Below are 133248 nucleotides of genomic sequence, written 5' to 3'. Positions count from 1 at the left end.
GAGCTGGAGCTGTAGCTGGAACTTGTGCTGCAACGTCAACTGGAGGTGAACCAACGCCAGCTGGCGTAACCCTCACCATATTTTATTACTAGACACATTTATATATATATTAATAGTTCACTTTGAGAGTTTCCAGTTTTGAGTAATCCAAAGATTTTGGCACCCCTCTATTAAATGAGATATTCGCCATAAGTTATTCGGGTAACTTAACAATGGGAATCGCATCTCCGATTGAGGGTCATAAATGCCAGAGCTATAAAAGTTTTTAACGAAAAATATAAAGAAATAATCAATATAGAGAAATAATATAAATATTGTAAAAGATATATAAATTATAATAATACTAAAAATTAGTTTATTCCTCGACACACAGAAGCCAATTCCATTAATTTCTATTTAATCGATTCTTAGTGTTGGGAAATGTTTGCAAAATTGCCATCACGGTATAAGTGTTGGAAAACGTGGGAAATATGATAAGCGATTGGTTTAAGAACATATTCTAAGTACTGCAGAGAATTGCATCATCATAAATAAAAGTGTTGGAAAATGTTGAGAATATATTGTTAAGCAGCTGGTTAGGAAATCTAAAATATCCTATAGTCCTGTACAGAACTGCCTTTTCTCGGCATAAGTGTTGGAAAACTAGGGGAATATCATGGCTTGTGGATGACTAGAAAAGCATTTCCTATAGTTCTCGGTTTAAGTGTTAGAAAATGTTACGAATATGAGCATAAGATCATTATGCAAAAATCTGCCTTCTTCCTAACACAATTGCTTTCTCGGTCTAAGTGTTGAAGAATATTGGGAATATAATTTTGGTTGGATGGTCAAGGAACCTGTCCTCCAGTTATCGCTGTAAGTGTTGGGAAACGTTGGCTAGAGAACCTCGCCTACAGTTCTGTAGAGAATCGCTCGAGTCAATGGATATTCTTTTGAAATGCATTGATAATCGATTGAGTTCAAAAACTGAAGACAACTCAAATAGATGCGCTTGTTGCCAGATCCTTCACATGTCAAACAATGAAATCATAATGATGTTGCGTGTGCTGTGTGTGTGTGTGTGTGTGTGTGTGTGTGTGTGTGTGTGCGTGTGTGTTTATGCGATTGTGTTGTGTGTGATGAGCAGATGAGTGGGTAAACACAGAGCACAGACACCGCACGGGGACCAAACTGAGACCAATATTGTTTGCCATGCTTATTAGCAAATATTCTTATCAGTCCGTCCGTCCAGCGGTCCGACAGTCCGCCAGTCCGCCTGTCCGATAGCCCGCCAGTCCGCAGGTCTTCCAAGTCTGTGTTGGCGTTGAGAAAACAAAAGTGAAATGAGGAAAAGAGAGGGGGTGGAAAAACTTAAATGAAAACATGCGTTTTTTAGTCGAGCTTGACCAACTAGCAGATACCCTAGATATATACGCCTAGCTGCTCGTCTTCCCACAAATTCTTTCTTCAAAAACGTCAAGGGTATATATTCGGATCTTAATGAACATTTCTAGGACTTATCGGAAGTGGAACTCTATAGACATACTCAGCCTGCGCTATAAAATTTCACCTTATCGATTTGAAATCGATATTTATCGACCGTTGGGAAGCAGGTAAAAAATGTACATACATAAAGTCTCTAATAAAGTTCATGGGTCTTATGTCAATAGCTCCTATAATCCACGAGATATGCGCAAAAAATGCTTGACTTGAAATCGATATTTATCGTTCAACAACAAAATCGATACCCTAAAGACAAACGGATATGAGTTGATCGACTCAAATGAGTTCGACTACCTTTTGTGCCTGTTACCTCAGCATAGCCTATTTGCTATGCGGCCATTTTCCCTGGGTATGCTGGGTATAAAAAAACAATTTTTTTACAACATCGTTGTTGTGGCAAAAGATGCAATAATCGATAATAAGAAAGGGAACACTGCCGCACAGAAACCAAAACAAAAACAATAACAAAGGCCAAAGAGAAATCCAACGCGTCTAAAGAAAACAAAATAAAGAAAAATATAATATACATATAAGATATATTTATATATTTATATATATGCGAAAGATACGGACACAGATACAGCTAAAGATACAGCCAGAGCCGCAGCCGACAGCCACAGATGCGGATACAGACGCGCAACATGTGAAGCTAACACACACGACTATTTGCTTAAGTGTAGTTCAGAGCGACTGAAATTGAAAACTTAGCCCCCCCCCCCTCCCCTTCCCACTCCCCCTCATAGAGCGACAGCCTGAACTGACTGACTAACTGAAAAATCGGGCGGTAAGCGGACGGTGCGGTGAGACGTGCCGCGATGTTTGGGATGGGGGTAAATACCGATCAGTTGACAATCAACGTTCAAACAATAACGACGAAAAACTTTGCCCGTTTATTTTCACAGATAAAAGATACAAATAGCACACGGCAGATACAGATACAATCCAACCAGCTAAAGATACAGTTACCAGAGAGACGAGTCCAAGGCGGCCGTTAGCTAGCTTTGCTGCTGCGAGCCAAACGTGTTGGAGTTCGAACCAATTTTGCCCACTTTGGGCTCACTAAACATCAGGTACAGATAGACATATAGATACAGTTGCAGATATATATATATAGATACAGATACAGATACAGATACAGATACAGATACAGATACAGATACAGATACAGATACAGATACAGATACAGATACAGATACAGATACAGATACAGATACAGATACAGATACAGATACAGATACAGATACAGATACAGATACAGATACAGATACAGATACAGATACAGATACAGATACAGATACAGATACAGATACAGATACAGATACAGATACAGATACAGATACAGATACAGATACAGATACAGATACAGATACAGATACAGATACAGATACAGATACAGATACAGATACAGATACAGATACAGATACAGATACAGATACAGATACAGATACAGATACAGATACAGATACAGATACAGATACAGATACAGATACAGATACAGATACAGATACAGATACAGATACAGATACAGATACAGATACAGATACAGATACAGATACAGATACAGATACAGATACAGATACAGATACAGATACAGATACAGATACAGATACAGATACAGATACAGATACAGATACAGATACAGATACAGATACAGATACAGATACAGATACAGATACAGATACAGATACAGATACAGATACAGATACAGATACAGATACAGATACAGATACAGATACAGATACAGATACAGATACAGATACAGATACAAATACAAATACAGATACAGATACAGATACAGATTCGAACCCTTGACTTTTTGTTCAGTTAAATGAAATTTAAGTCCGACCTTCGGCAACTCTTCAAACTCTGCACTGTTTCTACAAAATCGCAGACATTATTGCAAAGAAGGAACTCTAGATTAAGTCCGTCTCCAGATTAGCTGGCGCTCAGATACAGCTGTTTGGGATAAACACCTGTACTTGCAACACTTGCGGATCAAACTACACAAACGACAAACGACTGATTAATCGAATAATAGTGAAAACTTACGGACGGCTAAAATTACAGGCCAAACAATGGCGTGTGCTGGACTAGAAGATATCCTCTAGCCAGATTCGCAACAGACCTCTCTTTGCTGCTAATAATAACTGCTGTGTTTATAAAGCGATCTTTTTTTCAAATTTTCAATGAATGACTATGAAGTAATATACCTAAATTGGTGTCTGTAGCTCTTCCAATTATCGAGACATATTCAGAACACTGAGGCTATAAATCGATATTTATCGATAACATAAGTTGCTGCTAAAAGTTCTGCTTACCAAAAATTGGGAAGAAATGCCAAATATACGATATTTATGAGCAGAGCTGTCTGATAATACTCTAGATATGCTAAAAGTACAGGGTCTTGGAATCGATATTTATCGATCTTGAAAAGTGAAGAAATGTGAAGTTATCGAACTAAACAAACTTGTCTTGTATTTGAAATGCGCACACGTTTATACCAAATTGAAAGTCTCTGCGTCTCAGACAGATAAAAGTACAAGACCTTGAAATCGATATTTATCGATCTTGTGAAAGTGGACAAATGTGAACTTATCGAGCAATTGAAATGCACCAACATTTATTCCAAGTTGAAAGTCTCTGCGCCTCAGACAGATCGACGAGTCAGCCCAACACAGTTATAGACATATGCATGATAGGGTCGGAAATATTTGCAGGGCCTTGAAATCGATATTTATCGATCGACAAATGTGAAGTTATCGAGCGATTGAAATGCGCAAACGTGTACTCCAAACTCAAAGTCTCTGCGTCTCAGACAGATCGGCGAGTCAGCCCGTCATCCTGATCAGCTAAAAATATATGCATAATAGGGTCGGAGATATTTGCACAACTTTCTGATCGGCCAGGGTATAGATAGACTAGAGGCTAGGCGAAACTCAAGTGAAAACTCGATAAAATGTCGATGCTCTGCGAATCGAACCCGATGCCAATTTGGAATCGTTCGCATTAACGCACGGATCAAACACTGGGCAACTGGCAAAAGCTCACGTAGCGCTCGTTTTTTTCTGCTATTTTTCTGTATTTTTTTCTAGCTTTTTTCTGTGTTTTTTGTTTTCGGGCAAATGAAGCTGACTGATCGCTTGTTCATGCTGATCGAGTTGTTGCTGTCGATGATGAAGTCTCACGCTCACGCTGAGAGCTCGACGGGGCACAATCATTACGAGCATCTGTGTTGTCGCATTTACAATTTGCAATTACACTTGAGTAAATATCAACAACAAAACGACAACCAACAGCAACAAGCCATAGACAATGACAGCGGAGATGGGCCTGAAGATGGAGACCGGAGATCGGTGGCCGGAGACCGGAGATCGGAGACCGGAGACTGGAGACTGGAGACAGAAAACTGACGCGCTGCCAACCCGAAACCTAATGAGCAATGTTTTTCAACTTCTTCCTCATTTTTTTCTTTTTTTTACTTTATTTTTGTTTTTGGCACAACCTCACCAGTTGTGGGAAGCGGGCGTAATATCGGGGACTCGGGGGCCTGGTACAGCATTCCCAGACAGTCTCCGTCGCCGTCTCCGTCTCCGACTCCGACTCCGTCATGCGATCGCTCGGTCTCATCGTATTCCATGTGATGAATCTGGCAGCTGACGAGAGAGAGACGACGCTTACAGTATTTATGGCTGATAATGGGATACGATGCGATACGATATGAGGCGGTATCACCATTTGAAGCTGTGGGAAAACGCAAATGTTTTCGTCAAAACTACCTTAAGACCGGATTGATCGACTTGCCGATACCCTCGACTCAGCACCGAGCTGCCTTTGCAGGCAATCGATGCTTCTAATTCTGGTTTAACTCGGTGCCTGAGGTCCGATCTCTATGCAATTGTCAAGGTCTTAAAGGAAGCGCCACGCTCTGCTTTTAAAAACGAATTTTGTATTAATTTTAAAGGAACTAGACGAAGGTATCCAAAAGTTTTCTTTGTTCATACTTTACGTAAGTCTATATAACCTTTATTATGTCTTACTTTATTTTCTAAGCAATTTTTTAAAATAAAAATCCAGTTTAAAAAAATCAAAAAAAATCTTTTCTGAAACGCTGATACCCCATTTACCCACTTACAGGGTATACAAGGCCACATTTCACGCTGTCTGTTATCAATGAACTAAAGTAAATTAGAATACTTATTTCTAGTGTTGAAAAATTCTGACTTTCAGCAGAGACTGTAAGCTCGAAGCTGATCTTCAAGAGGTTGTACTTCAGGCGATCTTCCAAACTCTTTAACCGATCTTCAATTTCTGGACTTTAACTAGACTAAACTTTTTATGATCCTCGCTATGTTTAGCTTAAACCATGATCTTAAGGCAACCAAGTATTTGACTTAGCTTGCGAAGAATATAAACACAAAAGGTGTAAGGCTTTAAGATAGAGCATATGTATTTATGATGATCGACAGATCGTTATCCAGGCTCTAAAGCAGATCTTAACTAAGAGTGCAAGATCACAAGATAGTCAAACAATATCAGTTATCAGATGGGATGAAAGGATTTCAATTGAAATGTTGATAATTCCTGAACCCACAACGATCCTCTTTAGGACTAAGACTTGATCTCTGCAGCTCTCAGCGATCAGTTTTAGCTTAATCAGTTTTAAGAGCTTAATAAAAGAAGCTTTTATTCATGCGAATCTTCTTTATGAGGATCAACAGATCGTTATCTAGGCTCTAAAGCAGATCTTGAGTGCAAGATCGCAAGATCTTGGACCAATAATTCCTGAACCCACAACGATCCTCTTTAGGACTAAGACTTGATCTCTGCAGCTCTCAGTGATCAGTTTTAGCTTAATCAGTTTTAAGAGCTTAATAAAAGAAGCTTTTATTCATGCATTTCTTCCGTTTAGGCTCTTAAACATATTTGCTTAGACCTAGAAGTCTGACGCGATCATTGTCAAGCTTCTTCTTAACGTTTGCTCAACGTCTCGATCTTTTTTTTTACGCCCTCACACCTTTGTTTGTGATGGCTTTTTTTCTGCGTAAATAGCCGAGTTATTGGATGCCAGCGGCTGTTCGATATATATTTTCAGAAATTGGAAAATATTTCAGATAATGCAAAAAGCACAATCGAGTTAACAGAAACGGGCTGTAAAACGAGTGCGACGATGATTTCTGGCGAAGCCGCAAGCCGAACCACTCCATGGCTACTATCTGTCACACACACACACACTCATACACACACACACACACACACACACGCACAGCTGCTTATCGCTTATGAGCTGGGCGCGGTGGGGCCGTTCGATATTCAATGAACGTTACTGATGAGGAGGATGACGCCGAAAGAGCCGCAACGACACGGCACACACACACACGACACACACACACAGACACACGCGTCTGATTCATGCGCAGATACAGATACAGCCGCAGGTCGAGATACAGGTACGGATATCGGTTGGAGCTAGCGAAACGCTTTGACCATGATGATGATGCATAATATCGTTGGGGCCCCGCGACAGCTGGAGCATGATGTATGGCCTTTTGCTGATTTGCCAGCCGAACCGATTGACGAAATTGGCCAGCGGCCGACCCCATCCCCCAAAACAAAACACGAAATAGCGGCAATAGCTACGACGGGCTGATATCCTGTAAAAGACTTTGCAGTTTCTGCTTGGCCATAAAATGACAAGGAAAAGGAGAATTCTGCATATCGATAGTTATCGATTAATGTGCAAACAACCCAAGATTATTCTCATTTAAAGAAGCAATCCCTGCTCAGCTGGAGGACATAAGAAGGACATTCAAAGGAGAACATGTACGAAAAATCAAGAATCTCCATCTAAATACCCTGCATATCGATAGTTATCGATTTATTTGGAAACAACTCAACTTTATTCTCGTTTTAAGTAGCAGCGATGCTCGTTTTAAATGAAAATCGACAGCTCAACTGCAGGACATAAAAAATACGTTCAGAGGAGAACATGTACGAAATATCAAGACTCTCCATCTAAATACCCTGCATATCGATAGTTATCGATTTATGTAAAGGGCTTTGCAGCATTTTCTTCTTGGCCCGAGTTGAGTGTCAACTAACTTGTGTGTTCGATTGTATTGCCATTTGCAGGACATCAAAAGGATAATCGAAAGAGAATTCTACATATCGATTATTATCGATTTTTGTCTAAGCAACTCAACATACTTCTCATTTAAAGAAGAAATCCCTGCTCGATAATAAATAAAGATCGACAACTGAATCAATATAATTGCCGCACTATCCTTTACCCTGCCATATACCCTTCATATATGATTGACAGGGTATATATGCACAGATACATTAACTGATAGGCAGGTCGAAGCTTAAGTTATGCTTTATATAGTTGTCGCTTATCAGGTTCGGGCAAAAGGCAAGAAATAGACGAATTATTTCGTTTAACTGGAAATGCCGTCTCCCTTTTCTCTCGCTCTCGCTCTCTTTTTCTTCCACCACATAACCTCAGAATTGCATCAGACGAAGGGCCATAAAATGTTGAGAGCATGAGCCAGACCCAACTACCTGAGCTGCGATTCATGGCCTAATCGTCCTCGCCTCTGCCTCGAAACAATGCGCAAATTATGGCCAGACCGAAACTCGGATCCGGAGCCGGACACGGAGCCGGACACGACGGCAGCTAACCTTAGCGGTTGGGACACCGACGGTGTCTGGTGTCGTTTATCCGGCAGAGTCAATTGGTTTCTAATGAGCTCAGCTACCGTATTGACATTGACGGAGCGGCGCGTCTCTATCTCACCTGCTCTGGGCCAATTGCATAAGGTACTAAACACGAGAAAATGACTGATTGTGCGATATAGTAGTACACATAATACAGATACGTCTGCTTGCCCAACTGATAAACACGACAACTTAGTCATGTCTCTGTCCAAGTATCTTCTGCTGTCGATAAACATTTGTATCGATATCGAAAATCGATCAATTTCGCGTATGTTTTCTCCCAATCTTGAAAAGTGTTCAATTGTTATGTAAATGCTGAAGATATAGCTAATGTTACGACTAGGCAAAGCATGTTAATGTTCATGTTAATGTTAAGACTAGGTACAGCATGATAATGTTAAGACTAGGCCTGGAATGTTAAGGTTCATGTTAAGATTAATGTTAAGGTTAATGTTAGGACTGGGCACAGCATGTTAATGTTCTCCAAAAATCACGCTAACGAGCTTCATAATGTCTCCAAAGGCAAAGTCTGTGTGGCTACTACGCATACCTATTGCTATTTATATATATATAATACTATATATACTACTATTTACTACTACTAAATCTACTATTATATCTTCTTCTATATCTACTACTGCTATTCATACCTTTAATGTATCTACTAATACTATATAAGCCTCTATATTTTCTACTTTAACTATTTATATATCGACTACTATATCTACTACTATATGTACCAATATAAATACTGCTATATCTACTACTATATGTAAAAATATATTTACTGCTATATCTACTACTAAAAGTACTATATATATATCTATAACTATATGTACTTATATATCTATGACTATATAAACTACTAAATTTACCAATATAAGTATCTACTGCTATATGTACTAATATATCTACTGCTTTATCTACTACTATATGTACTAATATATGTACTACTATATACACTTGCTATGTCTACTGCTTTTACATATATATATACCGCTATATCTACTACTATGTCTACTACTTTTATGCCTTGTAGAGGATATTATAAGTTTATCATGAAATGTGCAACGCGCAGAAGGAGACATCTCCGACCCCATAAAGTATATATATTCTAGATCAACATGAACAGCCAAGCTAATATAGCCATGTCCATCTGTCTGTCCGTCCATCTGTCATAGTTGCATAGTTCCAGTTGAAAAGTTGATTCTGATATAAAAACCTCTTTTTATATTAAGATAACTTGACCAAACTTGAGCTTTATTAGTTCCATTATATATCATATAGGAAAGATCTTTGGATAAACAGGATCCTATGAGGAAAAAAATATACCGTTTTCAAAGATATTTCAACTCACATATCTGCAAAAGGGAAATGTCTAGCCGGGTATTTAATCTTCGGTGTGACCAAGATATCCTAACTTTCTCGTTACCTATATATCTACTGCTATATATACTACCATTATATCTTACTACTACTATATCTATCTACTACATATATCTATTTATATACTTTATCTACTACTATAGTCAATTACCATATAATATTTCTATATCTTAAATAATGATAGTCGCAGAAAGAAATCCATACATTATATGCTATATAGTAGAGCTGAAGGCCCGGACCTAATTATTGATTATATAACTTTAGCTTAACTTAGGGAAAGAAACAAATTCGTAAATAAAGTTTCAGTTATAATTATCTGCTAGCAAGTGCTTAGTCTATATAGACAGATATATATAGATAAATATGTATAGTATATATATATATATATATAACAAATAAACATGTGTTGTATGCATATCAGTTAAATTAGTTTAAGCATTGTTCACACGAATCGCAGCACTCGAAACACGCCATTTTAAAGACCCTGCGACACCTACCAATATATACATACATATATATATGCATATATATGTATGTATGTGCCTCGTATATACCCATACATGCATAAGCCCCGATATTACAATTGGAGGCCCGACTATTGCTTCACTTGTTGAATGTCCCGTTTGATGACGTTTTTTTTCTTCTTTCTTTTCTTTTTTTTTCCATTATTTTATTTGCTCGCTGTTTCGTTTTTACTACAGACAAAACTCCCCTGACTAGACCGCAACCCCCCCCCCCTCCCCCCTCCCCCCGCCACCATCCTGCCATGCCGTCAAGTTATTTCGCCGAAAAACTGTAAACTGAATCATACTAACGGCATTTGTTTGGCCGGGCTAAACATTACGTTTGTTGTTGCGGGTGGTGCAAAGTTTAAACAAAACCAGAAACAACAAGTAATAATGCTTGAGTCGGGCATGCCCGACTACGAGATGCCCCGTTGAGCTGAGCTCTTCTGCTGAGCACTTTTATTTTGCTTCTTCTTCATTTTATCTCACACTTTGTACGGAATATGCATACTATACTATTAACTTCGGAACTTATAGTCCGATCTTTATGACACTTTCAGGGCTTGAATATGACATACAAAATAAGGAATATACCAAAGCGAAGGGCTCTAACTTTTTTGGAGGCAAGTTATGCCCAAAGGAAACCTTGTGTGAAAATTTAAATTTATCGATTTATCACGAATATATATCTTTTATAAATTTAACTTTTATAAATATGAGTATGAAAATGATCAAGCATATATGTATATCTTTTATATATATAATTTTGAAAATTTGAATTTATCGATTTATCGAGAATATATATCCTTTATAAATTTAAGTATGAAAATTTTAATTTATCGATTTATCGAGAATATATATCTTTAATAAATTGAAGTAAGCAAATTTAAATTGATCGATTTATCGATTTATCGCGAACATATATCTTTTATACATTTAGGTATGAAAATTTAAATTTATCGATTTATCGAGAATATATAACTTTTATAAAATTATGCTACCTTCTTTTAGTTACCGAATATATGGTATGTACTTTATGGGATCGGCGATGTTTCCCTCTGGCTGTTGCATACGTTTGCACAAAAACAATATACCCCATTTTTGGCACATATTTAATGGGTTGAGGGCATAAAAAGGCGCGCTCGCATTTTTCAATTGTTTTACGATACTAAATACAATAATTGTTGTTTATCAGCAACAATGACGGGCAAACGTTATGCTACAACTTGTGAGTAGTAAAAGTGTGCGTGTGCATGTGTGTGTGTGTGTGTGTGTGTGTGTGTGTGTGCGGCGCCTATTCACCTTGACATGTCAACGCAGCGGGCTTATTAAATCCATTAACACAACATACATATAACAATAACAATCACAAATAAGTAGCTAATAGCAAGCACGCAAATTAAAACAATTAATTATATTTGTTATTAAATTGCAAAAACAATAACAATAACAATAACAACAAAAACCAAATGCAAACAATGCAAAACGAAAGTGAATTTCTGACATTGCAATAAGGGCAAAAGCCCAGGCGTGCGTGCGAGCGGGACAGAAGCTGAACAGCAAATGTGCAAAACGGTAAATGTTAAAAGCATTATGTTAAAGCTTATGTTAGGGCAGTCAAAAGAGTTTAAATGCCCACGAGAGAGCGAGACAGCGGCAACAGATCGCGTGGGAGTGCAAGATGCACATGCATATGCATGAACGTCTGTGTGTGTGTGCCTGTGTGTGTGTGTGTAGGAGAGAGAGAGCGCGAGCTCGTCGTCTGCCATTTGTTTTATGCAAAGTTAAATGCTGACTAAATGCTGGCAATTAAATGTTAATGTCGCGCGCTCCTGTAGCTCTTATTTATATTATATATGTATGTGTGTGTGTATGTGTGTGCACTGTTTACTGTTATTGTTGCCTGCTCATTATCACTTTCGGTCTCATTGAATGCCGACGCCGCCGCCGCCGCCGTAATTGAAAAGCGAAATGGAAACCGTTTCTCAGCTGTTCGCATAAGCAAAAAAAAAACAACCAACCAATAACAACAACAAAAATGCAAAAAGCAACAAAGATTGCAATGTGCTGTTGCTGCTGCTGCTTTTAATGTTTATTTAACACGCATTGCCACACGCGCTGTTACCGTTGCTATTGTTGTTGTTGTTGTTGTTGTTGTTGTTGTTGTTGTTAAGCGCCACTTTGGAGGCGTCGGGCGTCAGGCGTTCCCAGTCACAGTGCTGCGTGCGCTGCTTAAAAAGCTGCTGCCGCGACGCATGTCAATTTCTTTGGCATTTCTAGCAGCTATGCACCACGGTGCAAATGCACACACTGTGTTTCAAGTTCATTATAAATATAACGTAAATATTATTAAATTTTTACAAACAGCAGTTAATGCTGCTGCTGTTGTTGTTATTGTTGTTGTTGCACGTGTATTTCGCTCGTCTGTTTTTGCGTGTATGCGTGTGCGTGCGTGTGCGTGTGTGGGTGAGCGCGTGTCCCATGCGTGCGCGCTGCATGCGCTGGTGTGCGTGTGCCCGTGTGTATGTGTGTGTGTGTGTGTGTGTGTGTGTGGCCGGCGAAGTGTATTGAACTCTTGCTGCATTTTTTGCACAATATCTTTGTGTGCATTCATTTATGTACATACATACCTGTGTCTGAATGTATTTATTACAAATATGCTCGACTTTTCTGCTGGCTGCTGCTTCTTTTGTTTTTGCAATTGTATTTTATTTCTGTTCTTCTTGTTTCTTGCCGCCCTTTTGTGCTTTTTTTTGTAATCAAGGTTTTTTTGTCGCTGCAATTTATCGGTCAACATGCAATCGATTGCCAAGTGCGATGCTGTTCCTGCTTATTATCGATAACGCATTTAAGCGTGTATGTGTGCATGTGGACACAGGGTTGCCATATTTCATACAAAATATACCAAAGGCCGTAAATTTGCTTATGCAATGGTATTGAGGATATTTTTTACCACCCACAAATTGGTATATGTGTATTTGGACACAGGGTTGCCACATTTGATAAATATGTACCAAAGCTGGGATTAGGGATATTTTTGACCCCACAAAGAAGAAGAATTTAACTGGCTTTTTGGTTGATAAAACATAAAAAATGGTAAAAGAATTATATGGCATATGTAGATATATATATACATATATCTTTTTTATTAAGAGAGCTACATTTTGTTGTTATTTCGGCTACAAATTAATTACTTGAAGCGGGCATCGCCGCTAATTCATTTGCATTTTTTGGCAGCTGACACTCATCTGGCCGCTGCCTGTGTGTGTGTGTGTGTGTGTGTGTAGGAAGGTGTGTGCGTGTGTGGTTGTTGCACACCTTTATGAGGCGGTCAACTGTGACGACAACAACAACAACAACAACAGCAAGGCAGCAGCAGCAGCGACAAAGTCAGCTCGAAACGTCTTTTACTTCCGTTTCTGATGAGTTTTTCAAGTTTGAGGTTAAGGTTGAGGGAAGCGCATTCCGTAGGGCGCGGAGGTCAAAATGCACATTTTATGATCGATCGCAAGAGACGCACGTGTGTGTGCATAATCCAGCAGACCAACCTAAATGTGCTAAGATATATATCTACAAACTGACTAACTGACTGACTGACTGACTGACTGACTGATTGACTGATTGATGATCGCCAGCTGAAACTCAAATGTGGAAATTGGGTGGACAACTTTTTGGATTGACATCGAAATTCATTGTCACAACTCTAGAAAAGACAACCCAAAATTAGCTGGAAAGAAGCTGTCTAAAATTTAAAGAAAAACATTTGGATCAGGCAATGCCGGGTAACATGCACAGTGAAAGTTCTAACAAGGAACTGCTCTTCATTATTCTGCATTCGACGCACAAAAACTCAGAAAAAATTCAAAAAGCCAGCAAATTTGCAAATTCTAAAAAAATACTATTTATCGTTTTTCTTTTTCCTTGATATCTCTCAAAAGCAGAAATTCCCCATTAATTGACTGTTTGCTCAAGGGAGTTGCCACTGCACAACAAAAATAAAAAAAAAACATAACAGTAAAGTAGCCAATGGCAACAAGATTTCCCATGTTCCCAAATACACATGTTGTACATATGTACATGTGTATAACAGAAGCAAATATCTGTTATATATGCTCCAAAAGGAGATACCCTGTACCAAGTTCTTCGTGCAGAGCCACATTTACATAAGAACACACACACACAGATGCATATAAAAAGCAGAGCACTTCAGCTCCTGGTGGCTGCGCAATACATATGCACATTCATACATAGCATGCATACACATGTACATATGCATGTGTGTTATATAGCGCGCGCTCTCTCTAGCACACACGCACCCACAGCACACGCAAGCAACATGCGTGCACACACACATCGAAACCAAGTGTAATCCTATTTGCGTCCAAAAATAAAATGAAACGAAAGAAAAATCCAACAAAGAAGCGGCAAAGCTGCTGCTGCTGCTGCTGCTGCTGCCGCTGCCGCTGTTGCTGCTGCCTCCTTTGCGCCAAAGATTTAACGAGCAGCGTACGACGACAGCGACGTCGACGTCAGCTGAGCTACTCTGCAGTTTTATCTAACCAATACCAATGCCAAGCAAACCCACCAACACAGCAACAGCAGCCGCAGCCGCAGTCGCACAGCTCTCACACTCAACAAACACAAACATACACACACACACACTCACAAGCACGCATACTCTGAGCAGAGGCAGCCATTGCGTTCTCTCTCACTGCTCGTCGCTCAGATGTCGATGTCGCTGTCAGCCAGCTGCTGCTGCTGCCGACGCTGACGCTGACTCTGCGCTCTGCGCTGGGCTCTGCTCTGCGCTTTTATAAATACAATTTTATAGATGCGTTCAAATACAATTCAGAAGTCGAACCGAAAAGACGTCTTGAATTTGTTATTTATTTTTATACATACATATACATTTTTTTTTTTGTTATTGTTGTTGGTGCTGCTTCCTACTCTTCGACTTCTTCACTACGTCTGCATTCTTCTCAGCAGCGCACGAGCAGAGCCACACACACACAAACATACACACACATAGATAAAGCTGCCACAGCGAGAGGCTCTGCCGAACGCTTGCGCCGCGGCTGCGCTCAGAACTCGTGTGCGCGTCAACGTGAAAGCATCTGCGGCGCGCTGCGACAGCAAAACGGGATACAACGAAGCAGCAGACACACAAGAGACAGCCAAATTACAGTTAACAATTACACACAAAAAAAAAAAAAAACACTTGGTGCAAATTTGTTGACTGCCCAAAAAGTCAATTAAATTAAATTATTTTATTTTATTTTTTTTTTTAAATTAAATTAAACCAAAGAAACGTGCTACAAATTAATTATTTTATCATAATAATTGAGTGCAACAACAACAACAACAAGAGAAAAAAACAACAACAACAACGAAATTCAACCAAATTTACAAACAAAAGTGACAACTAGTGAAAAACTTAAACCAAAAAAAAATAAATAAATAAAATAATAATAAATAAATCAATTTATTTACTGAAATTAAAAAAAACGGCTTCGAATGCCGCCGCCAAATTGTGCAAAAAACCAAAACAAAACAAAGGTAACAAATTTCAATACAAATTCAATAAACAATATTTTTTTTCTTGGTAAAAAAAAATTCAAACAATTTTTTTTCTTGTGTCACAAACGAATTTTTGTGCAAGTGTCGTGTGAAAAGCGCTTTTCATGGATAACATGCAAATATGAAAATAACAGTAAAATATATGACTATATATATATATATAACAGACCCCAGGCTGGATTAAGGACAAGTTTTTACCTTGGGTAAACTCTTTTTCTATATATAGGAAATGGTTGGTTTTGTGCAAATGTGGAAAAAGAAACATCTTCAAGCTCATAGATCATATATGCATATATCTATATATACTCCTGATCTGGGCTAAGTTGAGCTAGCCAGATCCGTCTTTCCGTCGCTCCCTCTGTCCGTCTATGTTAACGCTTCGATCTCGAAAACTACAAAATCTAGAGCCTCAGATTCGAGATATTATCCAACTTTTTCTTCAATATCTTCTCCCATTTTCACATCTTTTAGAAGCATATTTTGAGAACTGAGTTATAAGAGCTAGAAACAGATCTTTATATTGTATAGCTACCACATTGCCCCCCCATTTGAGCAGGTAGAACCTTGCGCTTCGGCCTGCCTACATTTCCACATACCAAATTTAAACCCCAAAGTTTCATTAAGATCGGACTCTAAAGACCGAAGTTATGAGAGTTAACAACGCATTTCCCGTACACAGCTTGGAGCGTGCTCTAGTGTCTAGGTGCTCTATATCGTGGTCTAAAGCATTCTACCCTGTTTCTTGTGTGATTTTGCGGGCCTTTTAATCGAATTGACCCTCGGCTGGGTTCAAGGTTCAAGCGCCCGACCGAATTTAAAAATTTTGAATCCCTTTTGAGCTCTGAACCCGCCCGAGAAAAGGGTTGCGCCCCTTGTTAACTCCCTTTCGGGCAAAACTAATGAAGACAATTTGTTAAATGTTCCAACTGACGAGTTATTTATTCAAATAGATCATGTTAGAGCTTGAAGGTTCAAGATTTGCTCGCAGAATCCTATTCTAAAAATCTTTTTTGATAAGGGTTTCAGTTATCTTTTTGATGATGATCCCTTTAATTTCCGATCTATTTCGTTAAAAATCAAGCTAGTTATTTATTTGAATGCCTGAAACTCAGCTTGATTTAAGTTTCGATTTGATTTGCAAGCAAAATTTGCAACAAAATCTAATTAAAGATGCTTTCAAAAACTTAATTTAATTCAAAATAAAACCAAATATTCGTAATGTTAAATTGTTTCAGTTGAGTTTCTGAAAATAAACGCGCATTTTGTAGATCTGTTTTAATATTTGTTTACTTCTTGATCAAAAACAATTTTGAGCTGCTTTTCTATTAAAAAAAAAAACTCCAAAAAATGGTTGCAAAATCTTAACTCTACTCTATTTAAGTCAAAAAACTCTAGAATTTGCATTTCTTTTCCATGAACCAGTTTCTGCTTATCCCAATCAAAGATTTTCCCCCGAAGTTTTATCAAAATTAGACGGTAGAAAAATCTGTCGAGTTTCGTTTGTTACTCGACTTTTTGGGAACAATCCTAGAAATGAGCTTGATTTTAGCTAGATTTTAATTGGACAATTATACAAAAAATAAAGCTCAGTTCTCTAAATAACTTTAAAAAAAAACACGAAGGTTTTTATTTCGGCCAGCTAGAAAAGGTTTTTTTCGATAGATATCAATGTGAAAATCCGAAATCCTGACAAGAAGATAGAAAAAAGTTTCTGCAAAGTTTGAATTTTTTAAAAGTCCTAAAATTCAGCTATTTTTTACTCAATTTATTTATCTATTTTAAATTTTTTAAAAATCCTATAATTCAGTTTTAAATGAAATCGAAAACAACTAATTACGAATTTCAAAGTTTTTCGCTGAGTGTAGCCAAAAGCAAATGATGTAGAGGATTTCACAGTGACAGGGCCTGAGGGGTTAAGAGAGTGAGAGAGAGAGAGAGGGGGGGAGGGGGGAGTGAGGCAGGGGGCGTGTCTTTATCTCAATGATTTAGCATGCGGCTGAGTCACATTCGAAAATTGGAATCGACCAACCAAAATCGAAGCCAAAGCTAAAACAACAACAAAAAAAAACCAAAACCTTATCGCTGAAAAGTTTTCTTTTAAATTTGTCAACATATTGTTGTTGTTGCTGCTGCTTAGGATTTCCAATTGGCGACGAGCACAGCAACAGCAACAACAACAGCAGCCACAGATAACGGTAAATGTTAATGAGAATTGTGCGCGCAGCGAATGGAAATGCAACAAATACAAAGCGCAAAGCGCACGAGCCGATAACAAATCAATACGCAGCGCGAGCGAGAGAGAGAGAGAGAGAGAGCGAGCGAGTATTAGAGATGAGCGCCTGCAGCAGCAGCTGTGGCAGGGGAGTAGAGCGGAGGGGGTGGGGGCGGGTGCTCTCTCGCTCGCGCACGCACTTGCTCTGATTGGAATTTGTTGCTGTCGAAATGCATCCGTTTGCATTTCCCAGTTAGAAATGCGCAACTGTTTTGCGAGCGTCTCGTTTAACAGAACTCAACGCGTTCGATCAGCTGGTTGGCAGCGAAAGAAACGCATGCATATTCAGCTGAAAACGAGATACGAGATCTGCGCTGGGATTTCCACTTAAATGCGCGTAATCCAATCAGCGCACGCAATTGGAAATGTTGCCGTATTCAAGGAATTGGTTTTCAGTTCAAATTCTCCTTCTTGGCTTTCACTGTAAATGCATTCTGCGATCTGGTAACGCCAAATTCAAATGTATTCGTGTAAACTACACTGCAACAAATCCGATGCGAGCTTATTTCTGTCTGTTTACTCCTCGAAATTCCCAATTTGAGTCAAATCAGTCGCTTTTCTTGCATTTGGCATTGATTGTAATATAAATGCTAATTGTAATTCTCATGTTAACTCATCTTTTTCACTTTTATGGCTATACGAGTACAGATTTCACATATTAACCCTTACGGGAAGGACACCTTCCGTCTTCTGTGACCTAATGGTAGCCTCATGGTAAAGCTAATGTTAACATTATATGCCTTCTCTTTTGAACGCATTTAATTTAGTCGTTGAATGTCCTATTACTTCATTATCACGTTCACTAATGTGCATCCTTTAGTTATTGCTCATGTTAAACTTCATGCTAAAGCTAATGTTAACGTTATTTTGTCCACTCCTATGGCCATGCAAGCACGAGACGTACAGTATCTATATTAATCCTAATGTTAAACCTCATATTAATGCTAATGTCAACTGAAGAACAACAGACTGGCCATATAAGCACGTACATATATTGCAATGTTTATGTTATTCCTAATGTTAAACTTCATGTTAATACTTATGTCAACTGTAAACCAACAGACTGGCTATATAATACTTATGTTAAACCCCATGATGATGGTAATATCAACTTCAGACCAACAGACTGACTATATAATTCTAATTTTAAACCTCATGTTATTGCTAATGTCAACTCCAGACGTTGGTCTGTTGAATTAGCCATATGAGCACGAGACGTACACACAATGTAGTATATATGTTAATGCTAATGTTAAACCTCATGTTAATACTAATGTTAAGCCTCATGTTAATGCTAATGTCAACTCCAGACCAATAGCCTAGCCCTATAAGCAATAACACATATAGTAGGTTATTCCTCATGTTAAACCTCATGTTAATGCTAATGTCAACTCCAGAACAACAGACTGGCCATATAAGCACGTACACATATTCCGTGTCTATATTAATCCTAATGTTAAACCGTATGTTAATGCTAATGTCAACTCCTATTGTTGCAGCTAACCACAGCAGACAAGCAGCAGCCGTTTACGATCTCAATTAGCCAACTTTTACAACGACAGCAGCAGCGAAAATGCTGGCCGCACAGCAGCAGCAGCAGCAGCAGCCACAACAGCAACACACAGCGGCAACAGCAACGGGAGGCAGCACAGTAGCGCTTGAGGATGCGGGCTTGGAGCGGGCGCGCCGCGATTCGAGCACCTCGGAGTCCTCGCTGGAGCACCTGGACTTGAGCCGCACGCCAAAGAAGCTGAGCAGCAGCAGCGGCGCGCCGCAGCCGACGTCGACGCCGCATGAGGCGACGTCGCGCAAACGCAAGCTGCGCCAGCTACAGCAGCCGCAACAGTTGCTCTCCGACGAGGACGAGCAACAGCAGCAGCTGCTGGAGCAGTCCGCGCAGCGACTGCGGCACAAGCAGCGACGCAGCGGAAATGCAGCCGCAGTCGCTGCCGCTGCCAGCGCCAGCATCGTGGTCGACTACAGCGCCAGCGGCGATGCCAGTTCGCTGCGCAAAAAGTTTCGCCTGAACCGCAGCAGCGCCAGCAGCATCAATGGCAACAACGGGGAGCTCTCCGAGTCCGGCTTTGTGGATGGGAGCGCGCACAGCGGTTATTTGCTCAGCGCCAGCAGCGCCGCGCAGTCAGCGTCGGCAGCGCAGCAGCAGCAGCAGCAGCAACAGCAGCAGCAGCAATTGGCCTCAAGCAGCAGCTCCGGCGGCAGCTCGCCCCAGGGCCTATGCCACTCGAGCGCCGAGTCCGGCATCGGCGCCGGCGACGAGCACATGAAATATGTTTGCCCCATCTGCGAGGTCGTCTCGGCCACGCCCCACGAGTTCACCAATCACATACGCTGCCACAACTACGCCAACGGTGACACCGAAAACTTCACCTGCCGCATCTGCTCCAAGGTAAGCGAAAGTATAGGGTATACGTTTGTCGACTACTGTCGAGATAGCTTAGAAAACAAACGACAACTAGAATTGCAGGGTATAAGATTTTCGACTAATGTCGAGCTAAGAAGCACAGATAAAATTGTAGGGCATACGACTGTCGACTACTGTCGAGATAGCTTAGAAAACATACGACAATTACAATTGCAGGGTATAAGGTTGTCGACTACTGTCCAGATATGATAAAGTTGTAGGGTATAAATTAGTCGCCTACTGTCGAGATAAGAAAACAGACGAATTGTTAAAGAAGAAACCCAAAAGTTTGATTAAAGGGTATTTAAATGGTCGACTACTGTGACATCAAAACAAGATAAGATCTTGACAGACAGTTACAGGGTATTACAATGCGCGACTACTGTCTAAAGTGATGAAAAGTAACGCATGAGGTTCAAAGTAGCCAATTACAGGGAATTCCAATAAGGGATAAAAACAGAAATCCAAACCAAAAATAAGTTATACAGGGTATTAAGCTGGTCAACTACTGTCGAAAGTTAGGCAATAAACCATAAATGTTTTGGTTAACCAATTATAGGGTATTGCATAGTCGACTACCGTTGAACTAGCGAGACTTAGATAAATGATTAATTAGGTTGCTTATGAGCGCAGAAGTTGTTGACTTTAAGTTTGAATTTAAGTAAAAGTTAATCGGCTTTTTTTAAAAACTTCAATTTGCATAAAATCGATAAATATCGATTTGGAGAAATGGTTATTTCTGGATAACTCGAGGATTATAAGAGCTATATGCTGCAAATTTGGTAGGCAGGTTTTTGTGTAGCATATACAGACTGGGAATATATCATAGTTTAGATATTTTTGCCCATTTGATCAGAAAATGCAAAAAAAAGTCATTTTGAGTGGCACAGTCTTGGGCCTTGGTATGCACACTTTTTTTTATACTATGATGAAGCTGTGAAAGTTTCATAGGGATTGGCTAATACATTCCGGAGTTACTTGGGATCGTGATCTCCAAATGGAGCAGAGCTTTGACAGGAAGGAATGGAATGCTTTGCTCTTCGTTTTGATTGTCGACTAACTTGTGCTTCTTTCTCCTTTGGCCACGCCTACCTCCCACCCCCCCCTGTTTAGGTGCTGTCATCAGCCTCCTCGCTGGACAGGCACGTGCTGGTGCACACGGGCGAGCGTCCGTTCAACTGTCGCTATTGCCATTTGACATTCACCACGAACGGCAACATGCACCGGCACATGCGCACCCACAAGCAGCACCAGACGACGCAGCAGCAGCCGCCGACGCAGCAGCAACAGACACAGCAGCAACAGACACCGCAGCAACAGGCACCGCAGCAACATGGACAGCAGCAACATGGACAGCAGCAGCAGCGACGCCAGCAACATGGGGGCGTGGCAGCTGGGCGTGCGGAGAGCTACGAGAGCGATGCCAGCTGCTCGACGGATGTGTCCAGCAGCAGCAGCAGCAGCAACGACAGCAGCAACAGCAACACCAACAACAACAACAACAACAACAGCGAGCAAACGAACAAGAACAACAAGAACAACAGCAACAACGGCAACGGGGAGCAGCAGCAGCAACTGTTGCTGGCGTGCAAGCAGCGACGGCATAAGACGAACATCAACAACAACAATATACTCAGCGACGAGGAGCAGCCAAAGCAGCCAAAATCGGAGCCCGAGGCAGATGAAGAGCCCGAGGCAGAGCCGGAGCCGCAGCTGGACTCGGATGATGCGGATAGCGTGGATGTGGCGCAGATGATTACGAGCACGCCGGATGTGGCCACATTGCTGGCAACTAGCCCGAGCCCGTCGCCGGGCCTACATAGCTGTCCGGCCTGCAATACGGGCGAGTTTGAGACATTGCCGGCGCTGTGCGCGCATCTGGATGCAGCGCATCCGGATATACCAGCCAAGTGTCGCGACTGCGAGGTGATCTTTGCCACCCATCGGCAGCTGCAGGCGCACAGCTGTCGCGGCCAGCTGCAGTTGCCGCCGCTGCTCGGCGCGAGCAGCTCGCCGCTGCACAAGCTGGAGGTGGAGCACGACCAGGAGCAGGAGCACGACCAGGAGGAGGATGAGGAGGAGCTGGCGCACGGCGAGCAGCTGGCCAGCAGCGAGCGCGATGAGTTCTTTCAGCAGCTCTATCTAAAAGGCAAAGCCGGCGGTCTGCCGTCGCCGATCAAGCGTGAGCCGTCCGAGCAGCGGCTGGAGCAGCGCCAGGATCGTCAGGATCTGGCCGATATACAGAGCATTTTGCATATGACCAGCTCCAGCTGCACGTCGAGTTTCCTGCGCAATTTCGAGCAGTCCGTGAACACGCCCTGCTCCAGCCAGTACAGCCTGGATGGGCGCGACGGCGAGGAGGAGGCCCAGGATGCATTCACCAGCGAATTCCGCCGTATGAAACTGCGCGGCGAATTCCCCTGCAAGCTCTGCAGCGCCGTCTTTCCCAATTTGCGCGCCCTCAAGGGCCATAATCGCGTCCATTTGGCCGCCGTCGGCGCCGCCGGACCCTTTCGCTGCAACATGTGTCCCTATGCCGTCTGCGACAAGGCGGCGCTGGTGCGGCACATGCGCACCCACAACGGGGATCGGCCGTACGAGTGCGCCGTCTGCAATTACGCCTTCACCACGAAGGCCAACTGTGAGCGGCATTTGCGCAATCGGCACGGCAAGACGAGCCGCGAGGAGGTGAAGCGCGCCATTGTCTATCATCCGGCGGAGGATGCCAGCTGCGAGGAGAACAACAAGCGTGTAACGGGCCAGGATACGGACCTGGCCGAGCTTAGCTATCGCTCGCTCAGTCCGCCGCCGCCGCCGCCCCCGTTGCCCCTTGCCGTTGCCTTGCCGCCGGCAGCGGAATCGCAGCTAAAGCACATGTTGCTAGCGGAACCGTGCGCCAAGCCGTCGCCGTCGGTGACGCCGCTCAAGATACAGGTGAAGAGCTTGGATCAGCTGGTGGAGAAGCCGCTGGCGCCGCCAGCCATGGATCTTAGCATGGATGTGCTGGATCTGAGCAAGAAGCCCACACAGCAGCTGGAGCGCCAGCGCGAACGGGAGCGCGAACAGGAGCACGATCTGCTGCTGCTGCAGCAGCAGCAACAGCAACAGTTGCAGCAACAGGTGCAACAGCAGGTGCAGCAGCAGCAGCAGCAGCAGCTGTTTAGCGCGGGAGACGCGACGACGCAGTATATGCAGCAGCTGCTGCGCAATCTCATGTTCCAGCAGACGCCGGGCTTCTCCTTCTTTGGCTACATGGCGCCCCCGACGACGACGTCGGCGGAGAAGTCAACGCAGCCGGGCACAAATCCAGGCCAGACGCCGGCAACAGTTGCTGCCGCTGGCATGCCCATGCCGATGCCGGTGCCGGTTACCGTGCCGGTGCCAGCGGGCGGGCCCGTCAAGATGGTCATCAAGAACGGCGTCCTGATGCCCAAGCAGAAGCAGCGTCGCTACCGAACCGAGCGACCCTTCGCCTGCGAGCACTGCTCCGCCCGATTTACGCTGCGCTCCAATATGGAGCGTCACGTCAAGCAGCAGCATCCCCAATACTATGCGCAGCGCCAGCGCAGCGGACACCATGTGATGCGCGGACGCGCCGCCAGCTCCAATGCGGCGGCAGCAGCGGCAGCGGCGGCAGCAGCAGCAGCTGCAGCAGCTGCCATGTCGAATCTGGCGCAGCAGCAACAGCAGCAGCAGCAGCATGCGCATCCGCCCATTTCGGAGCAGGTGAAGTACGCGATATTGGCGCAGCAGCTGAAGGCGCGCAAGGACACGGATCTGCTGCACCAGGCGCTGGCGCACGGCTCCAGCAGTGCGCTGCTCCACTTCAACTACAACAACAACAATAAGCAGCAGCAGCAGCAACAGCAGCAGCAGCAGCCGGCACATCCCATCAATGGAGCTGCTGCGGATGATGATGAGCCGCCCAAGCTGATCATCGACGAGGACGATGAGGAGGAGGCGGAGGAGGAGGAGTTTGATGATACAGAGGAGGAGCAGGAGGAGGAGGAGCTCGAAATGGAGGAGGACGCGGATGAGGAGGAGCCGGCCGCACAGCTGGAGCAGCTCGAACAGCCTGCGGCGGCGGCGGTGCCCACGCTGCCACGCCCCGGCACGCCCATTGAGGCAGCCAAAAAGGTAGCGGAGAGCATACTGGAGCAGGTGATCAAGGCGCAGGCCAAGCCCGATCCGGAATCAGATGCCGTGGCCATGCCAACGCCAACAACAACAACTGCGGCCACGGCCACACCGGGACCGACGACAATGAAAACAATGATAGCCCAAGCGGAATCGGTGGCGAAATCCTTGAAAGATGTGGCCAGCTCACCGTTCAAGGACGAATCTCAGGATCTGGTGCCGGTGTCGAAGCTGGTGGACAACGCGACCAGCAATCAGGTGTCGTTCAACAGCTATTTCCGGCCAAGCGACGTGGCCAATCACATGGAGCAGAGCGACGAGGAGGGTTTAGTTGCATCCGGCAGCGCCAGCGAGAGCAACAATTCCGGCACCGAGGACGTGACCAGCAGCAGCTGCAACGAGCCGAAAAAGAAGTCCGCCTACAGCCTGGCGCCGAATCGTGTCAGTTGCCCGTATTGCCAGCGCATGTTCCCGTGGAGCAGCTCGCTGCGCCGCCACATCCTGACCCATACGGGCCAGAAGCCCTTCAAGTGCTCCCACTGCCCGCTGCTGTTCACCACGAAGAGCAACTGCGACCGGCATCTGTTGCGCAAGCACGGCAATGTCGAGTCCGCGATGAGCGTCTATGTGCCCACCGAGGATGTTAGCGAACCGATACCCGTGCCCAAGTCTGTCGAGGAGATCGCCTTGGAGGAGCAGCGCCGACGCAAGGCAGCCGAGGCGGAGCGCGAACGCGAACGCCAGCTGGAGCTGGAGCGGGAGCGCGAAAGGGAGCACGAGCGCAAAATCGAACGCGAACGGGAGCAACAGCAGCAGCAGCAGCTCATCCAGCAGCTGACGGCTGCGGCACAGCTACGCCAGCAGCTGGCCAATGCCGCCGCCGCTGCCGCAGCTGCAGTCGTAGCCGGAGCTGGAGTCGGAGCTGGTGCTGGAGCCGCCGGCAACAGTCCAACAGCTGGCGGAGAGGGGGGCAACGGCAGCGAGCTGCCGTACAAATGCCATCTGTGCGAGTTCTCGTTCGGGGAGCGGCTGCAGTGCCTCGAGCACATCAAGCAGCTGCATGGCCAGGAGTTTGCCCTGCTGCTGGCCAAAGGCGCCATCGAAACGGACCAGCTCCACGAGCAGCAGCAGCAACAGCAGCAGCAGCAATCGTCGTCATCCAATCCAGCAGCAGCTGGCTCCGAGGATGAGTCGCTGGCGCCGTCGGGTCGCGGCAGCGGCAATGGCAAATATCCGGACTACAGCAACCGGAAGGTGATCTGTGCGTTTTGTGTGCGCCGCTTCTGGTCGACGGAGGATCTGCGCCGACATATGCGCACACATTCCGGCGAACGGCCGTTCCAGTGCGAGATCTGTTTGCGCAAGTTCACGCTGAAGCACAGCATGCTGCGGCACATGAAGAAGCACAGCGGACGCAGTCACAATGGCGAGCAGGGCGCATCCGATTGTTCCGATGACGAGCAGATGGCCACGCCGCCCGGCACGCCCACACCAACGCCCACGCCCAGCAACAACAACAACAACAACAACAACAGCACTTGCCAGAACAACAACAACAACAACAAGCAGAGCCTGCGCCTGGACAAGACCGGGCCCGACTGGCGCCTGCAGAAGGATAAAATGGGCGATGCCACGATGCCCACAGCGACAGCAGCCGCCTTTGGCATGGCCAGCGGCGATCTGATTGGCAATCTGCTGGGCATCAGCGACCAGGGCATACTCAATAAGCTGCTCTCCTCCGCGGACGAGGCGGCCAAGCTGCTGGGCGTGGAAAAGTAAGTGCGAAGCGCAAGTGCAGAAAAAAAGAAAAAAACAGCAGCTAGTCAAAAGCAAAAAAAAAAAAACACACACACACACAAACAACATTTAACGTTGCCAGATTACGAAAAGTTACCGGTTCAACTCAACAGTAGCCAGCTCAGTAGTCGTAGTCCTTAGTCCAACTTGCACCACATGAACTTTGGCCTTACGAAAGCATGTGAAAAATCACATACAGCACCCAGCAGATAGCAAACATCATGTTTCTTCTTCTTGCTCTCTCTCTCTCTCTCTCTCTCTCTCTCTCTCTATTCTTTCTCTTCCTTTCTCTTCCTTCAGCGAACTGTCGTTCCACACATACCAAAGCCTTCATGTTTTTTTTTTGTTTTTTTTTTTTGAGGTTATTTTAAACTCGTTTTAAAACTAAAAAGTAACACGTTTTTTTTTTTGTAGTGTAAGCGCTTTTTTGTGTAATTTTGTGTAGCGGTACAACCGAACGTTTTACAACACTGCAAAGGCAGTGAAACATTTTGAGAACGAAAACATGACAAGCAAACGTTGTCCAGCACTGCAACTGCAGTTGACAGTTTGCAAAACGAAATCATGTTAAAACGCAAACCTTTTCCAACACTGCAACTGCAGTTGACAGTTTGGGCGGCGAAATGAAACATTTAGAAAATGCAACATGACAAAACTTGCCGAAAACGCAAACGTTTTCCAACACTGCAACTGCAGTTGACAGTTTGCAAAACGAAAGCAAAACGTTTTCCAACACTGCAACTTGCTGTTAACAGTTTTGGGCAACGAAATGAAACATTTTGAGAACGAAAACCATGTCAACAAATTAATCAAAAACAACGCAGAAATAAGTATACCTTTTTTTTCAACACTCCCCCCCCCCCCCCCTCTATTTTTTACGTAATATTAGTATTAAAATTTAGGTCTACAACGAACACAAATAATGCTTAAAACAAGACTTAAGTTAAAAGTAAAACAAAAAATAATATTAATAATGATAAGTCTAATAAATCTGTACAAGAAATTTGCCTTCGTAGTGCTCTTCTTTTTTTTTAGATATAAAGATACAGATACATATATAGATATATATATAATATAATCGCATGTTTAACGGGAGGAAACAAGTTATTGTAAATTGAATGAGGCCTTGAACCGCAGCGTGGCTTAATGAAAAAAAACAAAAAAGCAAATGCAATCAAATGCATTCCATATTAACTATATAGAACTCTAGTCTTAAGAGCTTTTTTTTTTTATATACACCCATAAATATATTACCCATATATCATACTATATTCATAACAATATAACTATTATAAAAGATTGAAAGAAAAAAAAAACTCACTGGAAAAGCGAAATATTTTGCTGTAGCTTAAAGAGATTTTCAAAAAAAAAAAAACTAATTTTAAATTCTTATATGCATATATGTATATATAAATATATATTTGTATATATTTATATATATATATATATATTATCCTATAGTAGAGCAAATCGTATTTAATAGTAGTCGAACATTTTACAGCAATAACCAAAGCATTTCACCACAAAAATGACGAGTTTTCTAACTAATTGACTTGAAAAGCGAAAGAGAAACAAACAAAATTATTGAACAAATTAAATTATATACTTAGCGTTTATGTACTTAATAAATTAATTAATTATTTACGACGATAATTGATATGACAATGAAAATCAAATAAATACGTTGCGATCAAAAATAAACAACAACAACATCTTTCACTTTCACCCCAAAATCAACAGCATTCCCTGAAACGAGTGAAATGGAGGAGAAATGGTTCAAAAAGCATTCCACACTAATTACGTCTAGTTTAAACTATATGAAAATTTTAGGTACTTCAAAATTAAAATTGTCCTTATGTGCGTGAACCCATGTACCATTGGGAAATTTTGACCTATGCCTATATATTATATTGGGGGTACGATTTTCACATGAATTTTGACCCAGAATAACGTTGCCAGATTAAGATGCCAAATTGTTATAGAGGCCAAACCATGAACAAAAGGCCAAACTTTATGAAAATCGGATGAGATTTGACCGAGTTATGGGGTTGGGAAATTTTGACCTATGTCTATATATGTGAGACTTGCGGGTGTACGCCCCTTGCCTGAGGCACTTAAAGATGACATCTCACGTTGTATTCATTACGTTCTTATGAAGGGATTTGAAAATAGGTTTGAAGCAAATCGGACAATACTTAAAACAATCTCTAACAAGTAAGAGGTTCTAGTCGGGAGCTCCCGTCTAGGGGATACCCTGAACCCTCTTCTTCCGATAGGCGATAGGTATTAAATAAAAAATACTATATATATATATGTATATATACTATTCTAGAAGCTACATGTCAAGTTTGGTGAATCTAGCTCAAATTATTTGCCGAAATTGCTTAAAAAACAGGATTTCGATATCGATTACTTGGAAACGGGGCAAGATATCGAATATCGGAAACAAACTCGATCTGCGCGGGTACTAGGAGGACCTATAGCTAAAATTTCAAGTCTCTAGCTCTTATAGGTTCTGAGATTCTTGCGTTCACACATACAGACAGACAGACGGACATGGCTAGATCGACTCGGCTTGTGATGCTGATCAAGAATATATATACTTTATGGGGTCGGAGATGCTTCCTTCTGCCTGTGACATACATTAGCACAAATACATAATACCCTGTTTACCCATTTTTAATGGGTTCAGGGTATAAAAAGGAAATGCTCCGTCTCTCATAATCTCTGAGATCGACGGACGAACATGACTCGATCTGCCCGGATATATTTCCTTATGCCTGTTACAAACGTGCCCCCTAAACACAGTATACCCTGTCTAACTGTACACATAGGGTTCGGCTGCTGGGCATAGGAATCCATTAAAATTATGCCTAAAAGTAAACTTCACTTTTTCGAATGCCGCTTGAAAGTATGCTAAGGACTTTTTTGAATAACAGTAGTTGAGCACTCGAATATATATACATATATATATTTAATATGCATTAATATGCATTAATATGCATTAATATGCATAGATATTAAAAATGATTATGGTTTAATAGTTATAGCAGTAAAATGTTAGTTGTATAAGTGTAGCAATACCTACATATGTATGTTAAAATGTGCGCATAAGTAGAAGTAGAAGTCGAAGTATAAGTTGACGTATAAGTAAATAACATAAGCGTTTACTTATACGCATGTAAATGCCCAATTACTCAATTAAATAACTCTTATACATATGCACACACATACATGCACACATCAACATATGATTTGAATTTTACACGTGCCAGCACGTGTATGTATGCGTGCGTGTGCGCAGGAAAAGATAAATAAATAAAATATATACATACATGTGCGCGCATACTTGAGCATATAAATCTATGTGTGTATGTATGTGCCTACAAACGTCGCAAAAACAAACTCGCGCAAAGACACACACACACACACACACAAGCGAGCCCCCAACGAATTAAAGTAAAGCAACAACAATAACAGCTGCTGTTTCAAGTTCTTGGTTACACATACGCACACACACGCACACAAACACACACACAGATGCGCCTGTATGTAAGTATGTGCGTCTAATATAGTCGCCCGACCGACCGTCCGTTCGCCGGCTTCGCCCGTTTGCTGCCCGTTGCCGCCGCGTCGTATATCAACAATCACACCACACACGCGCGCTGCGGGCCACAACTTGGCACAGCCTCAGCTTTTGCTTTCAGTTCTAGTGAGACCATCGGTTGGGCCAGCCGCAACAGCAGACAGCAGTAAAGCAGCAAAGCGCGATTCCAGCCCCAGCGTCCATTATCCAGAATCCCTGACCTTACACTTCAACAACCTGTGGAAGATGTCCTTTGTGCGTCTAATTGGTGCTGAGGTAAGAAATTCAATTAGCCCTATAAACACTTATCGATAACTATTGAAATTTGTGGCGCAGTGTTGGATAGTTTATGGGGGCGTGCAATTGATGGTGCATTGCCATCTGTGTGTGTGTGCATGCAAATTACAACGTTCCAATGCACGTGCATGCATGTGTGTGTGGGTGTGCTGTGTGGGGCCGTAAATTGCCTTATAAAACCGCCAAAACGTGGAAAACAAAATTAATGACAATTTGATAGAGCAAACGTGTTACGTAATTTGGGCTTGCAACGTTTCAGATAATACGACGATCACAATAACAGAAATTAGTTGGTGGGCACAACAGACACACACACACACACACACACATGGGCGCATGTATATGTATGCAAATGTAACTGCAATTGTATTTTAATTAAGCGGCAAGCCATATAAATGCGTACCAAACAGGAGGCTGCTGCTGGCGCTGATAAGCGAAGGCGTGGCACGCAACTCTTCCTTATACATATATACTTGCATACATGCGCGCGCGTGTGTGTGTGTGCATATATTATCATGTTGCCAGGCACTGCCCAGCTCACCTGTAGAATTTTCCATTCAAGGCAAAGAAATAAAACACTTGACATGGCAGCTTAAATATATATATGTACATATACCTATATGCATGTATACATATATACAGTGAAGCCTGTTCATGTTGACCAACGATCGCAAGCGCAGTTGCCTTCAGAGAATAAACCATTTACGCAACTTAACTGCGCCACAAGACTTTCAGTATCGATATATCGATAAAAAAAAACATATATATATATGTAAATAAACGGACAAGTTGGCTTGCAGTTGCAGGCACATGAAAAAATAAAGTAATTTACAAATTCACCTCTTTAAAATGTACCATTTTTATACGAATATTTTTAATTCCCTGCATGGGACATTTTTAGCATATCCCCACCCCCCTCTCTCACCCTAAGAATGGGCAGCAAGCAAGGTTGCCATTTGACAAAATTAATTTGTACTAAAAATTGGAGGAAAAAAAATATGTTGCATCCTCTTTTAATGCCTTTTCAATATATATATAGTATAGGAACTAAGCTAGGCTGGCTATCGAAAAAACTGTACCAAAATATAAAAAGTTCAATATTTATATAAGCACTTTGCCTGTACTTATATTTCCTGTGCTTAACATCTTGAAAATTAAAACAAGATTAAATGTTTTCTTTAAGTGAATAGAAAGTAGACATAGCTTATTTGTTATGTCACCCAAAATTTTTTGCACCATAGAACGATTTTGAAGCCATAAAAATTGAACTTGAATTAAAATATGTACCAAATGTGACACTATAAAAAAATGTCCTTAGTCATGGGACATTTTTAGCGCAAGCTGCAGTCGTGCACTTGCATATTTTTTGGCCTCCATTAGAAAAATTTTTTTTTTTAAATAAAAATAATTTTTTTAAAAGAGGGTATAAATAAATAAATTACCTTTGGTACATTTGTGGCCCATGTGGCAACCTTTGTGGAGGGGTCAATTTGCACGGCCGATCTGCAGGCAATTTCCTACCGATATATCGATAACATTTCGAAATGAATATTTGCAGGCACGCCTGATAGCCAAACGTGGCTACTCGTCGTCCGCGCCCACAACGAAGCTCTTCATCGATGGCAAATTCGTGGAGTCGAAGACAAGCGACTGGATCGATGTGCACGATCCGGCCACGAACAAGGTGGTGACCCGTGTGCCCAAGGCCACGCAGGAGGAGATGAAGACCGCTCTGGAGTCAAATAAGCGCGCCTTCAAATCATGGAGCAGCCAGTCTGTGGTCTCCCGCCAACAGATCATGTTCAAGCTGCAGGCCCTGATCAAGGCCAACATGGGTGAGCTGGCCAAGAACATTACCAAGGAGCAGGGCAAAACCCTGGTCGATGCCGAAGGCGATGTCCTGCGCGGCCTCCAGGTGGTCGAGCACTGCTGCAGCATACCCTCGCTCCAGATGGGCGAAACTGTGGCGAATGTGGCCCGCGACATGGACACCTATTCGCTGGTAATGCCGCTCGGCGTCACCGCCGGCATTGCCCCGTTCAATTTCCCAGCGATGATACCGTTGTGGATGTTCCCGGTGGCCATTACCACCGGCAACACGATGCTGCTGAAGCCCTCGGAGCGTGTGCCCGGCGCCACCATGCTGCTGATGGAGCTGCTCAACGAGGCCGGCTGCCCACCGGGCGTCGTCAATGTCATCCATGGCCAACACGATGCCGTCAACTTCATTTGCGATGCGCCCGAGATCAAGGCCGTCTCCTTCGTTGGCTCCGACACGGCCGGCAAGTACATCTACGAGCGCGCCGGCAAGAATGGCAAGCGTGTCCAGAGCAACATGGGCGCCAAGAACCATGGTGTGGTGCTCAGCGATGCCAACAAGGAGAATACGCTCAATCAGCTGGCGGGCGCCGCCTTTGGCGCTGCCGGACAGCGCTGCATGGCCCTGTCGACGGCTGTGTTTGTGGGCGGGGCCCAGCAGTGGATACCCGATCTGGTGGAGCGCGCCAAGAAGCTGAACGTGAACGCGGGTCATGTGCCCAACACAGATGTGGGACCCGTGATCAGTGCCGCCTCGCGCCAGCGCATCAACGAGCTGATCGAGTCCGGCGTGAAGGAGGGCGCCAAGCTGATCCTGGACGGACGCAAGATCACGGTGCCCGGCTTTGAGGATGGCTATTTTGTCGGCCCAACCATCTTGACCGATGTCAAGCCGCACATGAAGTGCTACACCGAGGAGATCTTTGGCCCCGTGCTAATCATCCTTAATGCCGACACCTTGGACGAGGCCATCTCGATTGTGAATGCCAATCCGTATGGCAATGGCACCGCCGTCTTCACCACCAACGGCGCCGCCGCCCGCAAGTTCGTCAACGAGATCGATGCCGGCCAGGTGGGCGTCAATGTGCCCATCCCTGTGCCGCTGCCCATGTTCTCGTTCACCGGCACCCGCGGCTCCTTCCGCGGCGATCATCATTTCTATGGCAAGCAGGGCGTCAAGTTCTACACACAGACCAAGACCGTTACCCAGCTCTGGCGTGAAACCGATGTCACCCACACTCAGGCGGCCGTGGCCATGCCTACCATGAAGTAGACAGACAGACACACACACACACACACACACACACCCGATGCACAGGTGGAGTTTGAGGTGTGCGTGAGTTGGAAATTGCTGCATTTATTTTCTGTGCCCATTAGAATTAAGCTATATGTTAAACTGATAAAAAAAAAGAACGTGTATAATAAATTGTTATAAAAAAACGGTAAATGCGTCGCAAATTCAGATTATCGATAACTATCGAGAGCCAAGAAAAGATCGTTTTCGTGACCGGGCACGAAAGTGGCAACGCCTGCCTGATTATGTCCAGCAAGGACTTTTCCCATATTTCGAAATTTCATATGAAAAAAAATATAAATATTACAAACAGCTGATAACATAAATGCATGTGCTTATGCATATTTTCAGCTGGTTGGGTAATTTATAGTTGCGTAACTAGATATATAAATATGTTCATTAATATATCTCAGCGCCATTATGACAAGCGAATGTTGAGCAAAGAATTTGTAATTCCCTAATGTTAATTTTTATATGAAAATATGAGAAAATTATGCAAGACAAATGCTTTGCATGCACATGCTTACACATGCAAATGTCTTAATTGATGTATGTATATAGTTTGCCAGTGTTATTATCGTTAAAAGGAAAGTCTGGCAACGCTTGCGATCGTTGTGCAAGGACTTTTGAATTATTTTCTTAACTGCTTTTCAGGTACTTGAGAATTGAAAAAAAAAAAAAAGAATTTAATAAACTTACGACATTTATGCATGTTAAACATGGGTGTAAAACAACTTATCTATTTATTTGCTATCAAAACCGCTAACTTTAACATTTACAATTTGGTTTGTTGCCTGCTTAAAAAAACATTTTGTTGCATTAACCATAGTTATCCCTAACACCTGCCTCAAGGCACAAAAGACCAGCAATCGGTGACCTTAGCCAACCGATATCGCAGTCAATATTGAGGCCTAGATAATAATAAGATTGTGAACACATGAGTCGCATTCTGGCCGCGCCTTCTAAACAAATCTTAGCTGCCCCAGTGGTCGTTGTCCTTTTGCGAGCGACTGCCGCCAAATGCCTGCTTGGAGACCAGCTCGCGGAAGGCGCCATCTTGCCGGCTCATCAGATCGTCGTAGTTGCCCTCCTCCACAATTCGCCCGCCATCGAGCACGGCAATCTTGTGGGCTTTGTGTATCGTGCTCAGCCGATGGGCAATTGTCATCACGGTGCGTCCCTCGATCAGCTTGTCCAGCGCCGTTTGCACCAGCTGCTCGGAGACGGAGTCCAGCGCACTTGTCGCCTCATCCAGCACAAGTATGGTGGGATTCTGTTCGGCATGTAAATGGGATTAGAATAGAATAGTACGAATTTGTATATTTTGCAGGCACCTTGATGAGCGCCCGGGCAATGGCCACGCGCTGCTTTTGGCCACCGCTGAGGAGCATGCCCCGTTGGCCAACGATCGTTTCGAGGCCGTCGGGCAGCTGGTTGGCAAACTCGATGACATGCGAATCGTGAACCACCTGCTGGAGCAGATCCTCGTTGGGCTCCTCGCCCGGATGGAGGCCGTATAGAATGTTTGAGCGTATGGAGCCGGAAAATAGCACCGGCTCCTGGCTGACGGCGCCGACATTGTGTCGCAGCCACTGTGGATTCAGCGTACGCAAATCGACGCCATCCAAATAGACGCCGCCCTGCTGTGGATCGTACAGACGCATCAGCAGCAGGGCCATTGTCGACTTGCCGGAACCGGAGCGACCCACCACCGCCGTCGTCTGGTTGGGCAGCAAGGTCAGCGAGAAATCGGTAAGCACTTTGCTTTCCAAACGCGATGGGTAGCTAAAGTCGACGTTCCGGAAGGTGATCTCGCCAATGGGCTTCGTTGTCGGCACATCGCCCTTGTCCAGCGGTATCGCGAACTCCCTGTCCAATATCTCCCAAATACGTTCCGATGCGCCGATGCCCTTGTTCAGGTGGCTATAGAAATTGGAGAGGCCGTTCATGGCGACGGCCACATAGCCGGCGTACAGCATAAACGCGGTCATCGCGCCAATGGTTAGCTCATCGTTGAGGACCAGGGTGCCGCCATAGTACAGCACCGAGATGATCACAAAGTTGCCCGAGAAGCCGGTCTGTGTGAAAGAGAGGGGCATATTAGTTGGCATAAATGGAATGGGAATGGGTCGAGAGGGCCTCACCAGGCCAAAGAACATGGAGCGGGCTTTGGTCTCCTTGTAGCCAATTTCTAACGCCTCGCTTAGCTTGGCATCGTAATCCTCGCACTCCTTCTGCTCGCGGCAAAACACCTTGACGGTGCGCACATTGCCGAAACGCTCCTCGGCATGCTTCATTATCTCCGCATATTTGTCCAGCTCCGAGCGGGTTATGCGCCGCACATAGCGGCCATAAACGATGGCAATGCCCGCCAGAGCGGGCACCACCAGGGCACTGACCAGCGTCAGCTTGGCCGATGTGAAGATCTGTGCGAAGTACATAATATTATAATAATATTTAACGAAATCCTCGCGGACCTGTTGGAATCATACCCACCATCATGCAGGAGCCAACGCTTATCATGGCCAGGGAGCGCAGGCCATCGGATATATTCTGACTCAGCGAGATGCCCACAAAGTAGGTGTCGTTGCTCAAGCGATTGATGAGCTCGCCGGTGCCGCGCGTATCGTACCAGCCCACCTCCTGCATCAGCATGGCGCGATACAGATCGGAGCGCAGCCTTCGGACAATGCGCAGAGCTGTGGGGGAATACGAAACGAATTACCCAAATCGATTTGCATGGGAATTGGGCTGTCCGCTCACCTGCCGAACCGAACATGTAGACGCGGGCAAAGTTGGCAAAGCCGCCAATGACAAAGATCCAGAAGAGCGTCATGATGTAGTCCCGCAAATCCTTCAGCACCGGCGCATCCAGTCCATCCTTGTTGAACACAATGTCTATGACCTTGCCCAGAAAGAAGGGTATGCTCATGGTAATGCCCGAGGAGATGATCAGACAGGTCAGGCCGACTGCAACAGGGAAACAACATGAGAGCTGCAGATTAAGCTGGAGATTCAGATTACACCGGCCATACATAAGAGCGACCACTTCTCGTTCCTGATCAGATGGATGAGACGCTTGTACTCGGATCTGGCCAGCTTGAATAGCGAGGGCTGCGCCTCCACCTTGGCCACCAGCGCCTTGCCATTCGACTTGCCGCTCAGGCAGCGTCTCACGGTGAGCACACGCCCCGCCCACCTGGAGCCGAGCAGCTGTCGCTTTGCCGCCGCCGTCGCCGGCGGCCTTATGTTAAATAGATGATGATGGGGACGCCGCAGCAGCAGCAGCGGTTGCCTCAATAGACTGTTATATATGCTATACGGGCTGACTGTCAACCTCGGGCCCGCGCAGGGCAGTTGGGAGACTCGTAATGTTGTGCACATGTGCTTCAGTCGGGTGCAGTTCAACAGCATTGTGAGTTCTATTCAAATTCTTGACTATTTCAACACAAGAAAAACGTCCAGAACAACTTTGATGTAACGCGACAAATCGCACATACATACATATGTGTATATATGTATATATCTTAAAAGAGAAATGAAAAAAAAATAAACTCGTGAATTTCGACCCCCGCACAAAGCCCACAAAACCAACCAAATCAGCTGGTCGGCTGCCATGCATCATGAAACTTTGAAGGTTGCACACAGCTAGCAAAGCGATATTAATCAGTGCTGACTAAAGTTTGTGACGTCAGCGCACACTTGATGTGCGATTTGCATCATGAAACTTTGAAGGTTGCACACAGCTTGCAATGCGACATTAATCAGTGTTGACTAAAGTTTGTGACGTCGGCGCACACTAGATGTGTGAAATTTGCACACAACTAGCGATGCGATATTAATCAGTGTTGACTAAAGTTTGTGACGTCAGCGCACACTTGATGCAACATTTATATTTGTATATATATAATTGTTTTTCTTAGAAGAAAAAAGTAATCCAATTTAAAAACGTATTGTAATTAAATACTCCTTAGCAAGAAAATATTGAATAATAAATAGAAAAATATTAATAATTGTTACTTAATGGCAAAAGGACATATACTCGACCGGCTTTATATTGTGTTACCTTCACAGCAAAAAAAATTCGATAGTGTTGCCACATCGATTAATCGATAACAGCCGATAGCGCAACACGTGCGCAACCGCAATCGTAAATGAAATTTGTATTTTGATTTTATTTGAAGCCGCAACATGGAAATAGGCGAAGGTAAGCTGCACGCCAAGCGCACAAGTAAATAAATAAATATACAATAAATATAAAATTGCAGAACTGCGAACATGGCTGCAGGACAAGAGCAAAGCGTACACGGCACGCCTGGAATTCTCAATTAAAGTCTGGCAATCTCTGGACTTCGTTTACATCAACAAGCACGAAGTCATTTGCCAATGGCTCGCCGAGACGCTGGCAGAGCAGACGGAGGCCGAGCTGCCCGTGGCACAGCTTCAGCAGCTGTTCAGCCTGCGCGCCCAGCCGGGCCTGGTGGGCGTGGCCACAAAATCGTCGCTAATTCAAGCGCTCCTCGAACGCATCCGGAAAGCTGCTCCCGAAGCTGCACAGGCGCATCCTGAACTGCTGCAGCGCCTGATCAACTTTGAGCTCGTGCAGGATGCACTGCGCGCCGACTACGAGCTGCTCATGTCCTGCTACGGCACGCTCTTCACCTGCTACGAGCGACAGCTGCTGCGTCCCGATGCACAACAGCAGGAACATCAGCAACAGCGGCATGCGGACTTTGTGCTGCCCCTGCTGCAGCAGCTGCGCGACTACGTGCAGCGCGCCCAGAATCACGAGCGCCTGCTCCAGGCCTACACGACGGCGGCGCTGCAGCCGCTCTGCCAGCTGTTGCTGCAGCTGCGCGAGCACGGACTGTGCTGCTTCGAGCAGCTGGCGGCATTGGAAGCGCAGCTCACCGAGCAGCTGAAGACGTCCAGCGCGACCAAGCGGATGTCCGAGCAGCCCCTGCATGTGCATCTGCTCCTGCTGGAGTGCGCGCTGCTCACCCATCGCTACGATCCCTCCAAGCAGCACAAGCTGATGCAATACGTGCTCAAATGGAAGCAGACGGAGACGGAGATCGAGCAGGAGCAGGAAACAGAGCCTGATACGCATCCATTGGCGCTGCTGCTGACCACACACGCGCTGGAGTCGCTGCGAAAGCACAACATTCAGCTACAGTTTCCCGACAAGCTGAAGCAAACGGCTCTCAGCTTTGTGGGCGACCATCTGTTCCTACTGCTGCGCCAGCATCGGGCGGAGCATCTGCGCGAGGTTCTGCAGCTGCTCTGCGCGGCGCTGCGTCTCAATCCGCTGCTGATCCAGCCGCATGTCTATCAGTTCACCGTCTGGATGATGTGCGGTGCGCCCAAGCAGAACGCTCTCGAGCTGCGCCTGTACTCGGAGTATCTGGTCCTCCTGCTGGACATGTGCCGGCGTCTCAGCCACACCGAGCGCTTTGTGATGCAGCTGCTCAAGTCGCTGCGCGAGTGGCTCCACAAATTCGAGCTACCCGCGCTGCCCGGCAGCGGCGGCGGCGGCGAGTCCAAGCGCAGTCGTCAGAGTCTGGAGCAGGCGCCGGAGCAGCTGGACAACGGCAGCTATGTGCAGCTCCTACTCAAATACGCCACGAACAGCTCCAGCTCCAGCTCAAGCTCAAGCTCCAGTTGCTCGGAGCGTCTGGCACAGACCTGGCCCAGCCACTCGGCGGGCGCCGCCTTCATCCGGCTCGTCAGCCAGCTGATGTTCAAGCCCTCGCTGGCCATTTGGAAGATGCTGCTGTTTAGCTTTGCCGAACTGCTCGAGCCCGAGACGAACGCCGTCCTGGCCCCGAATCTGAGCTTTGCCATCGAGCTGCAGGCAACGCTGCTCTCACAGTATCTGCTGGGCACGCGCATGGCGGAGCAGGTGCAGCATCATCAGCCGGAGCTCGAACAGCAGCGCCAGCATACGGTCCAGGTGCTCCAGCAATTCGGACGCTATCTGCTCGCCCGCGAGCACAATCGACGCACCATGAACGTGTTCCTCGAGTGCGTGGAGCGCGCGAACAGCTTCGAGCTGCTGCTCGCCTACTACTGGCCGGACGGACTGGCGCGGCCGCAACCAATTGAGGAGCTGCCCCAGCTGCATCGCTTTCTGTCCAGCGACGAGTGGGAGCTGATCCAGCAGCGTGTCCACAATTTCGGCAAGTCCCTTTGCCGGCAGCGATTGCAGCGCCTGGAGCTGCAGCTGGCCCAGAGCGGCTGGCTGCTGTTGCCCAATCGGCGCGAGGAGCCCTGCCCGGATGCACTTGTCCAGCTGCTGCCGTGGCAGCTCTCCATGCATCTGACGCGCGACCAAAAACAGCTGCGTCTGCAGCAAGCCGGCGCCGAGCAGCAGCTGGCCGCCAATCTGCCAGAGGACGCGGAGTGCGTGGAGCTGCTGGCGCTGCAGCTGCTCGAGGAGTACGCCGCCAGCCTGAAGCTGGCCAAGATCAAGGGCGCGCTGCTCACCAAACAGCTGCCCCAGGCCGAGCACGAGTCGGCCCTGGCCCAAACGCTGAGGCAGCACTGCGCCAGCAGCAAGCGGCCAGCCCTGCCGGAGGAGGCCACGCGCCACCTGGTCGAGGCACTGCAGCAGCTGCCGCTCGCCCAGCTCCAGAGCGGCATCAAGTTGCGGCTCTTTCTGCTCATCTTCACCCTCTACCAGGATGTGCGGCGCGACCAGCTGACACAGTTGGCCAACCAGCTGCTCGAGCAGCTTATCGGTGAGTTTTTTTTGGGAATATCCGACTGGCGTATACCCTGTAAGCCGCCTAGCTGATTGACCATCAAGGCACAGCTGCATTTTGCACAGTAGTTAGTGGGAAATCCGTCTGACTAATACCCTGTAACATGCATAGTGATCTGTTCCTTCTGATTGATTAACTGTGATTGATTGATGTGCAATTCATAGTCCCAATCGTTAGAACTAGATAGCTAGTTGGTGGGAAATCCGACTTGCATATACCCTATAAACTGCACCATAATCTGTTTCTCCAGATTGATTAACTCTGATTGACTGATTGATTTATATGCAATTCATAGTCCCAATCGTTAGAACTAGATAGCTGCATTTTCACAGTAGCTTGTAATAATGTCCGACTAGCATATACCCTCTAAACTGAATGTCAACTGGTTGACTTACTGACTGATTAAGTGATTGACTGATTGATGATCAATGCTCGGTTAAATTATTTCACATTAGCTATCAGACTATCAGACTGACTGACACCCTGTAACCTGCATTGTATCTGTCTCCTGATTGACTAACTGTGATTGACTGATTGATTAATATGCAATTGATGATAAATCAGTCAGCTGCATTTTTTCATATCAACTAGCAGAATATCCGACTGACTGCTACCCTGTAACCTGCATATTATTCTGTTTCTCCTGATCGACTAACTGTGATTGACCGCTTTAATTGATGGATGGCCCAAATCGTCAGAGGCAATTGTATTTTGAGCTGAATATGTCACAGTAGTTGGGTGAGAATATACGATAGGCATATATCCTATAGCTTGTATACTAAGCAGGTTGTCCTGCTTGGCCAACTGATTGATTGACTGACTGATTGAGCATCAATACACAGCTGCATAGGAGCACTTTTTATATGAGCAGAAATGATAAATGTGAAATATTTCAAGTAAGAAACTTGAAATACTCGAAAATCGTTTGGAGACTTGGTTTTTTAGGCATAACTCGAGGATTCTAATAGCTAAAGACACCAAACTTGGTATTAGGGGTCTCGTATAATTTATATAAGGAGAAACTATTTCATTTTCTTAATAACAACAATAATGTACGCTCCTCTTGCTCGCAGATCTGCTGCACTTTGGCCAGCCTCTGCCGCTGTGCAGCCACCTGCCGCAGCTGGAGGAGCTGCTGCAGCTGGTGCCCCTGGAGGGAAGCGAAGACTCGACCGCCTGGCGCTTCTATGAGACGCTCTTCGGTCGCTGCATACGCCGTCTGGCGCCGGGCAGCGATGCCTTTCTGGTCAGCTGTGCTGCGCTGTTCCGCGAGCAGGCGCAGCTGTCGCCGGCGCATTGGCGCCTGCTGCTGCTGGCAATCGAGACGCTGGCGAGCGCGACGGGCGTGCTGAACAGACGGATGCAACGGTATCTGCAGCCGCTGCTCGAGATCTATGGAAAGTTTGTGGCGCACAAGTTCCGATCGCACAAGAAGCCGCCGGCTGTCTACAAGGACTTTGTGCAGCAGACCCTCAGCGGCTATGCCATCTATCTGAGCAGCTGCATCAATCGCGCCGCCAAACAGCAGCGGGACGAGGAGGCGGCCGAGAAAACACAAACGAGCGAGTCTTCCGTACAGCCGATCGATGAGAACTTTCGGCGCATCTGCAAGATTTACATTGGACACTCGGTAGGTCTAATAACATTAACTCGATTACATATGTATGTTAACGAGACCTAACATGTTGCTGTTAACATGCGGCTGTTAACTCCATTTCGATAACATTTTGATGCCAAGCTCTGAAATTGTTCTTGATCTACAGCTGTTAACTATTATATAACGCATAGAAGCTACCAATTTGGGTCACACCTGTCGTATCTGATCGATCTGGTCACATTTTTAAATCCCATCTATCTAGCATTAAAAATGCAAGTTGTAGGAGAACTGGCGAAAATCTAATGATTGGGGCTTTTGCCCAAGAACATTACCTCGATAACATATGTTAAAGCAAGGGCTAACATTAGCTGGTTAACATGCGGCTGTTAACTCCATTTCGTTAACATTTGTATGCTAACCTCTGGAATTTGTTATTGCTTTTATGTAACACTTAAAAACTAAACTTTTTGGTCACACTTGGGGTATTTGATCGAACTGGTCACATTTTGAAATCCCGTCAGGATCCATCGTGCTTAGGCGAAAGTCTTTTGGTTGTCCAAACTCTTTTCTTGTAAAAGCTGCATTATTAGCATATGCCGTTCCCTTGAGGATATACCGTTACCTTGACCATTTACCGTTAGCTTAAGCATTTACCGTTACATTGACCATTTACCGTTAGCTTAAGCATATGCCGTTAGTAAAGCCAGCTAGAGTTAGGTTAGATTCGAATTATAACCTCAAACTTGCTTGCTCGCAACTATTATATAATTTCAGTTACTTTCTCTTCTTTTGTGGCAGCTCAATTATCGCAATGCACATGCGATACGCCTGCTGAATGTGGCCCTAACGCATCGTCAGCTGCTGCATCTGGACCAGGACGAGATTGAGTTTGTGCTGGACAGCTATTGGCGCCAGCTGAACGCGGACATTGCGTCCGAGTCGGCGCTGGACATGGCCAGCATTGAGCCGGCCGTCAAGCTAATAATTGGCTACAAGACCAACGAGGATTTTCTGCTGCTGTTGCGACGCCTCAGCCAACAGCTGGACGGGATGCAGCGGCCGGAGACGCGTGCCGAGCACACGAGCCTACAGAATGTCCTCGTGCTGGTCACATTGATCGCCAAATGCTCGCTGAGCAGCATCAAGGGCGCGGTAAGCCAAACAAGAAGAAGAATCTATCAATAAATCTTTAACTGATATTCGGACACTTTTTGCCAGATGCTCAACGAGCACTTTGAGCTGATCAGCGGCAATGTGTCGCTGCGTCTGCCGCCGCCGAGCGATGCCGCCTACTGCGGCCATGTGCTGCGCCTGCTGGAGGCACAGCGCGCCCTGGCCGGCAACCGGACCGTGCCGCTAACCGGCGAGACGCTCGACTCCCTGCTGGCCAGCATGCTGGACATCAATATCAAACGCTTCATTGTCGCCGGCGGCAGCTGGTTGGATTTCCGGCAGCTGCATTCGACGCTCGCCGAGAATTGCCTGCTGCTGTTGCGCCAGCAGGCGGCGCTCATGTCGGATCGTGCGCCGCAGCTGACGGCGCTCTGCCAGGATCTGGTGCAGTCGATTGTCTGCTATCGCAGCGAACGCAAACAGGCGCAGAGCCTGACCGATGAGGAGCTGGACGGACTGTCGGAGCTGGCGCTCAAATTGGTCACGCTCATGGCTGGCATTGCCGCTGGCCCGCAGGCGCTGGCCATGAAGCGTGTGGCGCCCTTTTTGCTCATCTTTACCATCAAGCAAATGATTGCCACCGAGCGGCCCACCACGCTCTTCGAGAAGGTAAGCGAGCGGGAGCGGGAGCGGGAGAGCGAGCCCAGTCAAGCGACTAAGTTTCTTTCTTCTTGTTTTAGGTCAAGCTGCATCTGGATCGCTTCTGCCATGAGCTGATCGGCATTTGTGATCATCGCGCCGGACACTTTATATTGCGCGCCAGCAGCGAGGCGGGCGCCCGCATGTACCAGAGCCTGGTCAAGGAGCACGACAAGTATCACAAGTTCCGCGGCAAGGTCTAGGCAGGAACAACTCGCATTTTTCTACTCTAAAGTTAGTTGGTTTTTTATTATTAAATATTAATAAATGTGATTTACATGAAATAATTGCAAAATCTTTTTTCGGTTTCTGCTTTACAGTGCGCCCCATTTCTGGCAGTCAAGCGTTGTGCAGTGCGGCCCATTTGCATTTAAGAGCTTGACTTGAGAGGGAGTACTTCGGTTGCGCCTTTTTTTTTCTACTCTAAAGTTAGTTGTTTTTTTTATTATTAAATATTAATAAATGTGATTTACATCAAATAATTGCAACATCTTCATTGTTTTGTTGTGTTCGTACATTTTTGATTTTGTTGTGTTTGTTTTGTTTTCGTTTTGTTTTTTTTGTGTGTGTGTAAAAGTCTCTCTTTTTGAACTGTGCCCATGATTTAAGCTTGCGAGCAGGCAACACAGCCTAAGGCAGTCGGCGAGAGCTTTACAGTGTGTTGCAGTGCGCCCCATTTTGTTGTTGTTTGTTTGCAATCAAGAGTTGTGCAGTGCGGCCCATTTAAGAGCATTTAAGAGCTTGACACAGTGCGCCCCATTTTAGCAATTAGACGAATTCAGACATTTCGATGTGTGTTCTTTATCGTTGGATTCCATTTGATGTGGATTTAGTTTTGTTTTGTTTTGTTTTGTTTGGTTTGGTTTTGATTTGATTTGAATGATGATTTGATTTGAATTGAATTTGGATTGGAAATTTGTTGTTCGTGTTTGATGATTGCGTTTCAATAAGCGTGCGTGTTGTGTTTTGTGTGCGTGAAATGTGTTCTTAGCTCGAACTGTGCCTGGGAAGTTTCTTTGGCTTCAAGGCAGCTGCACAGCTTTTATGATGGTTAGCGACATTGGCAAAAGATGTTGTTCGTATATATATATACATATATAAATTATTTGATGATAATGAGTCCTTTTCTACTGGTTACCATGTTTTGTACTTGTTTCCATTCTATATATCTCTGGCTCAATATTTGATAATTCATGTATCAGGTAGCGTTCGTGTGCGTCTGTGTGTGTGCGCGAGTGCAAGCCTTGCTTGTGTTGGTGTTGTGTGTGCGTGTGTGTGGGTGTGTTGAGCCTTTTTAGGCGACAAACATTTGGCAGACCTCGCACAATGGATGTTCAGCTTCCTCCGGACGATTGCCGCTGCACAAAAATAAAGTGAAAATAATGTTAGATGGCAACGCTGTCAATGGTTTCGAACAAAAAGGGGGGCAGCACTTACAACAGGGTGACACAGGTGCGGCAAATAAATTGGCTGCACTCGACGCACGAATAACCGCACTCCTCGCACAAATCGAACGTACAATTAACGCAAGTGCCGCGTATAAGAGTCGGCCGCTGGCAGCAGGTGGATAGACGTCGCTCCAGGCCCGGATTGGCGACATCCGGATTCATGTCGCGCAATATGATATTACCGTCGCCAATCAGCTGATATTGTTCGCACAAATTGTGCGAACTGGCGGCAACCGGCGCCTGCAGCTGCTGCTGACTGCTCGCCTCCTCTCTGGCGCTGGCGCTCTCCTTATTATTGGCATCCATATTGGCGGCGGCCTTGAACAGCATCTTGGTCGTTTTGTCTGTGCCCAGAAATCGCTAATCGTATCAATTTCAATTTGTCAAACTATATTTGCCCATTTTTGTACGCACCGTGCACCGCTTTCATTTTCTCTGGATCGCGCGAATCGTTGATTTTGTCATTTACCCAAACCTTGCTCTGGGTCGCATTATTGTTACTCTCATCGTCATCGGAGCGCATGCGTTTCAATGGTTTGCCTTCCATTATTTTGGTACAAAAAAAAATTACAAAAAAAAAAAAAGCCCTCTTTTTTTTTCTTTTTTTGGTTTTCTTTTTTTTTTTGTTGAGAAAAAAAAATTGTTCTCTTCTTTGAACAGCCGGCTGCTTGTTAATGTCACTGCTGCTGCAACTGGAAAGACTGATTTATTGATGACAGAGAACCCGGCTGCCAGTTGTTGGCCAGTGCTGCATTTCGCAGCTGACCCGAAAAGTGTTGGCTAATGGCCGCCGATACAATCGATAAGTGACAATGGCTATCGAAGCGCACGCATTTGCAACACTTTCGTTTCGTTTCGCTTCGTTTCGTTTCGTTTTGTTTTGAAATTCTTGTGTGCACTCACTTTGGCAAATCCGCAGTTCGGAAATTTTAGGTATTCATTTAACCTATGCTTACACCTGTTGCATCCACCGAAACGCAGCTTATGTGTGTGTGTGTGTGTGAGTGTGTGGGTGTGTGGTTGTGTGTGTTGAGATACAAAAGAATTTTGCTTAAGTTTTTATTTGTTTTATTATTCGTGTAGGTAACTCAAAATTTACAAATCGAAATGAACTTGAAATGAAATCGAAATGACTGAAGGCTGGATTATATACAATATATTCTATATATATATGTATATGTATATGGGCGCCAGCAATCCCGAGCAAGCCTACTTTGATTTCAAATTAATTTCATTAGATCGCCTTTTCTTTTTATTTTCTTTTCTTTTTGTTTCATGCCTGCATGCTCACATTTCGTTTATTTCCGTTGCGGCCCTTTACAAATTTACTGAGATGCTCGTTGTCGGCGTTGGACTTCTTCAGGAAATCTGTGGTGCCGCCCGTTGCTACCGATTTGTGCTTGTTCGTCTTCTTCTTCACGGATATATCCGACTTGGACGTTGAGGGCGTGGCCTCCTGGTAGCTATTGCTCTCCTTCCTGGCAGCCAGACGCTGCTCGGCGGCGGCTTCCCGCTTTTTACGCACCAACGCCAAACGGGCGAGATCCGCGTTGGCCTCGCTCGTCGTCTTCTGATTGGAGCTGGAGCGCGGCTTTTCTTTGGCGCGCTCGCGACGACGCTTGTCCACCAACGGATCCTCGAGTAGCCGGCTTTTGGCTTCGTCGGTTAGGAGTGCATACTTTTGGGACTTCTTGATCGGACGATTCGGATTGGAGATCTCGATCAGGCCCTCAACGGCTCCGCCCAGCTTTTTGCCCCTTGTCATCCCGTTGCCGCTCTCATTGTCTTTGTCATTGCTATTATCGTTGCTGTTATCGCCATCGAATATGGCCTCATCGATGCTCTCGTCCAAGTTGTTGCCGTCTATTGATTTTAGACTCCCTTCCAGCTCCTGCTCGCGTTGCAGTTCTTCAACCGGAGTAAACTGGCGGCTGCGCCCCTTGTGGTTTAAGAACTTACCGCGCGGCATTGCTTCCGGGACTGTTTCGTTTCGGATTCTCTTCTAAAACGGCCAGGAAAGTTAAACTTGCGTTCCGGATGGTTAAGATTTTATATTTTTTCTTTAATTTACAAGTTGAACAGCTTGACAGGACGAATCGAATTGCAAATGAGACCTAAAAACGACACAGCTTAAGCACTTCCAACCAAAATAAATGATGTTTTTCCCAAAGCTAGTTAAGAATTTAGCTGTGAGCAAACGCATTCAATCAATTTGAATTCGATAAGAAAAAGTGCATTGCCCATCGATATGCATAATCGATAGCACATTAACAGCAACTGTTCTTGCTCAAATGAGCTGTTAACGCTCATTGAACCAATTTGGTTAATGCTTGAACCAAAAGCTGCAAGATAATGTCAAATTTTTATTTTCTTTTAGTATCTTTTGAGTTAAAAGGTGAATACCTTTTCATTTCCATCTTCAAGTGAATACAAAGTGAAAATTTAATACTGTAGTAGATATGAAATGAAAGTGAACCAAGTAAATAAATTTGTTATATCAATATAAATAAATAAATTTATAAATGTTTTTATTTTCCATTTTTAATGCATCTTAAATTAATTCTAAAAACGTATTTAAATATTTCGCTCGCTCCTGCAGGAGGTTGCTTCGTATCGAAAATGTTCCGATATATCGAGGCGAAATCAAGTTAACAGCACCGGCTCATGACAGGGAATTCGACGGCTCCTTCTAACAGAGCACTTCAATTTTTAACTTTTAATAGAACCGAATTCCTCTAGCAGATCACTCCACCGTTTAACAGAGCCGACACCTAACAGAGCTGTCCGCCGTTTAACAGAGTCAACACCGTCTAACAGAGCTGACACCTAACAGATTTCTCCAGCGTTTAACGAGTACTTCACCGTTTAACAGAACTGAAGTCTGCTAACAGAGCACGTTCCCGCGTTTAACAGAGATGACGTCTTCTAACAGAGACTCCACCGTTTAACAGAACTGACTCGCCATTAAAAATCTGAAATAAGTTAAACTATCGTTAATCGACTGTGCCGTGAGCTGTAACATTTTGTGAAATTCAATTCCCAAAGCATTCGAGTTGAGCAAGCGGCCCCACAAATTCCACGTACAGTAAACACAGAGACGCGTATGCATGCAGCAGCAGCAGCGGCGGCAACAGGTAGCCACAACAACAACAATAACAGCAGCAACAGCAGCAGCAACAGCAAAACCGAACGCACAGCGTGACATTTGCAGCAACAGCTGACGCGGACGACAACAGAAGAGCAAGAGCAGAGACAACCAATCGAATTGCAGTGCACAACTGGCCTAGCTACTTAACTGATTTAAGTATTTGGAGGCATGTCTGTGGACGATAATACGCCCGTATTGCGTGGCTGCATCAAATTGCCGCTGGACAGGGACGAGCTGGTCGAGGTGACGTCCAAGGCCAAGGACTATGCGATTATGCATGGCGCTGCGATGCGTTCCAAGACCTCCTTCAGTCCGGACTCGCTAAATGTGAGTGTGTTGTTCTTTGCAAAATTGCTGCTGCTGGCGTTGCTCAACACTGGTTTTGATTACAGTTTGCGCCCTTTGTGCTGGTGCCCTCGTCCTTTCCGCGCAAGGAGTTCGAGAAGGCGATCGCCCTGCAGCCGATCATTAATCGCCTGATGCACAATGTGGCCCACGATGAGGAGTTCATAACCACAACGCTGGCGGAGACAATCAAAGTGGATGAGTTTACAGCGAATCTGTTTAATATCTATCGCAAGGTGCTCGCCCATGGCTTTACCCAGGTGAGACAGCTTATGTTCGTTTGCAATCCATCTCGACCACGACCACGCCCATCCAACCCAGCCCATTGTCAGCTTCATTCGCAGCTCATTGGCATATTTGCACCACATTCACATCCACATCCATTTCGGCACCATGTCCAATATCCAGCTTTAGGGCCCAGGCTGCTAGTGCAGGTGTTAGTGGTATTTCTCGCTTGCTCTTCCACTCTCTCTCCCACTCTCCCTCCCAGTCTCTCTCTCTTCTTGCTCTATCTCTCTGCTCATATTCATAAACGACATTGGCTCGCTATCTTATCGCCACATCATAAATCCCATGGCCAAGGTAGCCCCATCGGCTAACAGCTAATCTCAAGCGTTGCCACTTGATTTATGCGCACATCCTGGACTCGAGCACATGGCACCTGCTGCTGCTGCTGCGCTGCCGCTGTCGCTGCTGCTGCTGCTGCTGTTAATCACAACTGATTTCGATATATTTTTTAATTTTCCTTAAATTTATTAGTTTTTTTTTTTTCGCTTTCTTTCTCTCTCTCTCTCTCTCTCTCTTGTGGTGCTGCTCGTTGTTGTTATTGTTGTTCTCGCTGTTGATATGGCCCAGCTTAATGTTTTATCTATCCAAACTAAAAATAAAAAAAAAAAAACAAAAGAAAATTTACTCACGCATTGATTTGACATTTTCTGCTTTCCTCCAAAAACCAAAACCCAACCTAACAAATTGCGCAAAAACCGATTTGAATCGAACCAAAACAAAAAAACCGATTCCGAAACCGAAACCGAACCGAATATCACATCTTGTGTTGCTCGTCTTATCGTAATCGTTATCGTTATCGTAATCGTATACCGATTCACACTCTCACACACACACACACACACACACACACACTCTCGCACACACACACACACACACGCACACACCCATTCGCCACCAAAGCGCATTTCGTTGGGCATGCTGCGCAGCGATCTGATGCTGGAGTCCCGCTGCCCGGAGCTGTCGCCCCTGTTGGACTCGAGCGCTGGCGGTGGCGACGACGACGATGTGGATGCGGATGTCGAGGAGCAGGAGCAGCGGCGGGCAAACGACGCAAAGGCGAAAACCAAGGCCAAGGGAAAGTCGGCCAAAGTTGGCGGCCGCACTTCATCGGCCTATTGCTGCTGGAAACAAGTCGAGATCAATACGATAGCATCGGGTTTTGGCCATTTGGGACCAGCAAGTAAAACCATACAAAGGTGCTGTCTCACTCTCTCTCTCTCTCTCTCTCTTTCTCTTACTCTTTCTCTCACTTCTCTCTCTCTCTCTCTCTCCACCTATATATATCTCCATCATATATACACTCGCATTGCCTGTATATGCCGAAGCCTAACCAAAGCCATTCACACACAAATGTACACACACCCAGTAACACACACACACACACACAAATATTCGAAAAATAATCCATAGATCAGCTCTAGAAACAGACAATTTACAGAAACTTGGGCTGAGATACTCTATAAGATCTACATAGACTGAACGAGTACTCTGAGTACGAGAACGAGTACTCTAAGTACGAGAACGAGTACTCCAAGTACGAGAACGAGTACTCTAAGTACGAGAACGAGTACTCTAAGTACGAGAACGAGTACTCTGAGTACTCTGTAGAATAGATGGGTATACTCGGAAACCACAGCTCTCTACGCCCTATTGATTGATCCAATATTTCAATACTAACGAACAAGGGCAAGATATAGACTTGGCTATATCTAATCTCAGTGTGTTTGAGATCCTATCTAGCCTAGAAATATTTCAGATGGTTACCCCAGGGACTATATAGCTTTATGAATTTGAAACTTAATGGTTTAAATAATATTAATCAATTGATTTTAATTTGTCTTAAAATAGTCGTACGACCACGTGAAGTAGGCCTTTAATCGCAAGATAGCATAAAATAAAAATGAAATAAAACTCTAGAAAGATCTAAGATTATTTCACAAGCAGGGCAATTTAAATGTTGGGGTTTTGCATGAAGAGTTTATTTCCGAAGTGGGCTGACAAATCATTCGGTTTACAAGCGATAACAGACCAAAATCGGCTAATTACTTGGGATGTGGTTTGTGAAAAAATGACTCGACTTTGACACGAACCTTCTTGTTTACTGTTACTCGCTCTATTTATATACAATACATATGTGTGTATGTATGTGTGTGTGTGTGTGTGTGTGTTTGGGCATGTGTTATTTCTTATCCTGGCAATGCTAATGCGAACAGCCAGCTAAACTTTTATTATGTCCATGATTCATGTACAGCTAATGATTATTATTATTAATATATGATTTACTTTATGCATTTATATAGCTGCATTATATATAATTACATGTTTGTTTTTGAGTCCTTGAATTGTTTTTCGTAGCTGTTGATTGCTTGCAAAACGCTGAAAAAAAAAAATGTTTTTATTTCCCCGATCCTCGCCCAGCGCCCACCGCCCAACGCCCAACGCCTACCGCCGCCTGCTCGTCCAATCCAAAAAAACGACCCGCTCCGTCTCGCCCCGCCCCGCCCCGCTCTGTCTCGCCTGCTAAGCTTGCAATGCTTTTCTCTTATACTTAGCCTGACATCTCTTCTACATCTACATATATCTATTTATGCGTATATATTAACCGTACTTCCTCTTCCAGTGCATTTGTGCAGCATATGTATATGAGTTGTGCTCCTTCTTACGTTCTTATAATTTTTGTCCGTCCCCCCCCCCCCTCTCTCTCTCACTTTCGTGTTGTCGCTCGTATTGTTTTGTTTTACAGTTACAGTTAAAAACTGGTTAAATTAGCTGTGTCATTCAATCAGCTGAGTCTTATCGCTAGTTGCCAGCTATTAAATGACCGCAAAAAAAAAATAAAAAGAAAAAAAACAAACTCTGTAGAAACCAAATGAGTTACGCACACAACTATGAACACTCGCACACATACACACACACACACGATCCCGCACAAACCCACACATATACGTCATGCAATGAGTCGTGCTCAGATTTCTGTTTATGCCTAGAAGTTCCTAAGAATTCAATTAAAATTACCAAGAATTTGTAACAATAGCAACAACAGCAACATTTGCGTAGCCTGTAGGGAAACAGATCTAAGGGAAATTCTTTAGAAAGAGTAATATTTCGTTTCAAGGCAATTACAAATGTAATCCTGAACACATTTTCTGGCACAATGCGGCATTGTGCATGCGCGTGTGTGTGTGTAATCTATATACGATCGCTGCTTGGCTGCACACACACACACAGACTGACACAAGCCTGGCGCTTGCGTGCCTTGCCAGACATTCATAAACCGTTACATGAATTCACCGAATCAACAAATCGAAACCGATAAATCGTATCGATAAGCATTGCTTTCGCTTCCATTGCTCTCTCTCTCTCTCTCTGTTTTTCTCTGCCTCACACACACACACACAGACACACTCGGCGCCTTCGGTTAGCGTTGCCCGCTCTCTATTTGATAAACAGCTATCAGTATTTTGTTGGTACTATTTTTTAAAATTAAACACATTATTTTCATTTTGGTTTTTTGTTACCGTTTTACTTTTAAATACAGAATACCGTTTATAAAATAATAAGAAAAAAAAAAACATCTAAATATTAGCTAAGATTAGTTTAGGCTAAGGGCTGCTGCTATGTACTACTTGATTAAGCAGCTACTGTACATATACCACACACAAAATATATATATATATAATGTATAACGATCATAATTGCAGGCTTATAGCGTCGGTCTATTACGTTCTGACTATTTGGCTCACGTGTACGAGGGCTGTGCAATAAAGCAGGTTGAAATCAACACGGTTGCCTCCAGTTTCGGTGGCATTGCTACACAATTGGTGCCTCTGCAGAAGTATTATGCGCTTTCTCTCTCTCTCTCTCTCTCTCACACACACACACACACACACACACATGCACACTTTCTCTATATTTCTCTCACATACACACTCCCATCACCCCTCAATTTAGCACACTGTTTATATAATGCACTATTTTTTTTAGTATAGTTAAATTTGAGCCTGTTTCAAATTCCGTTTGAATATTAAGTGAAATTTCGTGCCAACGGAATTCGACACAGGCTTGACTGCACACACACAGACACACCCACACACACACACATACACATACATAGCAGCACGCACTTCAGTACAACCCTTCCCCACCCCCCCCCCCCCTCACCGCCCCCACTCACTTGTAATTACAAACCACATTTGGCCCATTGAAGGTCCGCGCCTGCTCATCAAACTGTAAATGGCATGCACTTGCACTCGCACTCTCTCGCACTCTCTCGCTCTCAAACTCTTTCATATGCTATCTGCTTTTACTCTTACTCTCTCTCTCTATCTTTAACTCTCACACGTACACTCACATACACACACACTGTTCCCGCTCCTTCTCTCTCACTCTCTCTCTACACACTTTTTGGCTTTTGGTTATGGCTTTGACTTGAGCTTTGTGATGCTATTCCAAAAACCGTTCCCCGCACCCCGTTTGTAATCCCCGCTCTAATTTTGCCTGCTAACTTACTTGTATTGTACATAATCCCCCTTTTACTAGTCACTTTTGTTGTTTGTTGTTGTTCTTGTAAACTCTCTCTTTTTGTTTTTTAAGTGTACAAATTACTAATTTGTTTTTCCTTTTGCCGCCGCCGCCGCCGCCGTCGCCTCCTCTTTCAACCTGCCCACAGCTTCGTTCTACGAGAACTGGGCCATGCCGAGAAGCTGCAGCGCGTGAGTATTTATTATATGTATATATTTATACAGTGAAAGCTCCAATAATGAGCCAGCCAAAATGAAGCCCAGTTGAGCTTTCACTGTAGAACCTTTCCTCTGCAGCTCTCTTATATATTCCCTCTCCTTCTCCCTCTCTCCCTCTGTCTCTCTCTCTCTCTCTCCGGCAGATGCCCAAAAACGATGCGCTGGCTTGTCTGTGCATTGGCATGGTGAGGGCGTGGGATATATACGCCAAGCCGCAGGCTGTCATCCTGTTCATCATTGAGGATGTGTCCTACAATATTTGCGATCAGCGATTCCATGAGTTCTACATACGGGAGAACTATCCGCACATCAAAGTGCTCCGCCGCACGCTCACCGAGGTGCATCGCGAGGGCAAACTGGGCCAGCACAAGGAGCTGCTGCTGTGCGTATAAATCTCGCCAAGATCGTGACCGGACAGCTTTATACTCTCTCTCTCTCTCTCCCGTTGCAGTGGCAGCACCGAGGTGGCCGTCATCTATTTCCGCGCCGGCTATGAGCCGGCCCATTATCCGTCGCAGGGTGAGTGGGATGCGCGCTACTTGATGGAGACATCGCTGGCCATCAAATGCCCATCGATACAGTATCATTTGGCGGGCACCAAGAAGGTGCAACAGGCGCTGGCACAGCCGTCGGTGCTGGAGCGTTTCATCAACGATCCGGAGGAGATGAAGGCCGTCGGCAAAATCTTCACCGGCCTCTATTCGCTGGACGACAACGAGGCGGGCAACGCCAACTATGAGATGGCGCTGCGCACGCCCGAGAAGTTTGTGCTGAAGCCACAGCGCGAGGGCGGTGGCAACAATGTCTACGGCGTGGACATTCCCGACGCACTGAAGGTGAGTGGCATGTGATCTCCTCTCCCTCCATGATCTGCATAATCATCTGAAACTGAATCTGTTTTGTGGCTTCCTTGCAGCGCATGTCACGCGTGGAGCGTTCCGCTTGGATACTGATGGATCTGATACATCCGCCGCTGTCGCAGGGCTATATGGTGCGTCCCGGCGGCGATATGCCGCCCCAGATAGTCGACATGGTGTCCGAGCTGGGCATCTTTGGCGTCGTCATCGGCGATGCCGAGCACATTTTCCACAACTACCAGGCGGGCCACATGCTGCGCACAAAGCTCTCGACGGCCAACGAGGGCGGCGTCGCCGCCGGCCTGGGCGCCCTCGATAGCCCCTATCTAATCGACTCCGATGATGAGGATGGCTACTTCTAGACGACCCGTTAGACCGTTACGCATGCCGCACGCCCTTTCGGGCGTATGTATTAATAGATATACCCAGCTATTTTTGTAATGCGCGTAGAATTGTCATCGGTGCAATAAATTCAAATGTAAATACGTCCAGATCTGTTAATATGGAATGCCAAGCGTTTATCAGTTGTCCAATATGATCAAATACAAAACTTCACTGGTTATAAATTTAAAATGAAAAAACCGTTGGAATGCCCGAATGGACACCGTGTGCAAAATAGTCCAGGATTGGCGCCTTGTTTGATCACCGCACCATTTTGCGGTAGGTGGCGTCCATCAGGCGATCCACCATGTGGTCAATGGGATGCACTATCAGGGGTATGCTCGCTAGTCCAATGATCGTCGGCAGCGTCTTCAGCACAATGCTGGGCGACTTTCTCAGCAGGGATCGACTGATCGCGGTGATCCTAAAATGGAAAAGCTTAATATACGCAAGCCGGGGTTGCAGCAGGCGCAGCTTACCTACCGATTAATGGTCAGGCCAGGTATTATGACAGAGGCCAGCATTTGCCAGGTGAAGACATCGGCGCCCATCAGCAGCACCTCGCGATCGGAGCCGCCAGCCATTTGATGGCGCAGCGCCTTATCGAATGTATCTGTGCACACATAGCCAATGGCCATGCCATAGGATGCGGCCACAAATGACCTGGGCACCAGCGGACGGAAGGCCTCGCCCACCTCGTTGCTGTAGCCTGGAGATGATGGCAAATAGCTGGAATAGTAATATGGTCAGCAGCCGGTGAAGGTTACTCTCACCCATGTATCGTATGAAGGTGTGCCGATAGATGTCCAACTCTTTCTGGTCTGTCTGCATTTGGTGAGCCTGCTCCTTCAGTTTTTCGATGCGTGGCTGGTTGGCCTCTGTGGTTTCTGGCTCAGCCATTGCTAGCAAATTGTTTAGTGCAAGCGTATGAGTTGTTTAGTTGCGTAATGACAAATGAAATTTCAATTGACAACATTTCAAAATTTCAGCCTATGCATATATTATCGTTGTTATCGTAACGCACTTTCAACAGTCTGGCAGCGCTGCAGAGTTGACACCGTCGACTGAAAATCGTATAACAATCGATTGGTTATCGTTTGGCCGCCACAAACTACCATAAAGACGTCAAGCGTATCATGGTTCATTTTATTGTCGTGAGCGTGAGTGCAAGTGCTTTAATAAAACAAAAGATTTAAAGAAATTGCCGTATTTAATTTGGGGTAAGTTTGTTTTATACACATTTTAGCGGGCTTAAAATGCAGTAGCCGTAGAAGCGGCAAACGCCGAATGCTGGCAAATACCGCGCGCGCGGCAAAAGCTAGCCACAAGCCACACAAACACACACGCGCGCATTAACACACACACACACACACAAATGCAGATGATGCAAAAAAAAAAACACAAACAACTGTGCAAAACCTATTTTAACGCCGCAAAACAAACGACTTGTGTTGTTTAATGTTTTAGTTTTCTTTATATTGAAATCTCTTTGGCAAAAGCAGCCTGGCAAACGCGCGAACATTTGCGCAGGGCGTTCAGTGTGGAAACAACACTCCCCGGCCGCCGACTATCCCCGTGACGCTGCAACTATTGTGTTTTTGTTGTCGTCTTCCCGGCAGCCATGTCCGACTACAGCGACTTGGACCGCCAGATCGAGCAGCTAAAGCGCTGCGAGATAATTAAGGAGAACGAGGTGAAGGGCCTGTGCGCCAAGGCGCGCGAAATACTCGTCGAGGAGGGCAACGTGCAGCGCGTCGATTCGCCGGTGACCGTCTGCGGCGACATCCATGGCCAGTTCTATGATCTGAAGGAGCTGTTCAAGGTGGGCGGCGATGTGCCCGAGAAGAACTATCTGTTTATGGGCGATTTTGTGGATCGCGGCTATTACAGCGTTGAGACATTCCTGCTGCTGCTGGCGCTCAAGGTGCGCTATCCGGATCGCATTACGCTGATACGGGGCAATCACGAATCTCGCCAAATCACACAGGTGTACGGCTTCTATGATGAGTGCCTGCGCAAGTACGGCTCGACGGCCGTCTGGCGCTATTGTACCGAAATATTTGACTACCTCAGCCTCTCGGCCATTATCGATGGCAAGATATTTTGCGTGCACGGCGGTCTGTCGCCCTCCATACAGTATTTGGACCAGATAAGGAGCATCGATCGCAAGCAGGAGGTGCCGCACGATGGGCCCATGTGCGATCTGCTGTGGAGCGATCCCGAGGATCAGACCGGCTGGGGTGTATCGCCGCGCGGCGCCGGCTATCTATTTGGCTCCGATGTCGTCTCACAGTTCAATCGGACCAACGACATCGACATGATCTGTCGCGCCCATCAGCTGGTCATGGAGGGCTTCAAGTGGCATTTCAACGAAACCGTGCTGACCGTCTGGTCAGCGCCCAACTATTGTTATCGGTAAGTGGAGCTCTGGCTGCCATCCATCATGCCGGAAACTTTGTTATCTAATCTGCTTTCTCTTTTGGAACAGCTGCGGCAATGTGGCTGCCATTTTGGAGCTGAACGAGTACCTGCATCGCGACTTTGTCATCTTCGAGGCGGCCCCGCAGGAGAGTCGCGGCATACCCTCGAAGAAACCACAGGCCGACTATTTCCTCTAAAAATGGGGATGCGCGCAGCCAACACGAAACCAAGACAAACGGCACGCTCCGCACGGATGACCTGATCGGACACTCACCCGGAGCGCTGCATCATTGATAACTGCCTGCCTGCCTCAAGCAACAAGAAATTAATCAATTATATACAACTTGGAACCCTTAACATTTAAGGCCTCAGCGACACAGACACACCCACAATCCACATAAAGTACCCAGCCCCAGGATTCCGAAAAGAGTTTCAACATCCCTGCACACTCATTTTTATTCTCATAGCGATTCAACCCAATCCAATCCATTTTCCAATTACTTTCTAAGCATATATGCACATATATATATATATATAGATAATTAAGACGTTTTTTTTTTTCTTCTCTTATTTTAAATTCAAATTTCATATATTTTTTATTGCTCATTTTGTCGTGTGTCTTTTGTACTCTGTCTAGCTGTCTAGCTGATTAGCTGATTTACTATTAGATCTAGAGCGCTGCACGCAACCGAATCCCGGCCCCTCCCCAGCCCATTAAGGGGGGCGTGGGCGTGGCTTCTGTGCATAGTGCAGTCATTAGACATAAGCCCTAACATATAGTCCATAAGCAATAATAATTATAGTTCTCGAGTCAGTTTCAGGCAAAAAACAAAAAAAAACAAAAAAATAAAAATCCCTCTCGTCCAACGTATGCAAATGGAAACCGAAATAATAAAAACAATAACAAATGCATTGTAATAATAATAATTATAAGCAATTAAGCAGCAAACCCAACAGCGTGTGAGGGAATATGTTTATTCACGTTTTTGCACGCCACACACACATATATATATATATATATATCTATATATATTTATGAAGCATATTTAAAAATAGAATTTGTAAGCTAGCGCGTATTTAAAATCTAAACGCATTTTTTCTTCTCGCACTCCGCCAAAGGAGCAGCAGGAGACTTGGCAGCTTGGCTTCTTAACTCGGTGGACCATGTCAACTAGCTCTCTCAGAGTCCTTGATAGCCCATGTCGGGCAGTTAGCTAAGATAGAGTTCCTCTAAAGTTTAGGTCGGGCCTGCTTATAGTCTTAAGAGTCAGCAGCTCAATCGAGCAGACTATATATCTGTGTATCTATAAGACTTATCCGATCCCATAGAGGATATATATACGTATTCTTGTTAAGCATAGAGGATACATATACATAGAGGATATATATAAGTATAGATGATACATATACATAGAGGATATATATACATAGAGGATATATATACGTATAGATGATGATATATATTCATGGACGATATATATACACAGAGGATATATATATTCATGGAGGATATATATACAGAGAGGATATATATACACAAGGGATATATTCATGGAGGATATATATACAGAGAGGATATATATACATAGAGGATATATGTACAAAACGGATATATATATTCATTAAGGATATATATATGAACATCTTGTCGCTTTCTATGTTTAAAGCTTTTACGATTTAAAGCGATCTTGCTGAAATCTGGCATAGATCCGTCCTTTTGTTGCAGGCAGTTGTTTGTGCTTATGTCGGAGTAGGGCGGATCGGCCTACTATATCATATAGCCAAAGTGTAATATATTTTTTGTAACTCCTAAGGGAACAATTTGTCGGTATTGTCAGATTATTCAAACTTCCCACTTAGTTCTACTTTCTTGTTAATAACTAAGCTGTTTTCTGACGCTCTGAGCAGGGTATTTGCGCAGTCGGTTGCAATCGGCTGCTATCGCCACTTGTGCCACGCCCCTAAAACAATTCCAGATGTGTTCTGCAGTTGGCGCAGTTTATTCGCATGCACTTAGGAACTAGACGCATATATTAAAATAATAATAAAAAAAAAAATTAAAGACAATTACGGATCACATATATCAAGGGTCGCTTGCAACATTCCTGCCGCAAGGGGTTTGTCCTTTAGTGCTCCTCCAGCGGGAGGCCGTGCTCGCGCATATGCTCCACAATGCAGCTCTCATAGGCAACGGCCGCGTCGCAACTGAGTTGAAGGGAATGAGAAGAACATGAATTAGCTAAAATCTTGGGCAGATTTATGCGTCGAGCACTCACTGATCCTCGGGCACCTCAATGGCCTCGCACTTGTCCACAATGTCAGCGCCGGCGGCCTCCTTATCGGCATCATCCTTGCTCATGATCTTAACCAGCTCCAGGGCGTGCTCCTTGCTTAGCTTGCCAGCGTCGTCCATCTGAAAGGAGAATGTGTGTGAGATGATTCTCTAGCTTGAGCAGCTGGCACTTACAATCTCGAACTTCTTTAACATGCAGGCGCGCAGGCACTTGCTCTCCTGCGACTCGGCGGGCTCATGCTTCATCATGTGCTCCACATCCTCTGAAATATGGGGAGCATATTTAGTTGGAAACCATTTGAAAATAATTTAAAGTACGCACCATCTGTGGCGCCCGTCTCCGTTTTGCACTCCTGGGCCACTTCATGGGCGTGCTCCTTGTTGATCTCCTCGTGCGGCTTGGCGGAGACGGCCACAGCGGCCAGGACCACGACGAGCATTGCCAAACAAACGAAACGCGACATGTTGCTGTATAACTTGGATGTGATCTGTGGAAGCCGCCAGCGTTTTATATAGTCGTGCATTTGTAAGTCATTTGCCAACCGATTTGACTTGGCAGATTGCGGCGACGTCTCCAGCTCTGGGCCAAGTGTCAGCTGGCGTCAATTAAACGCAATTATGGCCAATTGCCATGGGATGCAATTGCACTATATGAGCAGCACATGACACTCGATCTGGACGAGCAGCGCCGGAGATGCCCTCCGTTGGGCGACGTGTGAAAACGCTGCCGCCGACCCGTCCCTTCCCCAGCTCCATCTCTCTCCCACGGCGCTAGGCTTTTCCTTTGTTAATATATAATTACGATTTTAATTAGCGACTAACATGAAATCAAATCAAACTGGAAATGTGAGTTGTTAAATGCCGCAGCACCAGAAAATCCCAAATACTATGAAAAGCGCTTACAATTTTCTGACGGCCGACTCCATGACAGACAGGGACAGCAACAGTTGACATGAGCTGGGTCATCAATTCGACTTTTCACACTGATCAATAAAAACGGTTTGGATTTACATAATCCAGCAGCGTGACTTGACTAGCGAATACCCTGCAAATGCCAAGAATAAGAACAATTTTAACACACAGCAGTAAAAAAATTTTAAATTTGCACCAAAAACTGCAATATTTCGTATCTTCTATGTCTGTTGTGTGTGTGTGTGTATCAGACTGCGAAAGACAGCGCAAAGGCAAACTGTAGAATTACAGTAAATTTATGATGCCCGCAACCGGCATACATATGTAACTATGTAAGTACATACACATGCACATACAGTCAACCCCAAAATCATGCGAACAGCTCAATCTTAAAAACGCCTATACATATAAAAAGAGAAAAGAAAAAAACATTCAAACAAGATTAGAATTAACATATCGCTAATTTTCTTGAAGGCTGTCAAAAAGTCACATATGTACATATGCACATTGCATTTGAGTGCTGCCCATCACGTTCATTGTGAAATGTATACATAATTAATAGCCAATAGACAATGCATAGTTAAATAGAATATAAATTTCTAATTTTTGCCCAATGAACATAAATATTGATTAGAACTTAGTATTTTGTAATACACATTTATTTGTTTACAACCAATAAATACATTATTGAAGTTGTTATTATTGCATGCGCATATTAAGCCAAACACGCAGTCTCCCTGTCTCTTTCAGACTTTTAAACCATTCCACGCCCCAGCAAATTGTTCTCTTTCTCTCTCGTGTGCTTAAATCTGAAACTCTGCACAATTCGAACATATTTTAACTGTAATATGTGTACCTTTTTATATACATACATAAGAATATTGATGTTCCGTGCTGCCCATTACGAAAATTAATTAATTAATTAACAAACGAAAAATATTCAATTTGTTTAATAATATAAAAGTTATATAGAATACAAAACAACAAATAGGCACTTTTTTGGCTACTATAAAGTCTTCGTACACCATACTGTCCTAGCACTTAAGCTGCGTACGAAATGCAAAAAAGGTAACGGTAGTTTTTGTAAGCAACTTCATATGCGTGTGTATGTATATGACAGCAGCGAAAAGCTGATCCCGTTGATATGCATGTAAATATGTACATGACACATACATACATACTTTCGTTGAGTTGCTGTTCCTTGCTTCTTACTTTATACAAATTCTGCGTTTGATCTTTTTTGTTGAAGTGTTAGAGTTGAAAAGTGCCAAAAAAAAAGAATACAATATATGTACATACTAATCATAGTTCTGATAGTTAATAACACTGCAATTGCAAATAAACGACGCACACATACAAACATACACATGCATATTCGTATCTTTGCACTTGTATTCGCATACAAACATACATACATACATATGTACATGCAAATGCAGTCATTTGTTGTTAATGTGCGTGTTTTTAATTTGTTTATTTGTGATTTGTGATATGTGGAATGACAATGACAATGACAACGATGCATCTTGAACTTGAGCCACGCCCGCTTTGTGGCGTCAGCGCAATTGGGCTTAAACGTGGTGAAGGTTATTCGGCTGCAAGAGTTCCATTATAAAAGCCCGTGTAGACATATTGGCAGCCACAGATGAGCGACAAGATGATGATTTACAATACGCTGCTCTTGTTACTTGCATTGGCCGGCTGCAGCTGGATGCAGTGCGTCCGGGCACAGTCGCAAACGCCGGGCTTCGATCTGAGTCGTCTGTTTGGTGCGCGCAGCAATGAGCCGCTTTCAAAGCTCATCGATCGCAATTTGCCAGAGGTTCAGGAGATAATTGACCGCACCAAAAATAGGTGCCTCAAGCAGCTGCAGATGTCGGCGTCGCAGCGCTCGCTGATCCGCGAGCCGCGCCCCACCGAGCAGGAGAAGTGCCTGGTCGCGTGCGTCCTAAAGGGCATTCAAATTGTATGTAAATGTGCTTTGTCTAACGCCCCCCTCTCTCACTCTCTCTCTCTCACTCTCTCTGTCTCTCTCCTGCAGATGGACAGCAGCAGCAACAAGCTGAACCTGCGCCGCGTCCAGGAGCTGACCAGCCAGGTCACCGATAACAACAAACTGGCCGTCACGCTGAGCTGCAGCCTGGCCCAGAGCTGCAATCGGGCCGTCAGCACCCAAGAGCCATGCGAGGCGGCACATCAGCTGAACCAGTGCATCGGCCGGCAAATGCTGCGCAACGGGGTCAAGCTGAGCTGGTGACCAGTGTTGCCAACTGCCGCGACAAAAATGTAGCCAAAAATTGTTCAAAAATAGCTGAATCAGCTTTCTGAGGCACACATACGTATGTATATCCCATGTTTATAATTAAATAGGATTTTCGAAAAAGAATATAATATATATATATACGTATATATATAATGTATATTTCCTAATTCGCATATTCAACTTCATATAAGATATATAAATATATATATCCTAATTCAAATAATCTACTATTTTTCAAAGCGAAATTATATATACATCCCATGTATATTATAAATAGGATATACGAAAAAGAAATATAGTATATATATAATATAAATATTAAGATTCAAACTGAATATATATATATTTAATATATATTTTCTTATTCGTTTATCCTACTTCATATAAGATATATACATATGAATATATCCTAATTCAAATAATCTACTTTTTATATATACATAATAATGTATTAATCATGTTACCTCATGATTTGTTTTCATTTACTGTACACTTCTTGTGATCACATATAAATTTGGATCTAAAAAATGTTCTGATCAAGCTTATATTGATATCTCTAACCATCCGATCGGCCTCAAACTCACTTTCAAAGATCTGTGAGCGAATTTATTGTATAGGTGCCACGGGCAAGGTCGGGTCGGTAAACCCTCATATATTCGATGTAGACATAGGTCAAGATTTCCCACTCCCGTAACTCGGTCAAAACTTAACCGATTTTCATAATGTTTGGGTTTTTGTTCATGGCTTGGCCTCAAGACCAACTTTGGTATTTGAATCTGGCAAAATTTTTTTTGGGTCAAGAATCATGTTACCCTCAAATATCATACCCATAGGTCAAAATTTTCCGGCCTCAAACTCATTTTCAACGATCTGTGAGAGAATTTATTTTATAATTCGCGGGCAAGGCCGGGTTATACCCGCTAGTAGTTTATTTTGATGTATGTTATGTCGTTTTGAAAATTAAATTGTACTCCTATACTACTTCCCTTTTGATAGGAAATCAAATAGATTCCATGTCGTATACTAGACAATTGAATATATGGGCAATCCCCATAGAATATGCATACTCTAATGCCAAGCTTTGTATATATCTAAAAATATTTGGATAGAGATCAAATGTGGTCCGCAATTTCGCTACGACATGCAATATTTTCAGCAGAACGGCAATTGTAAATTACAATTTAAATTGTTATTATAAACATTTAGAAAATATAAGATAGGCCAAGGTTTTAACCATAACCTGGCCTTATGCATGTGGAAAACCGAGTTGAACTGAGCCAAATCTCTAGCCAGGAAGCTGGTACGAAGCGTAAACCGAACCACCCTGATTGTATCAGTCTAAGCTCTCTGGAAACAGCCAAATTAAGCTTGTAAATAGCTAAAGTGCCTCTAAGTCCAATTAAAATCCCAATAGCGCCCCATTAACGCCCCAATGGCGCCCCATTAGCGCCCCAACCATTCAATTAAGGATAAGCTAGGCTTTACTGCTGCTGCGGCTGCTCGCTTTATTCGCTTGTGCATGTCCAGGAACCGGGACCGCGAACTCTATAAATGATTACTAATTGAATTGAATTAAGTTAGGGCGTGCGTGTGCCAAGAGTTAAACAAATATCGAAAAAAGAAAAAGAAAACACAACAACACAAACATGCTGATAAGCAAAAGGCCAGGCGTAAGAATTAGGATTGGACGCGTCTACTCCTTGACGTCGGGTATCTTGTAGCCGGCGTCGCGCATCTCGCTCAGCATGCACATGGAGATGCTGTGGGCCACCTCGCACCTGGTGTGTGAATGGGAGACAAGGATTAGCTGGCCAGTTGGACGCTTGGCTTCGGTTTGTGGACTCACTCGTCGCTTTGACCGCTGCCGGCCCGATTGCATTTGTTGACAATGAGCTTGGAGTCGGACTGCTTGTCGGAGAACATCATATTCATCATATCCAAGGTTTTCCACTCGTTGAACTCGGTCTTGCCCTCGGGCATTACCTCGAACTGCTGCAGCATGCAGCGACGGAAGCATTTGCTCTCATGCGAGGCATCCTCCTTGTTCAGCACCATCTCCTCGATGTCGCCTTTTTTTTTGGGGGGGGGGGGAGGAATTCAGTTGAGCGCCTGCGCCTGAGTTTCGGCCTGGCATACTTACCGCGCTCCGGCTTGGGGTCACAGCCCTGGCCGAAGGGCTCCACCAGCTCGACCACTTCGTTCAGCGTCATGGAGGCCGCCTCCTCCTCCTCCTCGGCATGGACGAGACTCAGCCAGGCGCCGGCACAGGCCAGCAGCAGCAATGTGCTCAACCAGGTCTGTTGCTTCTGCTGCTTCATCATATCGAATTGTGCTCACTTGGACGCTATTTAACCTGCTCAGCGCCAGTTCAGCAGCTTTTATAGGCAAGCCAACAAATCGCAATGCCCCGATCGACATGGCCATGCCATGTCGCCAGCAGAGATTGATCTCTGTGGTGTCAATGTGGAAACCAATCAAAATGCGCCACAATTTACAGTTCAAGTCGAATTTTTATTCATAGGCACGTGACCAACTGGAGCGTGATATATAGACACATATGTATATGTATATATATTAGGGAAACACGAAGATGTCAATCTTGTCCCGGAAACAGCTGAGCAGCGCATGCGCCGCATCGCAGTTGTTCTTGATCCCGGCGGCGGCGTCCTTGCACTCGCCGATGCCCTTGCGATAGGATGCCTTATAGCTGTCCGGCATCAGGAGCTCCACCTGCTTCAGCGTTGACTCCATCTGGAATTTGCCCTTCTTCATCTGCGCAGAGAGAGAGAGAGAGAGAGAGAGCGAGAGAGAGACGGTCAGAAGGATGGATGGGAGCAGGAGGAGTCGTGGTCACCGTTTGCATCATTTCCATGACACAGTTAATGTAGCATTTGGCATCCTTGTCGTCCGGCAGATTGCCCTTCTGTATGCCATCGGCTATCTCCGGCGTTATCTTCGGAAACTTGGGCTGGCAGACGTCGCGCATCAGCCTGCCGGCGGCCCACATCTGTTCCTCGGTCGCCTGCAAAACGGACAAATTCACTTGTAGAGTTCCAATATATATAGAGCAAGACAAGGTGTCCACATACACCCGCCCGGCAGAGGGGCAGACCCAACAGCAGCAGGAGGCAGCAGCCAAATAGTAGTTGTGGATATCTCATGGCGCCGACAGATCCAGCCAATATGTTGCTGACAGCCAGCATTCGGTCCACTTTTATACCGATATTTGCATTGATATTTAAATGAGCCCTTAGTCCAGCCCAAGTCCAGCCCCCCGGCGGATCATTAGTGGCCTTTAATAGCATATATTTGTGGCATGCCAATGGGCATGTCTGATTGACCGAGAACAAGGACTGGCCCATTGTTTTGGGGCACGCCACATTGGGGTAGGGCCAACACCAGCCGCACAAGCCAAGCGATCCACGCCCCATAGTTAAACGCCCATCATCACCAGCTATTCATCAGAGCTCCGTATCTCTACATGGAGCCAGACACATATGCACTATAATTAATTACCCACGTCTCTGGTTACGCCACTCGTCACTTGCCGCTCTCTCTCTCTCTCTCTCCCTGTCTCTCTCCCTGTCTCTCCCTGTCTCTCTCTCGTTCGCTTTCCCTCGCGAGTATTTTAATTAAGTTGCGCACGCGAGGGTCAACAAGATCTCCGGGGTTCAGATAGCGTTTGCAACAAGCGAACTCCGACTGCATTCACATTTCACATACATCACATTCGTTTCATCTGAATGGAATGACGCCCAGCTGAAAGAGTCGATTACCAGTCAAGTCTCCCAAGGCCTTCGCTTCCCGACTTTCGAATGCCTCGATATCGTCCAGAACACCTTACAATGCAATTCTTACTGCGCTTCTCCCTCTGTTTTGTTTTTTATATAATTTTGCTTCTCCCGTCACGTTGATAGACAGATATCCTAGTTTCTCACTCCACATTGATAAATATCCTGCTTCTCCCTTCACACTGACCTAGATATCCTGCAGGCTTATTAAAAAGCTTCTCCCTCTTACTTAAACTCGATTTTAAGGGTAGGTATACTAATAAGTATTTACTCGCTTCTCGCTTCGCTCTCAATTCTTCTTCGTTTGCTTAACGCTTCGTTGCCCGCTTCACTTCTTCCTTTGCTTCTCACTTCACATTGACCTAGATATCCTGCAGGCTAATAAAAAAGCTTCTAGCCTCTAGCTTAAACTTGATTTTAGGTATACCAATAAGTATTTACTCAGGTTTACTGCTCGCTTCGCCCTTCTCTCTGCTTCTTCGTTTGCGTGCAGCTTCGTTGCCCGCTTCTTCCTTCACTTGAACCAAGACATCATTTAGCCATATTAAAAACCTTCTCACTTCAGCTTAATCATCATGTTTATATGTTTTATAATAAGTATCTAGTTAGATTTGGTGCGCTTCTCGCTTCGTTCTCTTTGCTTCCTTTGCCTACAGCTTTATTGGCCGCTTCGCTTCTTCCCTAACTTTTACTTTTAGATATGCTTTAAACATTTTGAAAGCATTTATTAAGTCAATGAGTTTCTCGCTTGGCATTTCTTAACATTTAGTTTTGCTTATTGCTTTGCTTCTCCCTGTATTTAGCCATTTGATTGCTTGTGCATATTGGGAAGGAATTATTAATGCTTAATGCGCTCCTCTGCTTCTCTCTTTACGTTTAACTTTGCTGCTTCGCTTCTTCCTTGGCCTTTAAGCAGACATTTTTGCTTTGCTTCTTTTTGCAGCTGAATCTTTGCTTTTCGCCAAGCTTCTTTGTTTGCTTCGACCAAGTCATTTACCAGAGGTACTTGCCCGTTTCTCGCTGCATTTTCAGAATTGTTTACTTCGCTTTGCTTCTTTTTGCAGCTGAATCTTTGCTTTTCGCCAAGCTTCTTTGTTTGCTTCGACCAAGTCATTTACCAGAGGTACTTGCCCGTTTCTCGCTGCATTTTCAGAATTGTTTACTTCGCCCTTTCCCTTCAACTTTACCTTTTTCTTTTGCTTCTCCCTTCACTTCCTCCTTATACTTATCCTTTTTCTTTTGCTTCTCCCTTCACTTCCTCCTTATACTTATCCTTTTTCTTTTGCTTCTCCCTTCGCTTCCTTATTAAACTTTATCTTTTTCTTTTCTTCTCCTTTCGCGTCCTCTTTAAACTTACGATTTTCTTTTGCTTCTCTCTTCGCTTCCTCCCTTAACTTTGCCTTTTTCTTTTGCTTCTCCCTTCGCTTCCTCCTTTAACTTTACCATTTTCTTTTGCTTCTCCCTTCGCTTCCTCCTGCCGCTTCGCTTTGCAAATCGCTTCTCTAATAGCTCGCTTATTGCTCAACATTTAATCGCTTCCATTCACCTCATGTCCAGTATCATTTCTGGGCCGATGAATGAAGTGCTTCGGCCTAAGTGCTATCTATTTGCCTAATGAGCGTTTTAGAAATTGCAGGTCTGCATCTATAATTTGGAGAAACAGATATCTATTTGGCATCTATTTGAATTACACAATTGATTGAGAGATAAGTGCACGTGGCCAAATGATATAATAGAATTATTTTTAATACCGCTTACCTGGCTCTCATAATCGCTTAATATATGCCCAATGTATTCTCATTACATTCTCACGATCTACGATTTCAGTAGACATGATTGTCGAGCGAGGGAATGAATTTCGGATTTGTCAGACTTCATTTAATATTCGTTGAAATATTTATTTAAAGTTTATATTTGTTTTTCATTGGTTTCCAGGCGATAAGTTAAATTTTAAGTTTAAATCCTTTTCCTTCTTTTATCTATAAGGAAACTATACTCAAATGGTTTTGTTTTAACTTGAGGGCAAACTTGACTGATTCGGTTCTCGGCTCGAGCCGCTTCCTAGGCTGCGATTCTTGAACCTAGTTCACAACTTTTACAATTTTAAATTGAACAATTCAATCTAATAAGCTTACCAAGCCGACTACAAAATACCCGACGTCAAGGACGCGTCCAACCCTAATCCTTACACCTGGCCAGCATGTTTGTGTTATTTTCTTTCGATATTTGTTAAACTCTTGGCACACGCACGCCCTAACTTAATTCAATTCAATTAGTAATCATTTATAGAGTTCGCGGTCCCGGTTCCTGGACATGCACAAGCGAATAAAACGAGCAGTCGCAGCAGCAGTAAAGCCTAGCTTATGCTTAATTGAATGGTTGGGGCGTTAATGGGGCGCTATTGGGGCGTTAATGGGGCTTGGAAGCAACTTAGCTATTTTCTAGCTCAATTTGGCAGTTCTTAGAGAGCTGAGACTCATTCAATCAGTGTGGTTGGACCAAAGCTTCGAACCAGCTTCCTAACCTGAGATTGGGCTTGTGAACTCGGTTTTCCACATCCAGCTCTAGGTTCAAACCTGGGCTTGTCTTACTTTTTAAATTATTTATTTTAAAAATTTAATTGTTCTTTATAATTGCCCGTTCTGCTGAAAATATTGCAGCTCGGGCATATTTCGATCTCTAACCATCCACCAAATATGGTTGAATAATTCCCATGGCTGAGGCCCAAGTTATTTATACTTGTGCCCTGAGTCTTACTCAAAAGTTTTCTATTAACAAACAAGGAGCTGGAAAATGTCCTTAAATTCCAAGCTCTGACTAAGATCCGAGTAGGCTGTGCTCTAGTATTTTGTGCTGGAGATATACATTGAATATGGCCCATAAATAAAAATTCAACGGAATTAAAGTAAAACGAGTAAATTGCTGGACTTTCAATTAAAACCCGTTCGACAAGTATATATCCATAATATAGATCAAGGAAAGGTATTTAGCACCCAATTCTGTCCAATCTCTCGCGATGTCGGATTATTTCAAGTTCAATAAGATCTTCGATAGCCAAACTGTGCGCGGACGCGCCAACGTAAGTCTCCGTCTCGCATCTTGTACCTTAACTCTTCTCTAAAGCCTGGCTCCAACACACAGGTTGCCAAGGCCACCTGGGCATCGGTGGGACTCATCTATGTGCTGGTCAAGATGCGTCGCCGCAATGCCAAGCGTCGGGAGGCCTTCAAGTACTGCAAGGGCTGTCAGCAGAAGCTGTTCCTCTAACTGTATACACGCATTGTTCTATCGCATGGCCTGGTCCCATCGCCAATTCCCCCAAGCTAGCACGTCATTGTCCCATGAATTCCCCAGAAGTTAAGCGTTAACCAAATCTCTTGTGTTCTGTTCAGTGTTAATAAACTATTTCACATTTCGAGCGACAATCGATTCCAGTTTTCTCGCGGACTATCAAACGCTCCGAGCTTAAACTAGTTGCGAATTATAAATGAATTCTTTTCTTTACTTGTTAAGCCTAAGCCTGCTTCCAAAGGACATGCGCAGAAAAGTAAAGTTAGTAAAGTTGTGCGTATGTTTGCAACATGCACAAGGTTTCTCTCTTCAAATGAATATATATTCGTGTTCAGCATCGATCAGATCGATCTATGTTCATCTACTTCGTCTACTTAGCAATTCCATCAAAATTTGTAGCTTTGTTATATTGCGCATATTTTGCACAATATTAGCTCTGGAGTCATCCAACTGTTGGATCTTAATTACTTTTTTATATCTTCTAAATCGATAAATATCGATTTCTAGTAAGGTACTCTTGCAGACTATAAGGCCTAAGAGAGCTCAAATTTGGTATAAAAGTGCTCGTAGATCATATCCAGCTCTAATTTATTTAATTTTATCGATAAATTGTTTTACTTATCGAAAATCGATAAATATAAATTTTCACAATTACGCCTATTTTCACATTAAAGGTTCAGGAGTCAACCAACTGTTGGATCTTATGGCATTTCCATTTGTAAAAAATCTAAATCGATAAATATCGATTTCCAGTTGAGAAGATTTGCCGATTATATGTCACAGAGAGCTCAAAATTTGTATAAAAGTGCTTATCATATGCAGCTAGAATATACTTTATTTTATTGATAAATTCTTGCACATATCGAAAATCGATAAATATCGATTTTCACTTTTTTCTAAATTACGCATATTTTGCACATTATAACTTCAGGAGTCATCTAACTGTTGGTTCTTAATAAATTTCCATTTTAAAAACATCTAAATCGATTAATATCGATTTCCAGTTAAGAAGATTTGCTGATTGTAAGTCCTAGAGAGCTCAAATTTGATATAAAAGTGCTCGTATGCCATTTGAAGCTGCAATTTATTTTATTATCATTTCATATCGATAAATCAGTGCATATATCGAAAATCGTCAATAATATATTTGATGGTCATCCTTTATCCCTGAGATAATTTTAAAACGTTCGGTTAAGAAACATACAATTTATTTATGAACGAATATTCCCAATCGCATGCATGGCATGGAAGAAGTACGAGGTATCTGCTAGTCGTTCACTCTGCGGTAGACTGAAGCACGCTTGTGTATTTGGTTTTTTGAACCGAGTAGGCAGCTGCTGAATGCTTCATTCGGCAGGTAGTTCAGTTTTTGTTGGACGTTCAGTTCAGACCCGGACCCGGACCCAGACACCCCCTAATACCTACCCAGATAAGACTAAAACCCCAAGCTAATTGCTTTGTCCGCGATGGCCGAGGGCTTCAAGAAGTATTTCAATAGCACCACAATGAACGGGCGTGCGAATGTAAGTGTTAGACCAAGGCAGTGACTCCTTCGGAGCCTCATTCCCCCGTCCCCTCCTGCAGGTCGCGAAGGCTACGTATGCAACGTTGGCGCTCGTCTATTTGTTTTATCGGGTGCGTCGCGGCAAGGATCAGCCGCCAGCTGCCAAGGAGCCGACACTAGAGCCGAGCTGCAGCTGTGACGAGAAGCTGCCGCACTCAGAGATCATTGTTGAGCCGCCGGATCGAGATTGCGCCGTGTGCCGGGAGCGACGACCCAGAGATGATGGCTGCAATGGACACAGTGATCCGCCGCCGCCACCGCCGCCGGCGAGCAGTGCGCCGGCTCGCCGCAAGTGCCCCTGCGAGGATCCGCACCGGCATCTGGACTCGGGCAAGCCGCAGCACACACAGCATCCGCCGACACAGCAGCAGCAGCGCCAGAGCATGAATGCATCGCAATTGGATGAGGCGCATCCGGCGCGTGAGCTAATCTCCCAAATGCAGGAGGCCGCCTCCCGAGTACTGCGCAACGTAATTGGCGCCGTCATGGGCGACACACCATCCGCGGCCAGCGGCGATTGCGAGGAGAACTGCAGCTGTTGTACGTCCAGCGCCGGCGCACCGGGCACGGCAACCGATGTACTCGACTCCGGCGATCAGGTGGAGGACGAGGCCTGCGACTACGAGTCGGACAGCCAGATGCTGAATCGCCAGCGGCGTACTGCGCCCCGCGCCTGCGTGCCCAGCAACACCAGCAGCGACACAGATGACCCTTCCGAAACGGAACAGCCCGAGTCCGAGTCCGAGGCGCAGTCCCAGGCCACGGGGCAGACGCAACCGCCATCGGCGCCACAGTCGCAGCCGCAGTTGCAGTCAACCACACAGTCGCAGTCGCAGCCGCAGCCGCCGACACGATATCGCTGCTTCGACGACGACTTTGCCTCCGAGATGTTCTTTGAGGACTATGAAGAGTGACAGATTGAAGGATTAACTAAGTCAACGCTTGGTTAGCGGGGTCAGGGGTTCGCGGCTTATCCAACTAAATTCTCAGTGAGCACGATCTTTAGTACATTTGGACTAGGCCTGCACATCTACACCAAATACATAGTATTCATAGATGAAGAATAAACTCACCTTTCCGAATCATTTACTATCCACGTTCACATACTTTCGACCAGAAAGAGTCGCTTATATTTCGATAAAACAATTATTTGGGTTAAAAGGCTTCCGGTTGCACTTGAGCTAGCTTATATACACATATACTGGGTGTCTTCTAGTCGTGCACTAACTTTTACCTAAAACAATCTTCGATTTGTTCTCTTCATTTCATTTTTCATTCATTTCTAACCACACAATTCACGCGCTTCACCAAAGAAACCGTTAAAACAGTGTTGGGAAACAAATTGCTACAATATGCTGAAAAAGTTATCGATTAATTGATCAAAACAATTCGTTTAATTTTTAACTATTTGCATTGTTGCTTGACTAAAGAAACCGTTAAAACAGTGTTGGGCAACGAATTTAGCATGGCAAGCGATTTGTTGCGAAAGTTATCGATTAATTGATCAATACAAATCGTTTAATATTTAAGTATTTGCATTTTATTTCAGATTTCAGATGCTTTTCATTTCTTGCATATTCTTTGTTAATTTCATTTTGTTTTTCGTATTTTTGCTGACAACACACAACTAGAATTGATCATCGTTAGCATATTATCGTTATCGTTATCGTTATAGCAATTATCATTATCAATAATCAATATTTGTAATTTAATATCAATAGCAGGCAGCTCCTGCCAACTGTAAGCTATATTATGTAAGCATAATTGTATATATATATATATATATATATCGATTTATGGTATTCTCATTTATATATATTATTTATATGTGTGTGGGTGTGTGTTTGGACTTTTTAACTAACATTTATGCAATATGGAAATAACATTTAACGTTTGCTTATTTTGCTTTTTGGTTTCGTGTCTCGGCTCATCAACAGTTTCCAGTATCCTTTCCAATATTCTCTCTCTCGCTCTCTCTCTCTACAATTATCGCGCGCGCTCTCTTCCAAGCTGTCTTTGCCTCTGTGATGTGTGTCTGTGTGTGTGTGTGTGTGTGTGCTGCAGATCTGGCAAGTGTGTGTGAGTGTGTGTAGGTGTGCTGCAGATCTGGCTAGTGCGTGCAAATTGCTAAGCAAATAATCGACTAATCGATTAATCGGCTAATCGGTTAATCGGCGGCTAATCTAATGCGTTTGAAGTGCGTTGCGTTTATCATATGCCAAGCAGCAGCAGCATAAATTATGTTTTTTTGTTTTTGTTTTCATTTCGATTTCCGATAAATTGTTGTTATCGATAATTGCGTTCAGCCGTCGTGACTGGCAACGGACTCGAGATCGCTGTTGTCCTCGCTGCCAGTCGCCTCGGTGGGTTCGCCCATGGCCACGCGCGCATATTCATCGGTATCGATGCTCTTGCAGAAGTGTATCGCATACTTGAGCTTCTCCAGCAGCACAGCCTACAAATAATATAAATTATAAATCAAGTCTGGCGACAATTTAAGGGATCTCGCTTACCTTGCAGGAGTAGCGCGGCATTTTGAGCAGAAAGAAGCAGGTGTAGCTTTCGGGCAGAAAATGATCGGGCGGATTCTTTTCGAGCACCTGCAGCACAAAGTCGCGTCCCCGAAAATCGGCAATGGTGCGCGGCAGCCTCGTCCTTCCCCACACAAATCGCAGGAACAGCGAACGCTCCTGAAACGATAAAAAATAATTGTTAACGAGTGCATAATTAATTGGAAGGAAGCATCTTTGATCCGATTAAGCATATATAGCCGAGTCCATCTAGCCATGTTCTTTGCTTCAAATTATCGATAACTTGGCGCGTATCCATGAAGTCGATAAGAATCGATAGCGAAATCAATAATTATGAACCGGGCCATAATTAATTATACATTCTTGGAAAGTATCGATAGCCGAGTCCATCTAGCCATGTCCTTCCGTCCGTCTGGAGACTTGATAATTTTGCTTAAAGTTATCGATAACTTGGCGTGTATCCATGAAGTCGATAAGAATCGCTAATTGTGGCACAGGATTTGGACGCTCACCTGATTGGTAAACTCCTCCATGACCTCCCAGAACCAGCCGACCAGCGACGAGCTGGGATCGAAGCCCTTGTAGGTAGCCACCGACTTGAGCAGGCCAAGCGGTATATCGGGTGAGCCGCAGACCATCGCCTGCAGCTCGGCGGCCGAGAAGAGGGAGAGCAACGGCACAGGTATCACCTTGGACATGCCGTCGCGCACGGCCTTCACCTGCTCATCGAATTCGTGCAGCCGGAAGCCGAGGGCGAGGCGCACGTATTCGGCGCGATTTCTGGGCGAGATGTGCGTATATCGGGTGGACAGCGGCACCTCATGTCCGCGTGCCGACGATGTCGAAAATGGCAGCTCCAGCGTATTGAAGAGCTTCGCATCGTCGTCCATATTCCGGATGCAGAGCAGCCCGGCCACATAGTCGCGATCCACCTCGGTGAGATCCGTGGGACGCAGCGGCTCGCCCGTTAGCTGACGCCACACGGGCTCCGCCAGGCTAAACACAGAGAGAGAGAGGGGCAGGGATTAGTTGTGCTCGACGAGAGTGGAAAAGTGCTCGGCTACTTACTTGAGACTCAGGGGCGATCCGGTGCGCACCGCAATGCCCATGAGTACGCCCAGAAAACGGAACATGTTCATCTGCAGTACGGAGGTGAGCGTCGGATCCAGCAGGAAGCAGTCCCGATTGGCGCCCGCCTCGCCCCGTCCATTGGGCGTGCTGATCAGTAGGGGAACGCTGCCATTTTGCAGTTCATCGCACATCTCGGCAATGGATTCGCTATATCCACCGCCGCAATCGTCGACGCTCTCCCCAACAAATTTCACCTTCCAGACGCGATGCGGTAGGGCGAGCGCCTCCTGGGTGAGCAGCGGCAGCTTCTGGACCATCTGGCCAAAGACGCTCTTCATGCCATCGATGCCGGCGAGTCCATTGCAGCGGCTGCGCGAGCGCTTCACCTGGATGCGATTCAGTTCGATGACCGGTCCGTGCTGCTTATCGCGCACCATGGTCGTCTGGATGACCTTGCGAAATGCGGCCTCCTTGATATTGTACACAAGCACATCCTTGAGTGCGCCCAAACTGAGATCGCCGGCAATCGGCAGCATGGCCAGACAGGGGCAGAGCAGCTCCGAGAAGTGATGCAGCAGGATGAGGCGGGCGTGCAGCGCTTCCGGCGCCAGATCGCGCACCAAATCGTATTCCAGCGGCGGATTCGGCAGCGGACGCAGCCGTTCGCTCAGCTGCGACGTGGACAGGGCCAAGGTGTGCGCCGAGCCGCAGGTCACCTTTACGATATGCTTGCCCTGCAGTGCGGCGACAAGGCGTGGCCGCTGTATGGCCGTAACGGTGCCATCGCCCAGCTGGCCCTCATCGTTGTCGCCCCAGGTGTAGACCTCGCCGGCATCGCTGCAGGCGACGCAGTGCAGCGAACCGGTGGCTATCGAGATGATCTTTTTGCCCTGCAGTGCGGCGACCTTTTTGGGCCGACGCACATGATCGACAGAGCCGTGGCCGAGCCGATGGAAATCGCCCTTGCCCCAGGTGTAGACGGCGCCGGATTTGGTCAGCGCTACGGAAAACTGTGAACCGCACTCGACCTTGATGACGCCCAGGCCGGCCAGGCTCTCGATCTTGTAGGGCAGCTTGCAGCCATCGCTGCCGCCGCGTCCCAGCTTGCCGTAGTCGCCGTCACCCCAGCTCCACACGTTGTCGTCGTCCGTGATGCACAGCGTCTGTGCATCGCCCGAACCGCAGGCGATATCAATGGCCCGATAGCCAAGCAGCGCCTCCACCAGTTTGGGACGCAGCTGATCCTCCGAATCGCCGTGGCCCAGCCGGCCGTAACGACCCTTGCCCCAGGTCAGGACATGTCCACTGGCCGTAATCGCCGCCGAATGAGCGCTGCCGCATGCGATGTCCGCGACGCTCATTCCGTTCAGATGCTCGAGAAGCTTGGGTCGATCGTAGCTCATGCGATTGCCATGGCCCAGCTTGCCGTCCTCGCCCTCGCCCCAGGCGTAGACCTCGCCGTCCGTGGTCAGAGCGAGGCAATGCTTGCCCCCGGAATTGACCGCCACCTTCTTGACAAAGACATGCTGCAGCGAGCCGAGTAGCGTGGGTATTGCCCACGAATCGCTGCCACCGACGCCGAGTCGTCCGCCTGAACCGTAGCCTGTCGCAAACAGTTTGCCATCCGGCGTAACGGCAAACAGGGATTGCTCGCCGCCGGCCAGCTGGATGGGACGCAGCAGGCTGAGCGCCTCGCAGGGCGTTGGCGTCTTGATGCGGCTGCCCTCGAGGCCGCCCAATTGGCCGCGATGATTGTGTCCCCAGCCGTAAATGGTGCTGGCGCCGCCCCAGCTCAATGCCCAGTCATCCGGTCGTCGATTGAGCCACTGCAGCAGCTGGGCGTCGTGCGGCGCCTGGAATAGCGTGTGATCCTCGTGCAGTAACAGCTGCAAAGGCGCCGCCGGCGCTTGTTGATGCTGTGCCGCCGCCGCCGGCTGCTGCTGCTGCAGTTGCTCCAGTAGCAGCAGCTCCGGCCCTGACTGTTGTTGCAGCTGCTGCTGCTCCGTGGCGGAGGCATTGCTCACGGTGCTGGACGAGAGCGACGTGGCCGAGTTGATCAGCGAGGCGCCCGGCGATGGACAGCTGACGGGCGCCGCCGGCGGTGGCAGCATTTCGGCAAATTTCTTGCGCACCTCCAGGCAGAACTGGCGCGGCAGCTCCGTGCGTCGGATTAGCGATTGGGCGACGCGCACCGCGATGCAATAGCGCTTAAACCACGCCCACTTGTGCACATCCGCCGTGGCATTGGCTACATTGCTGCTGCAGCTGGCGGAGCAGCCGGCGACGGCGCCGACAGCCGTCGAGGAGCTGTTGATGCTGTTGATGATGCAGCTGCTGCTGTTGGTGGTGGTGGTGGTGGGCAGGGCGGCGTCCAGCTGCATGTCGCAGGCGAGCGCCGCAAGTGTTTTGAAGTAATCCGAGTGCATCAGATGAATGCCGCCGCGGACCTGCGGCTCCTCGTACTCATATTGACGCAGCAGCTCCGGTATGAGGGGCAACAGTATGGCAGCCAGTGCTGGTTCCTGTGGCCGTGGCGCCTGCTCCAGCAGCAGCACCGCATGCAGTTTCTTGAGCGCCCAAATGCGCTGGGCGGTGCTAAGGGCGCCCAGCTGGGCGCAGGCAGCCAGCGCGGCGGCCAGTCGCAGCAGCACCTGGGGCTGGCGCGGCGCAAGGCGTGCATCGAGCAGGGCCATGACCAAAGCCATCGATGGCTGCGAGAGTACGGCACGATCGGAGCCGCTTTCGCCGAGCGTCGCCGCCGGCATGATGGCGTGCACCCAAAAGCGCCAGCCCCAGCCATTCACCGAACTATCCGAGCAGAATTTCCAGCGTAGCTCATCGCCGGGCACACGAATCTCTGGCGCCCAGTGGGCGAACTCACGGCCGGAGCGCATGGCCAGCATACGTCCGGCCGCGTCCATAATGACCAGCGGATCGTTGCGTTTCTCTGTGCTGCACTGGCTATCGAATTCGAGGCGTAGCATTTCGGCGCCCGGAATCCGGACCGTGCCGCTCACGTTCATGTTGTCCACATAGGGATGGCTGCTCTCCTGCATAATGGGCTTGGGCAGCTTGCCGAGGCAGTGCCGTGACGTGCATAGATCCTCCAGTTCGGTAATGCAGGTCTCCAGCAGCATGGCCGCAATGCCCGAATTGCTGCTCAGCGAGATCAGGGTCTCGGCGATGGTCTGTGCGGTGCTCGGCGGACCGCAACGGCCGCAGACGGCCAGCTTGAGCAGCTCGACGAGAGACTTGGCCTCCGGCTCCTGGAGCAGTGCACCGAAATCGTCCAGGCCATGATTGTGCGTAAACTGTGCCAGCATCTCCTCCTGCTGGGTCATCGTGGCGGCCATCACGGACATGGCGCTGGCGGACATGCGCGAATGCGAGCCCGCCGACATGCCCGACATGGTCAGCGAACCGGTCAGACTCTGGAAGGCGCTCAACGGACCCGCGGCGCTCGCCAGTTGCCCGGCCAGCTGTGCCGGCAGCGGCGGCGGCGACTCCTCGGGTGAATGCTGTTCCGTCGGCGGCAGCAGCAGCGCTGCATCGCTGGCATCTGCCGGAGCCTCGCCGCCGCCCTGGGCTATTGTTGCCGTACCAGCGGCTGCTCCTGCAGCAGTTGTGCTGCCCGCTGCTGCTGCTCCTCCAGCAGCACCAGCAGCAGCAGCAGCAGCTCCTCCTCCGCCGCCGCCGCCACCCGCTGCCGTATTGAGCTGCTCCTCGAGCTGGCGAGCGGTCGTCTCCTTGTAGTTGACCTTGCTGTGGCTGGTCAGCGCCGCGACAATGAGCTGCCTCGCCTGCAAGATGCTCATCGCGCGCAGCACATGACCCAGTGCCGCCTGCCGTGCCGCCGGCGTCTCCAGGGTGAGGCTTTCGCTGAGACTCGGCTGCGTGGCACAGCCGGTGCCAGTAGCAGCAGCAGCAGCTGCTGCCGCCGCTGTGCTGGGCCGGACATCCGGCTTGCCGCCGGCCACATCGGGCGTGGTATGCGTGTGCATCATTGGCGGCGACTCCGCCTCGTAAATGCCCAGGCTGCTGCCGCCTAGCGGATCGCGTGTGCTGCCAAAGGGCACGGGTCCGCGCTTCTCCTCGTCCAGACTGGCATTGGGCAGGCCCCAGGCCATCGAATGGGAACTGCCGCAGGCGACGCGATTCACAAAGACCGCATCCAGACCAATGACCAAAGCGGGCTTCTTGTTCACGAACGTGTTGCCGCTGCCCTGTTGCCCATGGTCGTTGTCGCCCCAGGCGTACACCTGGCCGGCGTCCGTTACGGCGAGGCAGTGCAGCGCGCCGACGGCCACATGGATGACACGGCGGCCGCGCAGCCCGGCAATGGGCTGCGGTTTGCGGACATGCTGATCGCCGCCGTGGCCGAGGCGATAGTAGTCGCCCTTGCCCCAGGTCCAGACCTCGCCGGCGCGGGTCAGCGCAAGGCTAAACTGGGCGCCGCATTCGATCTGGATGACACCGATGCCGGACAGACGTTCGATTTCGTGCGGCGTCGCGGAACCCTCGCTGCCGCCGCGTCCCAGCTTGCCAAAGTCGCCGTCGCCCCAGCTAAAGACGGCGCCGTCCTCGGTCAGCGCCAGCGTCTGGGCATCCCGGCTGCCGCAGGCCACCTGGATGACACGTCGTCCATGGAGAGCGGTCACAAGTTTCGGCTTCAGCTGTGTGGCATTGTCGCCGTGACCGAGTCGTCCGTATTCGCCCAGGCCCCAGGTATAGAGCTCGCCCTGGCTGCTGATGGCCGCCGAATGCGAGGAGCCGCACGCGATGTCGCGTATCTTCTTGGCGCGCAGCGCCTCCAGCAGTCGTGGCTTGTCCAGGGTGCTGCGATTGCCATGGCCCAGCTTGCCGTCCTCGCCCTCGCCCCAGCTAAAGACCTTGCCGTCGAGCGTAAGAGCGAGCGCATGTTTGCCGCCCGAATGAACCGCTACCTTCTTCACCACATACTGATGCAGCACGGGCAGCTGATGGGGCAGCGGCACATTGTGTGTAACGCCAAGGCCGAGGCGTCCGTTTGTGCCCTCGCCGCAGGCATACACCTTCCCATCCTGGCTGACCACAAACAACGACTTGCTGCCGCCGGCAATGTGTATGGGCCGCAGTCGGCTGATCGTCTGCGAAAAGGTTGGCACTTTCACCTTGGATCCCTTCAAACCGCCCAGCTGCTCCTTGTCGTTGAGGCCCCAGACCATCACCGTGCAGGCCAGCTCTTGATCTGCATGATGGCTGCTGCTGCTGCTCGTCGCCGTCGCCGCCGTCGTCGCCGTCGTGGTCAGCGTTGTTTCCGCCGGAGCCGTGGCTGGAGCGGCAGCGGCGGCGGCGGCAGCGGTGGCTGCAGCTTGTGCGCCGCCGCCATATTCGCAGGCCAGGAACTGGGCATTGGCCAGCATGTGCTGTATGTCCGGCTGCTGGCGACGTCCGACAAATTGCAGGCCATGCACCTTGCACTGGATGCCATTGTTCTGGCACTGTTTGATCACGATCTCGATCCAGGGATAATACTGTGTCGCCTGCTGCATGAGGAGAACGCGAGTGGCGCCCGCTGCGACCGGTATCCAGGTGTACTCCTTGAGGCTATCGATGCACTCGCCGACGCGCACCTCCAGCAGCGACGGCATATGCGAATGATCCTCGGGACTTACGCGCAACGTCAGGCTGTGCACCAGGACGCGATCGTGCAGCTCGAGGCGTATCCAATGGCGGCAGGGTCCGCTCGAGCAGCTCTGCCAGGCCAGGCCGCTGCCATCCAGCAGATGCTTGGCCGCCGTCTCGTTCGAGCTGACGCTCAGCGAACGGATGCAGCGCGACCAATCCTCAATCAAGTCCAGCTGAGCGACCGCCGGCAGTTGCTGTTGCTGCTGCGACTGGGCAGGAGCTGCCGCCGGAACTGGCTGCAGTTGAACCAGAGCCGGAGCCGGCTCCACCTCGTTGATGTGGCCCTGCCAATGCGGCTGATCCGGAAACTCCACCGTTAGCTGTTTGCCGCGCATCGCGCTGACCACGCCGTAGTCCGGCTGGCTGCGTGAACCGCCCAGACGCATCAGTTGCCCGTTCGAGCGCAATCTTACCCGCGCGCCCACTGTTATAGCCGGCGGTGGGCGTGGCAGGGGCAATAAATGCGCCGCCGACTCGACGAGTTCGATATGAACAAAGCAGACCCAATAGGTGCTGCCATGATTGCGCCAATCGACTTGGACATTGAGATCGTGCAGTCCCTCGGTGTCCACGATTAGCACATTGCCCATGTCGCCCTGCTTGATCTCCTCGAAGTCGCGACAACAGCGCACCAGCATGCCGGGACGCACCAGGCCGCGCACATAGAGCGCATAATGATCGGCCGTTTGGAAATCCTTTCGTGTCTCAAACTTCTGCACGATCTGATCCTCAACGGTGTCCGAGGAGCTGCTGCTGCTGCTGCTGGTGCTACTGGTGCTGGTGCTCGTTGTGCTGCTTCCACTGCCGTTGTTGTTGTTGGTTGGTCGCTGCTCGGTCTCCATGCCGGCTGCCTCCTCGTCGATCGTATTGGCACACACGTCCGGATGCTCGAGTATCCACTGGACAATCTGTTCGGGCGTCGGCATGGCCTCTGCCTGCAGCGACAGCTGCTTCAACGCCAGCTCCACATTGCGTCGCGTAAAACCCATCTCCATAATCTGTTCAATTAGCTGCGCATCGCTGGCCGCGACAGGCAGCGACTGCGGTTGTGTCCTCTCCGGCGCCGGCGGCTGCTCCTTGGCCACATTGTAGACGGCGATGCCGTGCACCATTGTCGGCTGTGCGGGACTGGGCAGCACCAGCGGCTGCAGCTCGTTCTCGGCATTCAGCTGCTGATACGCTTGGCTGGCCAGCGTTTGGACGCAGTTGAGCGCCGCGGTGGCCAGCTCCATGTAGCCATAGCAGGCTTTTACCGGGGATGGTTGGGTGGCGCGCAGCAGCAGGCACTGGATGAGCAGCTGCTCCGGTTGCTCCGGCTGCTGGCTGCAAGATAGAGACAGAGAACAAGAGAGGGATGAGTAAATGACGGATTAGACTTTCAAATCCTGCCCAGACCTGTTGGCATTATTTCCGTTGTGCGCATTCGCTTGCTGTGTCTTTTGCAGCTCCTGCTCCGGCTCGGGCTCCTGGTCGGCCTCCTCGTTGCTGCCGTTGTAGCCGCTGGCGGGCGCCCGTTGTTTGAGTATCTTGCGCAGCGCTGCCTGGTGGCGATAGAGGACGCCGTTGGTATGCAGGACGGCCAGCTGCAGCTGCTGGCTGCGCAGCAGACGGACATCGAGTCGACCCTCGCCCGCGTTGAGCAGCTCCCAGGTGTTGTTGGAGGAGCTGCAGCTGGCGGCGCCATACAACAGCACCGTCCAGGCATTGAGCAGCATCTCGTTCATGGGCAGACGGGTCAGACTGAAACAGCTGTGATCCAGCTGGGGCAGCACCATCGCGAGCGGCACCTTCACCAGACCCTGGGCGGACAGGCTGCCCGCGGGCGGAGCACTGTGCGCGAGCAGGCAGCGTCCCTTGTGCGTAAAGCTGGCGATGATCATGTGGCTGCCCTCATGGAAGCAATGGAGTCCCACGCGTGGTCGCAAATCGTAGCCGCCCATGGCGCTGAGGACGCCCAGCACCAGGCTGTGCTCGGTGTCCAGCGGCGTTTGGGGCAGCAGCTGGGATTCGCCCTGCAGCAGCTCCGCGGCGACGCACAGTTTCTGGGCGAGAAACGAATTGATTACCGCATTCCAGTGGGGCAGCGTGTGCAGGCGACGCAGCAGACCGACCAGCTCCTCGGCGACGCTGCCCGAATGCGAGGCGGTCAGCAGGACGCGCGACTTGCCGCCCTCCTGCGGCTGCAGCGTCGCATCGCCGGGACAGTGCAGCGCAATGCGTCCAAGTGTCCCAAATAGCTGACGCACCAGCGCAGCCATGCGCGGCTCCTCCTCCCTGCCCCATGCCGCCAGGATGCTCTGCAGCAGGCGCAGGCAGTGCAGCTGCCGATAGACGCCATGCTCACTGCCCGCCGGCTGCTCCAGCAGAGCAAAGTAATGCGACATCCAGTTCGGAGCGCTCAGTTCCAGGCACAAGCGTGGACAGTCGCCTGGAAAGAGAAAGCAGCAGAAGAGTTGAGAGGAGATTGTAATGTGAGCTAAGACAGATCAAAGGAGGGCCAAGTTGGGCAGTTATTGTGCCCGTCCAGCAGCTAGTCTTCTGCCAAGACGGAAGAAGGAACAGAAGGAAGGAAGGAACAGAAGGAACAGAGACAAACTGGTTGGATTGACTCTTGTCAACTGGACAAGATCCTTTAAAATGATCGAGAATGATGGGCTATCTATAGAGGAAGAAGGGATAGGGATATAGAAAGAAGGGATAGGGATAGAGGAAGAAGGGATAGGGATAGAGGAAGAAGGGATAGGGATATAGGAAGAAGGGATAGGGATAGATGAAGAAGGGATAGGGATAGATAGGAAATTGAATTGGCTAGTCAACACAGAACACAGTCATGGTTCTACGATTAACTAAAGGAAGGACGAGTATTGATCAAAAGTCTGCTGGAGTAGGAGGGATCCCAATTTAAATCACGAAGGGCAAACAACAAGAATTGTTTCCGTACAGATTCAATTCTGTCTTGATGCATAGAATATTGTGGGGACCAGATAGATGAGGCATAGTCTAGCATAGATATATAAAGGGTCTTTGTCGTGTCAGATTCCTTCGACCATCGCTTGATGAAACCCAAAACAATGCTGGCCTTAACGACCACGGTCTTAACTTGAGAGTCGAATTTAAGTTTATGAAGAGCTGGGATCTGCAGCCAGTTATCCACCCAGTTTTGGCCAGATTAACAGTGTTCCAATTGGCAGCTTCGGCTCACCTGCAATGGCTCGTATGAAGCCGAGATTCAGCCAGTTGAGGCAATGGACGACATTGGCCAACGCGGGCTTTGGATCGAGCATTGCGCGAAACATGCTGGTGACGCCGCGCAGCGCATATTTGTCCAGGCAGGCACCATGGAGTCCGCTGCCAACGGCCAGGATTTGCAGCAGCTTGGCAGCGCAGTGGCGCAGCAGCTTCGAGGGATGCGATTCGCTGCTGGGCGGCGGTTCCATGGTGCCCAGCTCCTCGCGTTCCGGTTCCGTGGGTGAGGCCACATTCATTGCGCTGTCCGCCAGCTGCAGATCATATTGGCCCTCCTTGCCCATGCGATACGAGTTGGTGGCGCCCGTGTACCACTCGACGCGCACCCAGCTAACGGCAGAGGGGTAGACTGTTAGATTGTGCTCTTGGAGAGGGCTCTGCTGGCTCTGTTGTACTCACCCGTCCTCGCCCACCTCGCTGATGATGCGTCCCTCGCCGGGCGGATTTCCATCCTGATCGCCCCACTTCCAGTCGGCGCCGCGCACAATTCGTGTGCCAATCTTCATGAGCTTCGCCAGATCCGGTCCGCTAAGCTGTGCCTTGCTGCACTTCTGCTTCAGCACGCTGTCCTCGTAGAGCACGCTCAGCTCCAAGTTGTTGCCCCTGGACCCGCCATCGCCGCCCGTCTGCGCCAGCAGGCCGAGCACAGTGCCCAGCAGGCCCGAGTTGATTAGCAGACCGAGCTCATTGGCGCCCAGCTCCTTGGCGAGCAGCCCAAAGATGCTGATGAGAAAGCGGGCGCGTGGCAAACGCTTGAGCAGCACATAGGTGCTCAGATTGCAGCTATCCTTGCCGCGGGCAGCGCCCTGCTGCTCCTGATTGACCAGACGGCGAAGTTCGCGCACCGCCCAGTCAAGGACACGCGCCTGGGCCAGTAGCAGACGTGCCTTCTGGTAGGCGCTGACCATGTTCAGCTGGCCGAGCACAGGCTGCGGCGAGGCGCCACTCGCGGCCGACTTTAGATGCAGGCCCAGATAGCCGTTGAGCAGGCTGTACTGGGCGGCATCCAGCAGGCCGTGCAGCTCGAGCAGCTGCTGCACCAGCTGCAGGCCGGCCAGGCGCAGCTGGAAGCGCTGCATCTGGCAGTACATGGCCCGACGCACCGTCTCCACGTCGCAGCTGTCCTGCAGTGCAAAGTCCACAATGTCCTGTATGAGCGAGGCGTCCAGCTCGATATCCGCATGGAGGTGCCGCTCGTTGAGGCGACGCAGCAGCGACTCCTCCTCGTCCAGTTGCTTCTGCTGCTTGGGCTTCTTCTCCTGCTGCAGCTGCCGCTGCTCCTGTTGCTCATAGATCAACAGCTCCGTGGTCTGTTGCTGTTGCTGCTGTTGCTGCTGCTGCTGGATGCTGGCATTGAGCAGATCCTCCGGCTTGGCTGCCGGCTGCTGTTTGGCCGCACGCAGCTCCTGCAGCAGGCGCCGCACCAGCAGCCGGAAGCGAGGCAAACGCTGCAGTATGGGCAGCCGGCGAAGGCCACGCTGCTGCGGACTGATGGCCGGACGCACCTCGTACAGCAGAAAGCGCAGGCGTTCCAGAACGGGCGCGCAGACCTCCTTGTAGCTGCGATTTAGCTGCTGGCGGGTGCGCACCACCGACCACTTGGCCTGATGCACCAGGCGTATGATCTCGCCCAGCTGCTTGGGCAGCGGCTGTTGCTGCTGCTGCTGCTGTTGCTGCTGCTGCTGCTGCTGCTCACCAGTCGCCTCCAGGGCGCTGAGCACCAGGCCACCCAGGCACTGATGCCGTAACAGCACGGCGCTGAGCAGACGCTCCAGCTCCTGAACCGGATGCTCCGTGGCGAACTCCTGATGCCACATCAAATTGTGCGCCTTGCAGTAGCGCTCGGTAAGCGCCAGCCAGTGGGCAACCAGCGGCTCGCTCAGGCGCGCCTCCGCCAGGCCCGCTATGAAGCTGTCGACGCGACTTTGCAGCTGCTCGGCGGCGGCACGTCGCGCCGTCGGCGGCGCTGGCAGCGTTGTCTCTGTGGGCGTATTGCCCGCCGTGCTGTGGCTGCTGCGTGCCTCGCCCTTCTCCTCGTCGAACGGATTGCTCGGCTGCAGCAGCAGCAGGCCGCCGCTGAGCAGCGACGATTTGTCCAGCTGACGGCATTGCAGCTCCGCCGGCTGCAAACTGGGTCCGCTGCACATCAGATTCGCCACCAGACCTAAGAGTTGCGCCAGCGTGCACTCCGAGCTGAAGTGCGTCAAGCGCGTAGCGCCCGGCGGGGCAGTCTGCAAGAAAAACAACAACATTTTAGAGCTGTGGAAATGCACGACTAGCAGATACCCTAAAAGAGATAAAATTCCAGCTTCCTTTTACGCATACGAGCCCAAATACATATTATACATATGTAGAAGCCTCTTCTTCCTTTACCATGAACTATCTTTCGGAAGTGTATTCTTGAGTAATTACGATCTTCATACAATTTTCAGGGCTCATATAAAAGTGTGTATATACGAAAGCGCAAGACTCTAGCCTAAACAAGTAAATGGCTCTAGTCGGGAGTTCCCGACCCGCAATATTTGCCAGCACCTCTGCTCGACATCGAACCAACATTTCATTTTCCACGACGAAAAACCAATTAAAATATCAGCACATAAACACAGCAAAGAATACAATACAATCGCAATTTCAATGCTTTTGATGGAATTCAATAAAGAAGCGCATGAATGTGTGTGTGTGTGAACATGTATTTGCCAAAACACTTTTTGTTTGATAACTTTTCTGTTTTTTAACCGATCTTGATTAAATTTTCGACAATAGATTTTATTGTGCTATAGAATAGTTGTATATTCCTTAAAGGACAATTGCATTTAAGTTGAGGCTGTAATTGATGGGCAACTACAATTGGTTTATTTATTTGATTTATAGCTCTGTTGTGTAGTCGAGGTTTAATATATATATATATATATATATATATACTATTCAGAGAGCTGCAAATCAAATTTGGTGACTCTAGCTTTTATAACTTACGAGATTGGCTTAAAAATTAGTTTTTCGATATCGATTTTTATTGATTACTTGGAAAAGGGGCAAGTTATCGATTATCGGAAAGAATCTCGTACTGCGCGGGCACCAGGCGGACCTACATTCAAAATTTCAAGTCTTTAGCTCTTAAAGGTTCTGAGATTCTTGCGTTCACACATACGGACAGAGAGACGGACATGGCTAGATCGACTCGGCTTGCGATGCTGATCAAGAATATACTTATATACTTTATGGGGTCGGAGATGCTTCCTTCTGCCTGTTACATACATTTGCACAAATACATTATACCCCTTTTTATTCATGTTCAATGGGTTCAGGGTATAAAAAACTGTTCTCCCATTTTTGGAGTACGGGAGAAGATATCCAAAAAGTAAAACATTTCTTATCTGTAAATACTGTCGAAGAATCTACATATCGAGTTTGGCCGTAATAGCTCTCATTATTTTGCGAGCTATGCTTAAAAACCTAAGTCTCAAAATCGATGCTTATCGATATTATTAAAATGAAAGCAGATATCGAAAACCTACAAAATCTTTCTGCATAAAGATAGATAAGATATTATATATTTAAAATTTCAATTCTCTAGCTTGTGTAGTTTCCGAGATCGGACAGACAGACGGACATGACTTGATCGACGCAGCTCCTCATCCTAAGCCTGACTATATATTCCTTATGGGGTCGGAGATGTTATCTGCCTTACACATTATATTTTTTAACGGCTTCTTCTCACCTTTTCATCGCTGGCACTCTGGCTTGCCAGGTATTTGCCGAGCTTGTGATGTTGCAGCAGCTGCTCCATGGCGACGCGAAATGGCGGTGTGCTTAGCTCTGCGCTCAGATCCTTGCCCAGGCCCAGCTCGAGCAGAGTGCGCAAATTCTCCGATTCGCAGCTGTCGAAAAAAGATGGTTGTCAAGTCAAGTACAAATTGCAGCTGCAGCAACTCACGTGTAGCCGGCGAGATCGCAGACGTAGCCGGCCACAATGATGCAGTGGCTGCCGTCGAGCAGTAGATTATCCATGTCGGAGCGGCGAACATAGTGCGTCTCGGGATCGGCGGCCGCCGGCGGCGGGGCAGCGCCCTTGGGACCGCCGCGACAAATGATGCCCGGCCAGCCCATGTCGTCGCCGTCGCGCAGTTCACCCTCGCCCAGCGCACGATTCAGGCGGTCGAGCACGCGCAACAGCGGCAGGCAGAGTCGTGCCCAGCGCAGGCTGGCCAGGCACTGCGGCCTGTCGCGCTTGAGCAGCACCAGACCGACCAGCAGCTCGTTCAACAGCGCATCCGATATGTCCGCCTGCAGCACACGATTCAGCGCCGCGCCCAGTTCGCTGGACTCGGGCCGACACTGCAGCGCCAGCTCGTGCGCCTGCTGCAGCGTGCTCACGCAGGCGGGTATCAGGCTGTGCAGATATTGCGAGAGCAGCGCCTCTGCGCCCGTCGTATCCTCCTCGGCGCTGGCCTGATGAATGTGCGCCAATAGCAGACGCTGAAAACGATGCAGCAAACACAAACTGGGACTGGTGCTGGGTTGTTGTTGTTGGTGCTGCTGCATTAGAAGCAGCAGCTGCTGCCGCTGTTGCTCCTCCTCGGCGACGGGCTGCTGCTGCTGCTTGGACAGCAGTGTGAGCGAGAGCCGGCTCTGGGTGAGCGATGCATTGTTGCCCAGCAGACGTGTGATTAACTGCAGCAGCGGCAAATTGGCGCTGTCTGTACAGTCCGTGGAGCAGGAGCTGCTCTCCAGCCGTATAGCATGCTGCAGCGCCGTCTCCAGGCCGCCCTCGGCCATCAGCGAGCTGACCAGCAGATCCGTCATAAAGCGATGCCCCGCCGAGCATGCCTGACCCGGCTCCGAGGGCAGCAGCGCCGTCAGCGTCTGTGCACGCTCCGCCGCCGTCGGCAGCAGCACACTCCAGCCATCCTGCAAAGAAGGACACGCATGAATTCGCCATCTCTCAAACAAAAAGCGGATGGCACCTACCTGTAGCGCCTGCTGTGCGGCTATTTGGATGGTGCGCAGCACTTGGCTGCCGCCGGCCAGACTGAGAATGCGCGTCTTGAGGCTGTTGAGCAGACGCCCGCCGCTGGCCAGGCCCACGTTGCGCGGCTCCACGCCGTTGGCGATGAGCGCGAGCAGCTGGAGACGCACCAGATTGAGGCAGGCGACCGCAATGCACTCCGATTCCTGGTTGGGCGTCTGGCGATTATCCTGCGCAGCGCTGGCGCTGCACAGACCCAGCAGCTGGTCGAGCAGCCGGAATGTCGGTTCGCCCAGATCGATGACAAATGGCGCACGCAGGGGCACACCCTGACGGCTGCTCTGCGTCCAGATCAGGCTCTGGACGGCGGTGCAGGCCATGCCGCTGGCGGGCAGCGTTGGCAGCGCCACCTGAATGGGCTGTCGCAGCAGCGGCTCACTGCACACGGAGGCGGGACAGATCTGTTGGTTGTCGTTGCGGCCCCAGCCAAAGATTTCGCCGTTGCTGCTCAAAGCCAAACAATGGGCCACGCCGACGGCCACGTGTACAATGCGTTTATGCTGGCAAAATAAATATATTATATTAGATATATTCATTAGTCATCTATTTCCACCCATTTTCCATTTGGAAGAGTAAGTTCAAATCCACCCCAAAATCCCATTTATCATGCAGGGGAAGCTGGCATTTAAAATAAAGGATCAAGGATCAAGGAGGAAGGAGGAAGGAACTGGTGCAAGGTATTCTAAAAGTGAAATTGGAAAATATATATATTATATTATAAACATTTATTAGCCACCTATTTCCGCCCATTTTCCACTTGTGAAAGTGAGTTCAAATCCACCCCAAATTCAATTTATAATACAGGGGAAGATGATGACATTTTAAAATCAAGCATCAAGAAGGAAGGAACTGGCGCAAGGTATAAAAATAGTGAAATGGGAAAATAAATATATTATATTATATATATAATAGTTAGCCACCTATTTCCGCCTATTTTCCACTTGTGGGACAGCTCAAATCCACCCCAAACCCTCACCCTCAACAGACTAAACAACTAAAACTGAGGACCAAGGTGGAAAGCAAGGTTCTAATAGACTAAGAGAAACTAAACATCGACTCGATTCGTCATACTGATTATATACATATATATTAATTAGCCAACTATTTCCACCCATTTTCCATATGGGAGATTATTTCAATTCACCCCAAACCTCATTTATCATGCAGAGAATGATGACATTTTAAAATAAAGGAATAAGGAGGAAGGTTCTGGTATTCCAAAAGTGAAATGGGACAATAAATATATTACATAAGTTAGCCATATATTTCCGCCCATTTTCCACTTGTGGGAGAGTTCAAATCCACCCGAAATCCTCAAAACAGAAAATAGAAACTAAACATCGACTCGATTCGTCATACTGATCAGGAGAATATGTACACCTAATGGAGTGGAGGATGATGCCATCCTGGCATTCTCACCTGCAGGCTGGTTATAAGTCTGGGCACACTGCAGCCCTGTACGTTGCGCTCGACCAGCTGATGGCCCAGACAGGATGCCTTGCCCCAGCTGTAGAGCTGGCCCTCGCAGGTGAGCGCCAGCGAGAACTGGGAGCCGGCAAAGACGCGCTGCACACGCGGCAGGCACTCGATGAGCAGCGGCTGCAGGCTGCTGTTGCAGCTGCCATTGCCCAGCTTGCCATAGTCGCCATCGCCCCAGGCATAGACTAGGCCTCCCCTGGTCAGGCACAGCGTGTGGGCATCGCCGCTGCCCAGTGCCACGTCTAGCACCTGGTGATCCTTCAGTGCCATCACCATGGCGGGCATGCACTGATCATCCGAATTGCCATGACCCAGACGGCCATAGGTGCCGCGTCCCCAGGTATAGAGATTGCCACGCAGGGTGATGGCGGCGCTGTAGGAGCAGCCGCAGTAGACGGACTGGACGCGACGCACCAGGCTCTCGATCTTGGTGGGCAGCTCGCGGGCATGGCAATCGCCGTGGCCCAAGCGGCGGCTTTCGCCGACGCCCCACGAATAGGCGTTGTCTGAGAAAAGGAGAGATTGGGCGATAAGAAGTCATGCTAATGGATCAGGAGCAGGAGCAGGAGCTGGACTCACGGTTGCTGTCGACGGCGAGAAAGTGTCGTCCCTCGCAGTGGGCGGCTATGGAGACGAACGTCTCGTTGGCTATTTCAGCAAAGTCCAGCAGTTGGGGTTCCGTCTCCGGCTTGGCGATGTGCCAATTGTAGAGCTTGCCCTCCTGGCTGAGCAGCAGCACCACATCCTCGCTGCAGGCCACCTGCCGCAGCTGGAACTTGCACGGGAGCAGCGCCGGCGGCGGCAGTTGGGTGGCTGCACTTGTCCAGCTCAGCGCGGGCTCCACATTGAAGCCCTGCTGCTCCTTGGACAGCGCTGGCCAGCCCAGCGCATAGACGCGCTGCTGCTCCAAAACCGTGCTCGCCGTGTTGGGCGTGACCGCGGGACGCAGCAGGCAGCTGGGCATGAGCTGCGTGGGATGCGGCATATGCGGCTGCACCAGCCGATCCAGATGCGAGATGATGACCACGGCCGCACGGCGCAGATCCACAATCGCCGCGCTGCTCTTGGGCAGCATGAGGAAGCGCAGGAAGGTCTCTGTGGCGCTGGCCAAGGGCGTGGCCGGCCCCACATTGGAGCTGGCGCCGGAGCCGGAGCTGCTGTTGCTGCCCGCTGGCATGGCGCCCAGGCGCTGATAGCGCTGCAAGATGCGCAGCAGGGGAGCACCCGATTTGCGCGGCATGTCGCGATTATCGCCATTGACACCGCCATGTCCATGTCCGTGGGCGTGTCCATTGTCGTTGTCCTTCTCCCAGAGCAGCAGCAGCAGCACAACACACTCCAGCGTGGCCGCCAGCGTGCCCTTCTGGACGCCCAGCTCCAGCAGCAGGCACAGCGCCGTGTGCCTGTCTGTGAGCGGCGCCAGACAGCGTCCGCCCATGGGATCACCCAAGGCGACTAGACGCAGAAACTTAATCGAACGCTCCATGACCTCCAGCCAGAGCGGCGATACCTGCGCGGCGGCATCGAAAAGCGTCGCCTCGGGCAGCTCTTGCAGCGATTCGAGCGCCTCGCTAAGCAGCTCGCTGCACATTTCCATGTCCTCGCCAGAGCGCCAGGCGCGACGCAAAAACGCAAAGCTAAAGTTGAGTGCGGCGCGTGTGCCGACGCGTGCCAAACCCAGAGCAGCATGCTCCACCTCCTGCTCCGGCGGCGGCGGTGGCGCAGGTTCAGGAGATTCCTCCAGCTGCTGTGTGGGCGGAGCAGTTGGTACTTGTGGCTGCTGCGACTGCTGCTGATTGCGCTTGAGCGCCACGAAGTAGCGTTCGTAGATGAAGAGCTGCTGGCGCAGCTGCTGCGCGGAAAGACAGTTGCCGGCGGCGCGCAGCGCCAGCTCATGGAGCTCGGCGATCAGTGTGCGCTGGCAATCGTGCTTGGCCAGCTGATTGGGTGGCTGGCTCCAGAGCCAGGCGCTCAGCGTCAGCTCCGTGGCGTGCTGCTGTCCGGCATTTGCTTGTTGTGCCGCCGCCGACGTCAGCTTTTTGATGGCCGTGTCCGAGTCGAGTGGCCGACAGCCGTCGCAGTTGCAGGCGGAGAGCGGGCCGCAATATTCTGGCTGGCAGCAGGCGCACTGCAGCGCCTCGGCGCCGCAATAATGCTTGCCATCGTCGCCCAGATAGGAGAGCTGGCCGTGTGCATTGCGCAACGGCGCCGTCGGCGACGACACCAGCTCGCAGTCCTGTATCAAATGATTCCAGAGCACAGCGCCGTCGGCGGCGTTGCGCAGGCAGGTAATGAGATCGGCGCGCAGCCATTTGGCGTCCAAGTAGGGCAATGGGCGCAGGTAGAGATCACTGATGGGCGTGGCAGCACTGGATGCACTGGCACCGTGAGCTGGTGCTTCCGCAGCAGGTGCTGCTGTTGCTCCAGTGTTGCCCAACCTATTGAACATGTTGAGAGAAAGGGGGTGGTGGGGGTAGGGAGGTGTGCACGCGGAGGGAATGTGTGTGTCCTTAGTGTAACTGTTCACAGAACTGGAATCCAGCAGACGCGGCCGCTTCCAAGAATAACATGGCACATTTGTAAATTCCAAGACGTTTTTCGTTCTTTTCTTTTACTGTTTATTCGGTTTCTTTTCTTTTCTTATTTGTAATTCTGTTGTGGCAAGACACAACTTGAAGAAGCAGAGTAACGGTTACTAGCTGCTAGTTGTTGGCGCTCGGTGCGGGGTGCGAGGCGGCCCCCGTTCGAAGGCTCAGTCAATGTCGTCAGACCAATACACACGCACAGCTAACGCACACACAGGCACACACACGACAAACGCACAAATAGTGGCTTAGAATGAATTGTAGTTTTCGTTTTCGTTGCCATTGTGTGCATGTAGTAGTGTTTTTTTTTTATCTGTGCAAATTCGGTTAATTCCACGCACTTTAATCACTTATCGTTAATTTAGTACACTAGTAATACAATTTAGTTTTGTTTGCATTTTCTAAAGTTAAGTGAAATATATTTAATCAATTAATAGTCGCCGTTGTTCTGCTTGGCACGCGAGGCTGCCAACCTGCTTGCCAAAAAAAAAAACTATTATCGATTTTTGTGCCATTTTTCGCCCGACTTATCGATTGCGACATCTGGCAGCACTGGCTGGATGTTTACAGTTTTTTCAAATTGCAATTGCGGGCAGCGTTTCAAAAAATAAACCAGGTCAAATCTTCTAATAATAACTATAGATAACTTTTCGGGGGCTGCAGCTATGTGACCTGCCATTGGCATTTTCTGCTATGGCTTTTACTTATCATGACCTCGAGCTGCAGCCCTGCCTTTGATAAAAATCAACCACCCCAATTGTGTCAATTGGTACAGTGAAGCCTTGCTTTATGCGCCCGCCCAATTCCAATAGACCGACTTTTGGTCAATGCCAACAATTTGTGTGTACTTTAGAGGAATAATTCGTTTATTTATCGAATACATTGAAATGCATACACGAGTTGTTCTCAATTTTTGTGTTTTTTTTTTTGTTGTTTGTTTTTTAAATTTATATTACTTTGTATTTGTTTAAATAAATAAGATACATACGTTTAATCAATAATAGCAGTATTTATCGTGCAAATTTGATAAGCATAATAATTGTTTACGTTTACGTTTTGCTTCGTTCTTTTGCAAGATTTTTATGAAATAATTATGCATTAAATATATGAAAAAAATATATATGTATTTTTGTTGTTTTTTGTTTTTGTTGTTTTCTTTCTATTTTGTTTTTGTTTTTGTTTTTGTTTTAATTAGCTGCTCTTATATATTTGCATTTACTTTTTCTTTAAAGTAAAAAACGATCTGCGCTTTGGTTCGTCCTTTTGCGAAGTAGCCGGCAATGTTTGGGATCTGCTCGCCGCAACAGCCGCCGAATCGCTCTGGGCCTTCAAAGCGGATACCCACTGTGACATCTCGTTGTCATCGTGGGCCTGCAGCAAGAACTCAGCTCCGCTAGCCAATCTGTGCGGCAGATACAGATACAGATAGATACATTTTTTTTTTTTAAATAAATATTGATTAATTTGAAATATGATTCAGCAGGACTCACTTCACTCGCAGCACGTGCTTCTTCTTGGTGTAATCACTGGCAATTTCGATGGCAGCGCCCTGCAGATCGTAGCTGGGCTCGCCGCGGAAGGTCAATTCGGGATTACTCTTGTAACCCTTGTGATCTTTGAAGAACGAAACGCGTCCGCTTCGTGCAGCCATATAAACCTACAAAATTGTTGCAAAAATTAATAACAATTTCAATCAAAAACAAAAAACTACGGCTGGAAAATTGTTAAAATTCACGAAATCGCTGAAAACGTATTCATTATTAATTTTAAGAAAAATTCAACCATAAATCCTTTAAGCAGCAATTGTCAACCAGGAAAGCTGACAAATGTGGATCAAGGATTTAGCTCTTTATAAAAGAAAAAAATATAATAATTACGTATTTCAGCGATTTTGGTTTAGCGCGAAAACTGAGAGAAAAAATTTATTGTAAAGCCAATCAAAAGATTTACGTAGGCTCATCTTTTGAAACCTACCTTGTCCCAAGATCTGTTGGATGCCTTCTTGGTGGCCGACTCCCACTCATGCTTTCGTGTCACATAACCCTCCTGACCATCTCCAGTAGCTGGTGTGGCGCCACGCTCTACGGAAAAGACCTCGATTAGTTGACAGAGCACTGACACATATATCTATATCTATATCTCTATATATATATCGTTATATGTAAATGAATTTGTATAGATTGTAAATACAGTTAGTGATAGTTGGAGGAGTCCTTGGGCAAGAGCTATTTAAGCAAGAGCTGTACCTGTTTGGGTCTCGACAACGCGCTCAATGTCTTCGGCTGTGTCTGCAGCGGCTGAGTTAAACATTTGATTTGGTGGTTGAGTTTGGTTAGTTGATTGAGATTAATCCGGCGTTATTGATAGTAAGCATGAGTGAATGAGATGGAATGTTCAGATATTTAGTTGGTTATGCACATACGATAACGGTAACGGGATAGATGGATATCTAGTTTGGGCTGGGTTAACCGCTTTTCAGATTAAATCTACGTGCTTCGGTTAATATAGATATACACATATATATATATATATATATTTGGGGGGAGGGAGGGAATAATTAGAGAGAGGTGAGGTGAAAAGTCAAAGTGATATGATGCTGGTATTCAGCTAGGGCAGCTAGTCCTACCTGCTTCATCGTGGGCAATGCCCACATCGACATCATCACGACGCTCAGCCTCACGTTTGGCCAATTCGGCCGCCTCGGATGCGGCCTTAGCCTCCTGTTCCTCCTTGATGCGCTGTCGTTCGGCCTCCTCCGCCTGCTCCTGGCGCCGTTTCATTTCCTTAAGCTCAAACTAGTTGATAGAAGGAGAAGGAGTACAATGAGTATTCGTTTCTAGGGATGAGGATGAGCGTCTCCACTTACGGTTGTCAAACGCTCAAGTGCGCTGAAGCGCTCCTCTTGTGCGGCGGCCGACTTCTCGAATGCCTCGTGCTTCTTGATCAGATTCTCGACCTCGTCAATGGTGTGTCCCAGCTCGGAGGAGAGCAGGTACGGCTCCTGGGCAATAAGCCAAGCCTCGGCAACGGCAGCATCTCGGGCAAACTGATAGACCTCCAGGACTGCAACAAGGAGAAAAGGACTCTTAATTAGAAATCAACAATCGGGGGGGAAAGATAATTTGTAACATACTCAGCTGTAGGTTCTCCCAGCGCTCCTCCCAGCGCAGGAGCAGGGCATTGCGACTGTTGCTCAGCTGCTTGAGGCGATCCTTGATGTCCGCGGAGGCGTAATGATTGCGCGTGAGCAGCTCCTTGCCGAGGGATATGCACGCTGAGAAGTTATCCTCGCGCGTATCGATCTCGGCCTTTAGACTCTGATGGTTATTCATAAGCAGCTCAACGCCGGACACGTCGCGCGGCTTCTCGGACGTGTTCATCTGCCGCACCAGATCCTCCATCCAGATGGTGAGTATGCGCACCATATTGAAGAATCGGAACAGATCGCCGGTGTCGGCCAGTTTTTGTTTGCGTGCATCGCACATGGCCTGCAGATTATCCCAGGCATGGAGCACCTCCTGTTCCCGATTCGTGATCTCCTTGGCCTTATCGCCGGCATAGGCGTCCTGCAGCTTGGCGGACTCCTCCTGGATTTGCTGCACCTGCGAGTACAGAGTCGTCAGATCCTGCTGGAAATTGTAGTGCTTGCGCTGCAGCGTCGACACGGAGCCGGCATCGCGGCCCAGCTCATCGGAGACGCCGTGCTGCTTCTCTAATATGCGTCCCAATACATCCTTGCAGTCATGGAAGAATTTGTGCAGTTCACGCGATGCGGCCAGCATTTGGGTGCGCGTCTCGATCAGTTCGAGCAGATCCTGCCACGACTCGTTCAGATTGTCCTTCCACTCGGCAATGGTCGCCGAGTCCGAGTGCCCGGCCTGTATCAGATTGTCCGCAATGCCATTGACCTTGGCCACGCGCTCACCGCCGACGGCCTCGGTGTCGCGTGCGAACTCATTGAAGCGCTCCGACAGCAGTGTAACATGATCGTAGTCCTGGCCCAGCTCCTGGGAGCCGGCGACTACCTCACGATCGGTGATCCATTGCTCCAGATCGTCAACCTCGCGGCTGAGCATGAACAGCTGCAGCGCCTCGTTGAGCCGGGCGCGACGTTCACCGGCCAGGTCCTTGAGGCCGGCATAGAGCTTGTCCAGCTGGGATTGCTTGACGGCGACGGCATCGCCGTTGGATACATCATCGCTGCTGAACTGACGCGCCACCTCGCCCAGTTGGCGTATGGTGTTCGCGTAGTCCTCGACCGATTGCTCCAGATTCTCGTGCTTCTTCATCAGATTCTGGGCGCTAATCTCGTCCTTGCCGCGATCCTCGACCATCATGTACAGCTCCTGTTCGCTCATCCATGACTCGGCCTCCTGGGCATCGAAAAAGTACTGTTGCACCTTCTCCGATTCGAGCAGATGCCGCTTGCGATTCTCGATGGCATCCTTTAGCTCCTGCCACTTGGCGGTCAGATCGCTGATCAGCGCCTCAAACTTCTTGGCATCCTCGTGACCCTCGTCGATCAGTTTGCGTCCGTTGTTGCAGATGGCATTGATGCGCGGCTCGTGGTTATCGATTTCGGTGGCCAGCGATTGGTTCTTCTTCTTGAGGACATGCACATTGAACAAGGAGTTGCCGTAATCTGTGGAATTGGCCACCGGCAGCTTCTCATCGATCCAGAGCTTCTCGTCCTCGACATCGCGACAGAACTGGAAGGCCTCCTTCTTCTTCTCCAGCTGCTTCTGGCGCTCCAGCAGCGGCGCCTTGATCTTCTCGAAACGCTCCAGCACAGCCGTCTTCTTCACGACAATCGGTTCGATCTTCTCCTCGGGCACCGTCTTCTGCAGATATTCCGTCTGCTTGTCAATCTCCTCCACCTGACGGGCCTTGACCGCCATCTGGGTCTGGATGACCTGCTGCTTTTGCATGAGTATATTAACGGATGTCAAATCGTTGGCTGTGTCACCGCTGACGATCTGTTTCTCCAGGTCTGTAATGTAGGAGTCGATGTCGTCGCAGGTCTGCTGGACGAGCACCTCGCGATTGGCGTCGAAGAGCAGGGCGCCCTTCTCCTTGGTATGGACTTCGAGGTCGTCGAACTGTTTGGCCAGCTCCTTGAGTTTGGGTTCGATAACATCCTTGAATTCGGGCTTCTCCTTGGACAGCTCCTGGGCGGACTTTTCGGCCTCGTATAGGCGTTCCTTGTTGGCGGCAATTTCCGCCTCGAAGGCCTGATGCCTGGTCCACTTGGAGTGTATGGTCTTGGCGCTGCGATAGGTCTCATCCTGGGAGGTAACATACTTCTCCTGCACCCATTCGGCCAGCTCCTCCAGATCCTGCAGGAATTCGTGCAGCTTCACCTGATTCTTTAGCTTCTCGTGCTGATCCAGCGCACGCTGGCGATTATCATCCCGACGTCCGGTTATGTTCTCGGCCCGTTTGCCAATCTTGTCCGCATCGAAGTGCTCCTTCTCCACCAAGGTGTCGGCCACCTGGAGCAGCGTATTGATCTTGTCATCGTTGGCCTCCATGGTGGTAAGGAAGGCTTCGTGGCGTTTCAGCTGATTCTCGGCCTGCTCCAGATTAACCGGCGTATCGTCCTTGCTGAGGAAGTGCTCCTGCTGGCTGAGCAGCACCTCAGTCTGGCGTGCATCCCGATTGAACAGCTGCTGATCCAAGCTCTGCGACAACAACACCTGACGATTCTCCCACATCTGATGCAGCTCCTCCCAGCCGTCCTTGAGGGCGTTCAGGCGCTCGCGCAGGAACATGTACTGCGGATCCTCGGAGGTGTTGCCCTCGGTGGTCAAACGTTCGCCGTATTCCATCATGGACTTGTAGTCCTCGGTATAGTTGTCGATCTCCTCGCGTATGGACTGATGCTGGTTGAGCAGCTTCTCGGCCTCGGGCAGCGATGTGGGCGTATCCTCGGAGGCGACATCCGTTTGGGTCTTGGTCAGCCAGGTCTGGAAGTGATCGAGATCGCGCAGGAAACGATGCAAATCGCCAGCCTCCTCCAGCTTGGAGTCGCGCTCCTTCAGCATCTGTGTCAACTGCTCCCAGATCAGTTCAATTTGTGCGATCCGTTCGCGGATTAGCTGCGCCTCCTCCGGATGCTCCACCTCAATGCTGTCCGCCTCGCGTCCCAAACTCGACAGCTTCGCCTGTATGGCGGCCAGATCGCGATCCATGCCGCTAAGGCGACGCTGCAGTGTCATCACGCCGGTCAGATCCATCTCCAGGCTGTCTGTTTCGGTGAGGATGCGCTTCTTGTCCTCAATCCACGAGATTGTCTCGCGGCACTCAATATAGAAAGTCTGGACGCCATGCGCCGACTTGAGGTCATCCATTTTGGCCTCGGCCTTTTCGCGCAGCGTCGACCATTCCTGGTTGAGATGATTTTGTCGGTCGAGAATCTCATCCGAATTGGGATGCTCGACGTGGAGTAGCTGGCGGGCGAGCTGATTGACAACGGCCACACGGGAGGCATTGGCATTCATCTCCTTGTCGAATCCCTCGAAGCGATGCTTCATGATCTCCACATCCTCGATGTCCTTGCCGGGCACCATGGTGTCCAGCATTTTGGTCTTCTCCTTGATCCATTGCTCGACGCCGTCCGCCTCGGACATCAGCTTGTAGAGGCTGAGCGCGTCGAGGAGACGCTGCTTGCGCAGCTTAGCCAGCTCGGTGAGCTCCTTGTAGCGTGAATCGATCGCCTCCAGGCGCTTGTCCACATTCGCCTTCTCCGGATCGTTGAGCTTGAGGGTCTCGGCCTGCTTGTGCAGGGCATCGATGACCTCGGCATAGTTCTTCAGCTCGTCGGCGACATCCTTGTGCTTCTTGAGCAGCGACTGTACGTTGGCCTCGTCGCGACCAACATCCTCGCTGGAGACAATGCGCAGCGTGTCCAGCATCCAGTTGTCTACGTCGTCGGCATCGGCGAACAGCTGGAAGTACTCGACGGCGTTCTCTAGACGCTGGCGTCGATACTTTGTCAAATCAAGCAGATGATCCCACTTGGACAAGATCTCCTTGAGGCGATCCTTGATGCGATCGGCGCCAAAGTGACCCTCGGTGATGAGCTCGGCGCCAACCTTGGCCACGTTCTGCAGCTGGGGATCGTGCGATGTGATCTCCGACTCGAGCGCCTTGTGCTTGCTCAGCAACAGATTGACCGTGGTCAGATCGTGGCCAATCTCGTCGGTGGAGACGATTTGCTCCTTCTCCTTGATCCAGTTCTCCTCGTCGGCGGTGTCCCAATAGAATTGCCACAGCTTGCGGCTCTCCTCGAGGCGGCTGCGTCGCTCGACGGCCAGACGCACCAGCTCCGCGTAGGCATCCTCCAGCTGCTGGACGCGGCTGACAATGATCTCGGGATCGCACGGCTTGTACGATTCGGGATCGTCGCTGAGGAACTTTTGGGAGTTCTGTACGACGACCTTGACGCGCTCGCCCAGTATATTGATGTCGGCCTCGACCAGCGAGTGCTTCTGGAGCAGATCCTCGACGCCCATCAGATGCTTGCCATAGTCATCGGTCATCAGGAGCTGCTTGATCTCCTCCATGTTGTCCAGTATGTAGAGCATCTCCTGGAAGTTCTGCTGCAGCTGCAGCGAGATCTCCAGGCGCATGCGACGTGCGCGCAACAGTTCCAGCAGATACGTCCATAGACGCATCACGTTGTCCTTGCGCAGCAGGATGCGCTTCACGTCGTGATAGCGCTCCGACTCGAGCTCATCACAAACGGCGACCACCGCCTGGACGCGCTCCTCATACGCAAAGATGTCCGTCTCGATGGCCTCGTGCTTCTTGGCAGCCGCCTCGACGGCGGTCAGATCGAAGCCAAAGTTATCCTGGCTAACCAGACGCTGGTTCTCCGAAAGCCAAGTCTCGCGCATGGAGGCCTTGCGATCGAAACGCGCCGCCAACTGCTCCAGTTTCTCTTGGCGGATGAGCTCCTCGCGCAGCGCCAGCTCACGCTCGTGCTCGGCCTTCTCGAGCCGCTCCCAGGCCTTGTTGATGTCCGATATCATTTTGCCCTCCTTGGGCGTGTAGGGTTTTTGGTTGTTGGCGCGCATCTTGGACTGGAGAGTGAAGAGCAGCACCTCCAGGTTGCCCTTCTCCACGAACTTGGGCGGCTTCTCGATGGTGCGATAGTTGGAGAACTGCGCCAGCTGACCCTGTACACCGACCAGCGAGTTCTCGAATTCGCGCTCACCCAGCGACTGTATCGTCGTCTCGATCCACTTGAGGAGATCGCTGGTGAAGTGCTCATAGTCGTGAATCATCTTGTCGTTCTCCATGGCAATGCCGACCACCTTGCCGATGCGCTTGCCCTGGACAGTCTCCTGCTTCAGCTTGCTGAAGTAGTGATAGTACGTGACCACGTAAGTGATGATCGACTTCTCGTCGGGATGCTCGACGCACACGTCCTCGGCATCCAGCAGCTTGGCCAGGCCCAGCTTATCCTCGGCCACGTCGAATGCATTGTTCAGATTGTGTATGGCATTGGTCTTCGATAGCTTCTCGAATTGCACTAGATCTGGACGGTGTTTGTGTATGATCGCATTGAAGGCCAACCCATCCCGCCACGAGGTCGTAAAGTTCCGCACGTTCACATTGTGATAGCCAGCGGTCTTCATCTGGCACCACAGCAGTAGCGCATCCTTGGCCGACTTTGTCTCCTTGTTGTCCACCTCCTCGATGGTGATATCTTGTATCTGTTCAAAGCGTCAAACACAAAATGTTCACAATGGCATATCAAGATTAGGATCGGGATCGAGATCGAGATCTGGATCAAGATCAGGGCTAATTAAATCTACACTGAGAAAAAGTTTGCAGTCTTCCTACATTTATATCCTTCCACTTAAATTTTAACGATCCTTTACATAATTCTTTTCTGTTATGTTAAATAAGGTTAACTCTTTCATGTTAGTTTACATTTGTTGTGACTGTTATGTAAAAACTGTTAACTAACATTGTCATGTTAGATATTATCTTGTAACGTATCTTATGTGCATAAAAGGCAAAACATTGTCAGTTATGTTAGCTTACATTTGTTGTGTCTGTTATCTAAAAACTATTAACTAACAGGATAAAGCATGTTATGTACAGCTTATGTACATCATTCTTTTCCGATATGTTATCTAAATACTGTTAACTAACATTGTCATGTTACACGATATCCAACTGCAATTGCTAACGTATGTTATGTACATCATATGTACATTAAAGTTGACAAAATTGACGTCATCTCTTTGTTATGTCAACTAAAATTGACTTTAACATTTACAACTCTCGCTAACATTTTCATATTCTGTAAACTTTTACTGTTACTGTTAACCTTGACTGCAAACGCAATATAACTTTTCTCAGCGTATGAGATTAAGAAGAAGCATAACCTACCTGGAAGCGCAAGATAATCGTCCAGATGAGGCCGAGATTGAGTGAGGCATTGCCATCGACAATGTCGTGGGAGCCAATGTTCTCGAGATGGACGCGCTGTTCGCGCAGAAACTGGAGCGCCTTGTCCACATTCTCGAGGCAGTGTATGCGCATTTTGCCCTTGGTGGGCTTGGGCAGGCGTTCGCCGGAGAGCACCTCCAGCAGCTTGATTAAATGCTTGCCATCGCGCATGTCCACGTAGAGATCGGCGATGCGACAGTTGACCCGGCAGAGATGCGAATTCACCCACTTGGTGAAGGTCTTCTTCTGTACGCTCTCGCGCTCCTCGGCCAGCGCCTTGATGCGCGACCTCTCAAACAGGCGCGAACTGGAGTTGCCGCCATCGTATTCGTATTCATCGATATATTCGTTGCCTGGACCCTGGCTGGGGTCCCATCGAACAATTGAAATGTCCGTCGTCATTTTGTCAGCTCACTTGTAAATTGTCCACAATTCTCACCGCAAAGAATTCAATTTTGTATCCCCCAATTCCGAACCGAAAATAAACCTCAAACAATAACTGCAAAAAACAGAGAGGCAAATGGAGGAATAATTAGAAAACGTTATTCAATTATTCTGTTCAATTTTTCAGCTTCATTTCAGATAATTTTCTATATATTTCGATTATTTTTGACTAGGTCACAAAGAAGTGGGCTTTGCCTGCATCTCAAGTCCCGGGAAATTGAGCGAGTGTTTATCTTTTATATACTCTTTTAGTAGATATTCGAATTTTATCTGAAAGTATGAGATATCCGCGATCCCATTAATTATAAATATTATTCATTTTTTATTGTATTATATAAATTACTATTATATTTTTTATTATATTATAATAATTATTTATTATATTATATTTATTAATAGTTTTTTATTATTTTATATCTATTACTTATTATATTTTATTATTTATTTATTATATTATATTATATTATATTAAATTATAAATATTATTGTGTCTCAGCATATACTAGACCTACATTTTCTATATATATTATATATTTTATATTATATGTTCTCTATATTCTCATATTTCCTATACAGATCGGGTTCTCTATATTTTCTTTCCGCAATTTTTTTCCCATTTTCATATGGTGTAATTTGATTATTAGAGCAATTAACACCAAACTTGTGTAGTAAGATATGTTAAAACTTCTTCACTTTTAAAGATAGGTCCTTGGTATACACACACATTTATATGCCATAGTTAAGCCCTGAAATTTCACAACGATCGGACCATAAACACCGAAGTTACCGCAGGATACTTTTCCCCATACAAACTGTGGGGCTAAGGAATGAAGTGCGTTTTTCTACGTAAGGATGAAGAGAGGCTAAAATGTATGTATGTAGTGTATCCACAAGTCGGTCACTCCCGACTGGCGCTTTTTTGTTATATTTCAGATTTTGTTCATGATAAAATTTTCTGTATAAATCTCTCATAAATATTTATTCACGCCTGGGTGGGCGGTTTTCACTTCGCTTTTCTTTCACCCCCCCAACCCCACCCCCTTCCGTTCTGGTGATGATTCATTAGACACAATGGCGTCACATTGAGTGGCACGCGGGTCGCCTGGGTCAACTGGCCAACAAGTCAGATCACAATTGTCGCTCACTGTGTGTGTGTGTGTGTGTGTGAGTGTGAGTGTGCGTATGTATGTGTATCTATTCATTATTTTAGCTTTATAGTTAACGCGATTACATCACGCCCCATCCGCAGTGCGATTCTCATTCCGATTCTGAATCCCATTTAAAAAGTGTGACAGGTTGTGGGCGGCAACATTGGGGGTACGGGGGGGAGGGTAAGGGGAGCACTGATTTAAATCGCTTGCTGGTGAAATTGCAGGAAATTCAATTCACAAGCTATCGGAATGACCGAAAAGCAGGTACATATGTATGTTTCTCTGTGTGTGTGTGTTTTTTTTTATCTGTATACCAATGGGAACCGCACGCACACTAACAAACAAACACTAAAAAGCTATGCAGCTATGTCTATTGTGACCTTTATTCCAAGCTGTGCAGGTCATTCCCTTCACGCTATACACACACACACACACACACACACACACACACACACACGTATGTACTTGGAGCAATTATGTTTTTTTTTTACACATAGCACTTCAAAATTGCACTGGTAACTGTTTTTGTATTTGCGGCGGTTGCCTTGCTGATTTAATTTGCGCTCTCAGTGGGCATGAGCTAATTTTGCAACAATCTATTAAAAAAAAACAATAGAATTTAGCACACATCTTTATTTAAGCACATACATATGTATGAGCGCATAACACACATTCTCATTCACGCGGCTCTATTATCTATTACGTAATATTTTGCTGATTATAACGAAAACGAAGCTTAAAACTCACCGCCGACAGGCGACGGAGATGAACGAAAAAGAGAGAGCGGCGCACAACGAAAACAGAGCGAAAACTACAACAGCAGCAGCAGCAGCAAACACCAACGCAACACAAACAAATAAACAAACAGGCGGCACACGCACACAAAGAGAGCGCGTGAGCGTAAAATGGAAAATGGTGAGCGTAGCGAAGAGAGTTAATGAGACCAAACAACCGCTGCGGGGGGAGTGGGTAGCTGAGCTGTATTCAGCAAAAGCCCAGTTAAAATGGGGTAGGTTTCGAACTCAGCTCGGGCAGCTTTGCAATTATGATTGCATGCACGCAAGTACACATGTATCTACATGTGTGTGTGTGTGTGTGTTGATCTTGCTGGAAGTGAGTTCATCACATTGATTTGATTAGCGGGCGAGAGGCGCGGTCTTTTCTTTTAGGGCGTTGGAGTTGTGCAATTGCCGTCGTTCAATTCAATTAACGAGGGCAGCTCAATGCATACCATCAGCGCAGTGAAAACTCCAAATTTTAATTGCATGCATGGCCTTTTGCTTTTTATGTATGGAAAACCTGTTTTCGAACAGCGCTAATGTACATTTTCGTTTTGTTTTTACTATGAGGCTTCTCCAACTCACAAGCACACACGCACATATGCGTACACACATGTACACATACATACATCAGTACGTGCTTATTACCTTACAACTGTACAATTTGAATTATGGCCGTTGATTTGTCATTTTTTATGGAAGTCGAGAGCGGCTTTTTTTTAGGAAGGTGGGCCAAACCTCAACGCAAACACACTCAACACACACACAAGCACACGCACGTACACACGCAAAGCATATATGGACAAGTGCAGCACAGTTTTTCGTTCTGTTTTCCACCCATTCCATGTATCGATAAACAACTTCAAATTCAACTCGTGACCTCTTGGAAGGATTTCCTATTTTTACATGGGTCGTGAATGTGTATGGGTGTGTGCGTGTGCACGTAACTGTATTTCGAAGTGCATTTTGCTGTCAGTATGCGTGTGAATGAGTAAAAAATAGCTAAGCAACAAAGGGAGTAAGAGATAGATATTATGCGCCTGTGTGTGTATTTGTGTATGATTAAAAACATTTCTTTATATGTATATGTATATCTCGATTAAATATTGGCTTTTATCGCACATTTTTTATTTAGCTCTGACGCAAATATTACTCAAGTTTTTTTCATGTCGCTGCTTTAATTAAAATTAATTTTTCTAAATTTCATACTCTTGTTTTGATTCGAGTTTGTTCAAATACTCGTTTACACGCACAACATAGGCGCACTGAGCAGTTTACGCACACACACACGACTCTGCACTACGCTCTCACATCGCACAGACTAAACGAACTGAAAAAAAAAAACACCGAATGATGTCATCAACGCCAGCAGCGAACGTACTGTGACTGCGACTGCGATAGACGGGGGCAGGCAATTTTAATCGATGATGTTTTTATTATGTATGTACGTGTATGCACGTACATATATGCATAGATATAAGTAGGTTCGATCATGTATCCATGCATACATATATACATGGATTATATATCAGTTATTTAATAGCGCCTAAAGTAACACTGCGTCAACTGGCCCACATTTCTACTTTGAGATACTTTTTGACTCCTCACTTCTTCTGCTTCTTGTCACTGGGAATTAGGCACTCGGCACTCGGCACTGGGCACTGGGGCGTTGGTCTATTTTTCCGACATTTGATTTTTCATTTAGCGCCTATTTTCACTGCACTGTGGCAACTTTCACTTACCTACTCGGCAAACTTGCTGTTCAATTTTCCCTAATTGATTCATAAAATACACAATTCATATAGATGCTTCACGATATATTTATTTTTATTCACATTTATTCTTTGCGGTCGAACTTCACTTGCGAGTAAAAAAAAAAGTGACTGCTGAATACGGAATGGAAAATGTGTGTATCAGTGAAAAAAAAACATCGAAACATCGATACATCGATTGGGCGCACCAAACAAAGACTCGATGTTTAGCAAACCAAAAATAAAAAAAAACAGGTTGGCAGCACGCGCACACGACCAGCCGGCTAACTGCAAGCATCCACCACAAAAGGCTGCCGTAAATAAAGCAGAATTTGACTTGAGCTCATCCACTTGGAGCATATTTATTGCTATACTATCTAAATTGCTTGTGAAACGCTAAATAATAACAAAAACATATCGATATTATCTGGCTGGCAGCATCGATGCCCGATATCGATGCTTCGCTCGTAGAAGTTTTTGGTACCGCATCCGAGAGCCACGATGCGAATGCGCATCCGACGGATTACAGCCTGAAAATCAACGCAATTGTCATTGTTTGGCAACAGGTTCGCCTGGCGTCGAAGGAGAAGAAGAAGCAGAAGCGCCTGCGACGATGCCGGTCAAGATGTACGATGTGACGGCCCGCGTATTTGCCGCCATGCAGAATCTGGACATCACATCTTTGGCCAGTTATCCGGAGACCGAGATACGGCCGGTGCTGCCGTCTCTGGTGCGAATGAGCCTGCTCTCGCCGCTGGACAACACGGAGTCGTCGATGGAGTCACGCAAACAAATCCTGGCCGTGCTCATCGGCATCGAGGTGGTCAATAGCATTGTGTCCTATCTGCAGGTCAATTACCATGAGCTCGAGAACGATCTGAAGAAGGAGCTGCTGACGCGCCAAAAGTCCAGCAACGCCTCCGCATTCTTCGATGCCCAGGGTCAGCCGGAGTATGGCCTGCAGTCGGGCATTGCGCTCGGCTTTGAGCGGGCGGATGTGGCGCGCAAGGTGCGCGTTGTGCTCTCCGAGATCTTCAATCTGCAGCAACAGGTGTCCGCCGCCGCCGAGCAGAAACCATCAGCGGGCACGCCCGTGATAACAGCTCAATCCGAAATCCTCGACGATGGCATCTACTTGGAGGAGGTGGTGGACATACTATGCATTGCGCTCGCCGAACTGCCCTCCCTGCTCAACATTCTGGAGTTGACCGATGCACTGGTCCATGTGCCGAATGGTTATCGCATTGTTTGCGCCCTGGTTGCCAATTTTCCGGATTGCTATCGGGATGTCGTCTCGCATGTCATCTCCAACTGCGACGAGGAGGGCAACGAGGGCAAACAGCGGCTGGCGCTGCTGATGGCGCTCAGCGAAATGAATCCCTCCCAGGCGCTGGCCAATCGCTCCATGTGCGTGGACATGCTGAAGGTGCCCTCGTTTATGCTCAAGCTGGCGCTCAAGCATTCCGAGGATCTGGTAAGTGGTCCCCCACTTGAATATATATATAAAACTATCCCTAAACTCCTCCTCCTGCCCACAGATCGCGTTCCTCACGGGCCTGCTGCTGGGCAATGACCAGAATCTGCGCTCCTGGTTCGCCCTGTACATACGCACCAGCCAGAAGCGCAAGGGCGAAGCACTGAATATGGTGCGAGTCGAGCTGCTGCAGAAGATTGTCCAAATAGCGAGCAGCGCCGCCGACCTGAAGGACTTCAATCTGCAGGGCGCGGTGCTGTTGCGTCTGTACTGCGCCCTGCGCGGCATCGGCGGCCTGAAGTTCAACGACGATGAGATCAATGCGCTGTCCCAGCTGGTCACCAGCTGCCCGCAGCCGACGGCGTCGGGTGTGCGCTTCGTAACGCTGGCCCTCTGCATGCTCATTGCGTGCCCCTCGCTGGTGTCCACCATAACGCTGGAGAACAAGGCGGTCGAGTGGCTGCAGTGGCTCATCCGGGAGGATGCCTTCTTTTGCAAGCGCTCCGGCACGAGCAGCTCCCTGGGCGAGATGCTGCTCCTGCTGGCGATACATTTCCACAGCAATCAGATAACGGCCATTAGCGAGATGGTCTGTTCCACGCTGGCCATGAAGATACCCATACGGCCGAATAGCACGAATCGGATCAAGCAGCTCTTCACCCAGGATCTGTTCACCGAACAGGTGGTGGCTCTGCATGCGGTACGTGTACCGGTCACACCCAATCTGAATGGCACAATTCCCGGCTATTTGCCGGTGCACTGCATCCATCAGCTGCTCAAGTCGCGCACATTTCTCAAGCACAAGGTGCCGATCAAGGCGTGGATATTCAAGCAGATCTGCAGCTCGGTGCGGCCGGTGCATCCCGTGATGCCCGCCCTGGTCGAGGTGTTCGTCAACACGCTCATCATACCCAATCCCACGGGCAAGATTAGCATCGATCATATGCATCGGCCGTTCACCGAAACCGAAATCCTGCACGTCTTTCGCACCTCGCCGCTAACGTTCTTCGCCGTGGAGCTGCAGCAGCCGCCCGCTGGGGAGGATCTCGCCCAGATGGAGGTCGCCTGCCCGCTGACCGCACAGCTGCTCATGATCTACTATCTGATGCTGTACGAGGATACGCGCCTGATGAACCTCAGCGCCCTCGGCGGACGCAAGCAGAAGGAGTACTCCAATAACTTCCTGGGCGGCCTGCCGCTCAAGTATCTGCTGCAGAAGGCGCATCAGTTCCACAACGATTATCTGTCGCTCTTCCATCCGCTGCTGCGGCTCATCATCTCCAACTATCCGCATCTGAGCATGGTCGATGACTGGCTGGAGGAGCACTATTTGGCCAACAGCAGCCTCGAGTCGGATCATTGGTATGATCTCAAGCCGGAGCTGCTCACCCGCGCTCTCGACACCATCAAGACGAAGCCCCGCCTGGCGATACGACTGTTCAAGCGTCTGCTCCAGCTGCCGCCCGAGTCGCTGGCTCAGTATGCCCATCAGCTGGTGCAGCATCTGCCGCATGTCTTCCAGAAGGATGTGCCGCGCTATGTCAAGGATCTGTACAACGATCTCTGGCTGCGCCTGAATGCCGTCCTGCCCACCACCTTCTGGATCATGTCCCTGCGCGCCATCACCAACAACTCGGATGCCCTCAATCGACGCACCTTCGCCAACGAGAGCCTCTTGGAGCCCATGGATGTGCTCAGGTATGTCCTTATCCCTAAACACCATGCATCTGAGCGAGACAGCAAGACAGCATGAAAAGCCACTGAAAAGAGAACTGAAGTTTTCAGGGGTCTACCAGATTTTCGCTGTTTTAAGATCTCACAATTAACGAATTGCCAATTTGGTTGGTGACTTTAAAACTGTGGCTCTAAAACTGTGTGTTATATGTATACTATATCTCAGGCCCATCAGCATAAGCTTCTTTAACACTTAGAATTGAAATTCTTCTACAATAATTCAATTGTCACGTGACTCTAGAACTGTCGTGACAGTAGCTCTAAAACTGTGTGATATATAGGTATACCAGCAGGCGCGTTAGCCGCTCTTAGAAGATCTTAAAGCCACTAAATAGCCAGAATTGGAACTAAGCACTTGACAGGTGACTCTAAAACTGTCGGCTAAATGACTGTGGCTCTAACTGTGAATTTTAAGACTAACTCAATGTGTGGAAACATCAGTATTTGCTCAAGTGGGCGCACGCCACTCGCAGTTTTGAATTTATCTGAAGTGCAAATCTGGGGACTCTCAAACTACAAAAGTATAATCTGAAAAGTTTGGCTCTAAAACTGTAGAAAATGGTAAAAAGGTATAATCAATAAATTGCGTTAAGTAACTCTCTAACGATGACTCTAAAACTGTAAGCTGAAAATTGTAGGAGCTTAAGACAATTGCGTAGCCGAAAATAGAAGTCAGTTGATTCTTAAATAAATATAGGCCAAAGGCAAATGAAGTGTCTACAAAGCGGTGACTCCTAAACTGTGGCTCTTAAACTGTTTCCTAAAATCTTTAACAGATTAACATAATAATGTAGCCAAAATAAGACGTGACTCAAGGCTAAAACAAAAGTAACATAAAAAAAGCAAATGAAATGACTCTCAAACTGTGACTCCTAAACTGTGGTTCCTAAACTGATACCTAAACTTTGCAGGAGATTAAGATAATTATGTACGGTAACAAAAATAACATGCCAAAAGCAAATGAAGTGACTGCCAAACTGTGGCTCATAAACTGTAAGGCAGGAGACTAGAGTAAAGAATGGGCAAAAAGTGTTTTTAAATTAATTCACTTATGAGAGCAGATCCGAGATTTTGTAGTTGAGGAAAACCTAATTAAAATGGCTCTAAAACTGTGTTTAGTCTATGAATGCAAAACTGTAGGAGTTTCGGGAATCTCGACAAGTTATTTTATATAACTCTTCTATCTGCGGGCAACATCTATGAATTTTTTTAGGTTTCGCATGTATGGATATTGTGTAGAACCAATATACCCTTCCCTTTCGTGTGGGTACAGGGTATACAATAGCCAGGTGCTGTTGGAGATTGTGGCTCAACAGCGGAGTTGGGGAAATTTTGATATGAGAACAATTCATGGGCAAGCATAAAAGTGAGCTCCAGGTCAGGGCTAGCTATCTTCCTCTCCCTCTCTCTCTTTCTCGCTCGCTCTTTCCGTCCCTCTCTGATATATGGCTGGTGCTCACGTTTGGCTGTGCCCTCATGTTCCTCGACATTAACTAAATCCTCAGAGTTGGTCGCTGTCTGTTGCATCGTGTGTTATACCCCAATCCCAATGAATACCCATTAAATGGAGCGTAATTCTTTTGCAGCTGCCCGCGTGAGGTGTTCTGTTCGCCGTACATGTTGGTCATACTGCTGCGGATATTGAAGGGCAGCCTGGCGGCGTCCAAGACGTACCTGAACGTGCACATGCAGCAGAAGCAGGTGCTGGACAAGAACGGTCTGGTGCAGACGGACGCCGATCGGGAGGAGCTGAAGACGACGCTGATCGCATCGCAGGAGAGCGCCGCGGTGCACATACTGCTCGAGGTGCTGGACTATATGGACAGCAAGGCGGATACGCGAGTCGCCAAGCTGGAGCTGCGCGAAATTCAGGGCATCATTGGCACCTACGTGCATCAGGCATTCATCACGGAGCCATCCCTGGCCAAGCTGGTGCACTTCCAGACATATCCCAAATCCGTAATACCCATGATTGTCGCCAGCGTGCCCTCGATGCACATTTGCATCGATTTCGTGCACGAGTTCCTCAATGTCACCGAAATGGACAAGCAGATCTTTACGATTGAGCTGACATCGCATCTGGTGCTCAACTATTCGATACCCAAGAGCCTGGGCGTCTCCAAGTTCTGTCTGAATGTGATCCAGACGACGCTCTCGCTGCTCACCTCGTCGGCCAAGTGCAAGTTTCTGCGCAACGTGCTGCCCGCGATGGTTCGATTCGTCGAAACGTTTCCCATTCTCGCCGACGATTGTGTCAACATCCTGATGAACACCGGCCGGAGTCTCCATTCGCAATCGTCGCTGGGCGTCACCACCATGCAAATGCCGCTCACCGAGAGCGCCAAGCTCTGCTCGTACCGGGACGCCCAGCTGCATATCACGATGATCGAGGACGCTTTCAAAGCGCTCGTCGAAGCCGTCATGCAGAAGGCGGAACTCTATTAGAAACAACTTTCCCCATCAACCATCAATTCTATTCAAAATCATTAAGCAACGACCTAAAGTCGATTTAAGGAAGCATTCTGGATTGATGCTTATATTATGTATGTGCACCATGTTTAGAAGTCAATCATTATGTTTATGTATAAATTACATTTGTACCTCCCGAACGAGCTATCAATAAATGTTTTACACTAAATTTAAATCGTACATCTAAAAGGTTTTCTAAAATATACCAAATTGCTATTCACTTAGTCTAAGGCCTCGCTCGCCCTCTCCCTCTCTCTTTCGCTCTCTCTCTCTCTTTCTGTTTCCAAATACCAACTTTTTATACTCTACCTTTTGCAGTCTCTGAGTTCGAAGAGTTTGTTTAATCAGATCGAAAAGTTTCTTCTATATCAAAAAGCTGCACACTTAGTCTCAGCTCTCTCCCCATCTCTCTCGCTCTCTCTCTCTCTCTCTACAGCTTCCATATACCAACTTTTAATACTCTACCCTTTGCAGTCTCTGAGTTCAAGGCCTTTTTGTTTTAGCCAGTTCGAACTTTTTCTACTGGATTATTCTAGAAGCTTTTTTAACTTAATTGTTTATCTCTTCACAAGGCCTGTGCTTGGATTGGAATAAACGTTTATGAAGCTTAGGATCTGTGCTCAGGAACTTTGTCTCCGTTTATTCCGAAATTTATTCAAGGATTTTCTTTGCTGCACTCTTAATCTGCACAACAAATTTAAAGACTCTAGCTCTTACAGTCTCTGAGTTCAGAGAGGTTAGCTTTGAGAGATATACATGCATTTATTTTTGGCTCTAGATATACATATAGATATATATATATACTACATATAGATATATACATATATATATATATATATAAACATATACTAGATATAGATATATATATATACTAGATATAGATGTATAAAGTTGGTATTTTTTGATCTAGAATTTTGTATACTCTTATATCTTTGATAATTATTCAAAAATTGAATTTAAAGACTTAACTTTAAGAATCGGTAGTCAAAAATTAAGCTTTCTCTTTAATAACTCCCGTTTCTATATTTCTATCTATATATACAAATGTATATATATGTAGATAGTATTTTTCGATATAGCTATACATACATATATATAGATGGTATTTTTCGCTCTAGATATAAGTAGATATATGTACATATATAGATGGTATTTTTTGATCTAGAATTTTGTACACACTTTTTTATATCTTGGATAATACATTTGAAGATTTCACTAACAGAAATTTAGTTATCTTCTAAATAACTCCCATTACTATCGTAGTATTCGTGAATACTGGAGTATTACCTTACTTACCTTTATACCCCTGGAAGTGGGACTCTCGATAATAATCAGGAATATATATATATGTATATATATGGCTTAGCACATATCTCGACCAAATCCTAATACACTTCCCTGCTAGGCCATATTAAGCAGGGCATATAACATACATATTTTGGGTACAAAGTCCAGCTATATAGTCGCAGGTTCTCGAATCTGTAGCACCCGTTTTTACCCCCCTTCTCTCCCGCACACCTTCATTTCCATGCTCGAATTTTCTTTCATATAATTTTTGTTTTTTTTATTGTTATTTTACAACTAACGGTATTTCTTGCATTTACATATATAACATGTAAAAAATAGTATTAAGGAATAGTTTTTTAAAAAAAAAAGAAACGAAACGTCAAACACAATGCAGAAACGCCAGCGCCTGGGCATGCGGCCAATCCGCCAGGAGACGAGCCCGACGACTTGTTCAAAAAGGAGATAAATGCGAAACAAAATCCGATGCGGATCCACCGAATGCATGTGTTGTGTGTGCGCGGGCGGGCGTGTTTGTGTGTGTGTGTGTGCCGTTGGGGGCGTGGCGCGAGGGAGGGCTAGGGGGGGGGCTGGCTGCACCGAAGTAGAAGCTAATGTGGGTGGAGTTGGAGGTGCCCGCGGATTGCTGCCGCATCCCGTAGCCTGGCCTTTATGCATCGTGGGCCTAAACATATGAATGGTGTGTGTGTGTGTGTGTGTTGGTGTGTGTATGGGTGTGTGTGTTGGTGTGTGTGTGCGGGTGCGCTTACATCATGCCACCCATACCACCCATGCCTCCCATGCCGCCCATACCACCCATGCCGCCCATGCCTGGAGCAGCATCCTCCTTGGGTATCTCGGTGACAACAGCCTCGGCGGTGGTCAGAAGCGAAGCAACGCCGGCGGCATCGGTGATGGCGGTGCGCACCACCTTGGTGGGATCGATGATGCCCTTCTCGATCAGATTACCGTATTCGCCCTTGAGCGCATCGTAGCCATAGTCGCCCGACTGGGTCTCCACCTTGGCCACGACCATGGCGCCATCGACGCCCGCGTTCTTGGCAATTGTCATGCAGGGCATGCGGAGGGCGCGACGCACAATATCCACGCCAAGGTTCTGGTTGGAGAAGAAACAGAGTTAAATATTAATCAATATGGGATTGGGTAATCAACTAACCTGATCCTCGTTTGTGGTGGCGACGTCGTCCAGTTTCTCGATGCAGCGCAACAGCGCGGTGCCACCGCCGGGCACGATGCCTTCTTCGACGGCAGCACGGGTGGCATTGAGTGCATCATGGACGCGATCCTTCTTCTCGTTGACCTCCACCTCGCTGGAGCCGCCGACGCGCAGCAAAGCGACGCCGGAGGCGAGACGGGCCAGACGCTCCTGGAGCTTCTCCTTCTCGTACTCGGATGTGGTGTCCGTGATCTGTTCCTTGATCTGGTCGACGCGACGCTGCACATCGTCCTTCTTGCCCTTGCCCTTCAGCAGCAGAGTGTCATCCTTGGTGATGACAACCTCGCCCACCTGACCCAAGTCGCTGATCTTGACATCCTCCAGCTTGACCAGATCGGCATCATCGCCGAAAACAATGCCGCCCGAGGCGATGGCCATGTCGGTGAGGGTGGACTTGCGGTTGTCACCGAAGCCGGGCGCCTTGACGGCGGCCACCTGGAGGCCGATCTTCAAGCGATTCACCACCAGGGTGCTGAGCGCCTCGCCATCAATGTCTTCGGCAATGATGACCAGCGGCTTGCGCTGTGAGTTGGCCAGCTCGAGGGCGGGTATGATGCTCTGCACCGAGGAGATCTTCTTCTCGGAGAGCAGCAACAACGCATCCTGGAACTCAACCTTGGCGCCCTTCGACGAGTTGATGAAATAGGGCGAAATGTAGCCGCGATCGAACTTCATGCCCTCAATCACCTCCAGCTCATCGATGAGGGTCTTGCCATCCTTGACGGTAATGACGCCATCGCGTCCGACACGCTTCATCGCATCGCTGATGAGCTTGCCAATGGCTTGGTCGCCGTTCGCCGAGATCGTGGCCACCTGGGCGATCTCTTCGGGCGTCTTGACGGGACGCGACATGGCCTTCAGGTTGTCCTTGACGGTGTCGACGGCGAGCATGACGCCGCGACGAATCTCAACGGGATTGGCACCCTTCGAGATCTTCTCGAAACCCTCCTTGGCAATGGCGCGCGCCAGCACTGTGGCTGTGGTGGTGCCATCGCCGGCTTCCTCGTTGGTATTGTTGGCCACATCTTGGACCAGCTTGGCGCCAATGTTCTGGAACTTGTCCTTCAGCTCAATGGCCTTGGCAACCGTAACGCCATCCTTGGTGATCTTTGGCGAGCCCCACGACTGCTCAATGATCACGTTGCGCCCCTTGGGGCCCATGGTGACGGCCACAGCATCGGCCAGCACATCGACGCCCTGCAGCATCATGGCGCGCACCTCGGCACCGAACTTGACATCCTTCGCATAGCTGCGCATCGCCAGCTGACGGCTGATCGAGGTGCGTGCAAGTGAAACTGGTAGGCGGAACATCTGCAACACGATATCGATTATCGATAAATTACAAATGCAGGCAAAAGTTAACGAACAAAAAAAAAACACGTGCACACTGTTGCCAGTTAAGCTAATTTACAGCTATTTTGAAAACTTAACTCAACTATAATTTTGCAACCCGTTAATTTTGCAGTGTTAAATAAGAGCTATTAAAATTGATTTCAATTTCACTTTATTAAATCATTTCGCGGCCCCCCTCAGCTAAGTGATAATGAATGACCCCCCACCCAACCGGTGCGGTCTATCGATAACAAACGAACGTGTAAACGAGAGCAAGTCTTCCAGAAAAAATCATTTATGTAACCCAGCCGCTGACCCCTTCTCCTATACATATATAAACGTTCGTGTGTGAGTGTGGTTGCAATGTTTGGGCTTGTTATGAAATTTGGGGCAAGTGCATGGCCGTTGCATGCATTAATCTAAAGTCCAATTGGAAAACATGCACAGAAATTGTGAAATTGTTGGCACCGGCGAGAGCAAAAACATGTGCGCCCGCCGCTGTTACGTGAGTGCGCCGCTGCCTGGAAAGTCAATTCCAATACGAAAATCAACTATTTTGAATGGTATACATTCCATTCGTCGGACGCAGGAATATTGTCTATTGTGAACATAATTAACTTATGTTTGCTTAATTGAAGCACATTACGTTGCAGAAGATTCTAGAAAGAAAACAGCCGCTCGCTTTGCCGGTTGTCTTATATAACACACACACCAACGCACGCACGCACACACACAACAATGATAATGCAATTATTTGAGCACACGCGGTTTTATATGTAAGTTGAAATTTTTATGTTTATGCTACTTACTTTGATACTGCTTTTCTTTGTTTGTTTTTACAGAGACTTGAAAATCAAAAATTAAACTGTATATGGAACACTTCCGATTTAACTTGATGTAAATTAACAAGCTCACTTGCTCGAAATGTGCCGCAGGCGGACTCCTAACCTTAACAAGACTTTTGAATGAGTGAGAAGTACAATGTGACCGCACTGGGTAAGCAAGAAAATGTACTAAAATAAATAGCGAAAATACCAAAAACAGCCAACTTCACGTTTAGGCCAAATTCTGAACGATATATCGATAGTTTTGCCATATTTTGTAAACGTTTATTTGAAAAAAAGATAACCGCATTTTGTTTAAGTTACAAATTGGATTCTCTGCTCCAGACCCGCAGTTATAGGCCCAATCGCATTCATATAGTCCATCAAAGCATCTAAATCAAAGGGGCCCAGCCTGCAAGGTATATGTTTAAAAATATGTATTTAATCTGCAAATTTATGGCAGGGCATACTCAAGCTCTTGGGCGTGGTCGCTAATCAGCGAGAAACCGTTTTTGCCATTTGCCAGATATTCCATGACCACCAGCCGATAATGCTGACTCAGCTGCAATGGCTGGTACTCAGGTATGGCGCAATTGGCACAGCGCACGAGTACACGGACCAGCCGCTGGCCCGGCTCAGCCCTTAGATTATAGATTATCCTCAATCCGGAGACCTGCAGAAAGCGCTTGGATGTGGGCGACACTAGACTCGAGTTCATGGGCGCCACGCCATCCTCCAGCAGCTGCCACAGATGCTCACCGCGCAAGTTCAGAGCATATAAACGGTTCTCCCACGGACACATGGCCACCAGCTGTTTGTAGCTTATATCTGGCGAGAATGGAACAGCATTTAGTTCCATTTGGGAATCGATCTGGTCAACTTACCGCCCGCCGGTATGGGCACACGAAAGTTGCCCTGGCTGGTCAGGGCGACCGTCACATTGCTCCAATTGGCCGCTTGCGCGGATGCCTCCTTAACGAACTGCAAAGTCGGGAGGATTAGTAAAGGCAAATCTGATTGCCGGACCGAACAACTTATACGCACGGCATGGAGCATGGCGTCCGTGTAGAGATTGCCCAAATTGCATTCGCCACGCGCGCATTCCGCTTGCTGCAAATGGACCCGACTGCTGCCCACAATCCGATTGGATGCCTCCTCCACCTGGGCCTGCCAGGGTGCTAGCTCCAAGAGCACGTCCTCGTCTTGGAAATTAAAGTGTTACATTTGCAATAGGCAATAGACCATATGGATTCAGAGCTGGGGATTAGGACTTTGGAACATGGGTCTATGGGTTTTCTATGGAGTTAAGGTTTATTGCCAATTATCGATAGATCAGACTGTTTCCGCGATATCGATAGGTATAACATTTTCGATAAGTTTTTTCGAACTATTTCGGAACTTTTAAGAGCTAGGTTGACCAACTTTGTGACCTAGGTCAATAATATTCCACTTTTTGGAGAGCTTTCCCCTGAAATTTGAAAACCAACCCAATTTTTTAGGATATAGCCTTTGTCTTAGGTATTTATGCACATTCCAATGCCAGATTTATGCCTTGCAAATTTCATAAAAATCGGACAGTAAGGAGCGAAGTTATTCGAGGACGTATTTCCTGTGGAGTGGGGCAGGAGGAAAAAGAGAAGGGCAGTGTATGTATATGAGGACAACAGCAATCTAAATGCAGGGTTCAGGGTATCTTCTAGTCGTGCAATCTCACTTGTTTCATATCCGGGCCTATATCAAGCAACAAAATTCCTATCAACCGATCTGTTGCTGTCTCTTTGAGAGAGATTTAATCATAGGAGAGCCTTTTTAAGGCTCTCTTAATGAGAGGAAAATAAATTAAAGGCAATGAAAAAGTGGCCATTTCTTCTTCTTTTTCAGATTTAACAATTTAAACAGTTTATCAGCACGTTAAAATAAAATAATTCAAGCTTAATTTCTTTGATGACAAGAAGGAACGCCTATCTCTGAAGTACTTCAGATTAAATACCCTCGCGATATTGCTGGAAGCCACGACGGAATTTTTTGCGTGGTGTTTCACACTTTTCGCGAAATTCACTTAATTTTGTGGAAAATGCGGCTAAAGTTTGATTCGGATCCGGTTGGTTAATGTCCGGGTAATGAAAAACTTCCACTTGGACTTCTTACAACATTTATTTATCATTAAAAAAAAAAATAGTTATGTACAAAATTGAAAATGCGCCAGGTTGTCAGTTGAGCACAGTGATGCGTCCCTCGAGGCCCGTGTAGATGGGATCAATGTTGCTGGTGTAGGAGAGCAGGGCCTCCAGATCCGTGATGCTGACTCTGCAAGTGCGAGCGGATTATGGACAGATACAGATTGAACAAGATTGAGGTTAAATGAGTTCACTCACTGGATGTCGGTGCCCTCGGCTAGCATGGTGAAGCCATCGCCGCCGCCCTGCAGAAAGTCCGGCGAGGCGATGCGGTACACCTTGGCCGGCTCGAGGGGCTCGTAGATGGGCACATCGCAGTCGGCGCAGCGCACCAGAACGGAGACGACGCGCGAATTGACCGGCTTGGTGTAGTCATAGGTGACCTTTAGGCCGGCCACCTGCAGCATTATGTACGAGCTGGTCACCCCATTATCCAGATCAATTTTGCTGACACCATACTCCAGAGCGTCGACCAGCTTCCGGCCGGGCAGGTTGTACGCCATCAGCTTGTTCTCAAACGGCGACATGTTCACCATGTGCGCATATGTCAGATCTGTGGAACAGTTGTTCGAGTCAGCTCCATATTTTCGTTTCTACTTTCTACTTTCTACTCACTGCCTCGCAGCAGGGCCATGCGCAGGCCGCCGGTGGCCGCCAGTCCGATCGATACATTCGTCCAGGCGTTCTGATTGAAGGGCGTCAGTCCCGTGAACTGCAAACGGGGCATTCGGTTAGGAAGCTACAGTTACACGGGCTCAACGAGCAGCGGTACGCTTACCGTATGGACTATGGCATCGCAGAAGAAGTTGCCCAGATTGCATTCCCGGTCGCTGCAGTCGCTCTTGGTCAGGTCGACCATGGTGCGGCCGACGACCACCTGGCCCTCGCTATCGATGACCTCCTTCCAGGGCTGCAGCGCCTTCAGCACTTCCTCGTCTGCAGCGGCAACAACAACACGTCACAAAAAAGCAAGCGAGAGTGCCCGACTAACAGTTACCCTGCACTCTCTACAAATCGAAGCGACTGGAAAAAACGGCTCAAAGAGTGAGCTGTGCTCTTTGGCTCTAATAAGAGCTACGCCTGAAATACGCACGCGAGCTATCGATATTTATCGATTTCGACAAAATGTGTATGCTATTGTGTAAAAACTTTGATGTGAAGAAGCTGGTTCATATAATTTCAGGCATGTGCTCAACCAGCTGTTGCTGGAAATCGATATTTATCGATTTCAAATAAACAAATCGAGTTCCTATTTGAAATAGGTTTGACCTTCATAACGAAACCTACAGGTCACCTTCAATTCCGCTTGCTCTTATAATTTCCAAGAAATGCTTAAAACTGCATATCGATACTTATCGGTTTCGAACAAATAAATTTAAACTTAATATCTAAACCCACATGTGACAATTAATGCCCCTAGTTCCTAAATAATTGAAAATCGATATTTATCGATAGCAAAGTTATCGATAACAGAAAAGGTTGAGTTACAGTTGATGTCACTAGCTTTCAAAATTTGTCAGGCGGCAAATCGATATATATCGATTTTTAACAGAAATCGATAATTTAGCTGAAAATAGCCTTCAATTTTCAATTGGAAGCGTTTTAACAGGCAGACAGGTGGAGAATAAAGAATATATATATTCAACCGAGGAACAGGGTATGAGAGGGAAAGGAAATGGAAAGAGGAACTCACCCTCTGGAACGTCCTGCCCCATATAGAGGGGGGCACCCTCGAAGTCCAGGACGTCGCCTTTGTCATCGAAATAGACCGTCAAATTGCCGACATATTTGGCATAGCAGCCCGCCTGAACGATGAGCACACGATGGCCGCTGCTGTGGATCACCTGGGTGGGATAGTCGCCGCGCGACTTGTCCGGCCCGGGCGGATCGCCCGTGTAGAGGAAGGTGTGCGAATGGGAGCCGACAATGACATCGATAACATCGCCCGCATTCGCGGCGATCACCTTGTCCACATCGTAGCCGCAGTGCGAAATGACAATGATGATGTTGGCGCCCTGTTCCTGCAGCTGGCGGGCCTCCTCGCGGATGGTGTCGCTCTCGTTGCGGAAGATCAGCTTGCCCGTGTTGGCCAGAGTCTGCGCGGGTCAGAGCGAGGATCAGAGTGGTTGGAGGTGGAGGAGGAGCACTTACGTCTGTTGTCTCCAGGATGACACCGATCAGTCCGATCTTGCGGCCGCCGCGCTCCAGGATCTTGGACCGCTCGTAGAGGCCATCCATGGTGGGCTCGTGGGCGTTGTCCATGTTGGCCACCAGCATGCTGGTGTTGATGGTCTTCAGGAAGGGCACCACGCCCTCCACGCCATGATCGAACTCGTGGTTGCCCAGCGTCTGCGTAAAATGTTTGGAGGAATCGCATGAAGGCAAGGCACCAGGAGATCTACAGCTTCAGGTTCAGACATACCATGACGTCGGCGGGCAGCATATTGAGAAACTGCTGTGTAACATTCCAGCGTCCGATATTGTACCAGAGCGTGCCCTGAAAGCTGTCGCCCGCATTGATATAGATGGGATTCAGATCGCGCTGCTCCTCCAGCAGCCGGCGCACCATGTGCACGGTGCGCGCATAGCCCCCGACGCACTCCTCGCCCGCATCACAGATGCCGCCGCTGGTGTCGGTTGGCTCGAATCTGGTTGGTGGCGGAAGGCACTCAATGAATGACATTGGTATATTTTATGATACGAACGATATGGATTGCTGGCATCTTATCGGACACATGTGTGACAGCACAAGTGCCTGATAAAAGCGCTGCGCATGATTATGATTGTTTACGGCACACTTCGGCGATTAAATGCTGGCCAGGCACTTGCCTGGCATGGAAGTCGTTAATGTGTATTAGGGACACAGGAAATCGATCCTCGGCGGCCAGCGAGTGGCCGGCGCCAACGATAAGCAGCATTAGCGCCCAGGGAATACCCCTGATCTGGACAAGCATCATCATCTCCTCTCGTCTTGTCTCGTCTCGTCTCGAGTGTGCTCAAACACCTAATCCGCGCGGTGTCCCTCGTGCGACTGACCAGCCGTCGCTGTTCCACAAAAATGAATTACCTCTCGAACTAGCATTATTTATGATGTATATATATATATATCTGTGTTAGTCAGTGTTATATGACTTTTGGCTGTTAGCTGAGGCTCGCACTTGATTAACTAGTCCGGCACTCAGCCCCGCCCGCGGCCTAACCCCAACTCGATCCATAGAAATAGCCAAGAGGGTTGCCTGATACAGTACAGAGATCGCTCGATAATTGCAACTACTCAATCCCGGCAACTAAAATCTTAGCCACAGAACGAGCTAATCATATTATTCCACAAAACTTGGTGCTCAGATTCTGCTATACATAGATTGGGAATATTTCACATTTCGAATATCTCGCCGATTCCCATTTAAATGGGAAACTATATTTATTTAGAGATATATTTGGTATTTTTTTTAATAAAGATCGGACTATAAGCAACGAAGAACGCCGGATCGCTATAGTCAAGTTCTTCCGTCTCTATATATCTATATATCTATATCTATCGACGATCGGTCGAAAATAAAGCTCTTATATGGAAAGCTTTTGAATGGGGCTGAATGAGCTTCGAAAACGGTTGAAAAAATGCATTTTAATATCTTATATGTAATGTACAAAATAATAAAATTATAATTGATCGATTTTTATTATAAGGCGCATAATATTTAAGACAGCCCTCGCGTTTAAAGGTGTTCAATTAACTGTTGCAGCTGTTGCATGCACGGAAAATATTCCGGAACGAGGTTAATTAAAATTGCAAATATAAATAAAGCTTATCTGCCTTGCGAGCTAATAAATCAGCATTTATAACATATATCAAATATCTTTTTCCCTTACGTTTGGTTTCAAAGATTAACGCCTCGCGCGCAATCGATTAATCGATTCTTAATTGTTCACTGAGCTACTCGCCAAAAACATCGATACCGATTATTTTGTTTACTAATTGTGACACGCGCCAAAGTCAAATGGACTTACGATATTCGCGGCATTTGTATCGTAAATTACACGCCTTGGTTGTAGTATAATTTTTATTGACAATAGAATTTGGAGCTCTTCATAAAGTTACTCGTAGGTATAAAGCACAGTATATGTATGTATGTTTTATGATTTTGTTTGCAAGTACATATGTAAGTATTGTATATAAATATATATTGTATGTGTATATTTATGTATATATATATATATATATAATTGTATATATATCTGAATATTTATGTATGCGTAGTATTATTATTTATTAAATTGCTTAGCTTAAAGCACAGAGAATTTTGATATGAGAATGATTAATAACATTCTGCGTTCGGTGATTGGCGCCACGCACTCAATTGATTAGCTGCCCTTTTTTTAAATGCAGGCAAGAGCGGGGTTGGGATGGGTGTGTGTGTGTGTGTGTGTGGGGGGGGGGTAAGGTTTTACCGAGCACTGAGATCAAATGATCGTAACCGTCAGTGATTCGTCCCGTGTCCAACCAACGCGCAAAGGCAACGAGAACAACAAAACAAATTAACGGCGGGGACGAAACACAAATTTGACTAGAAAAAATAAACTCCCTGATTTGTTGTGTATGTGTGTGTGTGTGTGTGGGTGTGTTCGAAATTCGCAAAAGTCGGTGAGAATGCATTTGCTGAACAGGTGTAAAGATTTTGAAATCGGTTTCGGATACTGGGTTTGCCGGTTGGTGTCTAGTGAAAGACGTCCATGAAGGGAAAGTGCGCCTGCTCCGGCTCGAGCAGATCGACCAGGAAACAGACGGTGCCAGCGACGCCCTCGTACAGGCTGTGCGGGCGATCTGGGACACGGGCGCGCTGCTTGAACTCCGAATTGGTTAGGAGCTCCATGAACTTGTGCGCCCGATACAGGTACTTCATTTCGTTGGTCAGGCGAAAGAGCAGCAGAAAAACGTAACCATTGCCGGCGACGCCGTGACAGATGCCGGGCCCCTTGCGCAGGAAGCCCTTCTTCCAGACAAGATCGGCGGCGCGTCGCAGCGATATTATGTACTTGTCCTCCTTGAATATCAAATAGGCTTTGGCCAGCACATAGACAGCACCAGGTGCGCCATGGCACCAGTGCACCAGGCGCTTGTCGCGTCCGGAGCGCAAATCCTCCAGGGCCACCGGAAAGTTGCCCTCATTGTCCTGCAGCTCCAGAAAGAAGTCAATGGAGCGCTTTATGTCGCGCACCTCGGCGGCCGGCGCCGATATGGGCACCGTGCGGAACCATGGACTATCCAGCAGCATGTGCAAAATGGCACAGAGTCCGTGGGCGGCGCCCAAATACTCGGTGCCATGGTATTGATACATCAGCGGCAGGGGCGAATTGTTTAGCTTGCTGTACTCGCGCCCGCTGGTCACGATCAGCTGGCAAATGGAGACCAGATCGTCGTCGGTTATCTTCTTCTCTGGCAGCACATCGTTCAGCCAATAGCAGCCGGATAGATAGCCGGCACGGCCCACCAGCACCTCGTCGCAGCCGTATTTGGTGTGCATGAACTCCTTGCTAGAGGGTATGCCCGACTTGAAGTTGGCCAAATCGTTGGACAGCTCCTCCGTGTTCTTGGCCTCCTGCGAGATGGCCGCCGAGACGGCATAGATGCCGGCATTGCCGCACAGAAACGAATAACGCTCCGCGGAGCGTTTCTTGTAGCGCTTGGCATTCGCCTTGGCATTGCGTATAAAGGCGGCCGCATGCTCCAGGGCTGGATACAGATCGCGCGTCTGCTCGCAGCTGTGCAGCTTCCAGAACATGTAGGCAATGCCCGCATTGCCCACATACAAGTCACCGCGATTGTCCTCCTCGTCGCTATTGGGATGGCAGTGCTCCAATATGGCGTCCACATAGGTGCATATCAAGGTCTTGATGTGCTCCTCATCTGTGGCAAAGGGCGTATTCTCGCCGCCCGAGAAGTCCGCAAACGGATTCTTTAAATAACGGCGCTCCATCTCCCAACTGTGACTGTCCGTCTCCTCCGCCTCTTCCACCGGCTGCGACACTTGTCCCTGCTGCGCTACGTTCCCCGACGCTGGCTGCGCAATTGTGCCTAACCAACAAAAAAAAAAAAGGACTTTTTTTTGTGTGTTATCGTAAATCGATTTGCCGACGGCGCCGGGCGCAGGGCGCGGCCCGCCGGCAGCGGCGGCGGCGTCTGCCGGCACTTACCCTTTTCTGGTGTTGGCCGTGACTTTGAACCAATTGAATAGCTTCTGCTCGCTGCTGTTCTGCACACCTGCAACACGTTTATGCACTTAATAATAAACAACTAAATTATAATTCATAAAATGTAACGAATTGTGTACTACCAAAATGAATTGTGTTCTGTTCTATTGTTCGGTTGCTAGTGCTCGAGTCACGAAAATCTTGTTTTAATTATACATTTGTGACAAATTCGACACTCGATCCAAAGCCAACCAGTTTTAAGCTCGTAAACCTTTTAATATCTCTGCAAATCGAATTTCGCATTGTCCTGCCGACGTTTACACATCGTTGACTATTTTTTGCGATATCTTATCGATATATCGCCTAGTTGGCAATTTATGCAAACAGCTGTCACATGCCAGTATCGGCAAATTACGCGAATGCAAATAATTAATTGGTAACGGTTTTTTAAAAACTTGTAGGTTTAAGAGCAGTTAATGTGCAATCATTTGTACAATCAGTGTTACCAGCTGTCTAGACAAAAAAAAACGCTGAACGCAATGTGAAAACAACTAAAAATAGCTGAATTAACTTGACAATAAAAAGGGCAACCAGTCTACAATTTTAATGTTTCCTGCTGACCACATCGAGTAGAAAGAAAATATTTAGGAGCAAAAAAAGTAGATAAATTGTGTTTTCGTTAAGACACAAAAAATCTAGTCCCCAGAGCCGACTCAAAACAAAAATGTTATAATAATAAGAAATCGGTTAACCAATTCCAACAACTACTGAGTTGGCAACCCTGTGGCCAAATCGCATAACGTTAATCGCTGCGTAGCATCGATACCGCTGCTATTCGTGCACAAGCATCGATACTTTTGCTGTTCATGCACAAGCATCGATGGCAACGCTTATTTACGCAATTTTCAAATGAAATCATGCAAATATTTCATTTTTTTTGGCCTTTTAAGCCGACATAGCTTTATTTTAATGTTTGTATATCATAAGTTATTAGTTTTACTGCATCACAACTGCTTTGGTATAACTACTTTCGACGATTGCCGCCCAATATAGTGGCGATCCGTATGAATATATTCAATACGTCCATGTAAATGGACATTGAACTGAAAAGAAATCACACATAAGAAACACAGAAATCGGGGCAATTTATTTACTCACGCATTAATGGGATCAAAAGGCGCCACGGCATACTGTGGATACACCTCGGCCTTGCGCACCAGTCGCTGCGTGTCGTAGAGCAGAAAACCGCTGAAGAGCACGAGGCCGCCGTAAAGGGACATTGAAGCCAAGCCTAAAAAAGGAAGCATGACGATGAGCATGAGCACGGGCATGTGTTTAATAATAAGTTAATTGTCCACTTACCGGCGCCAATGACGGTCGTGGGTGGCAGCCACATCGAAGCCAGGGACGAGGCAAACACAACACCAAGGCCGATGGCCAGCGGTCCGCCCATATACAAGAATTTATCATTTGGAGCACACGCAGCGATCGTGGACAGGCCACCGACAATGCCTCCAGTGTAGAGTGCAGCGCGCGTCATTATCGGACCGCCCAGGAAGCACAAGGGCGCAATTACACCGCCCAAAATGGCGCAGTGCAGCGCCCAGGCGAGGTGCTTCGGCCCCAGACCCGGCTCATACTGCATGGAGCGCGTGAGTGCGCCGCTGCCGACGACGAGCGCAAGTGAAGCGAATGTCCACTACGAGAAATCAATATATATGTATGTGTGCATGTCTCTGTGTGCGTGTGTGTGGGTGTAATGGATGTCCCGCATTGGAAACTTACCAGCAGACCGCCCCGTGAGGCCAGCGAGAGTAGGCGTGGCGAGCGGAACACAGCCGCCGCGGAGGCAGCCGTCACTATACAGGAGCCCCCAAAGAAGGCGTAGCTGGACTGAATGCGTTCCTTCACATATTGCGGCCACATGCTGTTGAAAAAGCGTTCGCCAATTATGAAATTGCACTCGAATTGATATAAAAACAAGAATGTTTACTTTCGGCACGCCGAAGCTCAAATACCCTTGTGGACATATAGCGCTCAGCTTTGCAGATATTTGTGGAGAATTGTGCAGCCGGCTGACTTTGGTAAAGATGTCTTGCAAATAAGAAAGGTTAACTGATCGTTTCTATATCAGCTATGTAATATAGTTATCCAATCCAATCAGTTATTAGTTTCTATAGAACAGAATACGATATATAGAAGATTTGAGGGCCAGATTTAGATGTCGATGAGATTAGACCAAGCTATGACTGTGGGAAACTTTGACCTATGTCCGTATTGGACAGACAGATCGACCAACGATTATGGCTATATATATATATACATATATGGATACATCGATTTAGGAAATTACAAGTGCCAGACATTTAAAATTTAAAGAGTACGTCCACCTTAAACATTTGTTTTAATTCTCAATACCTTGCCTCATGTCTATTAAACTGATATAGAGATTCTGTTTAAGCATAAAACAAGCTCTCTATAGATAGAGAAGTTTATAGCATATGTATATCTCTTGTAGTAAATACAGCTTGATAATATTTCCCTCTTTGGAGACCACCTCCCAAAAATCAGAAAAGCAACTCAATTTTAAGGCTGGAGCCTTGCGCTTTAGTAACCTTTTGTATGGCAATTAATTTCATGAAGATCGGACAATATAGCCCGAAGTTAAAGAGGAACATATTGCCCATAATGTGGGGATAAGTGAAGGAAGAGAAAGGAAGCTGCGCTGTCTGTTTTTGTGACTGTATGCTAAGAGTATAGAATATTATACAATATATAGAATATTATCATATATATAGAATATTATATTATATATAGAATAATTGCAGCTCTGAGCAGAATTCAGGGTATCTCTTAGTCGGGCTACTAAACAGCAACCACAAAAAAGGCAACAATTGCTCTATTCGGACTAAAAGATACCCTGAATATTAAATGGAATTCTAATGCAACAGCATTTTAAACTTATTTTTCCCATAAATAAGGGCTTTTCCGAGCATCTTCGCAGTCAAGTCAAAAGGGAAAATCAAGCTTTTTGCAATTCTGCATGACTGATTCGCATTTGTTAAGATTTAAAGGCACCCAATGATCGAGTCCGGCAGGAGTGAGGAGTGCCCCAACTAGTCACCTACTGGAGGAGAAGCGCGTACTCACATGGCGTTGTCCGCAATGCTTGTGTGTTTGCCCATGCCGATGCCGTAGTAGCAAAGTGCGCCGAGGCCCACGACGGCGGCTCCGGCGGCAGCGCCTTTGCCCATCGAATAAGCTGGAAAGCACAGAAACAGTTTATATAATTACGCAAGTGGAGGCGGGCAGCGGATGCACTTACCGTTGGCACTTGGCGGCGCCATTAGCTTCTCCTTGAGGGTGGGTGCACGTGTCTGTTCGACGGCCACGGGATTGCGTGTGTTGCGCACGGGATGGCGTGCATAGTTGCGCACTATGTTGAGGCTGGGCTTTGATTTGAGGAAGGCCTGCGAAGATTTGCCCAGCAGGAGGCTCCTCGGGCGAGCTGTCGACAATGCAAGTCGTAGCAACATTTTCTTGTTGTGATGAAATTCGCAGTAGTCGGTAGATTTTTCGTTGGAGCCAAAAATGTAATTTTATAGCAGCTGTCGCTGTTCTTCTTCGATTAATTTAAATGGTTTGCTGTAGGCATATTTTATGAAAACTATTATATTTGTTTTGAAAATTTCTAGAAGTTCCTACTTACTTGCTAGCACTTCGATACTTGAATGTACGTTTGACGACTTGAAGATGTATCGATATATATATATATATATATATATAGCAAGTTCATGCTATGGCTAGGTGTGTGTAAAAGTATCGTTCAAAATAAACGATAAGGTTGGCAACGCGATGTCTTCAAAAATTTTAAATTATATCGCCAATAATGTGTATGACAATAATTGGTAGCTGGTAATTGCCTTTTGTTAGCTTAAAATTGGCATCTGCATATTTTACTACGATTTCCGAATTGATTTTGGTCAATAATGTATTTGATGTTCCCATGGCAGCTATCGATAAGTCTAAACGATGTTAACTGTATTGCTAGTGTAAAACATCCCTGTTTAACACAAATGGCGCCTAGCCAAAAACAAATTGCGATTAATTTAATTTTGTTAAATTCAATTTAATTATGCGCATCACACATACAATATTAAGGACACAAAGAATACATTGCGATACAGCTGATTTATGACTAATTATGGCCTAATTGATACAATCACACTACAAATGCGCTGCACACACAGCAATATAACGGGATGTAACGGCTGCGCTTACACCTGATATTTTCGAGCGGGCGGTCGCCGATCCTTGCCGATGACAATCAGCTCGGTCACGTGTGATTTGCGCAAATTACCAGTATGATCATACGTATTCGTTTGTTCTAGCTCGCCCTGCGCATTCGACTCGTACGTCTTGCATTCGTACATGGGACAACACTTGGGATAGTCCTGATTGGCTTCAGTCGGCGGCAGGACATTGCAGGTGCCCTTCAGTGCGCCAGGCACCTTGCAGCTGCAACGGCAATGCAATTGCAATCGGAATTGATACTTGGGATACTCCAAACGCTCACCTGTCCTCCCACAGTTGCAGCGTGCCCAGACACTGTACGCGCACACATTGGCCGGAACGCGTAAAGACCTCACCCACATATAGCTGGCGTCCGCTCAGCGTATCGCTGCAGTACTGCGGATTATAAACGTATGCTGCCGGATGCTCCAGGTGAGTGAAAAGCCAACGCTATCAGCCTTAAGAGCTCTCGCATACTTACAATGAAATGGCGGCGTTGCCCGGCTAATGCCCATGCAGATCACAATTATGAATCCCAGCAGGCATGATCTGGCTGTGGAGTAGTCCATTTTATTTAATATATAACTCGACTGGATGCTGTTTGGCTAATGAGCCCGGCCCGACGTTTGCAAAGTTTAGTGCGCAACTGAGACGAATGCGGCGGCCCGAGTATTTAATCTTTCTTCAGTTCCTACAAACACATGTAGCTTATACATGTGTGAGTGTGTCTGTGTGTGTGTGTGTGTGTTTGTGGGTGTGCGTGTGCCTGTGTGTGTAATCACATGTACTTACGACATTTGCGCGCTTTCTCTACTGGGAATTTAACAATTTATGTATATGAAATGTGTTGATGTTTTTATATGCTTATCGCTTGGCCCGCAACGCAGAAATGCTGAAATAAAACAAACATCAACTATGGACTGTGGCACGACTACGAGCTACCCTGCCATTAAAGTCTCCAGTTCGAGCAGGTCCCTAAGAAGTATGCTAAGCATGGGAGAATTCGGCCAATATGTTTTGCAGCGACAAGCGTGAGTTATACAGGACTCTATTGATGATCTGTCATGCGTGACGTCTTGCGGGACAAGTCAGCTACGTTGTCCTTAAGCGATGCAACAAATATTATGCTGACTAAACGCTGGCATTAATGTTGGATAACGCACAGTTACGCAGATTTTTGTACGCTTTTCGAATAACAAATGCAGGAAATTTAACCTATATCTATGTAAGGTAAGGTAAAATATAACCCACCGGGTCCCTGATTTCCCATCACTATCTCTTTATACTATCTACTTAATACTCTAAATATCTTTAATAAATTCCCTTACTTTTCCTAACCTTAAATAAATAAATCCTTGCTAAGGACGTCATATAAGCTCATGGCTTGCCAACGAAGACTTCACCAATGAGCTAGTCATAAAGTCGAGGTCTAGGCGTTGTCATCGAGACGCCCAATAAGCCAGACACAATCAATGACATGTCATTAGGAACGCCATGCGGGCATTCCGTCAAGGTTCACATATCCATATACATACATATATGCAGCATGAGCAGTGTGAGTGAACCATACCGCAGTTGATGATAATATATTAAAATTTGTCTTAATTGCAGGCTGTAGTCAATATACCCACAATGGACGGATCATTGAGGAGTATCAATCATAACAAATTCAGATCAATATGCAAAATGGCAAAGCACTCGAACCTACAATGTTCACGAGCATGTATGTACATATGTATATATCTGAATGCATGCATGTATATTGTGTGCGTATGTGCTCTTTAAAGTTAAATGTTAAGACATTGTTTATAAATATTTTAATTCTCTTGTAGACTGCGCACCGTCTCGCAGCATGCGGCATAATTATCGTTGTGTGGGGCAATGGGCCACTGGATGTGAGTCAGGCCCCGGACAACGGCTGCTTGCTTATACGGGTGCTTTCCCCATTTCGAATTTCGTGGGGGCTACCTTCACGTGTCCCCTAAGCACATTTCTACAATTTTACATTTTACACGTCTTCATTCAGTAGAATTATCGCTTGGCATTTGGCGATTAGCGTAACCCAATGACGACTTATCAATTTCAAGACACGAGATAACCGCAACGACAGCGCCCTTTGACCCGCGCTTAGCTGGCCTGCTGCGGCTGCCATTGGGCAGTTGTTCGTTCGCATCGTGCGAGTGTTCGCACGACTGAAAATGCTAAAATTTCCGTCACACTCGCAATTTCCTGCACAAATCCATAGAGTTGGTGCAGCATCCTGGCTGTGAGCCAGGCTCTAGCCGTTGGCCGGAAACGGAAATGGAAATTGTCACAAATTCTTAATAGCCCTATCAAATGTGCGTTGATGATTGCCTCGGTTAGCTGACGGTTGACTCATCATCTTCGCTCCCCTTCATTCGGCTCTGCGCGGCCAGACAGCCAGACAAAACGCTGCTTACTTTCAAGCGCTCGCATTTCATTTGATTTAGTTCGCTGCATACTTTGCCCGTGCTTTTTATTACTGTAAGGGAATCTTCTAAATTGCATATGCAAATACTCAGCGCGCATTAAAAACATTCTAGTTGCCTTCTATGCATGCATCCACTAAAATAGGCCTCACCCACACCCCCCGTTGTGCTTCCTCTTCGCTTTGCCCTACACCTCGATTAGCTTCTCTGTTTATTGTTCGCTTTTTATTAAGTTTTTAGAACTTAAATATGATATACAAAAGCATACCAAAGCTAGTTGCTTCCAGCCTCGAGGGTGTATAGATGAATATTATTTGGTTTATACTATACGAGAAACTACATAAAAACTAAAGGGTATCTTGCTCTCAAAATGTTGATGTTATGCTTAAAAACCATGTGTCAGAATATTTATCTATATTGTATTCGTTTTGTGTATGTTATAGGTTCGTATATATATCAAATGTTATGTTTCAAGCTTTTGTAGCTCTCCAGTTCACACAGTTTGATAGGTAGACAGACCTTTTATGACTCGGTTATGCTTCCTTTTGCCCATTTTCAATGGGTTTTATGGTATAAAAAACGCATTTCGCTTGGGAATCCGGTTAAGATTTGCCAATGGGAATTTGGTCGTGCAAATGTTGGTTTTTTTTTTGCAAAAATTTTCGAGAAATAAGCTAAACAGCTGGCTGCTGACTGATTGACTGACTGATTGATTGACTGATTTGGCTGATTTGTAGGTGACGTTTACCCAAGCAAAAACAGAAGCTTAAAGATCAATGGGCTCTTAAAGCACTTCAAGCAGATGAGTTTTCGTTTTGCAGGCAACTAAGAAAATATGTCTGTGTCATAGTGTTGGCCAATAATTAGCCGAGAATGTCAAATCACTTGCTGTTAATTGTTGTTTATCGAGAGTAGAGTCGAACTAATCGTTGTTACAGCTCGGCATTGTGCTTTGAATAGTGAACTTTGAGCTGCATAAGTCCAGCTGGAAGAGTTGTCTCATTTTCGGTGGCACTTTAAGCATTAGTATAACTATCCAGATACCTTTGTGCTCTGGAATCGCCCATGACGCTTGGCTAAATGCGGGGTCTCTGTCTACGTTAACCGAAGTTTCGTCGCGTCGTTCTCCGCGTTGTCGTCGCTGATCGTCTTGCTCTGGCTTGCGACTTCGGCTGGGGTTGTTTTTATACCCTGTACACATGGAAAATGGGCAAATAGGCCAAAATGATTTTGTTTAAATGTATGTAACAGGCAGACGGCAGCAGCTCGACGACCATGAATTATATATACATATATGTTTCTGGACGAGACAACAAGCTGAGTCGACCAGGCTATGTCCGTCTGTCCGCACGTCTAGAAACTGGAAAATGTTGTTAAATATCGATTTG

The 133248-nt window shown here is 47.2% G+C and overlaps 23 protein-coding genes and 1 long non-coding RNA gene across 39 annotated transcripts; 10 read left to right on the top strand and 14 right to left on the bottom strand.

Annotated features, from left to right (window-relative positions):
- Positions 1 to 15406: 15406 nt before the first annotated feature.
- peb (pebbled) lies at positions 15407 to 26385 on the top strand. Its single transcript, XM_064683649.1, has 3 exons — positions 15407 to 15644; positions 19437 to 20344; positions 21473 to 26385. The coding sequence occupies exons 2-3, from the start codon at positions 19511 to 19513 to the stop codon at positions 26273 to 26275; spliced, it is 5637 nt and encodes a 1878-aa protein (XP_064539719.1). The 5' UTR covers positions 15407 to 15644; positions 19437 to 19510; the 3' UTR covers positions 26276 to 26385.
- Positions 26386 to 29992: 3607 nt separating this feature from the next.
- LOC135429346 (probable methylmalonate-semialdehyde/malonate-semialdehyde dehydrogenase [acylating], mitochondrial) lies at positions 29993 to 33407 on the top strand. The gene is made up of 2 exons (XM_064683618.1): positions 29993 to 30155; positions 31735 to 33407. Exons 1-2 carry the CDS (start codon positions 30126 to 30128, stop codon positions 33265 to 33267), a joined length of 1563 nt encoding a protein of 520 aa, XP_064539688.1. The 5' UTR covers positions 29993 to 30125; the 3' UTR covers positions 33268 to 33407.
- A 584-nt stretch (positions 33408 to 33991) lies between these two features.
- On the bottom strand, positions 33992 to 36833 carry LOC135429345 (ATP-binding cassette sub-family B member 10, mitochondrial). Its single transcript, XM_064683617.1, has 6 exons — positions 36324 to 36833; positions 36052 to 36258; positions 35785 to 35987; positions 35433 to 35714; positions 34623 to 35366; positions 33992 to 34561 (listed from the first exon to the last, which is right to left on the bottom strand). Exons 1-6 carry the CDS (start codon positions 36700 to 36702, stop codon positions 34262 to 34264), a joined length of 2115 nt encoding a protein of 704 aa, XP_064539687.1. The 5' UTR covers positions 36703 to 36833; the 3' UTR covers positions 33992 to 34261.
- Positions 36834 to 37360: 527 nt separating this feature from the next.
- On the top strand, positions 37361 to 43943 carry LOC135429407 (uncharacterized). The gene is made up of 7 exons (XM_064683694.1): positions 37361 to 37495; positions 37557 to 40028; positions 41126 to 41682; positions 42448 to 42801; positions 42868 to 43431; positions 43503 to 43695; positions 43782 to 43943. Exons 1-6 carry the CDS (start codon positions 37480 to 37482, stop codon positions 43662 to 43664), a joined length of 4125 nt encoding a protein of 1374 aa, XP_064539764.1. The 5' UTR covers positions 37361 to 37479; the 3' UTR covers positions 43665 to 43695; positions 43782 to 43943.
- A 67-nt stretch (positions 43944 to 44010) lies between these two features.
- LOC135429412 (uncharacterized) lies at positions 44011 to 46022 on the bottom strand. Of its 2 annotated transcripts, none has more exons than XM_064683702.1 (3): positions 45324 to 45485; positions 44899 to 45253; positions 44011 to 44819 (listed from the first exon to the last, which is right to left on the bottom strand). In XM_064683702.1, the coding sequence occupies exons 1-3, from the start codon at positions 45454 to 45456 to the stop codon at positions 44756 to 44758; spliced, it is 552 nt and encodes a 183-aa protein (XP_064539772.1). In that variant the 5' UTR covers positions 45457 to 45485; the 3' UTR covers positions 44011 to 44755. The 2 variants fall into 2 exon arrangements, with proteins under 2 accessions (XP_064539772.1, XP_064539773.1); XM_064683703.1 differs by lacking the exon at positions 44011 to 44819 and adding an exon at positions 45813 to 46022 and having other exon boundaries at positions 44895 to 45253; positions 45324 to 45601.
- LOC135429411 (28 kDa heat- and acid-stable phosphoprotein-like) lies at positions 45955 to 47132 on the bottom strand. The gene has a single exon (XM_064683700.1). It carries the CDS (start codon positions 46876 to 46878, stop codon positions 46183 to 46185), a length of 696 nt encoding a protein of 231 aa, XP_064539770.1. The 5' UTR covers positions 46879 to 47132; the 3' UTR covers positions 45955 to 46182.
- Positions 47133 to 47885: 753 nt separating this feature from the next.
- On the top strand, positions 47886 to 54771 carry Gss2 (Glutathione synthetase 2). 3 transcript variants are annotated; one of them, XM_064683696.1, is made up of 7 exons: positions 47889 to 48384; positions 48450 to 48662; positions 52392 to 52525; positions 53360 to 53402; positions 53573 to 53811; positions 53881 to 54265; positions 54346 to 54771. In XM_064683696.1, the coding sequence occupies exons 1-7, from the start codon at positions 48226 to 48228 to the stop codon at positions 54646 to 54648; spliced, it is 1476 nt and encodes a 491-aa protein (XP_064539766.1). In that variant the 5' UTR covers positions 47889 to 48225; the 3' UTR covers positions 54649 to 54771. The 3 variants fall into 3 exon arrangements, with proteins under 3 accessions (XP_064539767.1, XP_064539766.1, XP_064539765.1); XM_064683695.1 differs by lacking the exon at positions 52392 to 52525 and adding an exon at positions 49591 to 49886 and having other exon boundaries at positions 47890 to 48384; XM_064683697.1 differs by lacking the exons at positions 52392 to 52525; positions 53881 to 54265; positions 54346 to 54771 and having other exon boundaries at positions 47886 to 48384; positions 53573 to 53805.
- Positions 54772 to 54783: 12 nt separating this feature from the next.
- Positions 54784 to 55653, bottom strand: LOC135429413 (mitochondrial fission process protein 1). 2 transcript variants are annotated; one of them, XM_064683704.1, is made up of 3 exons: positions 55441 to 55643; positions 55151 to 55376; positions 54784 to 55091 (listed from the first exon to the last, which is right to left on the bottom strand). In XM_064683704.1, exons 1-3 carry the CDS (start codon positions 55565 to 55567, stop codon positions 54929 to 54931), a joined length of 516 nt encoding a protein of 171 aa, XP_064539774.1. In that variant the 5' UTR covers positions 55568 to 55643; the 3' UTR covers positions 54784 to 54928. The 2 variants fall into 2 exon arrangements, with proteins under 2 accessions (XP_064539774.1, XP_064539775.1); XM_064683705.1 differs by having other exon boundaries at positions 54953 to 55091; positions 55147 to 55376; positions 55441 to 55653.
- A 95-nt stretch (positions 55654 to 55748) lies between these two features.
- On the top strand, positions 55749 to 59221 carry Pp4-19C (protein phosphatase 19C). Of its 2 annotated transcripts, none has more exons than XM_064683698.1 (3): positions 55749 to 55887; positions 56170 to 57082; positions 57156 to 59221. In XM_064683698.1, the coding sequence occupies exons 2-3, from the start codon at positions 56289 to 56291 to the stop codon at positions 57283 to 57285; spliced, it is 924 nt and encodes a 307-aa protein (XP_064539768.1). In that variant the 5' UTR covers positions 55749 to 55887; positions 56170 to 56288; the 3' UTR covers positions 57286 to 59221. The 2 variants fall into 2 exon arrangements, with proteins under 2 accessions (XP_064539768.1, XP_064539769.1); XM_064683699.1 differs by having other exon boundaries at positions 55798 to 55887; positions 56167 to 57082.
- Positions 59066 to 59884, bottom strand: Obp19d (Odorant-binding protein 19d). The gene is made up of 4 exons (XM_064683706.1): positions 59704 to 59884; positions 59556 to 59644; positions 59365 to 59501; positions 59066 to 59293 (listed from the first exon to the last, which is right to left on the bottom strand). The coding sequence occupies exons 1-4, from the start codon at positions 59843 to 59845 to the stop codon at positions 59215 to 59217; spliced, it is 447 nt and encodes a 148-aa protein (XP_064539776.1). The 5' UTR covers positions 59846 to 59884; the 3' UTR covers positions 59066 to 59214.
- A 1781-nt stretch (positions 59885 to 61665) lies between these two features.
- Positions 61666 to 62768, top strand: Obp19c (Odorant-binding protein 19c). The gene is made up of 2 exons (XM_064683636.1): positions 61666 to 62259; positions 62335 to 62768. Exons 1-2 carry the CDS (start codon positions 61939 to 61941, stop codon positions 62548 to 62550), a joined length of 537 nt encoding a protein of 178 aa, XP_064539706.1. The 5' UTR covers positions 61666 to 61938; the 3' UTR covers positions 62551 to 62768.
- Positions 62769 to 64031: 1263 nt separating this feature from the next.
- Positions 64032 to 64898, bottom strand: Obp19b (Odorant-binding protein 19b). The gene is made up of 3 exons (XM_064683692.1): positions 64697 to 64898; positions 64403 to 64625; positions 64032 to 64334 (listed from the first exon to the last, which is right to left on the bottom strand). The coding sequence occupies exons 1-3, from the start codon at positions 64875 to 64877 to the stop codon at positions 64250 to 64252; spliced, it is 489 nt and encodes a 162-aa protein (XP_064539762.1). The 5' UTR covers positions 64878 to 64898; the 3' UTR covers positions 64032 to 64249.
- A 161-nt stretch (positions 64899 to 65059) lies between these two features.
- Obp19a (Odorant-binding protein 19a) lies at positions 65060 to 65774 on the bottom strand. Its single transcript, XM_064683690.1, has 3 exons — positions 65646 to 65774; positions 65411 to 65578; positions 65060 to 65328 (listed from the first exon to the last, which is right to left on the bottom strand). The coding sequence occupies exons 1-3, from the start codon at positions 65757 to 65759 to the stop codon at positions 65131 to 65133; spliced, it is 480 nt and encodes a 159-aa protein (XP_064539760.1). The 5' UTR covers positions 65760 to 65774; the 3' UTR covers positions 65060 to 65130.
- A 3421-nt stretch (positions 65775 to 69195) lies between these two features.
- On the top strand, positions 69196 to 69772 carry LOC135429404 (ATP synthase membrane subunit K, mitochondrial). Its single transcript, XM_064683693.1, has 2 exons — positions 69196 to 69426; positions 69489 to 69772. Exons 1-2 carry the CDS (start codon positions 69364 to 69366, stop codon positions 69612 to 69614), a joined length of 189 nt encoding a protein of 62 aa, XP_064539763.1. The 5' UTR covers positions 69196 to 69363; the 3' UTR covers positions 69615 to 69772.
- Positions 69773 to 70994: 1222 nt separating this feature from the next.
- LOC135429401 (ras-associated and pleckstrin homology domains-containing protein 1) lies at positions 70995 to 72291 on the top strand. The gene is made up of 2 exons (XM_064683689.1): positions 70995 to 71161; positions 71223 to 72291. The coding sequence occupies exons 1-2, from the start codon at positions 71105 to 71107 to the stop codon at positions 72114 to 72116; spliced, it is 951 nt and encodes a 316-aa protein (XP_064539759.1). The 5' UTR covers positions 70995 to 71104; the 3' UTR covers positions 72117 to 72291.
- Positions 72292 to 72719: 428 nt separating this feature from the next.
- HERC2 (E3 ubiquitin-protein ligase HERC2) lies at positions 72720 to 93278 on the bottom strand. Its single transcript, XM_064683688.1, has 12 exons — positions 90802 to 93278; positions 90163 to 90728; positions 88686 to 89243; positions 87652 to 88625; positions 87436 to 87595; positions 84117 to 85948; positions 83674 to 84047; positions 81867 to 82899; positions 74802 to 81794; positions 74246 to 74729; positions 73716 to 73892; positions 72720 to 73657 (listed from the first exon to the last, which is right to left on the bottom strand). The coding sequence occupies exons 1-12, from the start codon at positions 92669 to 92671 to the stop codon at positions 73505 to 73507; spliced, it is 15174 nt and encodes a 5057-aa protein (XP_064539758.1). The 5' UTR covers positions 92672 to 93278; the 3' UTR covers positions 72720 to 73504.
- Positions 93279 to 93665: 387 nt separating this feature from the next.
- On the bottom strand, positions 93666 to 106546 carry beta-Spec (spectrin beta chain). 7 transcript variants are annotated; one of them, XM_064683680.1, is made up of 9 exons: positions 106389 to 106546; positions 102213 to 102771; positions 95941 to 101527; positions 95674 to 95870; positions 95434 to 95602; positions 95054 to 95104; positions 94782 to 94888; positions 94298 to 94464; positions 93666 to 94209 (listed from the first exon to the last, which is right to left on the bottom strand). In XM_064683680.1, exons 2-9 carry the CDS (start codon positions 102672 to 102674, stop codon positions 94023 to 94025), a joined length of 6927 nt encoding a protein of 2308 aa, XP_064539750.1. In that variant the 5' UTR covers positions 102675 to 102771; positions 106389 to 106546; the 3' UTR covers positions 93666 to 94022. The 7 variants fall into 7 exon arrangements, with proteins under 7 accessions (XP_064539750.1, XP_064539753.1, XP_064539752.1 ...); XM_064683683.1 differs by having other exon boundaries at positions 95054 to 95095; XM_064683682.1 differs by having other exon boundaries at positions 106393 to 106497.
- A 129-nt stretch (positions 106547 to 106675) lies between these two features.
- Positions 106676 to 112249, top strand: IntS2 (integrator complex subunit 2). The gene is made up of 3 exons (XM_064683687.1): positions 106676 to 107871; positions 107936 to 109569; positions 111192 to 112249. The coding sequence occupies exons 1-3, from the start codon at positions 107011 to 107013 to the stop codon at positions 112048 to 112050; spliced, it is 3354 nt and encodes a 1117-aa protein (XP_064539757.1). The 5' UTR covers positions 106676 to 107010; the 3' UTR covers positions 112051 to 112249.
- Positions 112250 to 113982: 1733 nt separating this feature from the next.
- Hsp60A (Heat shock protein 60A) lies at positions 113983 to 116890 on the bottom strand. The gene is made up of 3 exons (XM_064683596.1): positions 116737 to 116890; positions 114536 to 115906; positions 113983 to 114475 (listed from the first exon to the last, which is right to left on the bottom strand). Exons 2-3 carry the CDS (start codon positions 115904 to 115906, stop codon positions 114125 to 114127), a joined length of 1722 nt encoding a protein of 573 aa, XP_064539666.1. The 5' UTR covers positions 116737 to 116890; the 3' UTR covers positions 113983 to 114124.
- A 35-nt stretch (positions 116891 to 116925) lies between these two features.
- On the top strand, positions 116926 to 118610 carry LOC135429329 (uncharacterized). Its single transcript, XR_010436400.1, has 2 exons — positions 116926 to 117170; positions 117278 to 118610. It is a non-coding gene; the product is annotated as an uncharacterized LOC135429329 (long non-coding RNA).
- Positions 117012 to 121976, bottom strand: LOC135429328 (apyrase). 2 transcript variants are annotated; one of them, XM_064683598.1, is made up of 8 exons: positions 121758 to 121976; positions 121351 to 121576; positions 121080 to 121277; positions 120622 to 121024; positions 117796 to 117953; positions 117636 to 117732; positions 117222 to 117579; positions 117012 to 117163 (listed from the first exon to the last, which is right to left on the bottom strand). In XM_064683598.1, the coding sequence occupies exons 1-8, from the start codon at positions 121886 to 121888 to the stop codon at positions 117067 to 117069; spliced, it is 1668 nt and encodes a 555-aa protein (XP_064539668.1). In that variant the 5' UTR covers positions 121889 to 121976; the 3' UTR covers positions 117012 to 117066. The 2 variants fall into 2 exon arrangements, with proteins under 2 accessions (XP_064539668.1, XP_064539669.1); XM_064683599.1 differs by lacking the exons at positions 117012 to 117163; positions 117222 to 117579; positions 117636 to 117732; positions 117796 to 117953 and adding exons at positions 118659 to 119058; positions 119127 to 119481; positions 119544 to 119640; positions 119707 to 119864 and having other exon boundaries at positions 121758 to 121969.
- A 995-nt stretch (positions 121977 to 122971) lies between these two features.
- LOC135429387 (lanC-like protein 3 homolog) lies at positions 122972 to 125414 on the bottom strand. Of its 3 annotated transcripts, none has more exons than XM_064683662.1 (3): positions 125261 to 125414; positions 125121 to 125187; positions 122972 to 125001 (listed from the first exon to the last, which is right to left on the bottom strand). In XM_064683662.1, exon 3 carries the CDS (start codon positions 124901 to 124903, stop codon positions 123644 to 123646), a length of 1260 nt encoding a protein of 419 aa, XP_064539732.1. In that variant the 5' UTR covers positions 124904 to 125001; positions 125121 to 125187; positions 125261 to 125414; the 3' UTR covers positions 122972 to 123643. The 3 variants fall into 3 exon arrangements, with proteins under 3 accessions (XP_064539732.1, XP_064539733.1, XP_064539731.1); XM_064683663.1 differs by having other exon boundaries at positions 125121 to 125205; positions 125261 to 125408; XM_064683661.1 differs by having other exon boundaries at positions 125121 to 125402.
- A 629-nt stretch (positions 125415 to 126043) lies between these two features.
- Positions 126044 to 128890, bottom strand: LOC135429396 (growth hormone-inducible transmembrane protein). 2 transcript variants are annotated; one of them, XM_064683679.1, is made up of 7 exons: positions 128827 to 128890; positions 128443 to 128762; positions 128268 to 128379; positions 126903 to 127044; positions 126480 to 126816; positions 126276 to 126408; positions 126044 to 126220 (listed from the first exon to the last, which is right to left on the bottom strand). In XM_064683679.1, the coding sequence occupies exons 2-7, from the start codon at positions 128651 to 128653 to the stop codon at positions 126142 to 126144; spliced, it is 1014 nt and encodes a 337-aa protein (XP_064539749.1). In that variant the 5' UTR covers positions 128654 to 128762; positions 128827 to 128890; the 3' UTR covers positions 126044 to 126141. The 2 variants fall into 2 exon arrangements, with proteins under 2 accessions (XP_064539749.1, XP_064539748.1); XM_064683678.1 differs by lacking the exon at positions 128827 to 128890 and having other exon boundaries at positions 128443 to 128784.
- A 335-nt stretch (positions 128891 to 129225) lies between these two features.
- Positions 129226 to 130058, bottom strand: Vago (vago). Its single transcript, XM_064683631.1, has 3 exons — positions 129892 to 130058; positions 129694 to 129826; positions 129226 to 129635 (listed from the first exon to the last, which is right to left on the bottom strand). Exons 1-3 carry the CDS (start codon positions 129977 to 129979, stop codon positions 129395 to 129397), a joined length of 462 nt encoding a protein of 153 aa, XP_064539701.1. The 5' UTR covers positions 129980 to 130058; the 3' UTR covers positions 129226 to 129394.
- Positions 130059 to 133248: the final 3190 nt, after the last annotated feature.

The sequence above is a fragment of the Drosophila montana genome, unplaced genomic scaffold, assembly GCF_035044405.1.
Source record: "Drosophila montana isolate Dmon_TW-CO22-7 unplaced genomic scaffold, ASM3504440v1 contig_2666_1, whole genome shotgun sequence".
Lineage (NCBI taxonomy): Eukaryota > Metazoa > Arthropoda > Insecta > Diptera > Drosophilidae > Drosophila > Drosophila montana.
Note: the sequence above shows the minus strand (reverse complement) of the source record. Positions and strands in the feature narration are given on the sequence as shown.

What these genes read in the sequence shown, in the direction of transcription:
- LOC135429345 (XM_064683617.1), bottom strand. Translation starts at nt 36,702, where the DNA reads ATGCTGTTGAACTGCACCCGACTGAAGCACATGTGCACAACATTACGA. An exon ending in CGAGAAGTGGTCGCTCTTAT is followed by an intron (nt 36,259 to 36,323) that starts GTATGGCCGGTG and finishes TCCCTGTTGCAG; the next exon opens with TCGGCCTGACCTGTCTGATC. An exon ending in GCGTTGGCTCCTGCATGATG is followed by an intron (nt 35,715 to 35,784) that starts GTGGGTATGATT and finishes TACTTCGCACAG; the next exon opens with ATCTTCACATCGGCCAAGCT.
- LOC135429407 (XM_064683694.1), top strand. An exon ending in GCTGCTCGAGCAGCTTATCG is followed by an intron (nt 40,029 to 41,125) that starts GTGAGTTTTTTT and finishes TCTTGCTCGCAG; the next exon opens with ATCTGCTGCACTTTGGCCAG. An exon ending in CCACCACGCTCTTCGAGAAG is followed by an intron (nt 43,432 to 43,502) that starts GTAAGCGAGCGG and finishes TTCTTGTTTTAG; the next exon opens with GTCAAGCTGCATCTGGATCG.
- LOC135429401 (XM_064683689.1), top strand. Translation starts at nt 71,105, where the DNA reads ATGGCCGAGGGCTTCAAGAAGTATTTCAATAGCACCACAATGAACGGG. An exon ending in CAATGAACGGGCGTGCGAAT is followed by an intron (nt 71,162 to 71,222) that starts GTAAGTGTTAGA and finishes CCCCTCCTGCAG; the next exon opens with GTCGCGAAGGCTACGTATGC.
- Obp19d (XM_064683706.1), bottom strand. Translation starts at nt 59,845, where the DNA reads ATGTCGCGTTTCGTTTGTTTGGCAATGCTCGTCGTGGTCCTGGCCGCT. An exon ending in TGTTAAAGAAGTTCGAGATT is followed by an intron (nt 59,502 to 59,555) that starts GTAAGTGCCAGC and finishes TTCTCCTTTCAG; the next exon opens with ATGGACGACGCTGGCAAGCT. An exon ending in ATTGAGGTGCCCGAGGATCA is followed by an intron (nt 59,294 to 59,364) that starts GTGAGTGCTCGA and finishes CCTTCAACTCAG; the next exon opens with TTGCGACGCGGCCGTTGCCT.
- Gss2 (XM_064683695.1), top strand. Translation starts at nt 48,226, where the DNA reads ATGTCTGTGGACGATAATACGCCCGTATTGCGTGGCTGCATCAAATTG. An exon ending in TCGCCCATGGCTTTACCCAG is followed by an intron (nt 48,663 to 49,590) that starts GTGAGACAGCTT and finishes TCGCCACCAAAG; the next exon opens with CGCATTTCGTTGGGCATGCT. An exon ending in ACATTCCCGACGCACTGAAG is followed by an intron (nt 54,266 to 54,345) that starts GTGAGTGGCATG and finishes GCTTCCTTGCAG; the next exon opens with CGCATGTCACGCGTGGAGCG.
- LOC135429346 (XM_064683618.1), top strand. Translation starts at nt 30,126, where the DNA reads ATGTCCTTTGTGCGTCTAATTGGTGCTGAG. An exon ending in TGCGTCTAATTGGTGCTGAG is followed by an intron (nt 30,156 to 31,734) that starts GTAAGAAATTCA and finishes GAATATTTGCAG; the next exon opens with GCACGCCTGATAGCCAAACG.
- LOC135429328 (XM_064683598.1), bottom strand. Translation starts at nt 121,888, where the DNA reads ATGATGATGCTTGTCCAGATCAGGGGTATTCCCTGGGCGCTAATGCTG. An exon ending in TCATCCTGGAGACAACAGAC is followed by an intron (nt 121,025 to 121,079) that starts GTAAGTGCTCCT and finishes TGACCCGCGCAG; the next exon opens with ACTCTGGCCAACACGGGCAA. An exon ending in CGGACGCCATGCTCCATGCC is followed by an intron (nt 117,733 to 117,795) that starts GTGCGTATAAGT and finishes CCGACTTTGCAG; the next exon opens with TTCGTTAAGGAGGCATCCGC.
- HERC2 (XM_064683688.1), bottom strand. Translation starts at nt 92,671, where the DNA reads ATGTTCAATAGGTTGGGCAACACTGGAGCAACAGCAGCACCTGCTGCG. An exon ending in CTTCATACGAGCCATTGCAG is followed by an intron (nt 82,900 to 83,673) that starts GTGAGCCGAAGC and finishes TTCTCTTTCCAG; the next exon opens with GCGACTGTCCACGCTTGTGC. An exon ending in GGATCGCCCCTGAGTCTCAA is followed by an intron (nt 74,730 to 74,801) that starts GTAAGTAGCCGA and finishes CTCTGTGTTTAG; the next exon opens with CCTGGCGGAGCCCGTGTGGC.
- Obp19c (XM_064683636.1), top strand. Translation starts at nt 61,939, where the DNA reads ATGAGCGACAAGATGATGATTTACAATACGCTGCTCTTGTTACTTGCA. An exon ending in TCCTAAAGGGCATTCAAATT is followed by an intron (nt 62,260 to 62,334) that starts GTATGTAAATGT and finishes TCTCTCCTGCAG; the next exon opens with ATGGACAGCAGCAGCAACAA.
- beta-Spec (XM_064683680.1), bottom strand. Translation starts at nt 102,674, where the DNA reads ATGACGACGGACATTTCAATTGTTCGATGGGACCCCAGCCAGGGTCCA. An exon ending in CACTTGAGCGTTTGACAACC is followed by an intron (nt 95,603 to 95,673) that starts GTAAGTGGAGAC and finishes TCTATCAACTAG; the next exon opens with TTTGAGCTTAAGGAAATGAA. An exon ending in AAGCACGTGCTGCGAGTGAA is followed by an intron (nt 94,210 to 94,297) that starts GTGAGTCCTGCT and finishes TCTGCCGCACAG; the next exon opens with ATTGGCTAGCGGAGCTGAGT.
- Pp4-19C (XM_064683698.1), top strand. Translation starts at nt 56,289, where the DNA reads ATGTCCGACTACAGCGACTTGGACCGCCAGATCGAGCAGCTAAAGCGC. An exon ending in GCGCCCAACTATTGTTATCG is followed by an intron (nt 57,083 to 57,155) that starts GTAAGTGGAGCT and finishes CTTTTGGAACAG; the next exon opens with CTGCGGCAATGTGGCTGCCA.
- LOC135429387 (XM_064683662.1), bottom strand. Translation starts at nt 124,903, where the DNA reads ATGGAGCGCCGTTATTTAAAGAATCCGTTTGCGGACTTCTCGGGCGGC.
- LOC135429411 (XM_064683700.1), bottom strand. Translation starts at nt 46,878, where the DNA reads ATGCCGCGCGGTAAGTTCTTAAACCACAAGGGGCGCAGCCGCCAGTTT.
- peb (XM_064683649.1), top strand. Translation starts at nt 19,511, where the DNA reads ATGCTGGCCGCACAGCAGCAGCAGCAGCAGCAGCCACAACAGCAACAC. An exon ending in CCTGCCGCATCTGCTCCAAG is followed by an intron (nt 20,345 to 21,472) that starts GTAAGCGAAAGT and finishes CCCCCTGTTTAG; the next exon opens with GTGCTGTCATCAGCCTCCTC.
- LOC135429396 (XM_064683679.1), bottom strand. Translation starts at nt 128,653, where the DNA reads ATGTTGCTACGACTTGCATTGTCGACAGCTCGCCCGAGGAGCCTCCTG. An exon ending in AGCATTGCGGACAACGCCAT is followed by an intron (nt 127,045 to 128,267) that starts GTGAGTACGCGC and finishes CTTTTTCAACAG; the next exon opens with CATGTGGCCGCAATATGTGA. An exon ending in CACGACCGTCATTGGCGCCG is followed by an intron (nt 126,409 to 126,479) that starts GTAAGTGGACAA and finishes TTCCTTTTTTAG; the next exon opens with GCTTGGCTTCAATGTCCCTT.
- IntS2 (XM_064683687.1), top strand. Translation starts at nt 107,011, where the DNA reads ATGCCGGTCAAGATGTACGATGTGACGGCCCGCGTATTTGCCGCCATG. An exon ending in TCAAGCATTCCGAGGATCTG is followed by an intron (nt 107,872 to 107,935) that starts GTAAGTGGTCCC and finishes TCCTGCCCACAG; the next exon opens with ATCGCGTTCCTCACGGGCCT. An exon ending in GAGCCCATGGATGTGCTCAG is followed by an intron (nt 109,570 to 111,191) that starts GTATGTCCTTAT and finishes ATTCTTTTGCAG; the next exon opens with CTGCCCGCGTGAGGTGTTCT.
- LOC135429413 (XM_064683704.1), bottom strand. Translation starts at nt 55,567, where the DNA reads ATGGCTGAGCCAGAAACCACAGAGGCCAACCAGCCACGCATCGAAAAA. An exon ending in CACCTTCATACGATACATGG is followed by an intron (nt 55,377 to 55,440) that starts GTGAGAGTAACC and finishes CATCATCTCCAG; the next exon opens with GCTACAGCAACGAGGTGGGC. An exon ending in CCTGGCCTGACCATTAATCG is followed by an intron (nt 55,092 to 55,150) that starts GTAGGTAAGCTG and finishes TTTCCATTTTAG; the next exon opens with GATCACCGCGATCAGTCGAT.
- Obp19b (XM_064683692.1), bottom strand. Translation starts at nt 64,877, where the DNA reads ATGATGAAGCAGCAGAAGCAACAGACCTGGTTGAGCACATTGCTGCTG. An exon ending in TGACCCCAAGCCGGAGCGCG is followed by an intron (nt 64,626 to 64,696) that starts GTAAGTATGCCA and finishes CCAAAAAAAAAG; the next exon opens with GCGACATCGAGGAGATGGTG. An exon ending in GGCAGCGGTCAAAGCGACGA is followed by an intron (nt 64,335 to 64,402) that starts GTGAGTCCACAA and finishes TTCACACACCAG; the next exon opens with GTGCGAGGTGGCCCACAGCA.
- LOC135429412 (XM_064683702.1), bottom strand. Translation starts at nt 45,456, where the DNA reads ATGGAAGGCAAACCATTGAAACGCATGCGCTCCGATGACGATGAGAGT. An exon ending in GAAAATGAAAGCGGTGCACG is followed by an intron (nt 45,254 to 45,323) that starts GTGCGTACAAAA and finishes TTCTGGGCACAG; the next exon opens with ACAAAACGACCAAGATGCTG. An exon ending in CGCACCTGTGTCACCCTGTT is followed by an intron (nt 44,820 to 44,898) that starts GTAAGTGCTGCC and finishes ATTTTTGTGCAG; the next exon opens with CGGCAATCGTCCGGAGGAAG.
- Hsp60A (XM_064683596.1), bottom strand. Translation starts at nt 115,906, where the DNA reads ATGTTCCGCCTACCAGTTTCACTTGCACGCACCTCGATCAGCCGTCAG. An exon ending in CCACCACAAACGAGGATCAG is followed by an intron (nt 114,476 to 114,535) that starts GTTAGTTGATTA and finishes TTCTCCAACCAG; the next exon opens with AACCTTGGCGTGGATATTGT.
- Obp19a (XM_064683690.1), bottom strand. Translation starts at nt 65,759, where the DNA reads ATGCTGGCTGTCAGCAACATATTGGCTGGATCTGTCGGCGCCATGAGA. An exon ending in TGCCCCTCTGCCGGGCGGGT is followed by an intron (nt 65,579 to 65,645) that starts GTATGTGGACAC and finishes TCCGTTTTGCAG; the next exon opens with GCGACCGAGGAACAGATGTG. An exon ending in TCATGGAAATGATGCAAACG is followed by an intron (nt 65,329 to 65,410) that starts GTGACCACGACT and finishes CTCTCTGCGCAG; the next exon opens with ATGAAGAAGGGCAAATTCCA.
- Vago (XM_064683631.1), bottom strand. Translation starts at nt 129,979, where the DNA reads ATGGACTACTCCACAGCCAGATCATGCCTGCTGGGATTCATAATTGTG. An exon ending in GGCAACGCCGCCATTTCATT is followed by an intron (nt 129,827 to 129,891) that starts GTAAGTATGCGA and finishes AGCATCCGGCAG; the next exon opens with CATACGTTTATAATCCGCAG. An exon ending in CTGCAACTGTGGGAGGACAG is followed by an intron (nt 129,636 to 129,693) that starts GTGAGCGTTTGG and finishes TTGCCGTTGCAG; the next exon opens with CTGCAAGGTGCCTGGCGCAC.
- LOC135429404 (XM_064683693.1), top strand. Translation starts at nt 69,364, where the DNA reads ATGTCGGATTATTTCAAGTTCAATAAGATCTTCGATAGCCAAACTGTG. An exon ending in CTGTGCGCGGACGCGCCAAC is followed by an intron (nt 69,427 to 69,488) that starts GTAAGTCTCCGT and finishes TCCAACACACAG; the next exon opens with GTTGCCAAGGCCACCTGGGC.